The 140,858-nt window shown below is 41.4% G+C and overlaps 12 protein-coding genes across 32 annotated transcripts in view; 5 read left to right on the top strand and 7 right to left on the bottom strand.

The window, feature by feature from the left end:
* Window positions 1–966, bottom strand: part of LOC127354188 (uncharacterized) — a 9,626-nt gene extending 8,660 nt beyond the window's left edge. For all 3 annotated transcript variants that reach the window (XM_051383915.1, XM_051383918.1, XM_051383916.1), the window contains exon 1: window positions 796–966. The gene's annotated coding sequence lies outside the window, so the exon portion shown is untranslated. The remainder of the gene's footprint in view (window positions 1–795) is intronic.
* Window positions 967–1,064: 98 nt separating this feature from the next.
* ctnnd1 (catenin (cadherin-associated protein), delta 1) lies at window positions 1,065–28,623 on the bottom strand. 11 transcript variants are annotated; one of them, XM_051383922.1, is made up of 23 exons: window positions 28,519–28,614; window positions 21,295–21,442; window positions 18,920–18,994; window positions 18,694–18,819; window positions 18,231–18,517; window positions 18,002–18,092; window positions 17,658–17,848; window positions 17,191–17,446; window positions 15,910–15,981; window positions 14,482–14,632; window positions 14,072–14,273; window positions 10,777–10,894; window positions 9,518–9,674; window positions 8,408–8,425; window positions 8,039–8,104; window positions 7,724–7,851; window positions 6,737–6,887; window positions 6,409–6,604; window positions 6,067–6,254; window positions 4,959–5,006; window positions 4,728–4,810; window positions 3,681–3,735; window positions 1,065–3,220 (listed from the first exon to the last, which is right to left on the bottom strand). In XM_051383922.1, exons 2-23 carry the CDS (start codon window positions 21,433–21,435, stop codon window positions 3,162–3,164), a joined length of 2,859 nt encoding a protein of 952 aa, XP_051239882.1. In that variant the 5' UTR covers window positions 21,436–21,442; window positions 28,519–28,614; the 3' UTR covers window positions 1,065–3,161. The 11 variants fall into 11 exon arrangements, with proteins under 11 accessions (XP_051239882.1, XP_051239886.1, XP_051239884.1 ...); XM_051383926.1 differs by lacking the exon at window positions 21,295–21,442 and having other exon boundaries at window positions 28,519–28,623; XM_051383924.1 differs by lacking the exon at window positions 8,408–8,425 and having other exon boundaries at window positions 28,519–28,613.
* A 31-nt stretch (window positions 28,624–28,654) lies between these two features.
* On the top strand, window positions 28,655–33,199 carry LOC127355460 (CD209 antigen-like protein E). The gene is made up of 6 exons (XM_051386361.1): window positions 28,655–30,866; window positions 30,948–31,034; window positions 31,196–31,264; window positions 31,527–31,669; window positions 31,796–31,899; window positions 32,011–33,199. The coding sequence occupies exons 1-6, from the start codon at window positions 30,692–30,694 to the stop codon at window positions 32,156–32,158; spliced, it is 726 nt and encodes a 241-aa protein (XP_051242321.1). The 5' UTR covers window positions 28,655–30,691; the 3' UTR covers window positions 32,159–33,199.
* A 271-nt stretch (window positions 33,200–33,470) lies between these two features.
* LOC127355456 (equilibrative nucleobase transporter 1-like) lies at window positions 33,471–40,693 on the top strand. The gene is made up of 13 exons (XM_051386355.1): window positions 33,471–34,027; window positions 34,119–34,244; window positions 34,839–34,968; window positions 37,183–37,229; window positions 37,336–37,412; window positions 37,515–37,607; window positions 37,705–37,844; window positions 37,926–38,065; window positions 38,587–38,730; window positions 39,155–39,262; window positions 39,921–40,107; window positions 40,236–40,359; window positions 40,495–40,693. The coding sequence occupies exons 1-13, from the start codon at window positions 33,919–33,921 to the stop codon at window positions 40,609–40,611; spliced, it is 1,542 nt and encodes a 513-aa protein (XP_051242315.1). The 5' UTR covers window positions 33,471–33,918; the 3' UTR covers window positions 40,612–40,693.
* Window positions 40,694–44,470: 3,777 nt separating this feature from the next.
* Window positions 44,471–53,285, top strand: LOC127355457 (equilibrative nucleobase transporter 1-like). Its single transcript, XM_051386356.1, has 13 exons — window positions 44,471–44,566; window positions 45,844–46,175; window positions 47,549–47,678; window positions 48,475–48,521; window positions 49,243–49,319; window positions 49,446–49,538; window positions 50,033–50,172; window positions 50,282–50,430; window positions 51,022–51,165; window positions 51,335–51,442; window positions 51,533–51,719; window positions 52,534–52,657; window positions 52,839–53,285. Exons 2-13 carry the CDS (start codon window positions 45,986–45,988, stop codon window positions 52,986–52,988), a joined length of 1,539 nt encoding a protein of 512 aa, XP_051242316.1. The 5' UTR covers window positions 44,471–44,566; window positions 45,844–45,985; the 3' UTR covers window positions 52,989–53,285.
* A 188-nt stretch (window positions 53,286–53,473) lies between these two features.
* Window positions 53,474–63,887, bottom strand: LOC127355452 (uncharacterized). 4 transcript variants are annotated; one of them, XM_051386343.1, is made up of 8 exons: window positions 61,383–63,667; window positions 61,204–61,301; window positions 60,396–60,727; window positions 60,149–60,213; window positions 59,820–59,977; window positions 58,786–59,289; window positions 56,453–57,948; window positions 53,474–55,738 (listed from the first exon to the last, which is right to left on the bottom strand). In XM_051386343.1, the coding sequence occupies exons 1-8, from the start codon at window positions 62,462–62,464 to the stop codon at window positions 55,094–55,096; spliced, it is 4,380 nt and encodes a 1,459-aa protein (XP_051242303.1). In that variant the 5' UTR covers window positions 62,465–63,667; the 3' UTR covers window positions 53,474–55,093. The 4 variants fall into 4 exon arrangements, with proteins under 4 accessions (XP_051242303.1, XP_051242304.1, XP_051242306.1 ...); XM_051386344.1 differs by having other exon boundaries at window positions 53,474–55,732; XM_051386346.1 differs by having other exon boundaries at window positions 63,528–63,665.
* A 1,085-nt stretch (window positions 63,888–64,972) lies between these two features.
* ccdc175 (coiled-coil domain containing 175) lies at window positions 64,973–68,181 on the top strand. Its single transcript, XM_051386347.1, has one exon. The coding sequence runs from the start codon at window positions 65,377–65,379 to the stop codon at window positions 67,609–67,611; it is 2,235 nt and encodes a 744-aa protein (XP_051242307.1). The 5' UTR covers window positions 64,973–65,376; the 3' UTR covers window positions 67,612–68,181.
* A 6,394-nt stretch (window positions 68,182–74,575) lies between these two features.
* Window positions 74,576–80,665, top strand: noctb (nocturnin b). Its single transcript, XM_051386360.1, has 5 exons — window positions 74,576–74,798; window positions 76,903–77,033; window positions 77,137–77,296; window positions 78,175–78,506; window positions 78,583–80,665. The coding sequence occupies exons 1-5, from the start codon at window positions 74,786–74,788 to the stop codon at window positions 79,102–79,104; spliced, it is 1,158 nt and encodes a 385-aa protein (XP_051242320.1). The 5' UTR covers window positions 74,576–74,785; the 3' UTR covers window positions 79,105–80,665.
* Window positions 80,666–80,671: 6 nt separating this feature from the next.
* elf2b (E74-like factor 2b (ets domain transcription factor)) lies at window positions 80,672–98,559 on the bottom strand. Of its 6 annotated transcripts, none has more exons than XM_051386350.1 (10): window positions 98,408–98,559; window positions 91,279–91,446; window positions 90,917–91,169; window positions 86,162–86,275; window positions 85,494–85,682; window positions 85,002–85,088; window positions 84,692–84,887; window positions 84,121–84,528; window positions 83,827–84,004; window positions 80,672–82,843 (listed from the first exon to the last, which is right to left on the bottom strand). In XM_051386350.1, exons 2-10 carry the CDS (start codon window positions 91,351–91,353, stop codon window positions 82,232–82,234), a joined length of 2,112 nt encoding a protein of 703 aa, XP_051242310.1. In that variant the 5' UTR covers window positions 91,354–91,446; window positions 98,408–98,559; the 3' UTR covers window positions 80,672–82,231. The 6 variants fall into 6 exon arrangements, with proteins under 6 accessions (XP_051242310.1, XP_051242311.1, XP_051242308.1 ...); XM_051386351.1 differs by lacking the exon at window positions 98,408–98,559 and adding an exon at window positions 97,814–98,376; XM_051386348.1 differs by lacking the exon at window positions 98,408–98,559 and adding an exon at window positions 95,173–95,322.
* Window positions 93,873–112,657, bottom strand: mgarpb (mitochondria localized glutamic acid rich protein b). The gene is made up of 7 exons (XM_051386357.1): window positions 112,454–112,657; window positions 109,070–109,170; window positions 108,154–108,226; window positions 105,654–106,073; window positions 101,807–102,583; window positions 98,616–100,152; window positions 93,873–97,020 (listed from the first exon to the last, which is right to left on the bottom strand). Exons 1-6 carry the CDS (start codon window positions 112,524–112,526, stop codon window positions 100,115–100,117), a joined length of 1,482 nt encoding a protein of 493 aa, XP_051242317.1. The 5' UTR covers window positions 112,527–112,657; the 3' UTR covers window positions 93,873–97,020; window positions 98,616–100,114.
* A 5,352-nt stretch (window positions 112,658–118,009) lies between these two features.
* On the bottom strand, window positions 118,010–121,025 carry LOC127355187 (ras-related protein Rab-33B-like). Its single transcript, XM_051385706.1, has 3 exons — window positions 120,617–121,025; window positions 118,802–118,980; window positions 118,010–118,652 (listed from the first exon to the last, which is right to left on the bottom strand). Exons 1-3 carry the CDS (start codon window positions 120,833–120,835, stop codon window positions 118,322–118,324), a joined length of 729 nt encoding a protein of 242 aa, XP_051241666.1. The 5' UTR covers window positions 120,836–121,025; the 3' UTR covers window positions 118,010–118,321.
* A 3,016-nt stretch (window positions 121,026–124,041) lies between these two features.
* naa15b (N-alpha-acetyltransferase 15, NatA auxiliary subunit b) lies at window positions 124,042–139,808 on the bottom strand. Its single transcript, XM_051386214.1, has 20 exons — window positions 139,601–139,808; window positions 134,546–134,630; window positions 134,330–134,434; window positions 133,070–133,227; window positions 132,224–132,358; window positions 131,660–131,813; window positions 131,025–131,144; window positions 130,810–130,905; window positions 130,449–130,555; window positions 130,168–130,240; window positions 129,420–129,589; window positions 129,162–129,314; window positions 128,139–128,267; window positions 127,835–128,048; window positions 127,522–127,715; window positions 127,279–127,387; window positions 127,057–127,155; window positions 126,741–126,884; window positions 125,849–125,946; window positions 124,042–125,684 (listed from the first exon to the last, which is right to left on the bottom strand). The coding sequence occupies exons 1-20, from the start codon at window positions 139,652–139,654 to the stop codon at window positions 125,487–125,489; spliced, it is 2,595 nt and encodes an 864-aa protein (XP_051242174.1). The 5' UTR covers window positions 139,655–139,808; the 3' UTR covers window positions 124,042–125,486.
* Window positions 139,809–140,858: the final 1,050 nt, after the last annotated feature.

The following is a 140,858-nucleotide window of genomic DNA, read 5'->3' as shown; positions in this document are numbered from 1 at the left end:
TTACAAAAACATCACAAATATAAGTTTTAGCCGTTAAAGCCTACCTGTTCACTGTTTCCCATTTAAACCTTTGTCCCTGCTTCGGTTTTGCTATTTATTGATGATCTCATTTTAATGTCTGAATGCGTTACAAGTTGTTCTCCTGTATCATTTATTTATATATGTTACTGTGTCACAGTCTGTAGCTGCAGTTCTTTACTGATTTTTTAAAGAAACTTTTTCCTTAAAACGCAACACAAGAGTTGTTTTGACTGACATGTGCAGCACCAACATAGCCTAGCATTAACGTAGCATAGCCTGGTTGGTGCCTCAGCCTTTTTTATACTGGACTCTGAGCACGTGGAGGACCACAGCTGCGCTCGCGGAACGTTAATGTTAAAGGTCATTTTTTACGTAAACATTTTTAAACAATTTACCACAATTAAATTGTATTTTCCCGCTTCCATTTTGTTCTATTTTCTGTTAACCTCAGCCGGTTTCTTTTCGCCACAGGGTACAACTCTGCACAACATTTCTTGGACGAGTTTAAGGATTAAATTTGCGTTGCAAGTTGTTCTTCTCGTTTCTGCTAATAAGGCGGCTAACGTTAGCTGTTAGCCACAATAACCAGAAGAAAATTTAACAAATAAGTATGCAATGTCCACCTCGTTCACAAACGGTAGTACAGTGAAGTGTCGAACCGCGGTGCAGCTCAGTGTGACTGGCTCAAGTTAAGGTTAGCTTACTGTACACTGAAGTTCACACACTGCAGCTGAAGCGAGGTAACTTCGCATTAGCATGGAAATCACAACTTACCAGTATTTTTCTGTTGCGCCAGCAGAGGTATTTCGGAAACTTTAACTGTATTTCAAACAAATGACGCTAGCACTGAACCCCAAAATCAAAGTCACACAATCATTCAATGTTTCACACCCACTGTGGTCGCAGGTGAAGTGCTCACTAATAGCGACACCTACTGGCCGCTCTGTATAACGACGTTTGTTTGTTCTGTTGTCCATAATGAACCGCTCCTCACTGATATGTTGTAAATGAGTGTGATCAACAAGAGGCAAAAGAAAACAGGCTCTGAGAAATCATTTTCTTTTTTATTAAAAACAGTATTGCTAGTTACATAATTCATTCATAAATGAGAATGTGCAACTTTAAGAGCCAAGGCAAAGAGATTATGGTGTAGTCCAGAATCAGATTTTTCCATTAGTGTTCCAGTATCTGATGACTGTGTTGGAGGATTTTGTTTAGCTAACTTATTTTGCATTTAATTAAGACATAAATTGAATGTTTTCAATCAAAACATATAAACTGATTGCATATGCTTTCACCCAGAGCACCCAAAACAATTAAACCCAAATCAATATAAAAAAGAAATACATAAAACCATTAAAATTAACAAATATTCTCTTGTATATATAGTTTAAATGTGCTTTTATTTTTTTTATCCACTTAATCCAATAGCAGATTCTGGTCTATGCCTCCTTACACAGATTTTCTGACACAAACCCTTGCTCTCCTCTATTCCCCTCTTTTAGTCAGTCCACTCTTGAAGGCAACTTGTTACTTTGAGAAAACGAGGCATCCTCTGTAGTGTTTCAATTGGCATGGAAAACAAATAAAAGGAAAGGTAAAAAAAATAAAAATAAAAACAGGAGGAAAAAAAGAAAAACACACATTATACCCCCCTAGTGCTTCTTTTAATCATCCACTCAGTAAGTATCTACATCTCACTCGGCACTAAGAATATGCATTCTTCTACAGAACAAGCACTGTACGTAAGAAATGCGGGCAAAAACAGACAATATTGTGTCTTTTCCCATGTACTATTCTGTAGTCTTAAAGCCAGGTAGGCAAGGGATAGCAGTAAATTAAACAGAACTCACAGGTTTTATACCTTGTAAAAAACCAATCCCAATGACAAGAATCAACTCTTACATACATACAAGTTCACATATTCCATTATCTTGCAGAATATAACTGCTGAGTTCCATATACAGTATTCCCAACTGCTGAGAAAAACACACCTTGATTGGTTAACCCTTGTCATGTTGGACAAACCCATCAGACCTATCCTGAATGAGCGAGGCACTCCAGTTAGCCCACACAGATGCTCTTAGACACTTGTATGTACACATTCATAAGATTACAGACACATAAGGGTAATGCGCCCATGGAATCCTGTGAAACCTCCCAATAATTACAAAGTTAAGGGGCCTACATTTAACAGAAACACTTTAGAAATGTAGAACAGACTATACTGTCTATTCCAATGAGATAGAAAATAATGTCTCTCTAGTTCTGTCTGTAGGAATTCTCCATACTTGGACCTCCACTCTTATATCTATGGTTTACAATCAAATACAGAAAATGCAGCATCCCCATGCATCTTGGCGATGGACTGTCACCGACACAAACTGCGCACAAAACAAAGCAGATGATGAGTTTTTCAGTGTAGCTGCTGCAAAAAGTGTGAAGTTCTTGCATTCAATATTGGCAGTCGCAACAGTAGCAGTGTCATTTGGCACATGTGCATTACTGTGGTACAGAGCAAAGCAAGAAGAGGAATTACCACTACCAAAACAACAAATCTGATTAGATCGTGAAACATCAGTGGTAGGAAAGATATTTTTTGTAGTATTTAACTAACAGAGAGAGAGAGAAAAAGACACATTCCCTCAGTTTCTTCGAAACATAGTGTAATATCCATTTATGTAAAATTTCCCCAAAAAGTGTCCTGTTCTGATCCCCACAGTTCTTTCTAATTAGTCTAAGTCTACGCTCCGACCTCCAAGACATAGAAAAGTTCTCAGATGAAGCCACAGTATCTGCTTTTTTTGTCGCAGGGAGAATTAGTGTTGTCCAGGCAAGTTGTAGCATTGTTGCATGGAGATGTAGTGTTGTGGCCACGGCATCCGATTGAGTGGTTAGTGTTTTTGGAGCTCAGGGACTCGCAGAGCACAAAGTGGTCATAGTGTCTCGTCCGGTTTGTCCACAGGGAGCGGAGATTCACGTCAGTTTTTCCATGTGGTTTCAATAGTTTGTCAGCTGCAATGGGGGAATGTAATAAAGACAAAGAGAGAGACGAGAAGCTGCAATGGAGTGAAGAGAGACAGAAGAGTTAAGGATGGAGTTTAGTCCCATCGGTAGTGTAGTGGTCCCCCATTGTCAGTTCAGCAAGGGCAGTAGGTGGGAGGAGGCTGTCGTCTTGTAATGCACACAATCAGTTTTTCTGCAAGAGAAGAGGCACAAGTGTGGGAATTGATCATGTGGAGCAGCTAATGTGAGGTGTTCATGCCTAGGCGGGAAGAATCGCACATTTCAATTTCAGATTCACAGCAGAGGCTTAAAAAAGAAGTACAAAATACAGTACACAATAGTGGCTGCTGGCAACAAGGTCACCACACGTTAGACAAAAATTATACAAACTGTGCAGAGAGAAAAATAAAATCACATCTCAGGAAAACCCAAAAATAAACACTGACACTTTTTCACCAGCAGAGGGAGCAAAAAACAGTCCAAATACAGTACAATGGAAGCTCATTGACAACACTGGTCACTGTCAAACACACACAGTCACAGTTCTTAAAACACAACTAACATATTAGGCCATGCAGTGAGTTGAGAGGAGCAGCCGGTGGGACACACATACCATGCGCTGACATGCAGTGTGACAGTGGGTGTAGCCTAACCATCGTAAGAATCCATTAGAGGCAAAGAGGCCTGCCTCTCCCCATACATCCCTCCCTGAGAGAGAGAAAGAGGGAGACAAAAAGAAAGAGCGTAGGAGTATGTGACAGATAAAGAGAGGAGGAGAGAGACCAAAGGAGACATAAAGAGACAGAGAGACAAGACACACAGCGAGGACAGGGTAAATAAAGAAATTAAAGGGTTAAGTGTGAAAACCCAGAAGGAGAAGGTGAGGAGACGTGAAACATGAAAAAAAAGAAGAGGGGAAAAAGAACAGCAAGAGAAAAGAAGTGGAGGAATAATGAGGGCATCAGATGAGAAAAGAAAGAAGGGTTACAAAATGTTAGTTTAATGTTAGGTCATGTTTCAGGGGAAAAAACACCACTGGTGAGAAATCATGTGCAAGACGCAGATCAACCACAGTGCTTTAATAAGACATGCATCAACATGCTGTCTGTGGGTGTGTGTGAGAGTGTGTCCGTTCACACGGCAACATTTTTAACAAGAAATGAGGATATCGGTCTGTGTATCATCCTGAAACCTCAAAAAGGTCAGTGTGTGTGTGTGTGTGTGTGTTGCACATAATAAACCATTTTTTTGCTATGCAGTCACTATCCAATCCAAAGAAAAATGATTCAGCTTTGCACAGACTCTGCACTGACGTCACCTGAAGGGAGTGGAACTGCTTCACAGAGATTATGCAGAGGTAAACAGTATTAGCACATGAAAAGATAACATCCTGTGGAAGACCGCTCAACAGAAAGGGTGTTTTCAAAATCTGTAATATTACTCTCACAAATGTACATTTTCTACTAATTGTCTGTTCAAAGCTCTTAAACTTGTACTGAGGTAAGTAAAGGGATGTAGAAGTATGCAGCAGAGTTGATGTTAGGAGTAAAGGACTTAAATAGTTCTTAAAGTGCAGTCATGCAGGGTTGTGTGTGTGTGTGTGTGTGTGTGTGTGTGTGTGTGTGTGTGTGTGTGTGTGTGTGTGTGTGTGTGTGTGTGTGTGTGTGTGTGCCGTGTGTGCAGTGTGTGCCAGTGTGTACCTGTACTGCATCTTTGTCAGCAGGTTCGAGTGTGTTATCCAGAGTGTTCCTTCTCCCTCTCTGGTCCAGTGTGGAGTAGGCATCTGAAGAAGAGAAATATATGTTAAACTAGAGGTAGGTGTGAATGTGTCTCCCAAAAAACTACTCATTGATAAGTTTCATCTGTTACACAAGCCAATATCACAGCCTGGTTTGTGTGTGTGGGTCTGTATTTTCTGTTGTCACACGTACCTGGTCCCATGTCATTCATTGGAATCATGTCCCGGTCCCCTTTGCCCCCTGTGTATTAAAGACACACAAACAATGAGCACCAATATGTACTTTTAAACGTTATTGTTATCTTCCAGAGAAGCACTTGTTAACAGCCACACCATCTCCTGCCAAAGATAGAATACTGTGTAGGTGTGTGAGTGTTTTGTAACTGTTTCAAGTGACTGACATGACCCAGCTAGTATTTACAAATGTATGGTTTATGTTACTTTGGTGTTTGGGTGGGGTTTTGTTTATGTTACTTTGGTGTTTGGGTGGGGTTTTGAAACTTTTAAAATCAGTGCCAAGTAGCTCAAAAGATCTTTTGAAAATATTAAAAAGAAAACCTTAACATAAACATGGTGATTGACAGCCTGATTCAGGATCATCTCAAATGTCCCACTGTGGGGTAAACCCTTAAATGTTTCGCAAGCAGGTTGATACAAACGCACAAGAATTAACTGCAACTCTAATCTAATTCTCCAAAGTCTGCAAACAGCCTACAACGTATGAAGTGCAGTACATAGAAGCATACAGAAAGACTGTTAGGAGTGCCAATTCTTTGATACACTGCCACAGTTAAGTCGGTAGAATTTGAGCAGAGCTCTCTGGAGCTTATGTGAAATTAAAGACTTGTTTTGCTTAAAAACACTAGAATTAGAGCGTTTGAATGCCTTACATAAAAACTTGTTGCAAGTGCACTCTCCATATTTAAAATAAAACAGCAATCAGAATTGGACCTGTGCAAACTCAAATAAGCCATTTGACTGACAGAATTTGTCTTGGGAAAAAAAATGTACCATACATTAGAGAATAAAACAACAAATAAATCTGACCACTAATGGTTTAAATCTTAGCAGTAGTTTGTATTCTGTATTACTAACAAGAAATATACCTTTTGTGTGTTTTGCAGTAGTTAACATCAACAAAATAACATCATAAAAAAAAAAAAAATGCTTCTATACAAACAATACTTGCACTGGACAGGCAATTTCAAGACAGGAGACACTTGCTTTCACAAACTAAACTCGGAGACATGTCGCCTTGCAGCGCGGTACACTTCACATGCGTTTCACTTTCGCTTCCTGACCTATGAGCGGCAGAGTGCTGTCCTCATATCCTCCGTTGGCCCTGGTGTTGTTGCTGGGAGGGTTTAGGTTGACCATGAAGTCTGTCTTCTTCCAGCCATCCTTCTCCAAAGTGCGCCGCAGCTCCTTGTAGCCCCACACTGTCTGCAGCACCAGGCCAGCCCCACGCACCTCCCGCTCAGAGCGGTTGCTGGTAATCCCAGGGGACCAGATGCAGAGAGAGGGAATTTAAAAACAAGATGGCACTTATATAGGACACATCATGAAGGCAACTCATTCAAAACTGCAGTTTAAACAGGCAACAAACTGCAAACGACCTAAAAAGATCTTCTATAAATCCTCACCCGTCCTTATTAATGAGCACCAGTCTCTCGATTCCCTGTGAGGCCCTGAGGGTCTTGGCTGCTTCCAGGCTGGAGCCCAGCACCTCATGGAGTGTGCTCAGTACCGACACCACCGTCTCTTCCGACAGCGCTCGCACCGGCTGACTCTGACCACCGCCGGGCAGGTTGGCCACCAGGTGAGGCACCGCATGTCTACCTGACAACACACAAGTACGAGAAGAGCGTTAAAACACAAGAAATTCTTCTGGTGCTACATGGTTAAAACTGGATTTTTAAGTACTGTGGGAAAAACAACTAGCTGAGTCACACAATGCGCTCCAAGTCTCACCTAGTAGATCTCTGTTGCGTGCGTCAATGGCCAGGTTGCGGAGGGCTCCAGACATGGCACGGACGACGCGGTCGTTGCCGTGGGCCAGCAGCTCTGTCAGCATGGGTAGACCCTTCTCCTGGCGCAGCAAGGCACGGATGTATCGCCCATACTAAACAGGCACACACATTTCATTTAAATCAAGGGACAAGCTTCTCTACCTTTGACAGACTGTGATCTCATGTTTTACGTAATTTCGTGACGCCCAATCTAACTGCATGATGACTCATGACAAAAGGTACTTCCCTGAGTAGACAAACCAACAAACCTCTGCATGGTCATTTTCCAAGTGCTTCACTTTGCAACGCATCATATGCATCTACTCTCAAATACATGCATACAGTTTTGGTTAAATTTGCATGAAGGGTGGCATACAGTTATACAGTACATTTACAGCCTTTTGTTGTGTATAACCCTGTGCAGCGAAACCTTCATTATTACACCATATACATATATATTAGGTAAGTATAATAATAGGCATCTTTCCAAAGGACACGCGCCAAGTAGTATTCAAACTCCCATTTTCCCACATTATTCCATTCACTAGTCTTAACCTCAGTGCTTAGAAAGCTTTATTTCTTGACTGGACATGCCTCCTTTAACAATAACCCAGGACAGAACAGTATTTTTTTCCTCTGTAGTATTGTTTGGATTTTCAAGGCCAGGTGAAGAGTATTGGTAAGTAAGATCATGGGCAAAATATGGAACGTCACTATAATATATATAAGTCACGATAACTATGTAAGTAAGCACTTTAAAAAGTATGAGTACTAATGTCTTAGTCCGCTCCCAAAGTTGCCTCAGATTTGAATGATTTACATCTTCTAAACTCTGTTTGGTGCTGTAGTGTGCTGTAATGTTATGATTCCTTAACTAGTGTGTTTGGTCAACACAGGGAGCGTTGCTGCTGTGAAATGGAATCGGAGAAAAACAGATAGCGGTTCTTACAGTCCAGCGTCCGGCACACAGGTTCTGCACGGCTCCGGCCGAGGCTTCCAGCACGGTGGGGTTCTTGGACTCCTTTAGCAGAGAGGTGTAGATGCGGACCACCTCTGGCTGGTACAACAGCTCATAGCCTACAGGGAAGGAGGAGAAAGTGATTGATGAGAAATATGTAAAAGAAACAGAAGGGAGGGGAGAGGGACAAAAAGAGGGTGAAGATGGTTTGAGATGGAAAGTTATGGACAAATGTATTTTTTTTTTCTCAGTTGTCTCTTACTGTATGCTACATACAGTCTAAGTGTCAACTGAGCCTATAGTTACCTTTAGCAGGTGAGGTCCTCTTTGGAATGTCGATGATATCTGTTGTTGCATCGTCATCTTTCCTACCTGGAATCAAACATCAACATTACATCCTTAGAAACACGCAGAATCAAAAAATTAGGATTTATTTGAGAGAATTAGTTCTACTGTGAGTACATTTATTCTACTTTGGTTAGACATGTGCTCTGACCAAAAACTGAGATGCATGTTAGGTATTTCACTACGACTTTTTCACAGCGAGGGGAATGCGTGCATGTTAGAACAAAGTCAGTTACACCGACCTGTTAGCTACTCTAGTACTACTACCACAACAACAATGACAACAGGAAGCGGAAGCAAAGTGCGGTCATACAGCGGTAAAGAGCTTACCTTTGGAAAACCACTCATCTGTAGCCCAGCTCAAAAAAAGGGAGAGAAGAAGAGAGGAGGGAGAAGAGAAAGAAGGGATGGAGAGAATGACAGAACAGGAGGAAGAGAGAGCATTTACAGTAAGTAAGAGGAAAGCAGCCATAACTGAGCCACCCAGTTAACGCCTGCTTACATCCCAATGCCACTGCTGCCACCACACAGAGATGTGACATGCCAAGTACAAAGGCTAAATAAAGCTAATCAAAAGGACACAGCAGCTCATGTTATCACTCTATATACACACACACACACACACACACACACACACACACACACACACACACACACACACACACACACACACACACACACACACACACACACACACACACACACACACACACACACACACACACACACACACACACACAGTTACTGTTCTGTATCAGTTTGAGCTTTGAGCCTTATCTAACGAAGCAATTAGTCAATCAGAAAAATAACCTATTTTTTTGCATTTCTATATGTATAATATGCGAATGAATATTCAAGGTCTTTATGAAGTGGTTACATTGTTTCTATGTTGCCTCATTAAATCCAAGTAAAAAGAACATTTCCAACAAAAAGAGAGGATGTGCAGTTTCTGACTTATTCATATGAATGCTGACAGATGTTCATTGTCACTGCAAAATCATTTTATAATAACACAGACAAAGCCACAGAACAGTAGTAAGGGGGTGTGTAGTTGAGAAAAAAACCAAATCAATACTCTCAGTGAAACACAAACAGAGAGCAGCAGGAGAGAGGATGAGCTTTCTCGCAGCTGGGGAAATTGCTAACATTCCTGTGCGAGCGAGTGGTTTTGTTTGTGCAAGTGTGTGTGTGTGTGTGTGTGTGTGTGTGTGTGAGACTGAGTATCAGTCCAGTGAGACACTGCTCTTAACGGTGACATCACCACAACTGTTCCTCCTATTGACTGAACGAATACAGTACATGTCTGTCTGTCTCTCTCTCGCTCTCTCTCTCTCTCTCTCGCTCTCTCTCTCGCTCTCTCTCTCTCTCTCTCTCTCCCCTCTCCTCTCTCTCTCTCTCTCTCTCTCTCTCTCGCTCGCTCTCTCTCTCCCTGACACCGACCTTTGCTCTTGCGGGAGCTGAAGCAGCCGCCCTTCTGGCTGGAGGGGGCAGGGCCCTGGTTGAGGGGCGCGGCCTCCTGGTAGCGCTCATAGCCGGGGATTTCACGATGCACCTGATAGGACAAGTTCCTCAGCAGACACACGCTGTTCTCTATCAACTGCAAGGATGGAGAGAAAGCGGTGGGGGTTGGGCTAAAGACAATTTCTAATTGTAAGTACATCACATCACCTACCCACAGTGCATCATACACTCTTGTTTTAACTATTTCATTACATTTGGTTTAAAAAAAAAAAGAGTACTCCATCAGTTTAGTTTACCCTTTGCCTCAAGCTCTAGCGCTGCCCCTGACTTAAGATTTTCCTAGTCCACTAGTGGTCCTTAGTTAAAGCCATTAGCCGACTGGTCGTCAAACATTAACAAAATTAATTTAATTCTTAAAATATCTATTTTTTAACAGCCACCTGTTAACAGCAAATATGGTAATAATTCTGAATCTGTCAGAACAATCAGCAAGGAGACTGACATTTTGTCCCAGTGTTGTCCTGATGTCTCTTCCTGTTGTGCTCCCTGACCCGAGCTAGCACAAAGTGGTTTCATGGTTGATTACAGCAGTACCTGGATTACTCCAGTGTTGCTTTTCAGGCTAAAGGTAAAACAAGATTAACTAGACTTTGGATCTGTGAACTTAACAGGAAGGCCAAAGGGCTGGTTCTCACAAATCAGCATGCTAAAAACGTCCTCCCCCGCCTGAACCCGCTGTGTCTGGTCCTAGTCAGAGCCGCTGTACTTCACCATGCCTCTGATGGTGTCATATTATACTTGTGCTAGTGGTATAATCAAACCTCCCCTGGTACTTCAGCTCGTCCTGGATACAGTCAGGTAACATGGCCGCTATCAAGCTAGTGGCAGCAGCTAATGCTGCGTTATATGAGAAAATGTCCATGTTGCAACAGTCCCCTCATACTTTTGTCCCGGTGCAGAACCCGTTTGACCCTGTTTGTTTTTCTGCGAATATCCGACTAATGAAAAGTGCGTCAACAAAGGCTCTTCTTATCAACAGTCCTATTAAGCTCACTCCTTTCTAACTCCAATCTCCCAGATTTTTGTAGTCTTCAGCCCCAACTCACACTGACTCAAGTGACATCACTTGAGGATATTTATTAGAATTTGCTTTATACAACTTTTTCACCTATGCAGTATTACTCCTCTTTCACCTGTAAACGGTATTTGATGTTTAGAATCAGTTGAGGTCCACTTACCTTATTGTCAACATCTTTACAGTCAATCTGGGATTGGACGATGTACATGAGCGAATCGACCAGTCCCGTGCACTCCCTCAGCTTCCTCCTCGCCTCACTTCGCTCTGAACTCACATTTCTTTAGCGGAGTGGAAAGTTGAGAAGAGGAGAAACAAGAATGTAAAACAAAACGAGGATTAGCAGCAGTGACAATGGTTGGAGAAAGAACAGAGGCAGTTAGGAGGTCAAAGGGGAGAGGAAAGAGTCAATTTTAGTGACTACAAAAGGATTCCAGTACACAATGCTTGAACACACCCCCAAGAGTTGTTTGAATGAAAATCCTGTTAAATCTACTGGTTTACAAAGGGAGTACAGTTTGGTGAGATCAAATTACAGCTCTGGACCAATTTCTTCAATTGCTCTCTGACTCAGTCCCACTTAAAGATCTAACAGGACTGCATGGATGGAAACATGTGGAAACTGAGACCCAATTCTTCATCCATTAATGCAGAAGAAGGGATGTAAAAAAAAAGAATCACGAGGGAGAAAAATGGACAGCTTTTGTCTTTTGTGCTGGTTTGTTTTTCCTAGTGACAGACACGCCCTCTCACACAATACCAGGACACATTCCCTTCCACAGCAGGGGGCACTGATTTCATTTCACTGCATAGTACAGGATGTTTATTTATATGCTGCAGTAGGATAACATTTTAGAATGTAAATGTAAAATCATATCAGGACAAGAGAAAAAGAAAAGCTTTAAACGTGCTATATTTGTAAGATTCTGCTGTCCAGTGGCAGTAAATCATCTCTGTGCTCAGGAAGGGACTGAAATTAAAACTGAACTTCTAAGCAGAAAGTGAACACTTCAATCAGAGGACAGTGTTAGACCTTCTACCTCTTTAAGACTCCCTGGGCAGGTAAAAATGTGTGTTTAATTTACTGACATGGTGGCTCTATGGATGGCAATTTCAGTTAGTCAGGTCCACCACTTTGGTCCAAATATCTCAAAAACTACTGGATGGTTTGCATCCATGCAGACATTCATGTCCCCTTTCAGGATAAATTCAATGGTCCATTTAGTAACTTTCCATCTAGCTCATCATCATTGATCATCGGGTCAAAAATGTTATTCATCCAATACTTTGGTTTATGTCCAATTATCTGCAAAACTAATGTATTTGTGTAAGAAATGTGTTATGTACTAAGCATGATAGTCTGGTATGTTAGCATGCTAACAAGCTAAGCTAAGTTAGCCATGGTAAACATTACCTGCTGAACATTAGCCTGTTAACACTGTAGTGATGAGCGTGTTAGCATACTGACATTAGCATTTAGCTTTAGAGAACTGAACTCAAAAGTATCCTCACAGAGCCGCTAATCTAATCTTGTTACAATTTCTGGATTCATAAAATTCTACCTCTGCCTACCATATGCTGTTTTATTGCAAACCTGCGGTACATAGTACATATTTCATTCTCATCCATTAACTGAACAACCATTACCACTTTTTCATTGGGAGTTAATCATGGAGCTCACTAATACCTTATTTATGAGATGCAACCCTGATCTCCATCTTATTCCTTTATCATTTGTAAAATGATGGGCACGTGGATAAAGCAAGTCACCGGACCAACATGGCTCAGCCTTGTGAATGTGTAGGCGTAATGTTAGTAAAAGTTACATATCTGAGGCGTTAATGTTTCACCTTTACAACTCTACTAGACTTCAGATTCAAATTCTGATGGTACTGGGTTTACCTGTACGATGGTCTTTTTTTTATTATACCACTAACAATATGTTTACCCAGAGCACAGACCAATCACCTTTCTTTATGTTTGAACAAGTAAGTTCTATGTATCGCCATTTTCAAACCTCTCTACATCCAGTTAGCTCTATCCACTTTACCTACTGCTATTACCTATGCTAGATTTTATTTAAAGCCCATCTGTATATAATCTTTAAGGGACCATATCAGTTTGTAGAGAGCAGCAATGTGACATGGAGAGTATTGTGTTTAATCATTTTATCAGTATCTGAAAAAACTAAAATATACTGTATTTTAAATGACAGTAAAGATCTTCAACTCCAGCCTCTAATCATGTGGTGTACTGAGATGATACTGTCCAGACCATTTCTGCAAATACCAAACTTTTTAAGATTATCAAGTTATTCACACATACTTTTCTAGACCTACAAATGAACACTGCTAATTAACCATGTGGTCAAGCGGAATGCATAGATAACAGACCGGCAGGCTAGAACACAGTGTTTACACTGTATGTGTCAATGCCCCACTGTCCCCTGCTCGCCCCCTCCCTGTCAACTCTGACATTCCCTTCTTCACCCTCTCCTGATCTCACAGACTCACTGTGAGGCTGCAGCTCAGTTTTTTTTTTTTTACATAAATAACTGACATTCAACCCTAAAATCTTTTCATGAGCACTATATAAAATGAAATGAGATATCCTGTTTACAGTATGTACTAGTAATCAGAGAAAAGGCTTCTGCTATGAACAAACCATGTGCATCATTTATTACAAACGTTTGAATATAATGGACCTGCACGGAGGGCTTTCTACTGAGTAGATTTATGAAAGTATACTTGGACTGCACTTATTGTATGGAAGGAATAGAGTAGGAAGAGACTCAATAAACTGATCAGGAGAGCAAGCTCTGTCCTGGACTGTCCTCTGGACTCCATAGAGGAAGTGGGTGAGAGAAGGATGTTAGTGAAGCTGACATCCATCATGGACAACACCTCTCACCCTCTACATGACACTGTCGGGTCCCTGAGTAGCTCCTTCAGCAGCAGACTGTTACACCCACGGTGTAAGGAGAGGTTCCGCAGGTCTTTTATCCCTGCCGCTGTCAGACTCTACAACACGTGATCAATGTTGTAGTTTCTGTTTTTCAAATTACCACCATACCATAGCTTTACCACTTTACCATAGTTTTCTTTATTTTTATATCTGTATTTATTTATTTCACGTAAAATGCTGCTGTGTCAAGGGAATTTCCCCGTTGTGGGATTAATAAAGTAATCCAATTCTGTTAATATCCACCATGATTCCGATTATTGGTGGAATAAAAGGCTTCACATTAACATACTGTAGCTTCTTTCCCCTCTCTTCATCAAGACCACTCCATGATGTTTTTCCTTCTATTCTGCTCTGTTAACTCGTCATTGCTCTCCTCCTCCCTCATACATCCCACTGCTCTGTCAGTCTGTTGAGCTGGCATGTTTCCATTTTTCTCTCTTGTCTACTTGAACCCTCCCTCCTTCCATCTCCTCCATATCATCATCCTTCCATACCTCAGGCAGCCGGCTGTGTTGGTGATGGCCGTCTCCCACTCAAGATGCCTGGGCTTGCAGTTCTCTTCCCCTCCTCCTGCTCCGTTGCTGCCTCGTTCCCAGCCCGAATGAGGTACAATCACCTCGTCGGAGAGGGCGTGCAGCGCGTGGTCCACAATCTCCATTTTCACCGAGTCGTGGGACGATAAGTTCCACAGCGTCCCTGGGGGAGAAAATGCAGAAATGTATATATGCATATTCAATTATGAAGCCTACTTCCACTCTTGTCAAACGTCACCTTAACAAAAAACATTTAACCCCAAGTTCAACCAAGCAATCAGATCATAGTCCAGTCTATTAGCCCAATATCTTTACCTGGCTCCTTACCAGTCAAAGTCATGTTTACACTGTGTTTGCAATGTGCCTCTAACCTGTGATAGTGTCAGTGAGGTCCTGGTCGCGGGTCTTTCTCAGCAGCCTGACCAGAGCAGGCACTCCGTCACAGTTCTTGATGGCGATCTTGTTGTCTGCATCTTTGCCATAGGAGATGTTCTTTAGTGCTCCACAAGCTGCATAGTGAACCTATAACAATAACAGCTGTTAGTCATGATGGAGCACCACTTAAAGAGAGCATTGATTTCACATACATGGATTTATTGTAGTATTAGAAAAGAGTGTCATCCCCATGTAACTGTTTTTTGATTGCATGATGCAATTACTGGGACTTGGCATTACTACTCATGCAAGTAACTGCCTATAATGAATAGTAGATTTCCAATAATTGTGAATATCCTCACATGGCTTGACTTGAAAAAGCTGTCCAACTCAACACCATACAGTCCTACATTAATTTCCTTATTTCTTTTGAACAAAGGGACTAGGGAGAGCCCAAATCTTTCCAGTCATTCCAAAATCCTGTCACCATGGCTGAAGGCTCGGCTATCCCCCACAAAAAAAAAGTTAAACCGGATGTGTGGAAATAGAACAGACTCCAAAATAAAGAACAGGGAGTGCCTATCTGTGAAGGTTTTAGTGCCATTATAAAAGTATGACATATATTTTCAGCATTATCGTGATAATACCATGTATCGCAATTATTTTAGCCAAGATAATTGTGACATGAAATTTTCATTTGGTCCCATGCCTAGTTTTCAGGATACTATACTCTTTTTCCTATTTTATATATCGAACTTTCACACACACACACACACACACACACACACACACACACACACACACACACACACACACACACACACACACACACACACACACACACACACACACACACACACACACACACACACACACACACACACAGTGTGTGGAGCTTTTGAAACCACTTAAAAGCATTAAGAGGATGCAGTCACTGTTTGACCCATTTCTCCAGCGAGCAACTCATCCGACACACACCAGACTTCAAACTTGTCACTGGCCACAGAGCATGAAATGTGAAATTAAGATGCTTCTTTGCCTCGAGAGTGGAATGCATGATGTGGTTTGTCTGGTAATGCCCATACAAACATCAGCAAAACTTTGCCACAGCTTGTGCTAAATGAAAGGGAATCATAGAAAAACCGCAGAATGTTTTGGCCGAAACCATATTTAGCACAAATGTTGACCTACAGGATTTGAGGAGAAGTCAGATACGTAATGCTTATTTCTATTTCCCTTTCAATTGGTATTAGTGGTGCGTCTCAAGTTCACCTTGTCTCAGGCCAATGAACTGTCTTGGTATTACATAAGAAATACACTACATCCCTTAAGCCTCCCTTTTACCCCACCTAGTTCAATCATAACACACTTCCAGTAAAGTAAAGAATGAGCAGAAAGCCATGGAGAAAAATCTGCAAACTGACCTCTTTGTTTGGGTTGTCAAGCATGGAGACCAGCGCTGGGATGCCTTTCAGACGACGCACATCAGACTTCACCTGGAAAGCAAAAGACATATCACAGTCAAGTAAAGTCCAATTTACTGTTGTTACACAGAAAATCAAACCTATGTCAACATCAATCAATAAAAAAGTAAAAGACACAGGACACAGGATATCATGTGGAAGAAATATCCTGGAGAATCCTTAAACTGCAATTAACAGTAACCATTTTTTTGGTGCTTTTTCTTTAAGGTAAAATTAAGAAAAAGTTTAAATATAATATATAAGAATATTCTCTATCTAGCCATTCACAAGTCAAATGTTGCTATGTCAACAACTAGAGACATCAACAACTGTACAGGCAGCTGCAGATAATGTGTGACTGCTGTCAAAAGATCCATTATAAACTGTAGTGAAATTCTTCTTTTAATATTATTGATGCAGTATTGTACATGTTGTGGCCAAAACTGTAGTCTTGAGACTGGTGTCATATAAAATAACCTTCACTGCAGAACAGACACCATACTGTCTGCATCTTTCAGCCATCTGCAGCTCCATATTTTTATGTTTTTTTCACTTACTTTAGGTCCATAGTAGAACTGCACAAAGTAACGCTGCCTATCTCTCTTTTTCTCAACATTGTTTAGAATTCAGACGTCTGTTTGAATTAAATTTGTTCCAAATTGTTGCCGTCAGTTCTTTCCGGGCAGAAGGGCAGATTAAAACATGCAGTGTGAGTTAACACAACGTGCAAGAATGAAAACACACAGTGTCTGAGACAGACTTTAGACAGTCTGGTTAACCAAACAGCAGTACTGTCTGAGGAGCACGTCCAAATTTGCTATTAAAAATTTACTTCACTGATCAATGAGAAAAATCAAAAGGCATATTTTCGTGACAAATTCACCAGAAAAGAAGGTCTCCACTTTAACTCCCTTAAATTAAGGAGTAGTTGGATAGGTAGCAAACTTATCTTATTCCCAGTCTGGTAAAATTATAACTTCCTGTCTGGCTCTACTATATCTTTTACCATACAGGCCTCAATCATTCCTAGAAAACATGTACGACTAATCATCTATCGCTTTTAATTGAAGTCTATTATACTATTTTTTATCCTTTTTCTGCTCTTTGCACTACATTTCCCTTGTGCTGTTGTGCCAAAATTACTATTTGAATTTCTCCTACAGGGGATAAATAAAGGAATAGCTTATCTTACCTAATGCTGTCTACCATAAAAATATATGCTTGCACATGTGCATTGCTTACTTTATCATTCTTATAGGTGAGATGCTGCAGGTATGCTGCTGCATTGCTCTTGACTGGGTCCAGCCTGTAGTTGAGCATGACGATAACCTCTGGCAGCTCCGGCTGACGCCAGCCACTGGGACCAGGGCCTTTCCTTAGAGTGCTGTCCAACGAAGCCATGCTCCCTCTTTCACCCTGGGCCAGCGGTGCACCTCCCCCCCAATAGTACATGTCCCCTGGACCACTCATGTCGCCATCCAAGGTACCCTCATAACTCCTGGGGAGGGAGTAAAAGAACATTTGTAAATGTACACGTTTTTTACATGTACACGTCAAGACATCAATACAAACAGAGAGTAAAGGCCCTGAAATTGTTTATAACTGTGCTGATTTGAAACCAAAACAATAACAATTATTCAGTATATTTAAAAAAGAAAAGTGACCATGCACCTCTTACACACAAACACGACAAAAAACACACAACTTACCCAGTTCTGCGTGGGGGTCCATGAAGGAATGCATTGTGGTTGCGGGGAACGGTGCTGTAGTGCATTGGGTGTCCCATGCCATAGTCAGGCTCATCATAACCAATGCTGCGCTGATCGTCTTCCAGACCGTAGGGCTCTGGGACAAACCTCGGGATGGAGGATAGCTCCATGGCACTTCCCATACGTCCGACCTACAGAGACAGGCCCCAATAAAAAAAAATTGTGTACTCGAAATCCTATTCAATTTTTTTCATATAGCAAGGAAGCAAAATACCATAAATAGTAAAAGTGAATTTTGAAGTCAAGCAAGTTAAAACCGTTTTAACAGTTATTGTTTAACATACCTGTGGCTGAGCAGCATAGGGGTCGAGATGGTTCCTGCTGTGGGCTCTATAGCTTGGATCCAGAGTTCTATAACCATCAGGATGGACCGGTCTGGAGAGGGGAGGGGCAGGGCGGTTGAGAGTGAGAACAGAAAGAGAGGGAAATATTAGCCATAAGATGAACGTCCACCCAGCCTTGATGGCAGGAATCAGCAGGGCCAACGAATGCAAATTTCAACAAACACGGTACCTGTAGCGATCATCCATGCGAGCTCCCCTGCTAAGGCTTGCGTAGGTCTCAGATGGGGGTCCAGTGCGGTAGTCGTCGTAGCCCGCTGGTGGTCCGTAGTGGTAGTTGCGGGGCACAGTGTGAGTGGGGTAGTCCATGGGCACACCGGCTCCGGGCCCCTGCCTGTAGACCATGGGTGCAGTGTAGCCCCCCATACCTGTCACTGAACCCCCACCATCCAGGGAAAGTGTGTCTGATACGGAGGGGATGACTGTGCGAGTGTGGGTGGTCTTCACCACTTTCTTTACCTTGAGGAGACGCGATTCAACAGTTAATATTCATAAGCTTAAATAATAATGTAATTAACATATGTCACTTACAAGACGCACCCTGAAGTTACTCCAGAGTTTGTTAATAGTCATTTAGTGCTCTAAACTGCAACCCTTTGCAAAGTCAACTCCCATTTCCAATCAACTCATCTTACTGTGGTTTCTGTGCGCCGCGTGGTCCCATCTTCACTGGTCTCCACAGAGACAACGGGTTGCGACTCCTGGGGGTCCTCCTCCACTGTGTATGTCTCCTGCATCACCTGACCAGGCTCCATCCTGAACTGCACACACGAATGAGAATAAAACTCAACACATGGGATATCCTCAGGGGGTAACCATGTTGAGAATTAAACAGCTGAAATGCAGAGGGCAAATGCTTACGTGATGTGTCCCGTTGATGTAACCCTCGTTCAGTGTCAGCCTCTCTATGTCTGCATCACAAGGAATGCGGCCGTTCTGCAGCGAGGAAGAAATACATATGAGATCTAACACACACACACACACACACACACACACACACACACACACACACACACACACACACACACACACACACACACACACACACACACACACACACACACACACACACACACACACACACACACACACACACACACACACACACACACACACACACACACACACACACACCCCTAACTGGGCAGTTGAACTTTTCCAGCTACACAGAGTCACAAGCAACTCATATGGCAGTACTGTCAAAATAAGATGAAAAATAAATAAAAATAAGAAAAAAGTGAAAGCATCAACTTTCATTTGAATTTTAATGGCAGCCAGCTTTATCTTGTGAAGCTCAGGCCCTTTACATTTAATTTTTAAGACAAAATATTTTGTTTTTATGTGTTGGATGACAAGGGTGCCGTTTTTTAAAAATTGAAAGTAAAAGTCAGTGACAGTTGATCACTGTTGTTTGCAGTGCGTTTAATAAAGTCTGCGTGGACTGTAAGAATTAAACTTCATGTTCTCCACAGGTATGTAAAAACTATGAGTATGAACATAAACATACAGAGGCTATCATGTATGCACTCTTCCTCCCTAAACACAAACAATGAGGTAGCTGAATGCAACACAATCATCCAACAAACCTATGAATGAACTGTGATGATGGAATGAACAGATTAATAATTAGTGAGTAATGAAATGAATGATGAAAATGGCCCATAGAGAAATAAACAAACTAATTTCTCTAATGAGTCGACACCACCAGCACTGCCTGTCCAGGAATGGTGATGGGTGTGGTGCATTTTCCATTCCAGTCACAGGAGGAGCTCTACTGCCATCTCTGCAGTTTCAACAGCACGACTATGGGGGTAAAGGTGGCACAGCCAGAGGGGTGGGGGAATTACTCAACAGTATTCAAAGATGAAATACAGCTGCCTCATTCTGACAGAAATGTTGCATTTTCAAATCTAAAAAACAGAAATAACTAAAGAAAATGTTGTGCCAGTCTGGCCAGATCAAATAAAGAAGACATAGGATAAGCAAATGAACACGAATAAGGTGTTCCAATATGGAAGAGAGAATACCAGAAAGTGCCGGGCAGACGTGAGCGTGTGGGAACCTGTCAGTAAAAACTAAGGTCGTGTTGCACTGCCTGGGAGAGTGGCAGAGGCATGTTGAAGCCTTCGGGCTATGTAAACACACACAGCAAAGATAAGAACCAGCACAGGCTACATTTCTGTCCTGTTCTCACTATTACACACACTCTGTCTACCTTTCTGCCGCTAGAATTACCTGGGACTGAGATGTGTCCGGTTAAATGCATGCCTGCGTGCAAGAGCAGCAAATAAAAGAGGGAAAGTGAGCAAGAGGGGGAATCCGGTTGTTTATAATTGTCTGTGTTTCAAAGGTTGCCTCGGGCCAGAAGTGCGTATGTGTGTATGTCGGTATATTCATGCAAGCTAATGACCAAGTGTGTCAATAAGGAAGCAGGAGAATGAGCGAACACAGGTGTGTGTGCCTGTAAGTCTGGTATGAGGTAAGCTCAGAGCATGGAGTCACTCTGCAGTCTCTCCAGCTAACTGACTCATATTGATGATAAAGAGGGTGTGTAACAAACAGCAAAACACTCCAGCTAGTACAGAGTAATAAATTATTTTTAACCTTATTTATCCCAGAAATAAATACAAAAAAATATAAAGAAACCAGTTGGCTGAAATTCTGAGAGCTACAACTAAAACTTAACTCTTGGTGATGGTCCAGTAAAAGCCCAATAATATAATTAACAAAACGCCAAGCAAAACATCTCTGCATGCAATCGTCCTTGGACAAGTCACGACAAACAAGATGGGTTGTTAAGCTTGATTGTTGGGGGGAGGTGGGGTGTCAGGATGAAGGGAGGACTTTTATTTTGAATGAGACATGGACGGTTACGGAAGAACCAATGGAAGATAGGAAAAATGCATGAACAAAAGCTGCGAGGACCAACAGAGGGTGTAAATTACCTCCTCAGGATGGCTGTATTGGAAGGTGCTTTTGTCGCTTTATTTGATTCAACTTTTTTACTTCCAAAATTCAAGAATCAACCCTTAGAAAACCCACGAGGAGGTATTTTTTTCCCCCCAGGTTTGGTTTAGGTTCTGCTGCCAACCAGCCAGTCCACACAGATGGGATGGGGATGACCATGGAGATGATGTTGGATGAACTCGCTCGGATCAAGGTCGAATCCGAGGGTCTTTTTCGATGGAAAATGTGCGTGAGGGTGGGTGGAGAAGGGGGAGGGTTGTCCATGTTACCTGCATGTTGGGGAGGGGGCGGGGCAAGGTGCCGGCACACGACCTCCGCTCCTCCTCCAGAGCTCGGCTCAGCATCTCAAACTGCCTCTCCTGCTCCCGCACCGAGGCCAGCAGGGAGGCCGTACTCGCACACTGCTCCATTCACACGCTGAGAGCAGAGCACAGGACAGCACAGGACAGGACAGGGTCAACACCAGAGAGCAGAAGAGATTCTACCAACACCGGGATTTAATCAAAGAACAGACAGAGCCAGGCTGAATCACCCAAGTATACAGATATAAAGACAGAGGGGACCTGGCACTGTGCACGTCTAGGAAAGCACACACTGAAGTGCTAATGAAGTTGATATTTAGAGGTTAAAAAGCAGCAGGACCTGACGCAGGAAGGCAAAGCAAGGGAAGATAAATGAGGAAAGAGAGAGAACTGCGGAGATAAAGAAGCAAGTATAGAGAAAACATGAGTATAGACAGAACAAGAGCGAGCAACACACGAACAGCAGGCATAGAGAAAGAGCTCACTACTTGAGAATTCATCTCGAAAAGTGATTATTCAGTTCAAATTCAAGGTGGGACCAGCATCAGCAGAGCAGGGATGGAAGCGAAATACTGTAATCTTTTCAGCGCGTTTCATCACCTTCTGCTTTGCAGGCTTATAAATAGAAAGAAAGTGAGATACATGACGAGAGACAATTACAGCATGTTTTCAGCTGCAGCGCGTGGAGCTTGTTAGCACTTCTTTCCATGGATGCAGAGAAAGTGAGGAAGGAAAAGGGGAGACGAGTACGTGTGAGAGCATTCAGAGTTATCAAGAGACAGTATCACACCATCAAGTCACACCAAATTTGAGGTGTTTTGAATTGAGAGGGCGTGCTCCACAGCAGGAAAAGAGACAGCAGGCCTCGTTTTCCCTCACTTTCCTTTATACTTACTATAATCTGCAAGTTATAATAGGGGAGCCATTTCATTTGTAGTCCATCCATGACAATTTACTGTTCACAGGAGATTCAATTAGGAATTGGACATTAGATTTAAAATAACAAGTAATAAAAACTGGAGCTGGTCAGTGACCTTTTTTATTATGCATTGGACTTTGAGCGATATAGTAAATGTAAAAACAATGTCCAGTCATAGGTCCAACTATCTGACATTTACCATGGCCAGCATAATGATAATTTCTATTTGAACAGTGATTATTCTGCTCAAAAATGTAATTTTTCAATTTCAGCAGACAAAATTGATTTATTTTATGTAAGTGCTTCTGCATGTATTTACACATTCAGCAATGAGTTTTACTGTTTTAGTGTCACTGTGCCTCTGCCAGAGTCTAAAAGTCGGTGCTTTATAATGTAAGGGCATATCTTTTACTCTGAGGCTAACTGTACCTAACTTTCTCTCAACAGTCTGATCCTCCTTCTGAACTTTCACTTTCCTAACATGGGGAGTTTAATGATTATTCATATGTAAAGGGAGTGCTTGACACTAGACATTTCAAGGGAACACAACATACTGAAACAGGCATTTCAAAAGTAGTTGAATAATTATGGAAGGAATAATGCATAAAAAAATACCAATGAGCCAGTGTGCAGCAACAGAGAAATGTGCTTTTAGTTCATTAGGATAAAAAACACCAAAGAAAAGAAGCAGAGAAGTTGGTTGGAAATCGTCAACTCAGACTTTTGGAAGACAATGCGGCCTAAACAAATGCCACAGATGACCAAAGCCTAAATTAGAGAAGCATGATAATAAGTGAACGTCACTGCAGCCCAAATTAAGACAATGACAAAGTGCTTTTTGTCAGACCTCCTCAGCAGGGACACTGGTGAGGGAGGAATGAGGAATCTGGGGAAGATTACTTCAACAGTGTCTGTCTAATAACTGGATGACATGAGTGTGGCTCATCTCCAAACCAGGGCAAAAACCATTTTCTACTTCAAAGTTCACTGAGTCACGTAGATCAAATCTGCTCTCTGTCTGCGCACTCAGGACTGGCTGAGTGAACAAAGACTCCTGTATTAGGTGTGAGTGTGCACATATGCCAGCGTGAGTGTGTGCACACACATCTGGGCGAGGGCGAGTCATTGTGTATGTGGGTCTGAGACTAAAGGTGGCAAGTGCGTGCTCATATCCTTGAATAGTTAAAACAGAGCTGTGGCAAGTTTTGGTGAAGTTAATGCCACCTCCTTTCTTTCCAGTTGTGTGTGTGTGTGTGTGTGTGTGTTGGGGGTGGGGGGGGACAACATACATATGTGTACAGAAACACACACAAGCTGCACAGAAACCCACATGCACCGCCTTTGTCATACATTCCAGGGTGAGATTTAGCGTGTCATATCCTGTCTCAGCTGTTGGAAGCTGTCCTAATAAGGGAGCCCATTACTCTTTCATTGTGCTGCTCTCATCCGTCTCTCACACCAATGTTTTTTCTTCCCAGCCAAACACTTCAATCCTGGAAAGAGAGAGCCGTTACTTTCTCTGACCCAATCAGGACATCCGACCACAAGCCGACAAAGTGCTTCTTTAGTGGATAATGCACACAGATTGAAAGATGGTTTGAAATAATCTCAAGTGGCTGTATGGAACCTGTGTGGAAAGCATTAAAACTTAAATTGAACACCTTGACTCCATTTGACAATGACAGGTCTTTGCTGGGAAAAAGAAAACATGTAACAAAATGTAGCAGATAGCTTCGAAGAAATGTTTGTTGTGTCAAGAAGTTTGCCTGTTGCTGCCGTCAAGATTTACATTAGGGACCAAGATTTCAACTTGGCAACAGAGCACTGACACCACACATCAGATAAGTCAACATACCACAGTCCGGGTTGTTCTTTGTGGCTCTGTCAAAACGTCAACACTTTTCTGAGAGCACAGAGGAAGGCGGTCTCTTGTGCCTCCGTGCAACAGACAGACAGACCCACACAACCTCTACAGCTATGCAAGTCCCACCGCTAACATTCTTGTGGCAGGGAGCAGTTGCTTGTGAGAGAGTTTAAAATGGCTTTAGCCACTTAAAGCCAGGGCATTAGTCATTAATCTATTGTAAGGCCATTAGCAGAAACTCTAAATCATATCTGCTAATGGGATAGCCCTGGAATTACACTGCTAAGCCACTTACCATCCTGAGCCAACACACTCACAGCCAGTTCGTTGGTCTATCACCACCCATTGAGTATTGTGACTACAGCGTATTCCCTCATTTTCATATGCTATCATTGCTATTTTAGCAACTTAGTCACTGGTGGCTGTGGCAGGCTGTGCATTCTGTTCCAGCTTACACACACACACACACACAAACACACACACAAACACACACACACACACACACACACACACACACACACACACACAGCTGAGGTGAAGCTATGGTAAAATGTTGTTGTGGTTTGGCCAAGTGCTCTGCTGACTCAGCCTCATTTGAATGGTCACACAGAAATTTGGTCAGTGTGTGCGTTGTGTGTTAGCCTTGGCCCACATCCAACTACCAGCGCCTTTACCATCATGAATTCAAACCATGAAACCTACCCCGCCCCCCATGTGGCCTACAGTGTGGGCAGTGTGGTAGCTGCAGAGAGTGCACAAGCACACACGCCCACCCACCCACCCACCCACACATTCACTCACTCACTCACTCACTCACTCACTCGCACAGAAACTTTTCAATGACCTCTGCAAGGCCAGCTGTCTAATCTACAGGACGCTAACTTACTATTCTTAGTGAGGAAGGAAACGAGCAGGCAACTGTAACTGAGAGGGCAAAAAAGAGCCAAGAAATGGACCAGTCGGTTCAGGTATACAGTACATACACCTAAACGGAGCTGGGAGATACTGGGATATTATATGAGGCTTGATATCAACTGGGTTTTGGTCATTGTAAAATCATTACAATGCTTCTAAGTTGTCTTAAATGCAGCATTACAGTTAGATGATAACATTTATGTTCTAGCTGAGTGAAGTGAACAATGAATGCCTCTATCTACCTACGTAACATAAGAATTTCTGACACCATATCACCCACCTCTAGTTTAACTGAACTATGACTTCTTCAAATTGCCTGTTTTGTCAAACCAAGATGTTAAATTTACTATGATATAAACAGATTAAAGAAGCAAACCTTACATTTGAAAAGCTAGAACCAGCAAATGTTGGGTATTTTTGTTTGCTTATTATTCAAATTGTTGTTTGTTGACTGACCAATTGTTTCACTGTGTGAAATGAATAATGAATGCCACTACCTGCGTGTAGTACCATTACACCCCATGATGGATTTGACCCCAGTAACAAAATCCTCTACAAAGGGTTTCCACCAGTGTTGTAGAAAAAGAGCAGAAGCATATTTTACACAACTAATGCCTAAATTTAACAATCTTGGCTATTGATTAGGTCATAATCTACTAACTTTATTGATCACAAGGCAAGATTCATCAGTAACTGGGTGGCTTACCACCTCAGATAAACGTTTTTGTGGGAGGAAAACCCACATTTCCCTCAAGTCAGAGTAAATATATCAATGCATTATTGCTAATACCATTATAATATTAATACTGGTACTTAGTCAAACATATTGTAGGACTAGACAATATGGTAGAAATCATGATTTTATGTATTTTCCCGTATTGATAGTGTGGTATATCACTATGGCAAATTAATTAATCAAAAATCAACATATAAAATAAGCAAATTGATGAGTACTCAATTAATAACACAATGGAGATCCTTCCATTGTTATGCATATGCACATATGAAGTTTGATGAAGTTCCTTGATTTATAACTATATTTTGCTCATAATCATTAAAAACCAAAAACACTGAACCACTGAAAGCCAACAATTGATAATATTGTATTGTTGTCACTCCGCTGTAAGATACTGTCATATTTGATTTAGTCAATACTGGCCAGCTTTACATCTAGGTAAAGTAGTACTTGAAGTTCTTCACTGTAGTCTTCACTTCAACTTCAGTCAATAAGACCACAATCACAAAACACAGAAATCCAGTAATACTGCATAAAACATAATTAACATTCCTGGTCAATTGCTTAATGAAAAACAGTCAAACAAACTAAAAACCAGCATGCAGCAGTCGGTAAAGCATTACCACAGGCGACTTGCAATCACAGTGTGACCACCACTTAACAAGGAAGTTGGTTAAATTGCTGCAGCGAGGATCATAAAAGTGCAAACTGACACTCAACCTTTCCAAGAAGTTAACCACCAGCTCTGAGGGAGGGTACTGCTCGACAGCTTTGCTTCACAGCTTCTGGAAATCTGTGCACTTTGATTTCTCTCTGTGTACACTATCACACATCTCACATGTCCTCCCTGCATGGAAAGCGAGCTGACGTGCTCACCGTTCAAATAAAAACACTGCAGGTGTAACCGTTGGAAGTACACAGAGGAAGAAAGAGAAATGGAGAGAGAGAAAGAGCGAGAGAGAAGACAGACAGGGAGGAGGAGCAAATATAAGAAAACCCCAGCTCCTGTGTGTCAGAGGGACACACCCGTGGTGTACTCTGAAAGCCCGTCATTACCGTGGCTCACAAATGATAGCCCTGGCTAAAACAACTGGCTGAGCAGCAAGACTTTAGCTCCCACAGGCAACATGGCTTGGAGCAAATTCGAGGCAGCAAAAGAATTATCCAACTTATGATTTTTTTTTTTGACCCTCCTTTTTACATCTTAGAGAAGGGACATTTCCCAGAACACAGCATGTCCAAACTTGCTCACAATCTTTTCCATCTCTGTTGCAGCAGGTCAAAGCAGACAGGCCTGCAGGGTATTTGGAGAAATATGACAGGCAGCCATGTCCATGCTGCACTGAAACTCACCAATCAGCTGATTATACCAACTCAAATCAACCATTCAGCTACTTTAAACAAAGCGCTCAAACATCGGGTTGGTTTGTGGGTCGTTCCTGTGCAATTATTTTTAACTGCACACACAGATACTACAGAAGACCACGACTACAAACTAAGAGTAGTAAGCTTACTCCAAGAACGATCCCCTACAGCAGATTTAGCCTGGTCCCTCGGAGTAATCCAGCATCCATTCACACAGAAGAACTGTAAGTTGAGAAGGTGTCCGTGTTGCAAGCCTCTACACAACAAGGGACTAAATAATGAAGCAACAAACACGCCTGCCACCTTACCACACCCCACACTTCCAGACCCACACAACAGGTTCTTGCTTTTTGTCCCTTGCTCCAGCAGCAACCCTGTCTCCCTCCTCTGCTCTGCAGACCACATCAAAAGACAGCTGCTGTAACATTAAACAGTCCCAGCAGACTTTCAACACACAAAAATGAACAAAAGTCAAAACCGCAGAACACGCACCATGCGGGTATAGTCACCTGGAAAGCACCACGCAGCTCCAGTGCCCGCAGAGAGTGGGCGTCTCAGGTACAATACATAATAGGAAATTGATAAGTAAGCCGGGACTGGACTTTGACTCCCACCTTACGGTCTGTGACGCGGCGGGTTGGCCGGTCACTTCCGTGTACTCTCACCTGAATACCCCCCCTCGCAGCTCGGGGAAAAACTGGCGGAAGAAGTGAAATCTTGCTGCTTCGGTGTTTACATGCAGGAAACAGACAATACTCAACATGTAGCTAGCTGAGTTCATGTAATAACGTTAAAGCGATACAGCTCTCAGCCACTTACACCATTCATGTAATAAACTGCTGGGTTAAGCTACTTAACGTCACGTTAGCTGGGTCGTTTATATGTTTAGCTGTCCTGACATCAACCAGCCTTGACTGCCTGCAGAAGTTTAGTTAAACTTTCCCTAAGTCGCACTCTAGACAGGTTATTCATCAAGCTAATGGAGTACACCAGCGCTAGCGAAATTAGCCTGTGCTACGGCGGCTAGCCTGCTAACGCTGCGTTTACATCAACCAAGTTCACCAAATTAAAAGGTCACACCTCTTTCCACCTAACAACAAATCCCAACCAGCTGTACCGAGCGCACAACCACAAAAACACGGGCCATTACCGGTTGTGGAGACTGCTAGGCTTGTTTTTCAAAGTCCAGAAGTGTTTGCGAGATGGATTCAGGCCTAGCCGAGGTCTGCTGCCCGCCGCTGACACGATCCAAACCTCGACCCGCAGCCTCGGAGAAGAAGTGAGTTGAGACGAGACAACAGAAAGACCTCAGCGTGGTCCAACAAACAGCCTACAGATGGACTGTCCACCGCGGGGGACAGCACTCACGATGAATGCGGAGAAAACACCCACCTCTGCGATTTCCTATCTTCCTTGCCTTGGCTTGTTGTTCACTTGTCTCTGCTCTTCCTCTCCGCTGGGGGGAAGAGGGAGGTGGGGGCGAGTGGCACAGGAGGCGACAGAATGGGAGAGAGGCGGGGAGGGGGGGGCGTCTTTAAAATATAGGGATGAATACAGGAAAAATGACTTTTTCAGAAAGTAATATCGATATTATTGAACTACGATTGAATTAAAACTAAATATCACATTGTTAAATGAATGTACCTTCCTCCGCTGGAAAGAAAACAAGTTTCTCATTTCGCCGTTTATGGTATAGTTAATGAAGCCCTCATATGCATTCAGATTTATGTATTTTTCTCATCTTCCAGGCCTTAAACTGAACACTTCACATTATATATTTGTTTCGGGCATAGAAATAGCCTTTAAAAATGAAAGAGTTCCGACATTGCCCTCATGTGGCCATTGAAGGGCAATTACAGAGCAGAATAATAGCCAACAGGAGACATCTGCTGTACTCAGGTTTACCCTGGGGACAGTGCACTGTTGGTGGAAAGTACATCTACTGAATGTAATGAATGTTTTGCTTGTTCTGTTTTTGAATTTTGTGGAACTGTATATTATGATTTGTCATGTGGCTACCCTGGCTGTTGTTGCTCTTACATCCAAAACATATGATCAGCTTCTAAAGGGCGATCATTTGTGTCATGTAGTAATAATAATAATAATGATAATAATATAATGTTTCTAAGACTATCTGTATATATGTCTTCATACATGTCTGGAGGGGATCTTTGAACTACCCAGCAGTATATAACATAGTTAAAATTAGTATGACGGCAACTATTAATTCATAATTGATTTATTTACTAACAACAAATCATTTAATTGTTCTGTCTAAATCCCAGAAGCTAGTAAAAAATACAACAGCCAACAATATAATAATATATGCACTTTTGACGCTATACTTTTTACAAGAATTCAGCTTTACTGAACTTTCAAATCCAAGCAGACAAATATTGTTTAAGCTAGCTTTGAGCAGAAAAGGGTATTTTTACATTGTGGTATTACAACTTTTATTTAAAGTATCAGTGTGGAGGATTTAGAGGCATCTAGCAGTGAAGTTGCAGATTGCAACCATTTCAATACAGCTCAGCCTTCCAAACTTCTAGTGTCTATCTAAAGCCAATGTTTAGTTTGTCCATTCTGGGCTACTGTAGAAACATGGCAGTTCAACATGGTAATCTCCGTGGAGAGGACCCGCTCCCTTTGTAGACAAAAACGGCTCATTCTAAGGTAACCAAGACTTAATGATTTTTATTTTCAGGTGATTATACACTACTGAAAAATTTCTGCCAATAGACCCTAGTAAATGTTACACACTGGACCTTTAAGTAAAAGATCTCAATACTTCTGCCACTACTGCAGTGCACATTTATTGACACTCTGCCATAGACAACATTATCTTGTTTTAAAAGAATCAATTTCTTTTCCCAGAAACGACCACTAAGTGATGCTAGAGGTGCAGGGTTCTTCTAGGACTGCTGTCAGCACACATACCCAACAACTGTCATGTTTGTATGTATTTTTACACCATACTCCATGACAGAGCCTGATGTAGCATTAAAAGCAAACAGCACAGAACTTGCGCTCTAATAATTATGAGTTGATTCGCCTCTGAAGGCCTACATCCATCATGGGTTTCACTTCCAATCAAACCATTATATGTAATTTAAAGTAAATATGCTGTTAAGTTGTTTTTAGGGCCAGGTCACAAGTACATTTTAGTGCCATGTGTATATGGCCATGTAAATGTAAAAGGCAACTCTCTATAGGCTGAACAACTGATATTCTCTTTTAGTTTATTATTTATTCTATTTACATTGCTTATGATATATTTAGGAAATGTCAATGGTCATTCAGTGAAGTGTATGAATGAATAAATAAATACTTCATACTTTACTCTAGATCTGGTCATCTGGGCATGTGGTTCAGCCACAGTGAACAGGCTGAATAAAGAAGAAATTATAATGCAGAAGTGTGTAGATACTGTGCCACAGCATATGCAGAAGTGTGATATTGGACAGACCGACAAAACGCAACTAAACCACCTAAATTGTCATATTCGATGCACACAGTTTGGTGGTAGTACAAAGAAACAAAGGCAAAAGGAAAATCAGAAACAGAGATGTCTGAGGCCATTTATGATAATGATCCTATCGAACAAAACCAAATGGAAGAAATAGCCTCAAATACAACTGGAGAGAGAGATGTGGAGGAGAGGATAGTGTGTATTTATAAAAGCTTAGACATCTACGGGGGTCAACAAGCTGTAACCCAGAGTGCAGTGCATCAGCAGCCACGTGAGTAACACAAATGTCTACGTTTCCTTTGCTGTTTGAATGACCATTTATATTGTTATAATAACAACATTTTCCATTCAGGCAGGACTTTGGTCAGGGCTATGATTGTGTGCCTGGTGCTGCTCTGTGTTCTCCTCCTGGCTGGTATCATAGGCACTGGACTCCACTGTAAGGAATTTACATTTGTTGTCTTTTAAGACAGCCAGATTTGCGCTGCTAAACATCCATTCACCAACTTCAAATCAACAGTTGTTGTTTTAGATTTCCTGTGCAGTTAAATGGTGGCAGATTAGAATAGTCTCAGTGTGTGAATTTAATGTCCCATGCAGGCAGAATCAAGCTGCCGTCCCACAACGAGAGCTGGTCTGAAGAGAGAAAACAGGCTTTGGCTGAACTCAGTGAGTGTAGACTTTGTTTTGTGTGCATATGACCATATAAAGTGAGAAGTGAGTCTTTTTCTGTGTGTGTGTGTGTGTGTGTGTGTGTGTGTGTGTGTGTGTGTGTGTGTGTGTGTGTGTGTGTGTGTGTGTGTGTGTGTGTGTGTGTGTGTGTGTGTGTGTGTGTGTGTGTGTGTGTGTGTGTGTGTGTGTGTGTGTGTGTGTGTTTGTTTGTACAATGGACATTTGACACTTTCCCTTCCTAAATTGTGTACGCTTGCAGGTCATTTCTGTAAAGATGGATGCACATCGTTCAACAACAGTTTCTACTACATTTCTTCTAAACAAGAGAGCTGGGCCAATAGCAGGCAGGACTGCAAAGACAGAGGGGCAGATCTGGTGGTTGTAAAAAGCGAAGAAGAGCAGGTAAGAGAAAACAAGTTAAAGATTGTGTTCCCTAACATTGCATTGAGTGCAGCGTGTTTAGTTGGGTTAGTGCTGTCAGAGGAACCCACATTTTCATAGTTTTGTTGACTTTGGGTACTGTTGCAGATATTCATCAATTCCTTAAACCGTATATTCTGGATTGGTCTGACTGACAGAGAAGAAAAGGGAACTTGGAAATGGGTAGATGGTTCAGTTCTGAACAGCACAGGGTAAGACATCTTCTTGTCTCCAGAGCTGTGACCGCCACTGAGAGGATTATTAGTGTGTTGTGCATCATGTTCTAACCCCAGCCAATCATTTGATTGTCTGTGTTTGAACAGGTTTTGGAAAAAAGGTGAGGCCAGTGGGATATCTGAACGAATGAAGCACTGTGTTGTCACCTATTATTACAATCATCAGAGAAGCTGGAGTGATGAAAAGTGTTCCAAATCACAATCATGGATCTGCGAGAAAGTGATTGACCTCTAATATTACTTTTCATCCTAAATACAAAATATACAGTGATGAGCACCATCCCACAAGATTGTGGCATTTGTTATCTCTTGTTTTCTTGTTAAAGTGCAGCATAAGAAAGACAGTTAGGAACAAGACTTAAGACTTAAGAGACATAAGACTTAAGACTTACTTAAGGTGAAGGCAAAGAACATCTTGCCAGACAAATGTCTTCTTTATCATAAATCATCATAAATTCACTTATAAAATGTATTTTCATCAAATGATGGTCTTGATTTTGCTTTAAATAGTTAGTATATCCCTGCCATATTTAAAAAGAAAGTGAGAATAAAATGGACTTATATTATTTATCAGTTTAGACAGAGGCAATGTGCTACCCAAGTTTGATCCCAAATAATCCCAGGCGTGTTTTCTGTAATATGCCAGTGATCCATCAAAGTCAATGCTTCTAAAGGCTATGAATTGATACGTTACAAAACTTGAAAATAAAACTGTAATCTTTGAATTTTTACTTTGTCATATATCATGCACACTTATATTGTCTCTTTAATTTGATTGAATAGATTCAATTAAATCATGTCACTACTGGACTGTGACAAATTCCATTAGACTCAGTGGTGCACTGCAGGATATATATACCAGTTACAGTTATATAGTTACACTCTAACTGCAAAACTAAAGGTGACCGTGCCTTTGCTGTTTTAGCCCCAACATTGTGGAATAGTCTTCCCCATTCACTTAAATTCCCTGACTCTGTGGATAGTTTTATGCGGCTCCTCAAAACCCCCCTCTACAGGCCTTTTTATGGATCTCCTTCTTGTTTGTTTTCTCATCTGTCGTCTCTCTTTTAATTTATCCTTCCCCCTTGTTTTATCTTCCGTATGTTTGTATTTACATGCTCTCTAGGTATGTTTGATTGGGTTTGGTTATGCATGTACATATTTATATGTACATATGCATATATATAGACTCATATGTATGTTTGTTGTTTGTAAAGCACTTTGTAACTCTGTGTTTAAAAAGTGCTATATAAATAAAGCTTAACTTACTTACTTACCTGGAATCTGATATGGGCTACATTTAAAATGTAATGTCAAATGCCAAATAAAACAAAAATGAATCTTGAACAGCCTGAAAAACCTAAATAATGTCAACTCTCCAGAGATAATCAGTCTATGATTGAGTGCCCCACCCAGTGTTAAGTTACAGGCCTATTTTAGCTCAGAATGAGCGAGTAGGTGTCAGAATGCTGAGGGAGAGGGTGTGGTGAAGAATAACATCTCCTCAAACAGCCTGTAGCACAGCAGGTAAGTCTTGCTAGGTTACTGCTGGCCATGTGTGTATGTGTGTGTTTGTGTGTGTGTGTGTGTGTGTGTGTGTGTGTGTGTGTGTGTGTGTGTGTGTGTGTATGTGTATATATTTTTATGTCTATCTCTTATATGTATAATACATATGCATTTTTACATAGTTTTAGAATATTATCATCAAAACATTTATTAATTTTCTTAACATTATACTCAGACATGTGCAAAACATCCAGGAACAGATTGCGTCTGTGTGTGTGTGTGTGTGTGTGTGTGTGTGTGTGTGTGTGTGTGTGTGTGGGTGGGTGTATCAAGAGAGACATATTAAGACAAAGACTTTCTGTGTTTATGTGCTTCCTGGTGACAAAAACAGAATCTGCTGATCTAATTTCAATTGGAGATGATCACCACAGACCACCACACACTTGTTATAATAAATACAAAGGTCAGTGTGTGTGTGTGTAGTGAGCCATGTCATACTGTAGTCAGCAGTGTCCATGTTTTCTAGGTAACCTCTGTGACTCTGGTTATTGCTGTCAAAGTTTCACCACTCCACTACTCACCTGGCTGAGCTACTCAGGTAGAAGCAGAGGAGTTTGGCAGAATGTTCGAGTTCAAAGGAGGAAGGAATAAATTGTACTACTGGTTGACACTACTGTCTGGATTTGTAGAGAGTTTGTTCTTCACAGGGATTGTCTTCGGCTGGGCTTCTTTGGTCTTTGTGCTGAAAGTTGATGGATACTTTGCTGGATTCTGTTCCAACACCACCAGAGAGGAGGACAATGCTCTGTATATAGGTATATAAACATTCATATATTGTAACCTTACTTGGTTTGCTCATACTAACATTAGTTAACCTTCAAGGCAAATAAGGGTGAACAACACAGAACTTGTAATACTGATTATTCTATTCATCTATCTATTTATTTCAGTAAAATTACATATGTTCAGTTTTCCCACTCTGTATCCACTGAATCACTGGGTTGCAAGAATCCAACCAACTTGTTAATGTATAACAGTGTAGGATTTAGTGGCATGTAGTGTGCAGTGTTTTAGGAGTGTTTTGGTTTGTCTATTTTGGGCTACTGTAGAAACATGGCGGGCATGGCCGTAGATGATAGATAGATAAAAACAGCTCATTCGAAAGTAACAAAAACAACAACAATTCTTATATTTTATTTATACACTAAAGAAAACATGTGAGTATTATATTTCTTGTCTGTCTATAGAGCCTCCTAAATGTTACACACTGGACCTTTAAGGGAATTAATTTTAAAAATATGACTAATTATATGCTCATAAGTTACAGACATGCAGTAGGCCTACATACAGTAGTTTTCCACTGTTTCTATATTTACCTCTTTTCCTCGTTTTATCTATCTTTCTTCCAGATTGTATTAGTCAGGATGAACACTTCCCACGGGTCATGTCTGTTGCTTCCATCGCCAACACAATAATACGCCTTCCCATTGGATACGTCTTCGATCGCTGTGGAACCACAGCAACAAGGCTAATAGCTGTGTGAGCACACCAACACAAAAACCGTGTTTTATTATTTGATGTTTGCCTAGTTTGGTTTGTGAAGGTTAATTTCTTTATAAGCAGTTGAGGAAAAGAAGAGCAGCAATTATGAACTATTAACTATACATTGTTAATTGGTACGATCACTTCTGAGACCTTCAAGCTGCATATGAAGGGGCAGATGGAGCGAAACGGACAAAGCATAATTTACCCACTGGCTGTAAAAACATGCTAGTGATGTTTCAGTGTTGGCTCATGAATAAAAGAATGCAAAGTCTTAACAAGAACTTTTTATTTCAAAAGTTGAGCAAAACATAGTTCTTAGTAGCAGCATGCTATCATACATTCAGTAGTTCTCGCCATACAACATCTCAACTAGTAATTATGGTGCGTATCATTTGAACCTGAAAGTTGGAATCTCAGAGTTCCCAGGTATTTCAACTGGAACATCCCCTGAAGTTCTCACTAACCCTGACCTCATAATCCAACATGGCTACTCCAAGTTAGTACTGTTTATTAGCACTTGTATGTCTCATTAAATCACAGTACTGTCAAACCTTTGTCTGTGGACATGTTGCAAAGGTGTTTGTCTGCACAAAATACAGCATAATGCATTATTATCAACTGCTAACAATGGCTAATGGCTTGCCTGGTAATCCCAGACTTCCTAGGCACTGCAGCACTACTTTCGGCATTGCCCCTAATGTATCAAATGGCAGACATGAATTAAGGTACACAATACTTTCCACAAGTTGAAAGTTGAATGTTGAAAATTAAATCTTTTTATCATCTCTGCGGCCCCTACAACCACCTTTACTCTCACTGTTAGCAATGCAGCAACTTCTTCTCTCAGGCAATGATTATTTCACAAATATCCTGTTCAGGTCAGGCTTCAAACAGCTTCAAGCCTGACCTGCAAAACAGGATACAAGTTTGCATAGAAGATGTTTATACAACAGGTCTCTAATTATTTGCAGAGCCTTAAAGGAAATGTCTGATCATTTGTCCCCTTAAATTACTAACTAAAACCTTTCTGGCAGGGTGGCTTACTGCTTGGTTCTGTTGGATCACAGCTAAAAGGTCATTGGTCCGAATCCACCAACTGACTGAGGCTTTTCTGTGTGCAGTTTGCATGTTCTTCCTGCATTCCCAAGTCCCACCAATGCCATTGACAAAGCACTGGCCACAGAAAGGAGTTCTGTATACCACACTGTGGCTGCTCCAAACAAATTGCAACTGAAAACATTAAATTATGAGATCACTGAAATGTAATTTAAAATAATAATATTAATTTTTTAACTTTATTTTAATAATTTTTATTTTATTTTCAGTTTTTAACACCTTGACATACAGCCTTTATATTCGTATTTCTTCTTTCAACTTCCATACTGTAAGATCGCTGCATTTACTTAGAGACAGAAGTAAAAAAAAAACACTCTCTTCCTTTAACAGGAATGCTCCTCCTGTTAAAGAAAATGGTAATCTATATAAAATCGACTATTGTTTGTAATTAGTGCAAATTAAAACACATATATAGAAAAACAATAAGATTCCTGGAATATTTTATTTCAATATCAGCCTACTAGTCATGTTCATGCACGTAGTCCATGCATACATCCATGATTAGTTACAAGCTAAAATGTGAAGCGGAGGTCAAATGAATGGTTTAACAACGCTGCAATTGTAATTATTAGGTCTTTATTCTTGAACCGGTACAGTTCAGGATTCAACAGCAACCAACAGTAAATAATTTAAAGCTAAATGCTAATACTAGCATGGCAAAATGCTCACAATGACCAACATGCTGATGTCTAGCAGGTAATATGTACCATGTTCACCATCTTAGTTTAGCATGTTAGCATGCTAGCATTTGCACACACAAAGTATAGCTGAGGCTGATGGGAATGTCATTAGTTATTGGTATGTGTAGTTTTATTATTTAAAGGAAAAGCTTAACATTTTTGAATATCTGCTTATTTGCTTACATGAGATTGATACCCCTGGAGAGTGTTATCAGTCCTAGTTGCATGGATCTAAGGATGGCAATGTCTAGGCTAAAATAAATGTCCAAATCTTGGAAGGATTGCAGTAACTTTAGTGATCCTAGCACTAACATCAGGTAAAGCACGCATTAAGTCAACTCCAACTTAAAAGTGAAAAAAAAGTGAAAGGTGACTTCTAGTGCGTTTGACGTCATGACTTATCTCCCTGCAGATCTTTGTTCACCACTGGAACACTGTTCATGTCTCTGTCCGACGCAGGTATGTCGTTTTGCATGTAACACATCAAATAGTTTTAGAGCAGATACCGTACAGCGTTGTCTCTGTCTTTCCCTGTATCTTTCTCTGCCCTGTCTTTCACACACAGAGACATCGCTGTTGCTGTACCCTGCGTTGTCATGTCTCATTACTGCTGGAACAATCCTCCACATCACCAATGCTCAGGTCTGTGGTGATGCAGCCTAAAAACCTGGGTGGTGTGTGGGTGTGAAAGTTTGTGACAAGGAAAATAAAAGCAGTATGTGAGGATGTAACTTTTATGTTAAGGTGGGGAACCTGTTTGACTCCTATCGTTCCACCATCATCACCATCTATAATGGGGCCTATGACTCCTCTGCTGCTGTGTTTCTCATCATAAAGGTAATGGATATTTGATGCAATATTTTGATAAGACCTAAGTGCTCTTCAGTCAACATTAAAAATTGTAAGCATACCTCTTTTGTCTTTCTGTCAATAGTTGCTGCATGAAAGAGGAGTGTCTCTTCAGTCGTGTTTTCTCTTCCTCACCTCGTGTAGCATAATCCACCTCCTACGTACCTTCTTCCTGATGCCCAGAGGACATATCCCCTACCCGCTACCGGAAACCTTCACTTATGGGTCAGAAAAAACTACACCATATTGATGAATTTTAACCTCTAGCAGCTGAATTGTTCTCATCCAGAACCTCTGCTTTGACAGAGTAAGCTGCCCCATTCGCAGGAGAGGAAGAGGAGAGGAGACTGACAAAAAAGTAGATGTGAAGAACAGGAGAGCAGATGCTGAGACATCTGCCTTGAATGTGCTCAATAAGCCACTCTATGAGCCCAAACAAGGGGAAGGTATTGTAAATATGTGACAATTTTGATCTCAAAACTCTTAACCTGATCACATTACATGCAACTAAAAGGATTAATTTGGATCCCAAAGCTATCATTATTTGTTTAAAAGGAAAATCCAGCCAAAAATGTTTTTACATGCAAAGAAAGAGCAAATGTTTTGACTGAATTTAAGTATTGGATCATTTGGTTGTGGGATTTTTTGTGTGTGTGTGAAGAATCAAGTACCAATTTAAGTGGATTTTGATTTTCATACAAACATCAGGTTTTAGACATTTGTTTCGACCAACATCCAACAATCATACATCATAGAAGAAGCATTCTGGCAACAGCATCAGTAGCCAGAATGCATTGCTGCTGTGGTTTTATGGATCTGCCTTCACTGTCTGGTCAAATGTAATTCTGGGAAATGTAAATCTCTACCTCAAGTGGAAGTAGACTCAATGGAATACACAGCAACATTTCACATTTAACTTTTTCCTTTGATTTTCCTGTTTCCACCCTCCCTTTTTCCTTACATCCAGAAGCTAGTTTTCAGAGCTGTGTGTTGTCCTGGCTCTTCCTCTGGCACCTGATGTGGGTGGTCATCATCCTTTTCTGTCAGTTCATCTTCTTATCCAATGTCAACTCCATGCTCACCAGGCTAGCCAATAATGACCAAACTTTGGGTGAGGTATAAAATGATTGATTTTCTTGGAGCATTTTAAGCTTGCCAATCACTGCTTGTACAGATTAAAGCAAGATACGAAGGTCAGATGATTTGCTCATCTTGGTGATGCTGCAGTGGCTGCGGTATGTAGGTTGAATATATTGTATTCCATTGCAAAGTTGCATTGTGGGTAATGTAGGTGCCAGGCTTTGGCTCTGCTGCATCAATTCTTTCATGTCAGACCATGTTTCAGGAGTGCAATGCTAAAAAGATTAAGTGAATAATAATAATAATAATAATAATATACACATGATATATAGTCTATACTGACACTTTCACTCCCTTCAACCATGATCTTTGACTTGGCTCTTTTTGAAATTATGTACCACCATGTTTCCTCCTCCGTACTAAATTTGTCCTTTCTTTCCACCCCTCCTGTCCAGTGAGTCAGTACACCAATGCATTTGCCTTCACCCAGCTATGCAGTGTGCTGCTCGCTCCTATGAACGGTCTCATCATGGACAGACACAAGCACAGGCCTCTGGCTCCAGGTTCGCTAGAATTTCTTCAAATTACACTGTGGAACAAAGCTGTTTATTTAACTTAATGATTTACAAGTCAGCATGTGTGAAAAGTCCAGTGTGTACCATTTAGAAATTGAATATAATATTTATAGTTTTATGAATTACTTTTCATTAGTGTATAATCACCTGAAAATAAGATTTGTTGTGTTTTTGTTACCTTAGAATGAGCCATTTTTTATCCACAGGCGTTGCGGGTCACCTTCTGTGGAGGCCACCATGTTGACCTGTCATGTTTCTACATTAGCCCAGAACAGACAAACCAAACACTGGCTCTAGAAAGGACCATTTGTGTATTTCAGGCATTTTGGGGCCACCATAGTTTCTCCCTCGCGTTTGGAAAGGGAGGGTGAAATGAATGAATTGTAAACTGCAACTACACCGCTAGATGTCACTGGACCTTTGAGCTCTGCTAATAGAGAATAAAACGGTTAACATTAAATCAAATACATCAACAGAAATGATGTGTAATAACTCAATAAATATTAAATGCATCACTTACAAGACACGCACAACATAGCTGGGGCTGAAGAGAGAACCAGTGGGTGAAGGTAGCATATAGCCCCACGTTAAAGTGAAGTGATTTCACCTAAGATGAGCCTGAGCCATGCTTTTGTCTATTTCTTAGGAGAAACCAAGCGGGAAGCAGACCTGCATTCATCCTCTCTCGCCCTCTTCCTGACCTCCCTGCAGTGTTTCCTCTTCTGTGTGTGTTTCACCTGTCCCGTCCTCCGTCTGCAGTACCTCACATTTGTCCTGCAGGTTGTCAACAGCTCCTTCTTTTATGGAGGCCACCAAGCCTTTGTCAGCTTTGCGTATGTTCACACGTCCTTCTTAATTCCAACACACTTCAGACCAAACAACAAATTCAGTCAACAATATCTTTTTTTTTCCTAATCCCTCTGCTGTGTCTTCCTCTCTCTCCACTCCATCTCACCTCTAGCTTCCCAATGTCTCATTTTGGGAAGTTGACTGGGATGGTGATGTCATTGTCAGCTCTGGTGCTGCTTCTCCAGTTTCCAATCCTACACCTCATCCAGCACCAGCTACAGGGTGATCCGCTCTATGTAAGTGTCCAGAGGTTGTGTGATGAGCTTTGAACCTGAGGAGTCAGGTTAACCAGTTTAATAAGCAGTTTGTCTCTTTCACACCCCACCCACACCCCCAACTCCCCCATTTTTTATTTTCTGTTATTCTCATAGGTAAATGTGGGTGTCACCTTGGTGTCACTGCTCACCTTTATTCACCCGCTCCATGTCAACCTCTACTGCAGAAAGCTGGCCAAACAGAGAAAGACCGAACAAGAAGTAAATGAATGAGGGTCGGCAAGATGTAGACTTTATCCAGTGTAACCAAGTCTAAAAATGAAATTAAAAATGCATATGATGCAATTGTAAAGAAGTAGTTTCTCTTTTTGGAAACCACAGTTGGGACCACACAAGGGTTTTTGCAGGTTTAATTTATTATGAACCATGTAAACTTCACATTGCTGCTGAATATTTCTTATGTATTCTATAATGTTTTACGTTGGGTTTACTTCTTACTACTTCTTACTGCTTAGAGTTCACATTTGGAAATTATATTACATCAGGAGGATAATGCATTATGACTCGTGACCATGGATGTATTGAGGAGAATTCTGCACTCGAATGTCGAGATTGTGCAAAACAACTTGGTTGAGATAGATCATCCACCACATTTTCTATTGTCAAATGATCATTGCGTGATAAAGCAGGTGTAAGCCATTCCAATAGTTAAATATTACATTGTCAAATATAACGTAAGTATTCACAACGATGAAAGCAAACTGTGTCAGAGCATGGAGATTTATTCTTGACCTTGGTGACAGTATTTTTTTGCACAATACGTAATAATATGGTATATCGTCCCATGCCTAATCTGTGAACATATACTAAATAACTTTTAGACTGTCTTGTCAATAAATACTTGTGGAGGAAATCAAGGTAATTCAGGTGTAACTGCACTGACAAATGGTATAATAATTAATTAATAGTTTAGCAGGAATATGCAACACCATACTCTGATTATGTAATGTTATTTTACCTTCTGATCAGTACCTTTCTGATTATTGGCCTTAAATTGTTGTATTTTGGTTAATTGCTGAGTGTTTTTTGCAGGACACAATGGAGCAGGACCACAGCTGCAGGCCGATCAGATAGAGAGCAATACAGAATGGAGGAATGAAAAAGAAAATGCAGAGGAGCAGGATGAGGTGTACCCGTTCAGCATAGTCTTTAGACTTGAAAGGAATAAACTGTTGCTAATTCAGGCAGATACACTGCCTGAAGACATCATGAGGACAAAACTACACAATCAATTATCACTTTTCCAGCTATCATTTTGGGCTGCGAACAAGACTAATTTGCACCATCACAGCTCAAATGTCTTGTGACACGAGTTGTTCTTGCCCTCAAGCCTACTTTTGTGTACTGAAAAAGGCTTAGTGCAAACCATTTATTCTACTTTTGTGACAAATGCTTTGTTTAGGGTATATAACATAATTATAAGTTATTTGTATTGACCAACAACCCTGTTATTATGGGTCCAAGCTTATGAGGGGCGCCCTTGTAGCTCACCTGGAAGAGGTGGCAGCCCCTTGTGCTGAGGGTGGGTCCTAGCTGCAGGGGGACTCTTCTTGGCCTTCAGTCAAAATTCTTTCATCTTTTGCCACATTTTATCAAAATCCTATTTTCAACACCTTGTCAGAAACTGCTGGACCAATCATCCCCAAAACTGAGTCATCACGGACGTAGCTGAAATTTCAGTGTGTCAACCGTTTTAAAATTAGTTTTACAAGCCAATCAGCTGTTATCAAAATAGGTAATTTTTTTAAAATGTGCTTGAATCTGTATTATAACCGATATAGTTCTATGATTAAAACCATCTGATGTACTGTTTTGTTGTATGCCACAGGAAAGTATTTTAAGGTTGGCAGACTGAAAGTTTGAACCAGTTACTGTCAAATGTGAGCCAGCTCCTGAAGGACAACCAGAGCTGAGAGGTTAATGTACATTATTTTTGATAAACTACCATGGCCATGTCAATAATGATCATTATAATGACTGTGATGACTTTTGCTTCTGCTGTTTTTTTGAGTCTCTCCTCCACTCACCCACCTGAGAACAGGTCCTCAACGTCAGGATGAAGAGCTCGTAGTTCTGCAGTGAACCTCCAGAGGACAGCAAAGATCTAAACACAGACTACAGGCAGTCTGTGGAAACACCTGTGCCGGTTAAGTATTTCCCCAAGAGCTGATCAGTTAATTGATCTGGGATTTCATAGTAAAAGTGAAGCAGAAAGTCAAGACCACCAGACCCCAGGTGGAGATGTAAATCTGGGCTTTTAGCTCCAAGAAGGGATTCTGTGTCAGATGTACACCGACTGTGGAGAGTTTCCTGTGGGCAGCACTCTGCCTGATACCCCAGCACTCACATATTTCAGCATCTTACATCCATCAGAAAACCAGTCCACATCAAGGACACTTGACATCTCTAATTTATCCCTAAATAGACAGCACACTGCAGACAGAGACACACCCACGCACCAAAGAAACCTGGTTAAAGTGGAAGTAGAAGCTGCAATAAGGCAGCTTTCAGGCCCAATTGAACAACTGTGCATTTCAAGTACATAAGTGACTACGGTGGAAAGAAGTTCCCCTTCTTGAGCATGATGAAATGCCACAGGCTCACACACACAGGGGAGAGGGCTCAGTTCTGTGGACAGAGTGGGATGAGCTTCATCAGACGGAGCCACCTGATGTGTGGCTGCATGTTCTCTTGCAGGGCACATGTCAATGCACACATGAAGACCCACTGCAGGTGATAACACTGTCGGAGATTTCTGTGTTTACAGGTGGCCATAGGCATCAGAGTGTATGTACCATCATGCCTGTGTCAATGACTGGCTCTGTGCTGTATTTAAGCTCTTTAAAGTTTCATCAATCAATATTTTATATATATTATGTTTTTATATGGTATTGTATGGCTATGGTATGAATATTACCTGTGGACAGAGCCTGTTTACCTCCTATCTGCTAAGCTATAAGCTAACGATCTGAAAGCAGTAGCTTCATATTTAGCATACAGATATGACAGTGGTATCCAACTCCTGGCAAAAAAGTAAAGTATTTCTCAGAATGTCTAACTATCTTTTTAAGCCTCTGAAGAAAATAGAACAGGTACTGTGATAATTAAAGCTGCAGTGCTCAATAGTTGTCCACTGGGTGGCAGAATAAGTCCTCACAGCCATATAAAGTGGTTTTGGTTAAGGGTTGGCAAACAGTTGCATCCTGCAGAATCAGAGCAACATTCATTTGTTGTCATGTTTCTGGCCACCTGAATTATTTATGTATTATGTTATTGATGGAGCTTTAAATGATAATTTATACAATTCTGATCATTTGCTTTTTTCAGCATTTGATTTTACAACATATTACTGGAAATTTAGTTCTAAATGAACATCAAAACAAGAATGACAAATAACGATTACATTGTTTTATAAGAGACTGCCTTCTCCAATGTATGTATGCCTTTTTTTTATGCCATGGTGATTCCCAGTTCTCCTGAATATGTTGGTGGCACAGCTGGACATAAATCACAGGGTAGCTAATATGTGTTATAATGAGTCACAGACTGAATGAGCAGTGGAAGCATATCCAAATGTGCCAATTTTCAAGTAATTAATCAAGTAAATCTGGCCATGAGAGCTTTACAGTAAATATTCTAATGATGTGAGTCATTTATTTCTCCTACAGCTTCATTACAGTATTTCCACATGAATGAGTCCATACAGTGTACTGTGACAGCAGTTTGTAATGCCATCATCCTTATAAAGACCCGTTTGCAGCATCAAACAGAGAACCATAATATCCCTGCAGATGCCCCCACGTTTCTTTTGGCATCATTAGTGACTCTGTAATGTATTTATAGTTAAGTATATTTTATCTCCAGGCTTCAGGGGCTTAATTAAAATGATATCATCATGCGGGTCGAATAATAGAAAATCCATTAAGATTAGCCTGTATTCACAATTAAACTGTTAATGAGAGTTACTGCGTACAATAAAGAGCCATATGTTGATGTGGTTTCCCGCCCTGGGTCCACCTGTTGCGATTACAACTGGATCTCAGACAGACTGAGACAGTGAGGCGCAGCTCTGTGCGTTAGATACACAACCTGCGGGGTGCATCACGGTCGTGCGTCCCCCTGCGCCAAAGGACTGTAACGGATGTTTGGAGCAACTGGAAATCAAAAGGTAAACATAATATCTTGTTATAAAATGTTAATGATACGGGCATACAGCGGGGGTTGGCTGAACGATGCGCCTTTTGAGGTGAGTTGATGGAACGTCTCCACACAGAGAACAACACTGTATGGGTATTTATAAAATTAAATGTCGATTCATGTTGTGTTTCATGAGGAATGACAATAAACCATGTGCCGTTCACGCTATAAAGGTCTAATTTCTTGCGGGTTTGTGTCCACGTTGTGCACATAGATTAAGTGAACTAATCTGGATTACAGTCTGCACCGCCTGGCCACAGCGCTGTGTCCTCATGCTGCAATGCGAGCTGGACATGAGACACAGAAAGCCATAGGAACATCAGATTTTTTAGTTTATGCGAAGTTTGTATTGTTTATACACTGTATTTATACACACAAATAAGGCAGAAGAATTACGGTCTTTAATTCAAGTAGCACAACTTAAAAATACACACAATTCAGCTGAAGGAAAAATGCAGAAATGTCATTCTACTTAAAAGTGTAAAAAATACACGTGATACTTTAAATTCAGAATGGTCGCTTTCAGTGTTTTTATAAGGCTAGTTTTTATATTATAATAGTAATGTGGTATAAATTAAATTATAGGAATTGTATTGTGCAGCAGTTTGATGTTGGTCAATGTGGAGCTGCTACTGGGTAGTTCCATGCATTAGAAAACAAATGACACTCCTAGTTGTGTACAAAATCTCTATCTGCAGGATAACTCAACATAGTAAAACTACATAGTAAATATAACTGTCAAATAAATATAGTGGAGCAAAAAGGACAATATTTCCCTTAAAGTACAAATACTTCAAAATTGAAGTACAATGTACTGTTGTGTTGTTACTTCCTACCACGGCCTACACAAGTGGCTCCATAAATTCAGAAATGATCAAGACTGGTGTTAAAACAGAATTTTTTTACCTCTGTAAAAGATATTACAGCCACATTAGTTTAATTCTAATCTATTTGAATGTGTCCCTATGCCCCTGTGTAATGTATGGGGGCTGCCACAATTAGAGCACCAGCAGCTGTTTCATTATCCATCAACTGTTCCCAGAGAGAAGAGACCACTTAAACCTCAGCAGAAATGACTTTTTTTGGGGGTGGAAATTACTTGAGCAGAGCATGAGCAGAGTCAGTGAAGTTGTTCGTACTGGACCACTGGTAGATCTGGTGTCAGTGGCACCACGCGGTACGGGCCACTGCACTCTCTAGCAGACCAGCACATGATAAAGTAACTCTGCTTATCATTTACTGTTTCAGGGAAAAACAGAAAGGGAAATCAGAAGCAATATTAGAGGAACAGCCAAACAAAGAGAACAGGAGAGACAGCAACACCTTCCTCTGAGGACTAAACCCGTACCGGAAGTAAACCTGTTGGCGACCTGGAGAAGGGGAGTGTAGCATGCAGGGGTACGAGGTTGGTACCAGGCTGCGCTACAGGCTGACTCTGGCCTCGGGGATGCTGGAGTGTCTGTGCTTTGCCGGTGTGGTCTTTGGGTTCGCCTCTCTGGTGTTTGTGCTGAAAGAGGATGAATACTTCAGTCAGCTGTGTGTCAGCATCACAGATGCCAACAGCAACCTGACCAGTGCAGGTGAGCAACTCTGGGATACAAGTTTAAGAGGTGATGGTGTTGCTGGGATGCTCATCTGAGTATCCCTGCAGGATAAACCTCAGACATCAGTTGTTTCTTTAAATTAGCTGCTCTTTTAAAACACAAACATACAAGTCAATAGAGTAGATTTCCCTGAGAAAATGTGTGAGCTAGATGAAAACAGTTAGCACTAAGAAAAAGCTTTTAAACAATGGTACCACCTGATTGTCAATACCTAATGTTACCAAAATATAGGCACACATGTCTTTAAACTGAAGCAAGAATGTACAATACTATCAATTAAAGCTGCATGAACAGATTTATAGCTACTTGGGGACAAAATAACTCCAAAACATAATGACATACTATACTATATGTCAATATATATATATATATATATATATATATAATGACATACTATAACCTCTGTCCTAATGGCTAGCCAAGTGTGAACCTATCAAAACATCAAACAAATTCGAACGAATTGGTTTGTGTTTAAAACCTTGAGTTTGGCATTATGGCCGTCACCATGTCGTTTTTTTGCAGTCAGCAGTGGTGACATACTGCATGTTGGGGTGCAATGCAGAATCTTGATTCATATTTGATCAGCACTGCCCAGTTTGACAGTTTTACCTGAGTCTCGTGCGCTGCACTGGACAAATTCACTGAGAATGATTGGTCAATCACAAGGTAGTCATACCCTAAGGCATACCCTGCTTTATCCTCTATTTTACTCTGAATTGGACCATAATTTACTAAATGAACATCATAATGTATTGAAGAAGACTTGGAACTAGCAATTGAGACCATAAACTCATTAGGAAACTGTTTACTGAGCTAATAAATCAAGTGAGAAGTCGGGTCATTTCTCCATTAAACTTAATACTATTGAATTCCTTTTTTTGCAGCTCAAGGAACTCCCCCTGCTGACCATTAGAAAGAATGCAGCTTTAAGACACTTCCGCATAGGCTTCTCATTGACTCAGAACCTCTGTCCAATATATATACTTTCAATGGTGCTGTCCACCACCTCCTCACTGAACATCTCTGTCTTTCACTGCTAGATGTGGTCTACGGGTTCGTCACAAGGGACCCCTTTCATGATACACAAAGTAAATTATTGTGGTTATAATAACAATAAATAACCGTTACCATAAAGAGCATGAGTGTAAAAATAGTGTTGCAGAATACTAAAGGAGCAACCTGAAGGAAAACTGTCCCTTTTGAGGTTTTCACTTCAATGTGCCACAGCTGTATAGACAAAGACCAGGCATTTATATGTCATTGGTAAAATGTGTAGTGATGTTCTCATCAGTTCAGGTACAGTTTGCTCAATATCCCATAATGCCCCAAGCTTTCTCTCTGTCTCACAGACTGTAGTCGACAGGATGAGCAGTTCTCTCTGGTCTTCACCGTCGCCTCGTTCCTCAACAACTTCCTGACTCTAGTCAATGGCTACCTGTTTGATCGATTTGGCACCATGGTGACGAGGCTGCTGGGAATGTGAGTTCATCTAATTGTATAAAATAAAGAAGGCTTACACTTAAGCAGAGCCCACCTCCTTTGACCCCAGACCCTATCTGATCCTCGTATTTGCAGAGTCATTATCATCACTATAACATTTACAACTATGTATCCTTTTCAAGACAAGTTGAACAAAACCTGGCAAGCCTAGTTCAGTCACAGGATGGATAGAGACCCTTCTTGTCAGAAACTCAAACCTTTGACCGCAGACTGTCCATTAATGGCACATTTCACTAAAAACGTGTACCTGCAGATGTGTCAGATGTGCACTCATTTGTTGGAAAGTGCCTAATAGTAAGTATGTCATCCAATATGGAATTGCCTTTTCTCTCTTTCCTAGGTTGGCAAGGAATGTTGATTTCCAGAGTTTTTGTGTTATACATTGACAATTTAGATTACTTATTTATCGCTCATTTGAATGCATATCTTTAGATCACGTGATGCAGGTTATCAGGTTAAAGAGTCCACCCATGAAAAAACACTTGGACAGACTGTGTTTTTAAAAATCAACCTCCTTATTTATTAAATAGGTGAAGTTGAAGCAGTTCATAGAATTCATCATAATTATTTCACCTGAAGCCAGTTAGATTTTCCACCAAAATATAATACATTTTAGTTTGTTCTTACAATATTTACCATTGTATTTTTTATGTGTGAAGTATGAAAATACCTCTCAACTTTCTATTGTGTCTGAGTGTGTGTATCCTGTTATGGATAATGTCACTGTGAGACACTGATGTAGCTGCTCTTAATTCAGTTATATTTCTCTCTCAAGATGTTTGTACACGACTGGAACCCTTCTTGTGGCCTTCTCCAGTGCAGGTGGGCGCACGCACATTCACAACATGCATAATGTTAGAGTTACTGGGCAACATAAATAATGTAGTTTACATCAGAGGAAGGAAATGTCATCATACCTGTTTCATAGCACTTGTTTCTTCCTGCCACAGTCCTTTCACGATGGGACATGGCAGACATGCTATTCTCCACACAATTTTAGCCCACCTTGTTTCTATTGTGGCTATTTAAATATACATGAATATTCTTTCTAGTTAGATGGTTTATATTGTGTGTGAACACATATCATATAGATGATAAGTAACTGAATTAATTCCAGCAAATAACAGTACCAGGTTCTATTTCTCACATTTATAACAAAGCAAATTTCATGAAAATCAGTTCAGAGTTAGGCAAGTTACGATCGATTTTGTAGTGTCTGCATCTCTCAGTATTGTTAACTAGCTGATATTGATATCCCCTATATGGCACGCAGACACACGTCAAATCAGAAACGCAGCATCTATGTTTCTACCTCTATAGTCTGGACCATTGAACATTATTGCCACAGGACTAAACAAGTGCAGCTTTCTTGCTGGACTAAACAGTGGTTTCATGCTTAAATAGCCAACTTTCCCGCTGTTCTAGAGACTCTGGACCCTAACACTAATCAAAGTGAAGGAGATGGGTATAAGTTTAAAATCATGTGATAATCAATGGAATCATTTATCTACTTGCCTAAAGTTTGTCTTTCTCTGTCATGTAGTGTTTTCAGAGCTGCTTTTTCCTGCATTGTCCTGCATCGCTGTGGGGGGAATTCTGCTCCTTCTGACTAACATGCAGGTGAATTCTGATATATATCCGTACTGTGTGTCCAAACTAAATTATAATTCTCACACCTTATAACTCTCTAATAACTCACAACTATAAATTTTGTATTGCTGAACTGTGTCTCTGTGTGTCGGGAAGGTGGGCAACCTGTTTGCTGCTCATCGCTCCACCATCATCACCCTCTACAATGGTGCCTTTGACTCCTCTTCTGCTGTGTTTCTCATTATTAAGGTAAAGGAGTGCAGCCATGTCAGTGATGCCGTTTTAATGCTATAATCTGGCAGCATCTGAAATCATTTACTAGATGGGTAGTTGTCATAAAACAATATCAGGCACAGCTCAGGGCATTCACATTGCAGGATGGTAGGTGGCACTGGTCATTCTCACCAGTCAGACAGCTTGCTTCACAGTGGCTGACACAAAAGGGTGGACAACACAGTGAACAGTGAGTGAGCTCTCACATAGACAATGCAAATGCAACGTTTTGCTAGGTCTTCTATTTAGTGCACTAGTTCTTTTTCTCAAAACAGCAAAAAAAGTATTTTTCCATCAAATCCAATTTAACTTGAATGCAATTGAAATACACCATTTGAGGTCTGTGCTTATTTGACATACTGTACAGTACATGTATGCTCTCTGTTCTTTTGTTCGAGCATCAACTTCTACAAAGTTGCTTTTATCCATTTTCTTTAAGTTTAACCGAGACACTTTCCTCTGCTTTCCAGGTCCTCTATGAACAGGGAATCTGTCTCCGCTCCTCCTTCCTTGTTTTGTCTTTCTGCAGCATCATACACCTGCTGAGGACCTTCCTGTTGATGCCCAGAACACACATCCCCTACCCTCTGCCACAATACTACACCTACGGGTGAGAACAATAACTTCTCTTTATCTATTCTCTTTAAGAAGCTACTGTATTAGGTCACGTTGATCATCTCCAGGAATCAGACATGACATCCACTTTTCCTGACCTACAGAGTGAATTGCGGCCAGGCCAACACTTACAACGTGGAGCAGTTTGAGAGGATGAGGGATGGTGCAATGACAGATTCACAGCAGTCCGGTGGGAGGGTCAATGTGCCACCAGCACCTGAGGACGGGACAGAGGCCCAAGACTCAGGAAAAGGTACTTATCCTCAATGTCTGCTCTGTGTGTTTGTACAACCAGAGGTATAGGAGCAGAGTGACAAACTATATGACCTTTAAAAACATTTGTTTGCGGTTTAACAGACATAAGGAACCCGCTGTGATGTCTAAGCTAAACATTAATGTACTTTCACATATAACAAAGTGAAGAAGCAAATCACATTTCCTAAGCTGAAACTGGGGTATATTTGGCCTTTTTGCTTGAAAAACAAGTGGTCAGTTATTAAAATAGTTGCCAATTAATTTTCTGTCTGTCGACTGATTAATCAAATAATCGCTGAAGCTCTAATGGATGTTTTCTGCATGTTTTCGGAGCTCTGAAAAGGTTCTGGGCTACTGTAGAAACATGGTGGTTCAGCAACCAGTGTCTAGATAAAAACAGCTTGATTCTAATTTTCAGGTGATTATACACTAATGAAAACATACCTATGAATATTATATTCCATTTTTGCCAATAGATCCTCCTAAATGTTACACACTGGACCTTTAAAGCACCTTTTCAGTACCTGAACTTGCTTTCATTTTCCCACAATGTTCATGTCAGATTTCATGTGAATTTCCATGTGTTTAGAGGCAAGTTTCAAGAGCTTTGTGCTGTCCTGGTTCTTCCTGTGGCACATATTGTGGTTGTCCATAATGCAGCTGAGGCACTATCTCTTCATTGGCACACTCAACCCCAGGCTCAACCGGCTGGCCAACAATGACCCCAACCTGGGTAACTCATCATAAAAACCACTGACCCTTTGTCACACACATATTAACTGACTGGGAGTTAAAGTGTTCTCCTTACACTCTTAATGACATATCTATTCTTTCTTCTCATCATCACCCTCCAACCCCAACTCCTGCTTTTTTCTTCTATTCTTTTTGTGTCCTTATCTCAGTGAGTCAGTACACCAATGCTTTTGCCATGACCCAGCTGTGTGGAGTGCTGTGTGCTCCCTGGAACGGACTCCTCATGGACAGACACAAGGGGAAGCCTCTGGCTCCAGGTGAATCAATGACTGCTGTTATAACTGCATGTGTGTTTTCGCAACGGAGCATTGTTACTCATTATTTGTTAACCATTTTTCGTCCTGTAGGAGAAACAGAGCAGGAGGCAGACCTGCGCTCCTCTTCTTTGTCTCTGTTCCTGACCTCGCTGCAGTGCCTGCTGTTCTCTGTGTGTGCCTCCGTTCCTTCCCTCCCACTGCAGTACCTCACCTTTGTTCTACAAGTCCTCAATCGCTCTTTCCTCTACGGGGGAAATGCAGCGTTCATTAGCATTGCGTGAGTAGCTATTGCATTCACACACACAGTAGATGGACAAAATAAAGGAAACACCTTATAACAGAACAGACAGATCTGATGTTGACATCATTCAGTACGTCACCATGATGTTCCAAACATTACATTTTTCAGTGTATGGGTCTGTTGCAGGTCTGGCAGCAATTATCTGGTCTCTTTGCACCTCTTGTGCTGTTGCTTGACGATGTACTTATATATACTGTAACATTTTAATTTTTCAACCAGTTTCACACCAAATACACAAATGCAGAGCTGGAGTGAGATTGAATGTAGATTGATGACCATTCATAAAGTGTTACCCATCATACAATTTCTGCGGATTCCCTATCCTCTATGAAGTGCTGAGGTACATTACTCTGGGAATTCAAAGGTGCACTAAATTAACTTCTCTATCTTAATGATTCATTATCATCATTATGGTGAAATGAGTCCCTCTCCAGTCAAATAGTTAGGAAGCCAGTCCTGGTCCAGTATCAACTTGTACAGTGTGATGTAGAAACTTGAAGCCAGCAGTGCACAATACATCCACTGAGAATGGACTTTTTTATCTGCCTCCCACAACTCTCTCACCTTTTTGAAAGTGCAATCCTAAATTGCTGGAGTTTCAAATAGATTCTACTTGAATTGAAGATATATCAGTAGCTGCAAAAAATGTAATGTGGTAAGGGAGGAAGTGTCAAAACCTGATAATAAATGCCAAATAGAGAAAGAATGCATTGGTAAAGAGCATCAGTGGTCAGACTACTGATATACATAGTCATAGCAATACCTGTGAACATGTCTCTCTTTGTCTCAGTTTTCCAGCCTGTCACTTTGGGAAGCTGTACGGCTTGGTGATGTCCATGTCTGCAGTTGTCTCTCTGCTGCAGTACCCCTGCTTCGCCCTGGTCAAAGGAGCTCTGGATGGAGACCCCTTTTTTGTAAGTGCTCAAGGAAGCTTAAGAATTAGAAAAAGAACGGCTGGGTGACTAGCAAATCCTTGTGAAGGGCATGTGAATGCATTAATAATGGTCGGTGAATTAATGTCAGAAGGTGCTGTACAGAATAGTGTGATACTGTGACTTCAGACAAATGGAAAACTGTTGTTTTGATGTGTTATAGGTGGACATTGCTCTGACTCTCCTCACTCTGCTGGTGTTTATCCATCCTGCCTATGTCTTCATCCACTGCAGGAGGGTAGCTCGCCACAGAGAGGACAACACCCAGACTGAGGTCACTAATGGCTCCAAAATGGCTGAAGCCACATTATAGTTAAGGGGATAAATAAGGGTTTTAAGTGTGTTCTGTCTAGAAGTTTTCCTTTTCAGGTTGTTAAATGATTTTCTTTGAGAAAAAGGAAACACCTTCTCACTTGCCTGTCTGCTCCTGTTCAGAATTTCTTGAAAATAGATACAGTACAGTATTTTGTATAGCTTTTTTTTTTTAAATCTAAGTGCACTGATATTATTTCAAATGTTTTTAATGTTTGTGTGAATGGATACATACATTTTTTTGTTTTATATAAACCAAAATGTATTAATAGTTTAATAAAAACGTGTTATTACATAACTGTTGTTAAATGTAAATGTTTTATTGATTGGCTTACTCAGATTTTTAAGCTTTAATATGCTGTGTATACATGTCCACATGTATTTATATTAACGTCAGTATACAATGTAGAGCACACTACTGTACTGTGTGCTCTACCTTGTATACTGTGTAAGTGTATTGTTCATGATTAAATTAGCATAATTAGCTCCATTGGTAATATATTTTATTTAAAAAAGTATGTGACAGGCATATTTACAGTTACAGTATTACAGTAAGACATCAAAAACAAAAAAACATTTATTCTGCATGTACATGAATACGAACATCACAGTCTAAGACAATACAGACATTATGCTAATAAGCTTCATCCACTGTAGTACTGTAGTTCCATTAATAATCTACTGACAAAAGGCAGCATTACTCTAATAACTGGTCTTTGGAGTTTTCTTTCACAATATACTGATTCATAACCAGTGCTCGGTTAGTTACTCAAAATTTATATTCCTGATTATTCTTTTAAAAAGTCATCTAATTACTTTAGTTATTATTCCCTGCCAAAAGTAATTAGTTACACTACTAGTTATATTACTTTTCTGCTACTCCCCAAAAAATTGGTAATGGTGTCCTTTTCCCCAAAGTTCACTTACAACAATTACAATCCAGTTTTGTTAGTTCAATCAAAGTAATGGAATATTTCTAGCTGCCTATTGTAAGTGTTTCCATCTTCCAAACTCGTTTCCTCCACAATAACAAATATCATTATCATAAAAATGAATCCAAAGATGTGACTGGATTTTTGGATTTCAAATTAAGGGAGGGTGACACCCCTCTGCATTAAGTGATCTGACACCTCCACTTTCTAACTGGACCCATACTCTCCTCATGTTAGGCCGGAAACTTCTGGTCAAAGAATGGAAAGCCTCCTCTGCACCAGCACTATCTTTGTGGCACACCTCTCTTGGTCAGCTAGCTGCCCTAGAACAATTGTCCTATAGGTTGCTTGATAAAGTGGAGGAGAACAAATTGAAATGGGGAAAGTATCATTCCTACACTTTGGACATTTAATGGCATTCTGGCTCATAAACAGAGCATTTAACTAGAAAACACGAGGGATACATTTTGATAGAATACTGTACCTATATACAGGCAAGGTTGTAAACTCAAGTACTCACTGTCTTCTTTTTTTTTAATAAAATGTATTTTTAGTTTAGTTTTTGTCTATGATCGCGCTATGTCTTCCTTACATTCTATTTTGAACCAATATTTTAAGCCAATAAACTGTTAATCATAAAAAAAAAAAAAATTAGGGGAGGGTGACAACGAAAGTAATATTGTAGCTAATTATTTTATGGAGGAGTAACACTACTAGTTACTGGGAAAAGGAAAATTATTACTAGTAATGAGTTACTGCCCAACACTGTTAATAACATAAAACACGTGGTGCATAAGCAAAGGTAGTAGTAAACAATCCACAAACTTGTAATCACAGTTACACACATTCGTTTAAAAATGAGCATTAAGGATCAAAAATAAAAATTAGGAATACCTACCGATCTACTGTGTGATTGTATACAAGGGAGGTAAGGCACTAGGCGCTACAAGGTACTTAATGCACACAGCAAAGTTAACTGTAGATCAGAAGGATAACAGTCCAAACTATACACAGTACAAACCGATTTTCTTTGTCTTTCTTCTCTTCAGTCTCAAGCTTTGATCCCAATAAATGAATTACACTTAACACCTCTGTGTGTACTGCATCCAAACATAGCATCTGTTTGTGTCCTTGTGGGGATATTGTGCTGTTCTCCATTTTTTTTCTCAACAGGCTAATTATGTGCCACTGCTGTTTGCCCACTCTCAGTGGTAGGCATGTGGTTGTGGTGTAGGAACAAGATCGAATCCAAACTTTCTGGTGGAATGTAGGCTCTCTTTCTATACGTGGCCCTCGCTCCTTCCGCCACAAAGTCCTGTGCAGCGTTACCTGCCACTGCCGGGGCAGCCAGATAGGCCCGTGCCACTGTGGCCAACAGTGGAAACTGCACTGCCTTCGTCCTCCACCATTGCAAGGGCTCCACTCCCAGAGAAGTCCCCTTGTCGGCTCTGAAGACAGACATCTCCATGTCTATAGACTCCTCCACAGAGTTCTGCCTGCTCCTGGGGGTGGAGCAGAACAGGTCTCCCAGGAGGAACTCCATACCAGAGAGCCCACCTTGAGAACCAGGATCCAGCAACTCGCTCTCATCTGCCTCACCTGTATCGCTCTCTTCCTCTTCGTCGACGAGCTCTTTGAAGTTGATTGGGCGGGAATCTTTGAGGCGCTTGCTCCTCCGCAGGTCACTCTCCGACTCAGGAGAACCAGGTGAGGGGCTTCTCTTGCTCTGGCTATACTTCTTACCTTTGCTTCTCCTCCGGTCTTCCTTCACAATCCTAACAGCCTCTTTCTTCAACCAGTCAAAAGTGGCTGTCTGCTCCTTGAAAGTAATTAAAACAAAGATAAAAATATTAATATTAATTATATTGCATTATATATTAATTTGTCTTCCAGAGTATTCTTCACTTCACACATTATTATAACCATGATTGTGGAGGGTAGTGACGGGATTAGTTAGGTTACATAGAAGAATTTTTGATCAAGAAGGCAGCCTAAAAAGTGAATGTAATTCAGTGTTCCTGGCCAATAGAATAGACATAAGCAGGAAAACAGAAATCTCTTAATGCATATTAATCATTAATATGTGTTCTAAACCAAATGGAAACCCCAAGAAAATACTGGTTTTAATGAAATGTTCAGTATCAGACTTGTGTGGCTATGCTTTGCAGTAGAAAGCGCTGTTCATAGAGTTGGATATCTAACCTCAATGTCTTGGTTCTGACCAAAATGTGTCCATAGAGTATTGAAAACTGTCAGATACTTAAAGTTGGCATCAAATGCCTGTTCAGATTCATATCCCAGCTTACAGTGCTTTATATCTAAACACTGTGGATTTTAGGCTGTATTTTATAAGGCAAAGTTCTTATACGGCTACTTGACTCTTAAAAATGACTAAGAATTTTAATAGCAAATATGCCACGGCTATCATTGTAAATTGCATGTGTAATGCGAGAACAGAAAGTTGGACAGGCGTAGCAACAATAACTGGCAGGGTTTAGAGAACAATTCCCTGCATTTTAACTTTACGACTCACCTTCTCCTCCATGAACCCCAGCCCGTGAAACTGGGGGTCAAGGGAACATGCAACACACAGAACCCTGTTGACAACAGGGTTGTCGTAACAGCTTGCCAAGTTCCGCCTCATCATCCTCTTCACTTCCTTCAGGGTGGACGACGAATCTCCTGGCCGCGACATGAGGTGGCGAGAGAGCAGGCCGGTTAGAATGGGTTTGATGAGGGACAGACGGGGGAATGCCTCTTTGGCGAGAGTTCGACATGCCACGTCCAGAGGTTTGAGGACCGAACACAGTTCCTCCAGAACCTTCCATTCAGATCGCAAGGTTGTAGCGCTTGTTGGGGACGTGGTGGACGTGGAGTTTGCGTGGCAGCTGCCAGATGAACTGGATTCTGAAGAAGTGTCTTCTTTAGACAAACCCTCACCTTTAATCTCTCTCATCATATCACAAAGAAAGCTTTTATGTTTGATGAGGGTGCTCAGTAAAGGGTACAGCTTATTCCAAGTTGGCCGGCTATGAGCCCATGACTTCAGCTCTGCCTGTTCTTGTTTCGTCAGGGTCTTCAACAGACTGTGGGTGTGGTACTGATACAAGCTTTTGTTTTGAGCCGGAGGCAAGAACAGGGTTGACAGAACACTCTGGAATTGGCTGAGGGTCTTGGAGATGACAGGATGTGACATCACTTCCTCAATGCAGCCTTGCACAGCGCTGAAGAAACATGGCACAGATGGAAGTCCTTCACTAGAATGGCCGTGCTCTGAGCCACGTGGTTCCTCAGGCGACACAGAGTCGTCCCTCTCAAGAAATGTTGTGGAGTTCGGGTGAGGAACGCTTCCCGCAGCCTCTCCACTTTTGTCACACTTAATCGGCCCCGGCCTCATCTTGTTCCTTCCCTCCCCTCCCAGCAAGACCATATTAGGCTGTGAGATTCCCCACTCCTGGGCCATCACTTTCACCTGAGCCTCCAGTGCTCGAAGACTGTGATCTTTCACCCCGCTCTCTGTCAGTCTTTGGGTTGCCAGGGCCAGGTTCTGAAAATTAAAGTCACAGTTTATGTAATGTGCCCAGAGGGTGAGGTACCTCTCAGTGTTGCCCTGCCAATTGTGGAACCAAACATCCACACTTAAAGTGACAAAGTGAGGAACTTCCCTCCAATGGCTGGGAGGTCGCCCACGTCTCCTGGACTCAAACTCGATGGGAGCAGTGTAGTCAGATATCTCCTCATTTTCTCCACTTCCCATTTTCCTCCTCAGCAGCTGAGCCAGGCTCGTCTTGCCTTTGGTATGGTTTTCTTTCAGGAGGTTCTCGAGCTGACAAGGTGAAGGCAGCTCCTTGTAGGAGGGCAGGAGGGTGTGGATCAGCTGTTTGAAGCCTTCCCCTTCTACCAGAGCAGGGGGCTGGAGGTCCATGATGAGAAAGTTGGCGATGGCATCGGTCACATGAGCAGACAATACCAGGGGGAGTGTACTGACCAGACCGCTGTTAACCATCATTGGCTGTGAGCGTTGTTGACCTTTTGTGAAAAAGAAGAAAGAAAAACCCTTTGACAACAGAGTTTATTTCACTAGATATCATAACCTGTACATTTGTTTATTTGACAAAGAGTTTTCTGACTCACATTTTGAGTAAAAGAGCTTCAAGTTGTTTAAAACCAAAACTCTTGTTTCTACAACTGTCTAACTAGCTTACCTATTAAACGGTTTACTAAGAAATAAAGACTTAACTAGTGATCCTTTTTCTGTAGCACCACCTGCAGGTGGACATTTTTTGTATTTTAGGGACAGGAACTAGTGGATGGATTGTTGAAATGTGGTGCAGATATCCATGGTGCCCAGAGCACCTCTAGTGCCACGATGAGGTTGACATTTGTGGTTTTTAATGAAATGCCTCTACAACTATTGGACGGTTTTGCCATGAAGTCAACATTTCAGTTTGCCGGATACTTTACTTTATGGACAGTTTTTTCAAAACCAGTGACCTCCCCATCAAGCTATGGTGTACTTTGTTAAGTATAAATAAGTAAATGTTATCATGCTCACACACAAAATAAGATGATAAACACTGTAAAAACTGTACCTGCTAAACATCAGCATGTTAGCATCAACATTGTGAGCATGTGTCAATGATAGCATTAGCTTAACGCACTGCTGCTTGGATAATTATCTTGATAATTATGTTCTCAGATAGAAGCAGCAATAACGCTGGTGAGTAAATTTATCAGAACAGATAGAAATGATCTATGAAAACAAGGTTGAAGTTGTAATAAACCAGAACTTTTCTTTAACACTGTAACTTTGATAGACTGTTATCTATTATGCAATGTGAGCAGGCAGCAGACAGTAACAGTTACCTATTCGATCCTTGTTAACGTCACGTGGTCTGATGTGGTGCTTGTTAGTCAGATGGTTTTGGAGATCCACTGCTCCTCCTCCACAGCCCACATTATCCCCACACAGCTTACACACCACAGTGCTCCGGTCCAGAGGCCGACCGGTTGGGTCAGGCTCAAACCCAAAAAAGTACCAAGGACTGTTCTGCGTGGCGTTTGGGTTACTCAGCAGCTTCTCAGTTCCAGGCATGAAATCGTACTTTTCAGATGGATGAGAGCTGGGGGACGGGAAGGAGATCAGGGAGGAGGTGGGGAAGACAGAGCCAGAAATCATGCCTGAATCACTGGCTGCATCCGGATTTGACATCGTCGTCACGTCACTGATCACAAGCATGGGGCTCTGTGATTGGCTGTGGTCTGACCAAAGGGAAGAGCTGCTGGGCTCTGGAAGGGTGACCAATTGGATGTCCTGCAGGAGGCGTAGAACCGTCTCCTTATCTCCCACTTCACATTTCACATTGTCACCTGCATCCCCCCACCCAAAACAAATGCATAAGATTAGAGTTGGGACTGATCTGATCCAACATCAGTGTCAGGTGACGTCACTGATCCACGTACAGATCCAGACTCCATAGTCTGTTGGTTTTATAACTTAGAAATATGCAACAATGCAATTTTAAGCCCCATAGCCAATATGTTGTAGCACAAATCAATTAATTTTTTTTTATCTTGAGTTAGATGTACAGATGGAGCTTGCGCTGGACCATGAACCTGCTGTCCCTTGTCTGGACATATTTTAGTCATGAAAAACAGAAAATATAGACATGTGTGTAAAGCCAACATTCAGAGGGGTGGACGTTGTGCGACATTGTACAATACTACCAATTTAATTGCAGCAAGTATCAAAATTCAGGGATCGGAACTGAAAACAAGCAGATCGTGCACCTGTACATAAGATGTTGGCCAAAATAAAGTCTACTGCCCGCTGAAAATCCACTTGGAAGTAAAAGAGGATCTGCATCATGTCATTCCATGCTTCAGTCAGTAAAACTCACCCATCCCCAGACCCAGCAAGGTGGCATAATCCTTGCCGATCCAGACTCTGAGCTCTGTTCCCTCTGTGATGGGCTGGGAAACCCTGTAGTATATGCGACGGTAAAACTGGAAGACGACCAGGTTGTGTTCCTCCTCATTGCTAGTATACGTTACGTACCTGAAACATAGAGCAAACACCTATAGTATGTAACTATGACCAGGCCAGTAAGAGCCAATCTCTGTGCTGTGATTAAAGAAAAGCCCAAAAAAACAAAACCCAAAAAAGTAAAGCAGAAGAGAGAACTACTTTGAGAGGGAAACTTTACTTGAGTTAGTAAGAACTGCCCACCTCATCCAGTTAGATTTGTTCTCATCAGAAGCATCGACGTAGACAAATGCAGCATCATCCCTGATCTGAAGATCAAGAGCAATGTGTATGTTAACTATTTTTATGACCAGTCTCATATGGAATTCCTGCTGCTTATCAACACAAGCCACAAGTTACATTGTGGTTTTAATTGTGATTGTAGCAAAAACAAGACAACAACCCTTTCTTAAAACTTCCTCTTTAAGTCCACTCAAACCTGTCTACTTACAGCCCAGGAGTATCTGAGGTTGGTCGGCATTTGTCCTCGGCACACTTCTCCTAAAAATGGCCCAAACATGACTCCTTGCTGAAGGTGACACTTGGCGTACACCTTCATCTCTCCCATCTGCTCTTCGCCAGAAGATCCAGAACCAGACATCTCAGACCCAATGTCCCTGCACAGGCACAGGCAGGAAGGCAGGGACAGCACCGCCCGGGAGGGGCCGCCGTGAAGCCACGGCTCTCCCGGCGGCAGCACAGCGTCTGGGACATAGTTTTGGTTTGCTGCAGTATGGAGAAACGGAACATCCTCGAAAAATTCTTCCTGGTTTAAATCCAAACCTGGAGAGGAAAAAAAACCCCAGAAATAATTAATCAAATGTGGATTTAAGGTGAGTTATTGTTACTGACAATCCAGAGGAGGCATGTTTACTGTTCCTTTGTTTTCAGTAACAAAACCGAGATGATAGAATTAAGCAACACAGGAAATTACTGCATTAGAATGGGATTGTTACTATACAACCTTACGCATTACATTATAGTAAACACAACATTTACACATTAGTTATTTATAGCAAAGACAGAAACTTTTAGTTTGTTTTGATTAATTTTATTGTGCCCCCCACCCCTCCCCCAAAGAGATATATATGTTTCTTTAGCATCTTGTTTCCAGTATCACATTTGGTCATTCTGACATTTATCTGAGCATTTCACTCAGACTGTAATCACTAAGATAATGAATCCATTGCAGCAGTGGTGCAGAATGTGTGCGCTTGAGTGAACTTCTGTTAGGGGTGCCCACTTGTCTGGTGGCAGACCTGCTGGGCCAGCTGAATCGCTCTCTGGCACTATCTCGCCCCGCTGCATACGGCTCCCGAGGGATGGCGTCTGGTGACTTTGGAGGGAGCCTTCAGACCTGTTGTAAAAATGATATTTCAGCAGGTGTAATGGAATACGTGTAAATCAAGATGGTAAGTGGTGAGTAAACACATCCTACCTGCACACACTGACAGGAATAAGATCTCTCCCCTCCAGTCCTGTGACACACAGGTGGTGAAAGGGTGTGCTTCTGATGCAGTGATTGGTATAGATGACTGACGTGCGGGCTTCTTTACACATGCGAGCCAGCATTGAGCCCAGATAATTGACTCCTAGGGGTACGTGGCTGTACCACATTTCATCTGTCAGCTCCTTCTTAGGCTGCAAGTAAAGGGCTGTTGCATTGGTTGGGAGCTTGCTGAGGTACTTTAGAAGAGAAGTAATGGGACAGAATTCACTGCCTGGCTTCTCAAGCATAGTGCTTTGGTCCTTCTCGTTATGAATTTTTGCCTCATCACCGAAGGATAAAGTGCAGTATCTCAGTCCCCTCTCGTCTTTTCTGATTACAAATGAATCTGGCTTTAGATTCCTGTTAGCTTGCTTCCCCCTACGGCCAAAATGTACCTGTATATCAAACCAGACTTTGTTCAGAAGTCCCCTTGGAGTGCTGGTGTCCATCACACGCGAGTGTCTGAGGATGCAGATATCGTTGGGGGACAGTGCCTGATGGTGTGATGTTATGTCTCGACCCGACTTCCTTATTCTCTTGAGCACTCCCAGGAAAACCTTGTTGGCTGAGGTGAACTCAGCATCCCTCATTAAGCACACAGGGCGGCTGACGGGAGGCTCTTTGAAGTAACGGTTGAGCCCAGCCCTCAGTGCAATGTAACTAGCGATCCCATACAGCTCTCCTTTGCTGTTACGCACTGATCCATAAAAGTGTCTCAGCAGCCCGTTCAGCTCAGTCTTCTCCACTGCAGTCAGGTCCACCTGGAGCCCCTGGGACTCCAGCCAGCCAATGAAGCAATTCACAGCCCATGTCGTCTGCTTCTTTGTAACCTTACTTATTTCAGTCCTGCTGTCTTCAAGTTCGTCTAGTTCCAAGTCTGATACCACTGCATGTCTACAAATGTCAGTGGTATTCACCTCACACTCTTCCTCTTCTTGTGACTCTTCCTCTTCTTTCAGAATTATTTCTTCTTTAGTTTTCGTATCAGGTTCAAACAAATGTTCACGGGAATCCCTCAGGTGTGCATTCATACTGTTAGCTGCTAGCTCCACCAGCTGTGCTTTGTAATAAATGTCAAATGAAGCGAGCACAGGTGTTAGGATGTAAACAAAGCGGAGTGATACCGCTCGAGTAGTCAGGTTACGGTGCTATACGGCGATTATACCACAGTCATTATCAGCCTGTATTGAGGAGACGGGGTCAGTCGATAAGAAGAGGGATTTTAAAACGGTAAAGATGGCGGCTCAAACTGACCAATCACTGCACCAACCGCATAACTGTCGTTATTTGCGACATATCACACCAGCGGGACACGCGCAGCATATCCCATTACAAACGATATTTTAATGCCAACATTTCCCAAACACCTCCATCAGCTCTTTACAGCAGACTGGGTGCATGGCTGTTTAGGTGATACCATGGCAACAACAAGGGTATGAGACTGCCGTAAAACAGTTCTGGTCCTGGGGTCGCATCTTCTCTGCGCATGCGTACACGTCTCTTTCGCTAAGTTTTGTTAGTAATAACACTGTAACATGAATGAACTCTGTGTTGTATAGTGTACAGGTTATCAGTGCCCCTACCTGTGACATGTACATTCCATTATTTGTGAAAGAACTTGACATTAGATTACCCCCGTTTAAAGAAACAGACCCTTAGAAACTTGCTGGCGGTGTTAATTAAGCGACGTAAGGAACTATTTTGATTGTATATACTCTTTGGATGTGTTAAATACAATAACAATGCATGGTCGGATTGAAACGTTGCATTCATCGATGTGACACACTAAACAGACTCAAATAACTCTACGTTGCAACATTAAAGATTAAAACAAGATATACCATATCATGTGACCAGTGCTATAAATTAGCAAAGAGTATGCAAACAGCATCCGGGTTAGGGACTATTGTTTCACCTTTATCTGCTCCCCAATGCAATGCAAGTTTATAAAACCCCATAGTGCCCGGCTGCAATTACATTCTGTCAGTTTTAAGGGGGTGGATGAATGCAGTAGTGCAATAGGACTTAAAATTGATGCACACTTTAGATTCACAATTCTCGCAGTGAAAAGTGCTGAATTTGGTGGTAAATCACCTTGAGCCTCAAACAAAGCTCCAGAGGTCGAGGAAGAAGTGCTCTCGAAAAAATCTGCACGATGTCGACGTCTCAGATGACTTCTTAAATTCGTGGTATTTCCACCTTTTGCAAGCACTATTTTTCGGCATAAACGACAGACGGCCTCGCCAGAGTTCAAAGGTTGTCCCTTCTCATCTGCCTTCAAGCCGAAGTACAACCACACGATAGACTTGCTTCTTGGTTTACTGATAAGATCCATCTTTCTGTTGCCCTTTTCCTGCTTTTCTGCAGGCTGTCCGCCGGATGCAGCGCCGCTGTTTAGAGAGGTGGAAAATGTCTTCTTCTTTTGTTGTTTAATGGCGGTTGGCAAACAGCTTTTAGGTGCATTACTGCCAGCTTCTGGATTGGAGTGTGGATCAGACTGGGTACTATGACATTAAACTATTACAGTCAACTAACATTAAATTCTCCTGTTAATTCCTGTGTTTTCTAAACACCTGAAAATAGCCGTGCGTCCTTCATCACCTGAACTCCTCTGCAAACATTTCTCTTGTTGATGCTCCACCGTTTCCACCACACTTTTTGGTTTTTTCTTGTTGCTCCTTTTGTATATTTACTGTATCTGCCAGCTTATTTCTAGCCACACCAACGTGTGCAGGAATCCACATGAATTGAGTTTTATGTGCCTGCCCACTTTATTCTGAATATTGTTTGAGCTATGTCAAACCTTGTATCCTACTGCAGGTATTTAATAGGCCCACTTATGCAGTACTAGCAATGATTAGTTGCTATGTGTGTGAAAATAAGCTCTTAAAATAACATTAAAGAAAGATAGTTCACCCAGAAAAATACCAGCTGAAATGCACTATGAATAGTTTATGTTTGCTTTAAACAAATGTAAGTCCAAGGCTGGAATCCCAACCAGCTAAAGCAGGCCCCAGAACCTCAGGCACCCCAAAGACTGTGTGGTAATATATACCTATACATATGAACTGTAACAATAAGGAGCTCAAGGTGGCTCCTGCAGTCTTACCTAATCTTGAAATACTGATTTTAACTTTATTACTGGCCCTGTACTTGTAGAATTGTAATTGACATTTCCCCCATTGAGAGTAGAAAATACAAATTGTACAAAGTTCAGAATACTGGGCCACCTTCCTCCCAACTGGAAATTCCCATAAGCTCTTACAAATGTAAAAAAACATAACAACAACTCTTCATGTGACAGCAGAGCGCCACATCCTCCCTTTTTCACTGATTTACGTGAAATCCTCAAATCTGGCAACACCGGGGCTGGTCTAACCCCCTCCTGCCGTCCCCAGTTAGGCGTTAGCTGCAGTAGGTGAGTGTGACTTGTGTTTTCAGCTCATGTAACTTACACATCTTTGGAAGCTCAGGTTGTTCCTAAACGTCTGCTCGGCTGGTGCTAACAGTTAACTACATATTACAGGTAAGCACTAAACCCGCTGTGGGTGAGCTTCCACCGTTTATGTCGCCGTGTTTTTCAGGACAGGGGCTCTCTCGTAGGACCCCACGGAGTAGTTAAATGGAATAGTCATGCTTCAAATGCGAGGGACACCCGACTTGTCTGTTTGTCTAAACTTAGCTTTAGCTCAGTTTCTTGCGGTTAGTTCCGACCTTACTGACTTGGTTTCACGTACTGTCGATTAGCTCATGGTTTAGCCACTGCTAACAACATAGTGGCCTCGCTCTCTTGCCGTAGCACGCTTTCTTCTTCTTCGTGGTGGGGCAGCTGTTGCCACGGCAACCCCAGTCACAAGTTACTAACTGAACTTCAGACTACAGACACACCGTCGAGCCCCAAGACACCCAGAGACTTAGAAACACAACACACACACGGATAAAAATGGCGTCTTGCCTGGTCCCTGACTTCCCGGCAGTCATGGTTGCTCTCGAGCACATAAAGGAGCTGGACAAGCAGCTCAAAGAGGACGGAATACCCTTCTCACCTGAAGCCAGCCTCCATCTGACAGAGATGACTGCTGCCATCACTGAACTGGAAGCGGACCGGCGTGCCACTCATGAACATTTAGAAGTGGAAACCATAGAAAACAGCAAGCTGAGACACCAAATTAACAGCATAAGAGAAAGAATGAGCCAAGAAATCATGGCTGACGTAGCAGCAGCCCGGGCATCTAATGCCGAGGAGATAGAGCAGCTGCACAAAGACCTCCGCACAGTTTGTCAGCTACAAGAAGACACTGTGAAGAGGCAGGAAGCCCTCCTGAGGGAAAACGAGGCCTTGTACCCAGAGCGAGAACGTGTGAGGGCTGAGCATGTGGAGATCGTTGCTACTCTGAATGATCAAATCACCTTTAAGTATGGCTTGCAGATGCAGCTGGATTGGACACAGGAGCAAATAGAGGAGCTGAGGTCCTGCGTCGCTGCGGTCCAACAGGACAAAGCAACACTGCAGCAAAACATGGTGTTGGAGAGAGAAGCATTGGCTGTGAAACAGGGCAACCTGGACAGAGAGGTGGACCAGGTCGAGGGAAAAATCAAGCAGCAGAAGCAAGTGATCAGGCGGGACAGAGGAGAGTTGGACAGGGTCGACGACAAGAAACGAGAAACCAATGACCACCTGGGCAAGCTCACGATTGATTTAGCCAAGCTTGAGAGCAATTTACGAAGACTGACAGCATCTCGGTGCCAGTGCGAGAAACAGCTGGAGGGGGAGACCCAAAAGCATCAAGAATTGAGGCAGCAGAGAGAAACGCTGAAGAAAGAGCTGTGTGACTTAGTGGAAGCCTTCAGCGTTGCCATCCAGCGTCTTAAAGAGGACATTATCACAGTGGAGGGTAAAATAGAGGATGGCCGAAGATCAAGATTGCACTGTCAAGACTCCCTGGCTCAAATCTATGAGATATTCAAGCACCAGCTAAATGAAGAGGACGAAGTCAGGGCAGAGCATTTCCACGTCTCGCAACAGCTGGAGCGGTCCAAGCTGCAGCTGGAGGAGCGCATTGCCTCCATAGTTAAACACAGCAAGGAGATCAAAGAGATGGACAAGCAGATCGGAGAAATCCTGGAGGTCGACACAATCAACCAGCGCGTGTTCGAGAGGAATCAGGAAGAGATGTGCGGTAACGTGGATACGGAGAAGAAGAACATCAGCCATTTTGAGGAGGAGAAGAGGCGGCTGAGGAGGCTCTTGGATGAGACGAAGAGGAAGCAGGAGGAGCACGTGGCGAAAATGACCTCTGATATTGCCAGCACCAGGCGGAGATACCAGGAACTGCGGCAAGAGGAGACCGCACTCCAGCAGCGGCACCCCCAGAGCACAGACGCCGACTTGCTGATGAGCCACGTGAGGCAGTGTGAGGTAGAGTACGGGCAAATAGAGAGCAAACAGAGTCAGGAAATCGAGCAGTGCACCGCAGAGGCCGAGAGCATCGCGAGGGGCAACGAGGAGAAGCAGAGGGAGGTGGAGGAGAAGGAGGAGATGCTGAAGGAGGTGGAAGCAAAGTGGAGCGAGGAGGAGTCCAGGCACCAGAGGCTGAAGATGCTGACCTACGAGCAGAGGAGGAAGAGGCGCGATCTGGAACTGTCGATCCAGCGGCTGAAGGAGAAAACCGTCTCTCTGCTTCAGCCCAAAGAGGAGATGAAGGCTGAGCTGGAGGAGATGCGAGGGAGTTACATGGACACGCTCGACACGCAGGCCTCAGAGCTGAAAGCTGTGGAGTTGAGCATCTATGACAGTAGCGTGAAACTGGAGGAGGTCAGCATGGAGAACAGCAGGCTGCATCTCTGTATCAGACAGATGACGGAGGCTGCCAGCAGAGCCCGGGTGGACAAAGACAGATACCAGCAGGAGACTCACCAGTTTAAGCAGGACATGAAGGACTTGTCTGAAAACGTACAGGAAGCATGGAGAGAGGATTTATTGCTAACCCAGGACTGTCAGAGCAGCGATGGTGTTCTGTTGGAGGCCATGAGTGGCATGTTGAGCCATCTGAAAACCAGGAGACAGCAGTTAGGGCATGTCGGCACACTCCTACACCAACAAATGTTGGACTTCAGCAAGCGACTGGGAGATCAAACAACCATACAACAGCAGAGTTTAGTTGATGAGTGCCTCTAATCCTGTGTCACAAAGAGTCCAATGTCTGCTGAACTGTAGTGTCTAATGTGAATTGCATTCAAGGTTGACATAATAATAAAAACTTTTAAATAAAGCTCACAGCAACAAGAAGATTATATGAATGTCTATTGTGCTCAAATGCATACAATTCAGTTTTGAATAGTAGACTTCAGTAAAAAGCATTCAAACTGGGACAGTAATGATGTATTTTACAGCATAGCACAGTATAGTTTTATGTATATCTTTTAGTATAGATATTTGTCATGATATTTGTCATGATATTTATTTTATCAAACACAGGTGTCACTAATAACATGATTGATTCCTGCATTGCTGGAACAGAGCGATCATTAATGTTATTAGTTGTATTACATGTGCTTTTCCTGCTATGTCAAGTCAAAATCTTTACCAGTTCATCTAAAGTTTGTGCTCAGTATTACTATTTGGAATGTAATGATTAAGTTGAATAGGGATTAGCAGCACGTGTAAGCTTTGACAATTATAAGGTAACTTAAATAGATGTATTGAAACTCTTTAAAAAAAAATAAATTGAAACTCTTTGAATATGGATGGAATATTTGTATTGACGTTTTTCCTCCAACGTGCTCACCTGAAAGTGTTACTAACCACTTTGCAAAGTTCGATTTCTCTCCAGAAACTAAGATTACAAAAGTATTAAGTTACTGTTGCCACAAAGGCTTGTATACAATGTCCTATAACAGGTCACAACTTAGTACTTTTGTTTGTGGCTATGCCAGAACAAGTTTGAGAACCATTTTTATACACTAACCAAGGTTAATATAATAAACAAAAAAAATAAAACTAGGTGTGAAAAAACATTTTAGTTAACTGAAATAGAAATATAAACTAGACTTTTGAAACAAAATGAAAATTAACTTAGCTTTCCCTTGACAAATAGCCCCCATATAATCCCAAAAGCAACACTGAAAGTCATAAAAACTAAACTAAAAGCAAACATTTAAAACTGGAAACGTGTAAACCCACTCTGGGAACTAACTAATACTCAACTCAATTCAAAACTAAATAAAAATAAAAATCTAAAATAACTGATCTGAATGTAGGACACATGAAGTCCATTTCTTTAATTTCATAACCCGCTGTAATGCCTTTTTGGCAAATGTTTACCCACTTCTGGTTGACTTCACTAAATAAGCACAAACCTTTTGAATGTTTTATCTTATTGAGTATCTGTCATATACATCATCATATTCTTCTTTTATGTACTGGAATAATAAACAAAACAAAACATAACAAAACTAAACAAATAACTCTTTTTTCTGACATTTTCGGGTTATTAAGGTATCATCGTAACTAAGTAAAATCACAAGGTTATTTTGAACTTTCTCCTGTTGCCATTGTGATGCTCAATTAGTCAAAGGTAATATGAACTGCTATTTTTTTATATATGTGTATATGTATTTACTCACCAACATGTTTGTCCTTTTCTTCTTTGTATCAGAGAATTCACTAAGTCACCCACTGTGTTTTTTCCATTTAAAATAGGATTTTATTGATAAATGCTTTAATTTTTAGTGTAGCAAACCAAACAAAATGATCATGTCAAAATAAAGTAAAATGAAATATTGAAAAGAAAAATGATTCAAATTGTAAAAAGTCACTTTTTGTAGCTGCTGCTTGTTTCATTTTTCAGTGTTTAAATCTAATTGAACCGATGGAATAATGACCATAATCTTTTCTTTCTCTTCAGACTCAGCGTATGAAGTGTGACACACGGTCCTTGTGTGGCTCCTACCAGCAGATGGCAGAAGGGGCCTGGTTTCTCTCTGCTGTGACCTTGCCCTGCAGCTGGAGGGTCAAGCAACCACCCACGTCCCACTGAACAAAAACAGCAGACACATGCACAGAGAGTTTACATTCCCTCCGCCTGTGTCACACACACTGTTAAGACCACATACAGGCAGAGGAAGATAGCTGGGAAACAAGGCAGCAGCAGCAGCACATGAGGAGTTTGAAGGGAAATCAGAAGTTTATACCAGTAAAGAAGGTAAGTCTTGTTAGATAATCATGAAGTCAACTTTCCTTTGAATTCCTCTGTGCCTTGTGATCTGGCGGCTAGCTGTACGATCTGTGATCAGGTTGTTACAACATATTTATGTGTGTCATTATTATATTATCTGTGGTATTATGTCTGTGTGTGATAGATGCCACAACACAACTCTTTTTGTATCACAAACTCATCTGTACATCTGTACATTTTACTGTTAATTGCCTCTTGTTATCTTCAGTTGAAGGACATTCTCATGTAAAATGTAAGAAACTTCTTTGAATTATGTAATGTGTTGTATTTTACACACTCAGCCGAGATCAAACCAGCTTTTTTTTAGGTTGACTTTAGTTTCGTTTGTAATTTTGAAGACACAACCTTCAATCAGTGGTGACTATTTTTTGAACCAATTAACCAGTTTTCATGTTGACTTTGACCCATGATAGTGAAGTCTTGTGTCTTCTGAAGTAATTTACAAAGAAGATACAAAACTTTTAGGTCTCTAAATGCTGAACTTATTCATCAGCAGCACGAGGGCTGCGTATTGGCATGAGTCTCGCAATATGATACGCGTCACGATACAGGGGTTATGCTCAATATATTATACTGTGAGCAAAGCAATATATTGTGATTTCTATTTCTAAATCTCATTTTAGGAAAACTGTCATAGTATAAAGAACACGCCACCATTCACAAATCTGAGTTGTTGTTTTTTAGGGGTGCCCTGGCTGGTAGCTCACCTGGTAGAGCTGGCACCCCATGTACCAAGACTGAGTCCTTGCTGCGGTGGCCGTGGGTTGGACTTCAACCTGTGGCCCTTTGCTGTGTAGCATCCCTATCCCCTATTACTGTCCCTATACAGCTGTCACTATCACTTAAAGGCAATAAAGCCCCAAAAATATTTAAAGTTTAATTTCTTAATGCAACCAAAACAGTGTGATTTGCATCTGTTTATCACAGTCCCTGTAACATCCAACATCATAGCCCTTAGTTGATACAATGTTTTTGAGAATTCATACACAAAACAAAATGTTGCCATATGATGTTGTTCGTTATGGTCTCACATGAATTTTCACATGTGAACAATCACCAAACACGTCACAGCCTACACATCTGCACTATAGGTCAGTGCAAGATTAACTGATCTTAAGTGATATATTGAAATGAGATGGCATATACTTGGGAGAACTGTTTCTAATGAATGTTGCTTGAATTAAAAAACTTGAACAGAAAAAAGAAAAAAAAAAAATATTTTACAATAAGAATAAAGGCATAATATTACAAGAATAAAGCATAATATTAGGTCTACGAGCACAAAGTCGGAGAAGAAAAGTGATAATATTGCGGAATTAAGTCATGATATTAGGTCCAGAATCAAACCGAACCAATAGAAACTTGCATTCTACGTAAAGTCATAATATTGCGAGAATAAAGCCCCACCACAAAAAAATCATAGTGCGAGAATAAAATCATAATATTGCAAGCATAAAGTTGTAATTTTATGAGAACTGTCAGCCTGTTGCTCAGCCAGCAAAACTGTTTAACACCGAAATGACAACACAAAACTTTACCTTGATGTACGTTGCACTGAGACAAAGAGCGGCGCGCTCAGGATTGATTGGTTGGCGCTCACGTCACTCATGTTAATTTACTTTTTCTCATTAAAACATTAGTATTCTTGTATTATTACGACTTTATTCTGATAATTTAAAATAATAAAATATGTTCTCTTATTTGCCCTAATACTCAGTCGTAAATATATGATACAGGTTATGGTTATACATCAAGTCTTGACTTAAACGTAAACAAACTGCTTAAAGTCGCTCAACAAAATACATATTTATTTTCCATTAGCAATGCTAGCTGCAAAGTCCATCAGGGTTCCCACTTGGAGTTTTCCAGTCATCGAAACACCTCTTTTATGGTTTAAAATAACTATTCTATTTGATTGAATAATTATTCCTGGAAAATGGAACAGAATTGACTCCTCCATACCCCTCATATTTCCTACATATTTAGTTTGAAACTCGACTGTTGGTAGGATAACCAGAAGGTAATGTTATACTGTCAGATACAGATCTGTCAATTGATTCAAAAGGGGAAAAGTTGTTTGTCATAGTAATAGTGGTACTTAAAGATCACAAATAGAAGTTTTTTGTGTTTGTTTTTAAATTTATTTATTTATAAGAAAATAGTCATACCAATTCACTAACATAAAACAAGATAAAAACAAACAAACAAGAAACTAGATACATCAAAAAGTGAAATAATTAAAACAAAGAAAAAAAGGGGAAAAAAATAGTGACAATATCATAATACATTTGAACTACCGACATGCATTTGTAATTTGTTACAGATTAAAGAGAGTCAAATTAGCATTTAGTTTGAATTTTAAATAACTTAAAGAGGGGTTGAGTTCATTAATATAATAAATCATAGTGAAATTGTTTCAGCTGATCTCGCTCTCACACACACACACACACACACACACACACACACACACACATTGTAATGTAATGAGGCAGCTGCCCTTCAATGTGTAAATGTCACTATGCCACAAAAGGATTTAGTCTCTCTCTCTCTCTCTCTCTCTCTCTCCCTCCCTCCCCAGCACAGTAAATTATTCTGCGTGGACCCACAAGAGGTTGTCTACAGGATGTGAGTCACACTGCCCTAACAGCTTACACACACACATACAAACACACATGTACACATACGTTATCAATGAATGCTCTTTGGCTCTGTTGCTTGTGGCTCTTGTGGAAAATGATTTGTTCTCTTGCTGTTTGGTAACAAAACAACCTCCATGCTGTAGAAATCTTGTCGTTCAGTAAAGAGGTCTTCGGTATCACGCTGGCGCCTGCCTTAAAGCGTTGTGACTTGTGTGGCAATGTGTAGTGACTGTACAGTCTTGCATCTACGCGAAGACGTGAGTCATCACTCACAAGTCAGCTTTTCATTCTGTGTGCTCAGCTGTGCACTGACACACTGACGTCAAAGCAACACAGAGGAACTGGAAACGTTGGCTCCTTGACACTCTGTTGGATTAAGGAGAGGAGAGGAACGATATCGCTTTGTCTCTGCTCATAAAGCATCAGAATGATTTGGATCACGGAGATGACAGTCTTATTGGTATTCATAGAGGAACAGGTGGATGTTTCACAGAGGTCTCTGCAGAATGCTGATTTAGCCCCGAACACAGTTTCCCACTTTGATTCAACATACTCGCACTGACAGCTGTTGATGAGTCCTGTTTGTTTTTCTTACAGGAAAAAAGAATCCAGGTTTTCATTATGCTTCTGTTGATCTACAAAAGACTCACATGTAGGCTTTACGTGTGCTATACTCTGATAACTGCCGTTAAAAACAAGAGTTCACAGACAATACTGCCAGTGGTTCACAACCTTTATGGCTTTGATTAAAAACAGTGGTTTTCAAGGGAAATCTGAGGGTAGCATGAAATGATTAACAGAAAAAAAATCTCTACAAATCATTCAAATAAAACAAGGGAGGGAAATCACTCACAACACACGCTATCAGCTCTGTGAGGCTGTATTTTGAGCTAAATGAACGTCTGCCGCCTCGCAATGACATTGTTAATATTCAGATGTGTGTCAGGTACAATGTTTACCATTTTCAGCATCTTAGTTTAGTTGTACTATCCTGCCATTTGCTATTCAGCACTAAACAAATACAGCTGAGACTTTAGATTTTCAGGTATTGGTACTACATAAATTGAAACTCTGACCTGATGATGGCGCATTGTGAAAAATAATTACAATTTATCTTGTGGGAACAATTCATTTCTGTATGAAATTTCATGACAATCAATCTACATAGTTGCACAACTGTAAATGTCAGCCTCATGGTGGCGCTAGAAAGTCAGGGCATCATTAAAGTCAATAGGACTAAATGTCTGTCCAACAATTGGTGCCAGTTCATCCAGATGTTGAGATTTTACAATTATGATGATGATACACAAAAATGTTTACCCCCTGATGGCTCACCAAAGTCAGTACAATTCATCCTGTAGGGACCGTGATCTTAGCAGTCCTCCCAATAGTTGAGACTTGACTTCTTGTCACAGTTTGCATGTCTCTAGGTAGTGTGTGGTTGAGCTACAGACTAATGTATCATTTAAATAGATTTTACTGACCTGAAGAGGCAAAACAATCCAATATTTCACAAAAAGAGAGAAAAACTGAAAAGAAATGTGTTGCAAAAATGTATTTTCTTAAATCTCATGACTCTTCACACTTTTGCCGCGATCCCTTAGCGAGGCCTTGAACAGATATACTGTGTCAATGACAAAATTTTATTCCAGCCCAAATAATGATTACATTTAGTTCAGTTTGGAAAAGTACAATGTTTTGAATGGAAAACAACACTGAACATTGACGTACCATTAGTGACGATGAGTTATGATCAAAGGGACCTGAGTGCTGTTACAACATGCAAACTGAGGAAGTTATTATTGCAATATGCACACACACACACACTCAGCATGTTTGTGCATTCATGCAGTCATTGTTGTACAGAAGTTAATATTTGGAAATCATTAACAAACTGTGACCCATTGAAAGTGGATTGTGTGTTTGTGAGGGTGTGTCTCCATGTTGCTCTGTCTTTATGCTTTTGCTCAGTGTTCAGGTGACGATGCAACAAATCTCCAGATACAATCAGTAACCTATCCGCCACGCACTCCGCTTGTTAGTGTGTGTGTGTGTGTGTGTGTGTGCGGGTAACTGTGAGAGGGCAGGGGTTCGGATTGCGCAGTGTATCCCCCTCTTCCTCACTAGCACATGAACTGTAATACTCCATATGGCCTGATGACGTCTATACTTCCTTCTCTCTCTCTCTCTCTCTCTCTCTCTCTCTCTCTCTCTCTCTCTCTCTCTCTCTCTCTCTCTCTCTCTCTCTCTCCCCCCTCCCCGAGGCTTTATAGGCAGCAGTGAGCAGTCAGATTTCCACATTCACACAGAGACAAACACATCTGTCACTGTCTCCTTTTGCAGTGAAAACACTTTCAGGGAAGCCAGGAATCTTAGATCAGCTGATAGTCACATACAGTATCAGTAAGAGTAGTGTTAAAAGGAGGTGCTAAGGACAATTTACTCAAGTGCAGAGTGGACATAGCTGTGGACAGTGATGGAGACTATGGGTAAGAGGCAGCTATTCTTTATTTTACTGAGGATGAGGTCATGTTTGGATGTGTAGTATCTATCGTATATACATGACTGGTGTCAGTTTGAATGTACAAAGTCAAAGATCAGAGGTGGAAGGAGCGACAGTGATGCTGTGCAGCAGAGAGCGTGGATTTAATCGCCATATTCAGTCTGGCTGTTGCTGGCACATGTATGGATAAACATGGAGCCTTATAATTATTAACATTAATGTCTGAAAGAGTAAAAAGTCTGTGTATGTTTATTTAAACGCACCAGGGTTTGTTTTATATGACAGTGGTGGCGGCTCTCGTCACTGAAGTCCTGTACTCGCTCACTCACACGTAAAACTGGACAGATCCTAAACATCAGTGGTCTAACTGTGTCTGATCTCTCCTTTTACAGTCATATAGTTCTGGTCTAGAGGAGCCCAGGAGAAGTTAAGTCTAAATTAGTTTGTTGAAACAAATTATGGCATACAATTACTGAAAAATGACTGCTTTTAGAAAATGAAAGCACAAACCATAACTACATAACACAAATATTTGTAATGTTCTTGCTGGAAATGCAAACAGTCGGCTAACTAATGCTGTCATAACATTTAATTAAAACGTAATATTAACGTTTGCATTGTATTATCTGCACCATTTGGAGTTGAACAAGTCTGATGTCTCTTGCGTGAAGTACCAGTCAATTTGACCCACTTTGGTTTGACCTGCTGTTCAAAGTTCTCACAAACAAACAGCCACCATGTTGAATACTCATGGAAGTAGAAACCAGAGGAACAGATGGCGTGTGTGTGTGTGTGTGTGTGTGTGTGTGTGTGTGTGTGTGTGTGTGTGTGTGTGTGTGTGTGTGTGTGTGTGTGTGTGTGTGTGTGTGTGTGTGTGTGTGTGTGTGTGTGTGTGTGTGTGTGTGTGTGTGTGTGTGTGTGTGTGTGTGTGTGTGTGTGCACACATGGCAGTGCTTATTATCAACGGGGTGTGACCTCCGCAAACTTAACCCTACAATTTAAAATTGAAAGTTGCCTCCCTTGAAAATGAAAAGGCTGCCTGGTTATCGGGCAGTATGGGAGTTTATGTATGCCACATAAAGCTGGTATAATCAATATATTTATTAACTATGGCTTTAATGGCTTTGCGTAATGTGACGGGTCATTCATAGTGACAAACCCACAGAGATCACCCAACTCTGCAGCTCCCCTCAGCTCTATGGAGCACTTTAGTCATTGCTCTCCACCAACTCCACCATTGTTTTGGTTTTACGACCTGCAACTAAAATATTTTAATTCAGTATTACATGTGGCATTTCAGGCACAGCTGGCTGGTGGTTTCAGTGAAACAAAAGCAGAGCATTTAACAGCCAGGTATTTCCCTCAGGAGTTCATGAAGACCAAAAGTTTAGCTAAAAGAAGAGTGAATGTTTGAATTATATTAGTTTTCAAATGACTGCCATACGTGATATGCAACAGTCTTGATGCAGGGAAGGCATGCAATGATGTAAAATAATAATTCCCCTCAAATGCAAGGGTGTTTAAGTATTTGTACTTTACTTCCCATCTCTGATAAATGCTAATGTTGGTCAGTGTTGCTTCATGTGTTAAGAAGCAGCTGTTTGCTAACACATTGAGGTTCATAAGGTCAGTGCTCTGTACTCTTGCCGGTTGTGGCAAGCTATTTGTCAGCAACTCCTCTGCTGAAACTGTTAATATTCAGTGTCAGCCTGTGACAGTCACTGGGAAGCATCAGTGTTATTTTTAGGTTGCATTAGGGATTCGGTTCACATGTGAGGGGACAGATGTTAAAGGGGGACAAGAGGCGAGATGAGTGCAGTCATCCCGAGACATGAAACAGGAACACTTAGTCATCATGTGAATTTAATAAAGCGGGGATTTGTCACAGTTTGGTTGCTCCAGATGACTCTGCAGACATAATCTGAGCTGAAGGTCAACAAATGCCTTGAATAGAATACTAAAAAAATCCTTTGAATCCAGCTGCTGCACCACAGATGTGGCATTAGAATTACACTTCTGTTGAATGTTTTATATTTTCTCTCCATCCTCACACACACCTCTCACCAACTTTGTCCTTGTCTTCAAATCAGTGTGTCCAATGGGTGGGGGGGCCACAAGGCTGTACGGCGCCCTGACTCAGACCCTCAGCAGCAGCTCTCCTCTCGCCCTCCCTTCGCCCCATCCTCCCGTGGACACAAACCTGGATCCAGCTTTCTGCCAGGTGACTCCTTCTCTTCTGTTCACAGTTTTCAGAAACTCCAGTGTGTGTAGAAATCTGCCTCCTGAGGGGAAATAAAGGTAACAGTGTCAGGTCTGTCTTGCAGGAGCAGAAGGTGTCCGATCCAGTGGAGCTGCTTCGTCAGTGTGAGGAGGCCCTCGGGGACAGACCACCTCGCTTCCACAGGAAGTTCACTCACATCAATGATGGAGACAGCGCCCCCAGCAGCCCCATCAGGGTGATGCAGTGGAACATACTGGCCCAAGGTAGACTGCTTTTAGTTTTATATCGCATCACACTGGATTGTGCATCTACTGGCACATTTTAACTTAAGTTAACAGTTCTACAACAAAGTTTGAGATGTCAGGTCTCGTTCTTCACTCCGTTTGCTTCCATTCAATCTTAAGCCAGTTAAAGCTACACCAGTCAATGTTTTTATATTCTTCTGTTATGAATTGGTGCTGTACAAATAAAATTGAATTGAAATTGAAATTTAATATTAACAATGGGATCAAAAGACTATGTGAAATCTGAATGGGGTCACTCAAATAATTGTCACCTTTTCGCAGTTTCATTCAGCTCTAGAGAGCATTTTAGCCTTGTTCAGGTCATTGTTTTGGTTCTGTGGCCCACAAATCTGCTGTTTTGATTCACTCAGTTTCCAGTCACAGCAGAGAAAAATCTCCATTAAACCACTGTACACCACTCGCCTCCAAACAGCAGACAACGTTGGCAATTAGTTAAGCTATCTTAAATAGCAACTAGCAAAATAAAAACCCAACAAACAGAGCTTAAAGCCAGGTATCAAGAAATGCTAATGTTGCTCTTTGTCTGCTGGATGCGTAAATAAGCAACTGTTTACTAACCTGTTGTTGCCATATCAACTTTACAAGGTGATAATACACCAACACGCCCTCAGGTGGCCATAAAACTCCATTTATACTTCACAGGAAGTGGAACTGGAATATTCTCTAATTTACACACTGATCTATCTTACGTTTTTTAGTAAAATTGTGTGAAATGTTGACTAGACGTAGACACAAGGAGACTGAACACTTGCTAACATAAACTGCAGAGTATTGTGAAGCTACTCGAGGTTAACTCTATAGTGAAGTCAGATGTCCCTCTTTCTCCTGTCCTTCAGCTCTGGGCGAGGGACTTGACAGTTTTGTCCAGTGTCCCCCGGAGGCCCTCAGCTGGTCCCGCAGGAAGTACCTCATCTTAGAAGAGATCCTCACCTACCGACCTCATATCCTGTGTCTGCAGGAAGTCGACCACTACTATGACACCTTACAGCCGGTCCTGGCAGGCCTGGGTTACAGCAGCAACTTCTGCCCTAAACCCTGGTCGCCGTGCCTGGATGTGGAGGGCAACAACGGCCCCGACGGCTGCGCGCTGTTCTTCGATCAGACGCGATACGAGTTTGTGGACAGCGCAAACGTACGGCTCTCTGCTATGAGAATTCCAACCAATCAGGTGGGTAGACTCTGCTTGAAGCCACACATAAAAACCTACTCATTAGCACCTCTAACTCACTGCTCTCTTGCCTCAGGTTGCTGTGGTGATGATGCTACGCTGTCGGAGCACAGGGAAATGCCTGTGCGTGGCCGTGACTCACCTGAAGGCTCGTTCTGGCTGGGAGTGGCTCCGCAGCGCCCAGGGCTCCGACCTCCTGCGACACCTCCAGAATCTGGTCCAGAAACACGGCAGCGGGCCCACGGGTGCCCCTAACTCTGACATTCCTCTTCTCGTATGTGGCGATTTCAACGCAATCCCCACTGAGGAGGTGTACCGACGTTTCACAGCGTCTCCTCTCGGTTTGGACTCGGCTTATAAGAAACTCAGCCAGGACGGATCGACCGAGCCGGAGTACACGACATGGAAGATTCGGCCCACAGGGGAATGCTGTACCACTCTGGACTACATCTGGTATAGTCAGGACACACTGAGAGTGGACGCAGTTTTGGACATGCCCACTGAGGAACAGATTGGGCCAAACAGGCTTCCTTCCTTTAGCTATCCGTCAGACCACCTCTCTCTGGTTTGTGACTTCAGCTTTAAGGAGAAGGAGTGACACGGATATGATGTACTGACACACAGGAAGGGACGACGCTGTGGAGAGACAGTCTAGACTGGCTCCTGGTCGGATTCACTGAATGAGGAAGTGTGCAGAGGAGACCCCACGTCCGAGTGAAAGGGAGAGGATGAAGACAGCACGCCGAGAGTTCATACTGCCAACATACTAGAGTGACTTAGAATAAAGTGTTTGTGCTGTACGTGTGAGGTTCCTGTTTGATGACTGTTGCAGTATAGTATTATGTAGATTTACTCCCTCTGATTACACTCTTGTTGGTTTGCTAATCACTTGGTGGACTGGGAATTAAAGGGTCGCTTCACCTACATCACCCACTGATCGTTGTATCTAGCGATTCACATAGCTGTTTTTATTTGTTGAGGTTTTGAGATTTCTGTGGGGTCCACCCCGATTTAATAGAGTTTAGGGCTACAGCTAAAGATTATTTATATTTTCTTTCTTGATTGATCTGTCGATTATTTACACCGTTAATCATTTAGTTAGTGAAAATTGCTCATCACATTTTCACAGAACGCAAAGTGATCTCCTCAAATTGCTTCTTTTGTCCCACCAACAGTCCAAAAGCCAAAGATTTACTATCAATAATGACAAGAAAATCCGCAAATCCTTGAATTTAGGAAGCTGGAACCAGCAGATGTTTGACATGTTTGCTTAGAAAAGGACCAAATTGATTAATCGATTGGTTTAGTTATTATCAACTAATCGTTGATCGTTGCAGCTCTAACAGTGGTGAATGTAATTCTGCTTGTGGTGCTCAGAGCATTGAAGAACTAAGTCTAAAGATTTTACTGCAGTGCATCCACGAAGAAACAATGTCCTGGTTACTGGAAGAAATAGTCCCTATAAAAACTGCTGACAGCGTACTCTTGGGTTAACCAGATTAACTGAGTCATTGTTTCTGAAAAGGTACTGCTGTTGCAACGTATTTGTTTAACGCTTTGAGCAACACAAACTAAATTCCATTCACCTCCATTTTATCGGGACCGGTGTAAATATAATCAAAGCTATCTGCATAGCTAGATACCAGGAAGTGTATTCTGTAATTTGGCTGAATTGACCCTTTTAAAAGGTCACTTTAATGCCACTCATTCTGGATAATCCTCAAAATGCCTAAGAGACAGCCCAGAGACTGGCAGAACGTTTGCCATTAGGATAGGAAATAAAGTCTCCCTGTACAGTGTCAGAACACCACATAGGTTCATGTTCCTGTCATTTACCACCTGTTGACACATTACACTGTATGTGCTCACCTTACAGTATGTCAAACTGAAACACTGTTTTTAAAGGTCACACAAACTAGAATGTCAAAGGCTACCTCAGACTTTCAACACGAGTTCATGAACATCTTTTCAGCTGCAGCACAAGTGAATCCCACCCTGATTTATCTTTGTTCTGTAAAGTCAACTGGGTAGAAGAACAAAGGAACCACAGAAACAGTCTGCACTCGATAGAAAATAAATGTTATCTGTGTTTAACCTCCAAACATCAATGTTAACCTAAGAAACTGTAAATCAAATACATAAAACCACGATGAAAACGACAGCTGTGAGGTTTCAAATGTCTTTTTATATATTTCAGTAAAATCTAATACACTTTGAAACAAGAGTACAGCAAAATAGAATATACTTCAAATGTTGAATATACAAACAGTTCAGTCTGAACACAAACATCTTTCTCTCCATCTTCCCTCTTTTTAGATACAAAAAAAATAAAATAAAGTATAGGGGCAGGGCCAAAATGGCAAAAAAATAAAAAGTATGCTGGCAAATTGACCCTCTGTTTTAAGCCAGAAGTAAAGTGAAGCTGGGATACACAGTGGTTTGAGAATTCTTGCAGACATTTTACATAAACTTGTGATTTTCAATGCCTCTCTTTCAATAATTAAAACAATTGCTTCGTTTTATTCTCGATCTGAGTTTACATACATTCCTTTTTTCGAGACATGGCACAGCTCAGAGCTCATCCATCAGCTTTCCATGCAGCCAGACTGAGTTGGGTTGTGACAAGAGCAAACGTCTGTCAAAAAGTGAAAGAATTGAGTGATAGCCAAGATCCTTTTTTTATAAAATAAGTCTGAAATTCAATTCTAGATATTTCCCTAGACGCTGGAGGGCACACTGCAAGCAACCTGGCCACTGATCTAAAACATGTTGCTTTGTCTTCTGTAAGATTCAATCTACATGAGCGTTTACCAGCCTGACAGAGACAGAGGAACTAATAATAATACAAATATTGGTTCCCCTAGTTTCAATAATACTGTGCTTGGTGCAAGGTATCAAAACACAAAAACAAATCTCAGCTTACTGTTCAGACAATACATGAAAAAAAAAGTCAAAATTAAAATCTAAGGCTGTTCCGTTAACTTTAGCTCCGTAAACTGTATAGTAGATAATATATATATATATGTACATACATGACCATTTTCTGTCTGATATCGTTCCTTGTTAAGAGCTTCTTATAACTCCACTTCCTCTCACACTTTTAGGACTCGCATAGCACCACCCCCATTTGATCTGCACAGTGATACAAGTTTTTTAAAAAAAATTATAAGTTGCTGGTTTTAGCATCTGTAGAGACAAAATGATAAATGTTTCTACAAAATCTTCATTTACCCCCTCAGCCCCACTGTGTCTACTTGTTTTTTATTCAATAGTTCACATTTTGGTTAGTTGTAATTATTTGCCTCGTTTTGTAGTGTTTCATGGTTGTTGTTGTTTTTTTTTTTGTATTTTCAAGGTTCTTTCCTTTTACCCTCCAAATTTGAGTCAGTTATAGCGATCCATTTAGAAGGCATGAATTGTAGTGATCAAGGTTGGTCCCTTTACCTTTCCCAACAAGTTCCTTTAAAGTCTGTTTTTGAACCCTGTACACAACACTCAGAGGTTTCAGTGTGGTTCTGAGGGAGACCGGCTTAGTTCAGTAAAGTTCTAGGCAGCAACAGGGGAAGATGTGAGGACAGGTTCAGGACTAAAAACAGGCCTTCAGGAGTCTTTAAAGTCTCACAGACTGCTGCTGGTTATTACAAGAGTAAAAAATGACGTCAGACATGTACAAACGATCCCTCTCTGACAGAAGGAAAAGATGGACATCGGTAGATTTGTGCATTTCAACACTCGGGCTCTTCCGTCTTTATCGTCATGTCGGGTGTTTCCAGTTTGATAACCACCTCGGCGTCCACAGCGTCCACAGCCGCTGATGTTTTGGGATTCATCTGGTTTTGCTGGACTGCGACCGTCACTGGCACTTGCACAGCTTGGACCTGGACCCCTGCTGCCTTCAGCTTCTCTACCGCGACCGCTCCGCTTGCTGGTGCTCCTATCACCAGCTCCGAACCGTTAATGACGCCGCTTATGATCCGAGGCTGTGCCATCACCGTCTGATTGGCTGTCGATACCGTTACAACCCCCGCCCCGCTACCCGGCTGTGACACCACCAGAGTCTGTTGTTGCGTCTGCGTCGGTACGGTGAGTCTCATCACTTGTGTTCCCGGGGCGACGTTGACAGGTGCCAGGGCCCGGACCGTTAGGGGGCTCCCAATGAGGCTGATACCCGTTGGGGAGCCCCCGATGCTGGGCTTGTTTGTGCCTGTGGAGGTGTGGAGCTGACACTGAGCTAACTGGTGAGCTGGGATTGTGATGATCTTGGCCAGCTGGACAGTGATCTTGTCTCCGTTCTCTGCTGTGGCTGGGACCATGGTGGGAATAGTCTGGATCACAACCTGCCATAAAAAAAAAAAAAAAAAAAAACACAAATTAAGTCAATAGAGATAATTAAGCCTGAAAACCAAGAATGTTACATGTATATGATTACCTTATTATTATTATTATTATTATTATTATTATTATTATTATTTAGTGCTGTCAAACAATTAAAATATTTAATCGCAATTAATCCCATTAATGTCATAGTTAACTCGCAATTAATCACACAATGACAAAACACACGGATCACTTTGGTCTTGTCAATGGAACCATTTGGCAACTTTTTAAAAGTAAACTTTCCATTCAGAATATTATTGGCATCCATTTCAGCATCTCGTTCTCGCCATCCACTCAAAACGTAACATCTACTACTCTTAAACATGTGTGTGTTGTTTTGGTTCCGGTCTAGCTAGATCCGGTGTGGTGTTTTTTTTTTTTTTCTAACATTACTAGTTGTTGCAACAGCATGTGAAAAAAACTACAAAGATAAACGATAATCTCGTGATAAAAAAATTGACGCTGTTAAAATGGGTTTGCGTTAATGCGGTTAATAACGCGTTTAACTGACAGCACTAATTATTATTAGTATTATTAATTATCTATAAGCCTGTACAGGGGTTCTGCAGCGTTAACAAGTTTCATTAAGACAAATTTTAAGACATTTTTAATACCACATAGAGAACAATCTAATACCTGTTTTACGATTATACCAGCAGAAACATGATGGAAAAGCATTAAGGATGATATGACAAAATATTTTATTATTTCAGTATTTCCCAGCAATATATAACAGTAATTCTTAATTACATGCTTGATTAAATCAATGCAACCTGGACCCAGATAAGCAGCAGAAAATGGATTGATGGCTTCATTAAAAATGATAAATTCAAATGTTCCTTTAGATTTTTTCACATTATGAGACGATAAAGCGTCCTAGCTGCTGCAGATACCCTAATATAATACGCACAAACACACTGAATGAGTTTCCAAGTACACACACCTTCTGCTGCGAGTTGGTGTTACCAGCAGCGGCCCCTAGAGCAGATGTATTGGCGAGGAGGGTAGTGTGGCCGCCTGCCCCCGTCGTTCCTGCCGGCTGCTGCACAGCAACGGTGGAGATCTTCTGACCCAGCGATGTTGTCATGACTACGGGCACCTGCATAGCGACCCGCACCGTCCTGTACACGAGACATAAGACAGCACAGAGAGTCAATACTTACTGTTGGGGGAGAGATGTTCAACATTTGCATTAGCCTGCTAATGACACACCCTTTAATGTAAAACCTAGTCTAACCTGGGCCCAGTGGCGTTGGAGAAGATGGCCGTATGAGACTGCTGACTCCCATCTGGTGCGGTTGAAACGGTCACTATCCTTGGCACGCCCGCCGCCACCGTTGCACCACCTCCCGCCAGTGCCTTGCTGCCTGTGGCGACAGGAGCTTGGACCATGTGGGCCCTGTTCCCACCCCGCAGGATGTTGGGCTTCTTGGAGGACGACAGCTCGGTCGCCTGCAGCAGCATGTCTGGCGAGGGCAGCACGCGCTCGTAGGATGCGACGGCCTCTGAGCCGTTCAGGTCGTCAGGGCCGGGCATTTCTGCCTTGTCGTCGTCGATGATGACTATGTTTTTGGGCATCTCTTTAAACTGGTAAACCAGCCGCTGGCCTTCTACCTTGGCGAGGATGCCACGCTGGTAGTAATATCTGAGGAAAGGGGATTACCGGGAGTTATGATGCTGCTTCCCAAAATCACAAATATGAAAAAGCCACACACACACACACACACACACACACACACACACACACACACACACACACACACACACACACACACACACACACACACACACACACACACACTTCTCACCGAAGTGCCCGTCCCATTGTCTCATAGTTCATGTCTGGCTTGTTCTTGTGTTTGCCCCACAGCTTGGACACAGCCTTTGAGTCAACCAGCTTGAAGATGCCCTTCTCCCTCTGGGTCCACTTGATGTACCTGGGACAAGTGTTTTTGTCCTGGAGGAGGTCCAACAGGAACTCCCACAGGTAGGTGGTGCTCCCTGCTGGGAATCAAACAAATGACCAACCTTTATCTTTGCGTGACACATTCAAATGGAACCAGGTTTACGTATACATCTACATTTATCAGAACCAGTAACTTTTGGACTATTAGGTACCTTTCCCTTCTCTTGGTTTCTTCTTGATGCCGAGGTCCGGTGAACCGTTGGAAATAGCTGACTGATGCGTTTTTGGCTTCCGTCCAGCTATAAAAAGGAAGAATTTAAAATAGGATTTAATCATTTGCTTCAATCACAGAGTTGTGAGGTGGACTTTGGATCCACAGTAAAGGCCTACCACTAGATGGTGCTCTTGGATAAACTCAATAACTGTAATTAACAGTGTAACTCGAGGTTTGAGGTTTGCGGCCTGGCTTGTGGGGTGAGGTTAATCACAGAGCAGCCAGATGTTTTCCATTTAAAACTCGGTTTTTCAAAACACAATTCCTCCATTTTCCAAAGCTCAACTCCCCACACTCCACATATAGAGCCGATAGTGGGTCAACAACTGCATGGAAATATAGTTTTTCTGCAGTTTTGGACTACTGGGGGTTCTCTCACTTCAGTGAATTCTGTGTTAACACGAAACACAACCAAGCTCTTTTTGTCTACCTCTCCTCTTCCTGACAGGCTCGTGGCCGTGCTCTGGTTCTGGTTCCTCCAGTAGGGTGACCATCTCCTCATCTTCGTCATCGCAGCACTCCTCTGTCGATATCTCCACCTCTGTCTCTGCAATCATCTCTGGACGCATGGCAGCGTGAAGGAAGTTCGGTGTCGCTACGTAAGGTGGAATAAAGGCTTCTGGATGGAGGAAATTACAGAGGGAAGAGTGAGACTTCAAGCTGCGTTATGAAGTTTAACTAACCATTTGGTTGATGAGAAATTCACAATCGCACTTTCTTATTGCTAAAAAGGTTAAAGCTCCTTGTGGGAAAGGAAACGTTTAAAAATGTTTATTTCATAATCTTGGTTCTTTACACCAAGTTTACAGTACCAACAATCTACCTGTTTAACAAATGCTTACAGTGTTTGGTTTGTTCTAAAGGTTAGGAAAATTGTAGGGGCTGTGAAACCTCCCTAAAACTATATTTTGGAGCTTTAGGAACTATTTAACCTTGAATGCATTACTTTGTTCAAACTACAGCAAAGATAACAGCAGAGAAATGTCTTTGACAAACCACATAAAGATGAATATAATTATATGATGAAATTATCAGTTTCAAGTGTAACCTTTTCTAAATTGTGTAAATAACCATGTTTTGTGTGTGTGTGTGTGTTACCTGGGCTACGGTCTTCTCTGAGGCTGGAAGGTGAATCCATGCGTAGCAGAGCCTCAGCAGCCTCAAAGGTCTTGTCAGAGCAGTGGATACTGGTGCCATGGACAGAGGCCTCCACTGAAAACACACAGACAATAAGAAAATAGTTTAGCAAAAATAAAGTTACTGGTTGAGCCCAGGGGAGCCTGTTTTACACTGAATAAATCCCCACAGAGGATCAACACCTTGCTTTCCCATAGCAGTACTGCTAACTGTCACATCTATCACACTATTAAGACAGTGCTGCACATAAAATGCAACTATATGGCGCCCCCTAGTGAAAAGCTTTTTAGGACACTGATATGACAATTTCAGTGGACAACAGAATCACTCTGATCCAGACACAGTATGACTTAATGTAAAGTGCAACCTTGACAGCAGGAAATGTCTTCATTATGTGCCTCTTTGCATTTGTGCAACTAGTTATCATGACAGTGTTTTCACACCAACCGCACTTTTGCCTTTTATGTGAAGTTGCATACCAGATACCAGGACTGTTTGAGCATGCAGAAGAGTGACAGGAGGAAAGGTTCAGGGAGGTCAAGTGAAATGCTTCAACTACACATAAAGCCACCTTCCAAAACCAGCATGCAGACATGGCACTGACAGGCAGCTAGAATAACACTAAACGCAGTCTTGATTTACTATCTCAACTATGGCAAGACATGGCACAAAAAGACACAGTGCCGTTTAAAACAAAAATGGGATTCAGTCTGTTGTAAAAGAAGTGGTACATGGCCCCATTTTGGACCCCGACAAGGAACCCAGGGCACCTGCTGTTGGTGTCAATCAGTGGTGGGAAACACGAGATGGCGTTACACCCTGTCCATGTTTGGCTATCTCACTGAGGCAACAGGCACAGGAGAGAAATGGGCTATCTTTAGATTGTCCACTGTTCACTCACTCTTATAAACAAACAGGACATGCTGGTAGATATCACAGCAGAGACCACCAAAAAGAGTGAGGTCAAAGAGCCACGGCTTGGCTCCACTAACATAACCACATGAAGATACTTTGGCCATTTCTAGTCTGTCTAGACTGTTAGGATTTTAATGTATGCTTAATTATTGAGAAAGAGAAAATTACAAAACACTGACAATTTTGTAACAAGTGTGCATTATGTGTGGGTGGCATATAATAAAAGTATTAGTATTAAAATAATATTTGTATATGTGAGGAAAATCCCTATTATGAACCTATAATACAGTGTAACGGCGCCAAGAAAAGCAGCAAGTCCGACAAAAAGTAGTGCTGCGTCCGATAACTTCCGTGTTTACAGTCCTCATCCTTTCCCTCCAGTTCTCTTCGAAGAAGCTCACAAATCCTCTTGTCACTCAACACCCGCCTCACCTCCTATTGGCTCCTTCTTGTCTGAATAGCCCGCCCCCCGTTAAATCTGATTGGCCTCCTGCTGACGTTCTAAAGCTGCGTGCACGCTATTGGACTACCGGACAAGTCGATCAAAGACACGCCCCGCCCCCTCACACACACAATGCTTCCGCCATCGATACCGGACAAAAATACTTTGAAATTTGCGATTAAACATGAGTGAAAACGACCCGGTGCTTTGAAAACGTATCGTTAATTACCAGACTCGGTTACCAAGCGACTGAACACACACATAATGTGTGTGTCGAGCTCTGCGAGGTCGAAGGCTGGAGCCGCACCTGAAAACAACCACAGGGAAGAAAGCGAGTGAGCCAGGCCGTCCCACGCTTCAGTCAGCGGCTGCACTGCTCCATAACGGAGACATCAAACTACATATCCCAACAGCGGCCACTGCCACTGTGGGAAATGTGCTCACCACACGTACAACTCCCAATAATATGAGACAATGCTCATCACTTTTTAATGTCCATTATACTGTTATTCGGGGACAATGTGTGCAGACTGTTACTGTACATAAATCCCACTAACGGAACAAACCAAAGCCAATCGCGGTTAAATACTACCAAATTATAATAATAAAGCGGTGAGATCTAACACTGTGCACCAGATTTCTGCCAGTAAAAATAAACCCACATGTCCTTCCGACTCAGACAGCGTGGCAAAGACGTAGGAAAGACAACATCTTTACACTTCCTGGTTGTGCAGAGCCGATCTGCGGACCGTTATTCTACATCCCACCGCGGCGACAAGAGCCTGCTCCCACATGCAAAACACACCTTGTGCAGATAACTATCCATCTGTGCACACTGGCGAGCCCTGCGGAAGTTTTTCACCTCTTAAACCGGCTTTGATAAACCGTGTAGCAACGCCATGCAGGTTGCTACCAAGGTGATCACTTCCTGATTGCCCTCCATTACTTCAGCACACTGCTCAGCGCGCCGAGGCGCAGCGGTCGAGGTTAAAAACACAACCCGTGCGTTAGCGTGAGCTCCCGGGTCGAAGCTGTAGGTACGTAAAGATACGTTACCAGCTCTGATGAGTAGATCGAGCTGGTTTGCGTGCCCCTCATGCTGTGAAGTCGCCATGTTTCCCCTTGCTGCAGATTCACATTGACTTCTCACTGAATTGTATAGGAAGCTACTAGCTCATATCACTCCGCCGCTAATGGGAAATCTCCTCGAATTCAACGAGACGCATTACAGGGCCAGGAGTGTATCCCTCCGCCGGCGACACAGGAAATCCTTCCATCGCCCTCCCTCACTTGCGTAGTGACTACGTCAAATAAAGCTGTACTGTGATAACCGTTTTTAAATAAACTCACTGCACAAACAAACAAACTATTTCAGAACAAATGTGCACTCTGAACGGTGAATTGACAGCTAAGAATTGTACACTAAGACAGGACTATCTAACCTACTTCAGTTCAAAACAATGAGCGTTTTGTAATGATTGCATAGTTTGTTGCTGTGTTTATACAATGGATTAGAATACCTTCACAACATGTATTTTGTTGTTTTAACGAGGATTGTTTGTACAAGACAAATGCACTCCAACACATTGATCAATCTATTAGGAGGCCATTATCAATTCCATAATTGAAATAGATACTTTTGCAATAGTTAATTGCATGTGAGGAATATACTGTACATTGTGCAAGATAACATGTACATTATGTAAATTCAAATATTATCATTAACTCAAACAAAATAACTAATAAAGTGCAAATAACCATTAAAAAATTACATGTACAAAATATTCTTTAGTTTTGCTCAAACTTTGTGTCAAAAATAATTTAAGGATTGAGGCAACATCATGAGTCAAGACATGACCCTTGAACTCTTAAATAAATAATAATAAATTATAGTTTTCTACTACACTTACAGCTTGCAGATTTCGCAGCTTGCAAAGGTTTTGTTGAACAATAAGTATCTGTTTCTACAGCATTTTCAAACTTTTTTCAATTGATGCACTTTTTCTTATGTTGTTGTTTGTCTTAGAGATTAAACAGACACAAACTAATGAATTACACAAAGAGACAACAATTATGTATTTAAAGTTAAAGGCTATTCTGAACACTAGTTTCTTCAGCTGAGGGTCACCCATGGTGGTAGGCACTCAGTGCCATTACATTTTTTAGTTTTACTCCAACAAATGCAACTCTAACAGGGTTCGAATCCGACCTGTGGCCCTTTGCTGCGTGTCATCAGCCCTCTCTCTCCCCCTTTCCTTTCACTCTTCAGCTGTCACTATCAATTAAAGGCAATAAAAGCCCCCCCCCAAAAAAAATACAGTAAACTGTACAATATATGTATTTTTTAAAATTATGACCTCCAAGCTGACTGAATGTGTAAAATTGGCAAAAATATTCAGTGATGCAAAACATTTTCTGTTAATTCTAACATATATTTGATCCTGCTATGTGAAAATGGAGTTTAGAGATGTAACCTCGGACATTACAAATGAATGAAGCTTTTATAAGTTCAAAATAATATTAACACACTCAGTCTTTTAGTTTCATACTTATGAACACTGCACTGGATTGGACTCTAGTCACCATTGATAAGGAATTAATGGTTTATCAGAGATAATACTGGATACCTGAGCTCTTCATGAAATAGTTACTGTCCAAAAAATATCCACAAGGTGGCAGTGTGTGAACACAGAGGCCTGTAACCCTCACATCCTACTTAACCAGACTGTGTCACTGACAGCAGAATCATATGACAAATATGTCCCATTTTAGCACGACCACAACAAACAAAAGCAACATTTTCTATAAAACACTAAATACACACTCTAACCTCTGTACTACACCAGAAGCCTGAGAAGTTTTAAAGTCAGGGGTGAAGAGAGGAACATAGCAGACATTTTAAGGTACAATATGAATGAAAGCATTTTGATTTGATGGATTCAGCACTAGGACACAAGTAGTCAACAGCTCTGGCTACAGTTGAAACTATGTAAATCTTTACAATTGTAGCAAAAGAAAAATTTGAGTCATAAATGTCCAGAACCAATGTCTTGTTTCTGAAACATGCAGCCCGTACCCAAAATGTGAACAGTTCAGCAGCAGGTGACAGCAGGGAAAATTCCTCTCTTTTTCCAATAATATAAAACCTTAGTGACCCAGAGGAAATGGGAACTGTGTATCAGCAGTGGTAACAAGATACAGAAAAGAAACACGAGTCAGATTTCCCAGCTCCTCGGGTCAAACAGGTTTCTTAAGGACCAAGCTTTGTATGTGTTTTATGTGAGTCATCTGTTGCACTAACCTAGAGCACCAATAGGAGGATTATGAGCCAATATCTGATAAATATGGGTATGTCTCACCTGCCTCCCCTTCTGTCTCCACTTCTTGTTCATCTCCCACTTCCTGCATCAGGTAGGCCTCGTCCTCGTACACCAACACCTGGGCTGAGTAACCTTGCTCCTCGGCCAGGCTGGCGCCGGGTACTTCCTCTACTATGACTGCCGGGTAGTCCTGAGCCTCCTCCCTGTCCTGTACTTCTTCATAGGCCTCCTCAGCTTCACACTCACCTTCTACCTCTCCTTCAAGCTCCTCGTCCACCTCGCACTCTCCCTCCTCCAGGGCAAAGGGATTGAGAGACGGAAGAAAGCGAGACAGTAAAAACAGGTTTTCCATGATAGAATAAAACAGAAAGTAGAAAAGATTGTGTCTGTCTCCACTCCACCTGCTGGGGGTCCTCTTCGGCTGTGACATACTCCACCACCGTCCCACCAGTGTCGACCAGTACCACTGAGGTCATGACTCATGCTCCTCTGCGATCAGCAGTCACAGCCAGTGGTTCCCCTCAGCACCTCCGTCTGGTGGCCCCCACCAGTTTGCTGAACAAAGGACCCTGGAGAGAGAAGAGAGAGAAGCCTTGGTAAACAAAACTTTGTTCAACACAATAAAGACCATATTGTGTCATAAGTAAGTTTGATGATGACAGAAGTCTGCCTTTTCCCCAGTGCCAGCCTGTGCTGTTTCCTTGTTTACTGCTTTGAAAATATCCCTTTTTTTGAAAAATATGCTTTCTTGCCAATGTTTAGTGAGCTTCAGAGTTGCTGGTAGGTGGATTTTGTGATCTTTAGTCAGAGCCATACAAGCTGTTTCCCTGTTGTCAGTCTTTATGTTAGGCCAAGCTAACCGGCTGTTGCTTTATATTAACTGTGCAGACATGAGAACAAAATCAATCTCTTCATCTAACTTTCGGTATTTCCCAAAACCCTTGAGTTGCTTCACTAAAAAAATAAATAAATGAAAGTTTGCTGGAGCACTGCCATATCCTGACTGCTCACACTCAATGACCTGAACAATTCTTTCCAAAATAAAAATCACCTGGCTGAAATGCAACTACACCTTCCTCCAACTGTAGACCAAGACCTCATTAAAGGCCGAGATCTCTGTATCTTTTTCATCTCTTTGCTTCTGGCTGTGGCTTACAGGAAGTGCCTGTCTGCTATTACAGGAAGAGATGCACTGACAGGAAGCCAAGTCAGCCCTTCAAACACGCACACAGTGTCCACTGGAAGATCTAGGCAGGGCAGACTGGAACCATGGTAACAGTTGCTAAGAACCTCAGGGCCCTCGGTTCCTGTTCTGTGCTGCTCTGCGGGGCAACAATAGGATATAAGACAAAGGGAAGGCAGGAGCATGGAGAGGCAGACAGATACACACAAACTGCATGATTTGGTTTAAGCTGATGCTCCACCTACTCCTTACACAGATTTTAAAGGGCTGACTTGGGATTTGTGGTATTCTTACTTACACTGGTCAGTTGTGTAGCTTCCAAAGGGAACAAAAAAGTAAGAGTAACATGCAACTTAACAACATGCTCACCCCTGTTCCAAGCCCAAGGAGCATTTCATGCTACATTGTTTAGTGGGGTTACATTATGTCAAAAAAAAAAAAAAAGCCCCGTTCAGACCAGAATAGAACATCCTCGCTGTGGGAGCCGGTCCTTGATGCTACTAGATCAGAGTTTAAGGTAGCATTAACAGATCTGTCTTTCTCTTTTCTGGACTTACACTGCAGCCACCGCATCCAAACCTGGCAACAGAAAATACAAACTATAAAGCGTAAAATCTAACCTGTCTCACATCATCACTTCAAGTATGTAAAGTGAGTAACTCAACAGTGTTATATTTGAATAAAATAATATAAGGTCTTACATTTTTCCTTACAATACGTACAATACTACCTCTACCCCGTCTTTATTTCCATATCTTATACATGAATCATCAATTGGTGAGGATGCTGACTTTTGCTTGTGTAGCTTTCAATTGCCTGATTAAAAAGTCAGCCAAATGAAACTGAGAGCTGAAAGTGTGCATCATTCACGTGTCACCATTCAAAACAGCTACATGCACGTCAACAGATGTGTTTGGATGATACTTTGACACTTTATTTTCAACATAAACAAGGTCAAAAACAGAACAAACTCTATTCTCCTAACTGACAACAGCACATCTACCCTCTTATAGGGCCAAGGGAGCCCACCCTCTGTTTAAAGATAATCCTGGGCAAAATTCTTCAAATTCTTCTGTACACACAAAGAAAGGGATTAGCTAAAAAATAACTCAACGACACTTCAATATTTTTGGATTTTCCAGTGCAAAATGTTAACATAATGTTAATTCATGCATGACAAACCATACATCCTCTAACATGGTGAGGATATGCTCAGTTGCTCTAACTGCTGTATAATGAATGAGCGATGCAGTGCTGGTGTTTCCTCCGCTACTGAGACCAACATGATATCAGCTCAGATGGAAATCCTCTGTTCAATTATTCAACAGCATACAGCAGACACACATCTACAGCGCTGTGTGTTCTGTCTCAGAGGGGCTAGTTTAGTTCAGATTTGCAGTACGCTTGCAGGGGTTCAACACCCATGAGACACATCCACAGGTCTCACAAAAGCATCTAACTGGTGTGTCTGGCTCCTGAGTCCCAGGAAATCAGGAAATCAGGAGCCCCTTTATGCTACCAGTTTCATTTTCTGATATTAAAGCAGGAACTCCCGGTGCACAGTCATCAGCAACCTGGTGCTGGGAGGTTGTAGGAACATCATCAAGGCTGAGCTAGAGGCGAAACACTTTGTTCGTTCCTAATAAAGTCACAATGAACTAATTTCAGTGTGCGGTGGTCCATTTTAATTCTCAGTTCATACAGGATTTCTCCAGGTTTCCTCAGGTTTGATGTAAGGCTTTTTAAGACCATTATGAATGCAATTTAACACCTATTTTACGTCCACACTGGCAAAAAAAAAAGTACAAAGGATATTAAGGGAAATCTTTATTGGTTCCATGTCAGTTTTGTTTTGTAGTTGTTACAGCATGAGTAATACAGATGTTTCCCAGACAGACTGAAAAAATGCAACTTTATACAAGTAACATTAACTTAATTGATGATTTTAAAGACATTTTAAGGCCTAAAATTCAGCTTATTGGATTTTAGACTTTTTAAGAACGTGCAGACATGTTGTAATACTTCATACTTGACCTGCTGCTCTCTGGCACAGAAACAGGATAACCAAAGAAAGGTGTGTACATGTGTTGCACCATGTGCCGTTATTTTGCTGTTAAACTGACAGAGGTCATTCTGCAAGTTCACGGAAGAGTTGGGGATTGTGACACTGGGTTTTGGTAATCTATTGAGCCCATCTAACTCATTTGGTTAGAAAGTCATTTAGAAAGACATTGAGTGGAAGGGAGGCTCAAAGTGCAGAGTCCTGTATGTGGTGCATGTATGTTTTCACTCGGTCAACAGAATGATCTGGCACTAAAATGACAGCATATGTCAGTATGGACCAGCCTGGGCAATAACCTCTCATTGCAATCCTCTCTTGAATGCCTTGATTTTAGATGAGATTTGTTCTATTGTTGTTTCCTCTCTATCCAGTCTTTATTTTCACCCAACTAAGACACTGAAAACATCCATATAGGCAGAGAAATACAGACATGGACCATGAAACATGCATGCTGCAGGCCCAGAGTGGGTTAATCCCATGCACACACATTCAATCACACACACAAAAGCAAATACACTGATCTGTTAAGAGTTTCATTGACTCAAACAAGAATTACAGGACCTGCTGGACGCCTGCGAACACGTGGCTGCCTTATCGCTAGTCAGCTCAAACGGAGGTAGAAAGGAGTAAAGGAGTAAAAGAGCCTGCATTATTACCATTTCAGCAAACCACTTCATTCAGAAACTACCAGCAGATACCTGTCACATTACAAGCAACAAAATTAATAATTTTAAAGGTTAAAAGCAGCCAGCTTGATCTTTTCACTCTTTACTAGTCATGCTGGTATTCTAGGAATTGAAAATATGTCTGAAATGAGAGCCATTTTGTATAAGAGCTAGAGCTACATGTCTTAATGTGAATGCCTCAAATTCAGGGGTGAGGGGAGACGAGTTGCTTGTTTCTTTTGCCAATATTTTTCTAGTTCATGGTGAGTCAGTGCTAGTCTGGAGACTTCACAAGATACAGCGGAGTCATCCTGACAGGCCAACTTTCCCACCATGTGATCCCGCCACACACGTCCAAACTAAAAGGAAAGAAGTCTGAACTTGCCTTGCCACAGAAAAGTTGATGCAATTCAAAATGCAGGCTTGCATCTTTACTTGGCTGCTGCTTCAAAATCCACGGAGAGACGAGAAGGAGGATGAAAGAATAAGGCTGGTGTTGTCTTGCCTTGGTAAGCAAGAGCAACAGGACGTTCTCTGTATCTTTCTCTGTCTCTCCCCCACACCTCTTCTCTGTCTGACATCCATCCGTCCATCCATCTGCCTGGCAGTTCACCTCCTCTCTCCGCCTGCATGCTCGCTGTCTCTGTCTGCCTGTTCCCTGGATGGAAGGAACCTCTCAGAGCTACTCAGCACTTCTTAGACCCTGCCCTGAGCTCAGATCACATGACAAGGGTGGAACACACACACACACACACACACACACACACACACACACACACAGTCACATGATCTTTCAACAACAGAGCTTTTGTTCCAAGTAACTGGGGCTGTTGGTAAAGATACAACGCCCTGCCTTGTGCCCTGCCCTCTACCATACTCACACTCACACACACACACACACACACACACACACACACACACACACACACACACACACACACACACACACACTGACGACCCAACGTCCACATACATGTCAAGTATAAACTCAGGATTTACTTGACATCCACACCCAACCCACACACACACACACCCACTAGTTCCACTATAACTCAGTTGCTACAATGACGTAGTAATAAAGTTGGGTTATAAATTCTCTGCAGTGTTGTAGTGTCACATCTAAACCTTTGTCATTCAATGACTAGAAAAATAGCCCCTGTGTCAGTTAGCATTTTTGGGTCATACATTCCCTTTGCTCAATTTACAATACAGGTTTATTAGTATCTGGTGTCCAAATAAGCCTCAAACCTTCACAGTTTGTTCTAAAATGCAAATGACAGTCTTGCCTAATATCTCAACACTGACACATTACAGAGGGGTGGGGGAAACGATCATTATCAAGCTTTTTTGTGTGTGGTAAAACATAAGTAAAAAACATATGTCAATCTGAAACAGAATTAAATGAAATAATATAATACAACAGTATTAATTGTGCTAGATCACATCTATAGCCGTGGAAGAGTCATTTCAACTATAGCTATGTGACTATAGTTGAAACAAAAAATTTGAAAGTTTGGCAAAAAGGGCCTTTTCTATTATATTTAGTGAATTAACCAATTTGATATTGGATTCCTCATTTACGTGAGGATTTTTCTATTTGTGTTTGATGTTACAGCACATTAAATATATTTTGGGTTTTGGAGAGTTGGTCAGACAAACAATTTAAAAACATCACTGTAGACTGTGGAAACTGCAATCAGCATCAGACTGATTCTAGTCGATTCATCAAAAGAATAATAAATCAATGAATTGACAACTAATGAAACTCTAATTAAGTAGTTGGAAAAGATGAATCGTTGCCTGGTGATATTACAAGCAAGTTGCTTTGTTATTCCCACATGACATGAATGTAACATGAAACCTCAGTAGTGGTGATATGGTGGTATATTTGGCATAATGGAACCAACTGTTGTAGTTTATTTTGGTCTGCTACTTCTTATATTAAGTGCCTATGTCATTCAAAACTCCTAACATGTGTTGTGCGATTACCATTTGTGAAAGTTATAAGCTTAAACGATCTTAGTATTACAGAGCTGGTCGTATTTGATTTTAAACCATATTCCAATGGAATCAGCTGAGAGTCAGCCCTGGGTGTCCAAATAAAGACATGAAGCATGAAAATTACCATAATGAGTTATAAATTAGTCTGTATCTGGAGTTTCCTCGACAGGCTTCTCATGATTTAGCCCCATTACTGAACGTTCAGGTACGACTGTGGCTGCCCAGTGGAAACCTTCAGACAGGAGTTCAACTGTTAGCTTAGGCTGCAGGATATACGGGCAGAGCAAAAAGCAGGCTGGGTCAATCATTTACCAGCACAAAGCACAGGAACTTCAGTACAGCTCACTGGAGACAGCCGGCCCAGACTTCTGGCCTCTGAAAATTAAACAACACTACTACACCACACAAACAAAACTTTAAATACCAGCAGCCACTAAAGCATACCCGCAGACCAGTGACCTAAAACAGAATACTGTGCTGTGCTACACTATGAAATCAGATCAGGCTTGTTTACAGTGTCTTAAAAGATAGGTACAGAGGAAGAAAAGGGCAGTGTTGAAGAAGTTGTAGGGGGAAACTATTATTTTGTGGTTTCTAATCCACCAAAAACACAGTTTGGAAGTTTTCTTTAGCCTTTTAAACAATTACTTAATTATATGCTTTGCTGATTGGCAGAACAGTAATTAACAACATTTTAAGAACTGATTAATAATTTGAGTCACATATTTGTTAAAATGCCCCAAAAGCATCATAAATGGAAAAATGTACAACATATAAGGTTTTATCACTGACCATCTATATATAATGTCTTCCTTTCAGTGGACCACAAAAGCAATTTTTGACATGTTGTGTACTAAATAATTATAGTTAACAGGAAAAGAAATATTCCAAATTACATTTTCGAAATAAATTAAATCATATAATTATATGTCATAAGATCAGCAAGGGAAGTAGATCCATTATTATCTATTATTTCTTTTCAACAAGCAATGCCACAATGTAATAAGCTGCCAATAAAGTCTTACCATGTTGACAGCAGGCCTGCTCATCACCACCTGATGCTACCTCATACTGCAGGGGTACAATAACAGACACTTGCTCTCCTACAAAGCCATCACAGTGGCAGTGTGTGGACACAAGTCTTGTGTGTTTGTGGTAATAAATGTGACATACAAAGCATTGAGGTTAGCTCCAGTGTCTTAGTTCATTAGGATCACTAACCCCCGCCTACATCACACAGTTGGCTGTTTGCAATGCTTACAAATGTCAAATTATGTCAGGCATGCAGTGAGTCATTCACTGTTGCAATGATACCTTTGCTCTTCTGTGCAGCAGCTAACCTTATCAATGAATTATTAGCCAGCTCTTGCATCATTTACATATAGTTATTTTGAATCAGTATGCCGCGCTGGTAATAAAATACAGTGCCATAAAACGCATTTCAAGAACCGTAACGTTAAGTGTTCTTGAAACTTAGCTAACGTTAGCTAGCTGAGTTAGCTAGCACTGTGGCACAAACACGCTGACAGAAAAACAAACACAACAAACCATGTGGCTAATGCTGGCTAATGCTGGCTAACGCTGGCTAACGCTGGCTAACGTCAGCTCAGCGCACTTACCGGGAGATTCTTCCTGCTGGAGACAAACTTAGTTAACGGGCAGAAACTTGACGTTAGCTGGCTGGCTATTGAGAGTTGGCTGTGTGTGTGTGTGTGTGTGTGTGTGTGTCTGTGTGTGTGTGTGTGTGTGTGTGTGTGTGTGTGTGTGTGTGTGTGTGTGTGTGTGTGTCTCTGTGTGTGTGAGTGTGAAAGAGAGAGAGAGACATACAGTAACCTCCCCTCCGGACGGCTCTGGTCCCGCTGCTGTTGTTGGCGGAGGAGTCCCGCTGCTTACGGCTGGCTAACCCAACGTCAACGTTAGTGGTTTGTGTTCATGGTCTCCGGACAGAAGAGTGCAAAGAGCTTGGTGCCCTTTGGCGTTTCATGTGGGACAGTGAATGGACAGAGCCGCGGGAGGAGAAAGGAGGAGAAAGGAGGAGACAGTGTGCTGTCAGTAACTCTCCGCTTGTTCAGGCAAATTACACTCGTGACGTCAGGCCGTACAATAAACAATCCGAGCTCACCAGAGCATCCATTTCACTGCTTTATTAGCGAGAGTTTTTATTTGTTTCAATTAAAAAACATTTCCTGACCCACCCGCTGTAAACAGAGGATAAATAATGTGTTGTTGTTTTTAAGGAATTCATTTTCTTGCTTCTCTTTGCCTGATGGAAACAAAGATGATGTCATGATGGTCACAAGTTATTCTAAAAAAGCTCCAAAAAATCTATAAACTTAGACAAATGATTAAATAACAGTCATCTGTCTCCCTCAAGTGGTCAGTGCACTGACATCCACTACAGGACAGTGAATTAATAACACTGGTTAACACAAGAATATTTAAGTTAAGTGAAATTGTTTGTATATCACTTTATTTAAAGTGTCTATGTGAGCACATTATCATGATAACACAGACATCGAAATGAACTACATAAAACCGGTATATTAACTATTTAAATATATTAATATAATATATAGTTAATATATGATCATTTATGCAGTAAATCTATAAATATGTTAAAACAAAGCAGCCATCTACAACTTTTAGAGAAGTGGAGGCATGTTACTGTTGAATATAATCATACACAACAACAATCAGCACTAAAAAATAGAAAATAAATATGCACCAAAATATGGATATACTAGTGATATCAGTGGAAATATCAGCATTGGTGCAATATCTTTCACTGGTATTGTTGTAATGTTTTCTTCTAGGAATGCCTCCCTCTCAAATCAGCAAACAATAAATTAAACTTGTCTTGCATCTGCATTCGTACTATGGCAAAAGTGACAAAAAAATGTATGTCTTCATGCTGTTATAATTGTTGATTGAGTGTTGAGTGGGAAATGACGTGGGATAACATAGGTGCACCCCACTTACAATTCTCGGTACAGTTTGTAGGCTAAGTAGGCAATATCTATGAAAAGCAACATTACAGTAACAACAAACCACTTCCAGTGCTTACTACAACACCTTTACAGAAACTTCAATTGAACTGGTCATGAAAAGCTTTGCAACAGTGGCATCTAGAGGACAAGAGACATAATGGGAATAATTTCTCAAATGCTAACAGAGATTGATCAGAAACATTTTAAAAACTCTGTGATAACATTTTAAAAAGGACACAGTCACTAGTTAAACCTGTAGATAGTCCTTGTGTTTTCATGGGTCGTCCTGGCTGGGTTGACAGATAAGCCAGTGTTGTGGAAGGCACACTGTTTCTCATGTTATGACTGGGCTGTCACCACCACCATAGTCTCTGTGGCTGCAACAAAAAAAAAGGACAACACTGGTTTTGTATCGTAGAAATTCATGACATTAATATGACTATGTTTTTTTGCAACATACTGATCCTAGATTTTAAATAAGTAGAATGGACATGGGCGGCAGGATTTAAATAGAAAAGTGTGCTAATAGTGTGTATAAGTCACACTGGCCTCATCAATTCTGAGCATCTGTGGCTATCGGAGAATAAAGATGTCCATTCTACCATCTCTAGTTCTACACAGACAGCTGTGTTTCTAGCTGTGCTGCTTTTAACTGTTTACCTTCTCAACTGTACTATTACATCACTGAGCAGCTTTTTACAGTCCAGATAGACATCTTTGGCTCTGTGGATATAGGCAGAAATACATCTGGTCAGAGCCAAAAACAGGGGAGATTATATTGTTTTTTCAGTGGTAATTAACTTGATTTATTTTAATCTAGAAAACTAACAACCCTCACTGAGAAAGGCCCTTTAAAATGCACTCATGTGTACTGATGGTGCTTTTATTTTTGTAACATGTAATTACATATCCTATTCTTCTCCAGATAACAGAAAATTGTAACGAAACATGTATTTGACATTTTATGATGGAAGCTCAGTCTTTGTGTTTCTAATTAGGTTTAATGAGGTGGTCTGTTCAGTGCACCTGCCTTTCATAAACCACTAATTAAGAGTCTTTAGGAGCTGACAGCTTTCCATTTGAAAGGTCCTTTAATATAAAGATTGAGGTCTTTGCTGAAGCTCTCATCATTAAAGGTAAATGTCTGCTGACAACAAAGGAAACTATCCACCTCCACGCTGATTCTGGAGAGATGGAGCCAGTGGGTCCTCTAGCAGCTCTAAAGCGTTTATTAAAGATTAATAGGTTGTTGTTGTTTTTTTTAGCTGATATACTGAAGCATATAATCCATGTCCGGTATTAGTTCAGTTACAGTTTCATCACATTAATATCATAGCTAAAAAAAAAAAAAACAGGTTAAAAAGTCTCATTGACCTTTGTCACTGCAGGACAAGCACGGGTTGAACTAATAACACTAATGATGGCTCAGTTCCAGTCAAGTGTAGACACGTCAGTGACACAGCACGCGCAACACTAGGACCCTGACGCTGTAATCATTGTTATTAGTTGCCCCTGTGTTTACCAAGTCACTATGTCTGCTGTGACAACGATTCATTGTGCTGCCATCTAGCATCTGAAAGTTTCACTGTGCCCACACTATTATTTGTGATGTCAGACTATTTTGTCTTTCAGATCTGAGAACAACTGTTCTTCACCCTACCCTACTTACCTCAGTCAGTTTACTTTTAAGTATTGTTTAACAGGTGGACACAAGATGAAACTTTAAATCTTCAAAACAAGGTTAGGTAAATTTGGAATGCAGATAATGAACATAATATTTAGGGACAGTATGAAAATTACCAGGGAGGATGAGGTGTGCAGAAAAACCTCTTTTGGGAGACCAAAGGAGGGTCTTCTGTATTTTTTAACTCATATTTATATCTTATTTCAGCTTTGGAGACTATGGGATGGGTATATTCCCCTATACTATAATACTACTAACTTTACATTTAGTGTAGCTATTATGTTGCATTATAGATAATACTAAAGCAGGTTTGGGGTGTTTAAAAACTTCACACTGTCTATTCTTACTTTGTCCTTCCATCAATGACACTGCTTCCTTGGCTTCATGTGTTATATCCTCAGCTCCCTCGGCAACAGGTGGCGCCACCTCCTCTGCTGATGGCGCAGAGTGGCAGGAGTGGCAATGCTTGGCCTCATGTACTGGAGCCTCTGTTGTAGACTCTGCTTCAGAAGCTGAAAGGACCTCCAGGTCTGACCCAGAGGAGGCCGCTGCCAGCTGAATCGTGTCCACAACTGCTGCAGCTTCCCCGTCTGTTTCCACAGCTTCTACCGTCTCCTCTGCCGGAGCTTCGGCAGCTGTCTCCTCCACTGATGTCTCAGCAGGAGCCGTTGCTTCAGCAGTGGTGGTGGCCTCCTCTGGGGCAGCTCCAGTCTGATCTTCAGCCTCAACCTCACCCACCTCCTCCACTGTCGGAGCTGAAGTCGTAGGTTCCTCAGGAAGTGCTGCCTCCTCCTCCTCCTCCCCTTCCTCCACTGTTGCTGCTACAGGAGCAGATGTCTCCTCTTCAGCAGGTGGAGCTCCTGCATCTTCTGCATCAACCTCTGCAGAATTCAGCTCCTCCTCGTTCACTACAACAGTCGGCTCTTCAGTCACTTCTTTAGCCACCACCTCTGTGGTTGCTTCCAGGACTTCTGGCTCCTCCAGTGTGGAGTCCAAACCTTTTCCATCTTCCTCTATTTTCCGGACAGCTTCCACCAGACTCGTCTCACCAACAGAGGCTGCTGCAATCTCAACTGTGGAGCCGGTCAAAATCTTCACAGCTGTGAGCAGGTCTGGCATAGATTCTAGAGGACAGAAGGAGGACAGGAAGTAGTGGCTGAGAGAAATTTTAAATATATTACAGATATAAGTTCACACATTGCTGCAGTAGTATAAAGGAGCTCCATGTGCAACAACCATAACTGTGCATGGGAGTTCTACAACAAATTCAGTCGACTGATTCTTTGAAAGACTAATTAGTTTAAGTTAGTTAGTCAAACAAAAATACCATATATTTTCTTGTTCCATCCAACTTTTAAGATGTGAGGATTTGCTGATTTTCTGTGTTTTAAATCAAGTTGAATCTTTGGGTTTTGGACAATTTGACCTTTGAACACTTCACACCGTTGAAAACTTGTGATTTTTGACATTTCATGCACTGCACAATTAATTGCTCAAAACAAATAATTGACAAGTTGGCCAATGATGAAAATAAAACTGTTACAGTACTGGTGAATTCCCTCACATAAAACCTGGATTACATGTTAACTATTTTCTAATTTACCTTTAAATACGAGGCATGTGCAGCTCTTCAGAAATGTATTAGATTTATAGAAGATTTATTCTGGTATATAGTGGTTTGCTGTGTGGTTTTATATAAACTGAACTTACCTTGAGCGGGTGTCTATCACGGAAAGGTCTACAGTCAGCTCAGCTTCAGGAAATACGGTACAGGAGACAACTTGCCCCAGTTCATGCTCCTTCTGCTGGTGTAACTTTTAGAAAACGGTGTGAAACATGGCTCTTGAAAAACTTCCTACTGTGGGTAGGGTATAGTAGAGTATGTGGTGAGCCCTCTTAACACTCTGTAGGAGAGAATAGGCCTTTTTCACAGCAGCATGAAAACATGCAACAGTAGGGTAAACACAGGTGATGATACCGATTAAGGATCTGTTCCATTCAGGTCAAACAGAGTCAGTGCATGTTGGCAGAACAGAACCTCAATTAGTATTATTAGTAACACCTGTTTAGTATTTTGTGTTTGAATGGCTGCTATGAAAAAAGTCTATTGTTTGACATCTATAAGATTTAATACAAAAGCTTTAAGTAATGTTTAGACGTGGATACAGCCTCTATGGATATTCTTAGAAAGAAGATTTTCCAAAAATGTAGTTGCGTGGCATTTATGTGTTAGACAGTAACATCCCTGGGTTGCCACCAACAATGAGCCAACCCATGAGCCTGTCAGTCACCCCATTCTGGCGAGCCACCAGGACACCCTAAAACAAGCATTGTAATCTAGGATTAGTTTTAACTAGTCTGTGAGACTGCTTCAGACTGGACCTGTTACAATTAAAAGGCTAATACACATTTTAGATACATTTTTGCATTTTAGAGTGCTGCCTGCAGTTTCTTTCTACCCGGTGTGCAACATTATGACTAGGTTTATGCAGATCAGTGTTTTACTGACACCTAGGAGAGGGTAGGTGGATAGATTTTTATGTTGTATGATTGCTTATGTTTCAGTTAAATCTCACCACATCTATGCCAGAGTGGTAATGTGGTCATCATTACGAGAAACAAGCAATATCTTTAAGAACGCAGTATTGGGAACAAAAACAGTCTTCAGATGGTTGCTTCAATCTTCATCTTGAAGGTGCAGGAGCATGAACGTGGCACAGGGATTCTCCAGGAAAGGGAGAATTTCTACAGAAAGTGGGTGTTTCTACACCTACAACACATTTACTGTGCCTGTCACATTCTACATTCAAAACAACAAGCAGCTAAGAGTCGCTGAATAAACTCTAGGCACGGACAGTTTAGACAACCTACTCTGAAACAGTTATTCTATAACCTGCAGAATTTGATAAATCCAAACACTGGAAAAAAATCAAGTTTCAATCCTACAGTACTTAAAAAAAAAAAAAAAAAAAAAAGCAGAAACGTCATCTTTATAATCGATCCAGTGAGGTTTTATTCTTTGAACACTTAACTGTATTAATCAGAATGACAACTTGCTCAGAGACAGAGGTGAATGAATTGTCACATTTAAAGTGTAAAGACAGAGCAGAAGTGAGTTTAACACTACAAAATAAAGTCTTGTACATGGCTGGAGTGGGCGCAGGCAGATGTAAGTAAGTAAGAGAGGTTGTAATAATGGAAATAAAACTATTTGAATGTGCAAGAAAAAAAAAATGGTTGTTACGAGTAGAAAAGAAGAAAGAAGAGAAGCGTAATTTCAACTTTGTCTCGCTCTGAGAGGAGATGTGCAAAAAGGATGTTACAATCACAAAAACTCCTGCAGCCAGGAAAAGAGGAGCTAACTGGTTTTTGGTCATACTTCACATTATTAAACGTGGCTTCGTTAAAACTTAATGAAGCACACAGACCTCATGTTCCATCTTTCTACTGTTTGCTAATAATCCTAAAATAAGCAAAGATTCATGGCTATAGCTGGAAGTAAGCGTCTGCTGAGCAGAGGAAGACCAAGTGCCAATGACACTGAAAGAGACAAGACTGAACAACTTCCACAATCAAATGGGCTGTATTCATTCACCATGCTGATATTTTTACATAAGGGAGAAAACGCAGGGCTGTCCTGCTATAAGGGCACTTCAGAACATTTTACAGAAAACATTAGTCCTAAACTCTGCTCCATGCCTTATATCACCTAGTTTCACACTCCTCTATTAACTGTACAGAAGCCAAACCATAATTTGGATTTGCTCTGGCTACAAGAATTCCTAAAGAAACTGAATTTTCTGAACTGAATCTAAACAGACAGCCTAATGCCAAAGGTTCTGGTTTGGGTCTGAAGGTTGGGGTGAGGTGAGCTAAGGAAAGGAAGGCACCTGAAAACTGGACTGATGAACCCCTAACTGGTATTCATTAACCAACCAGAAGTGAAACCTAAATGCTGTTCCCCGCTCCCTTTATTAAAACAGGGGTTCATGAGTCCTTTTTTCCTAGGCCCAGAGAGGTGGGACACAGCACAATTAACTCCCAGCCCTCCTTTCTGGGCAAACTATGAGGCATCACAGCTTTATGCAGCCACCTCTGCAGCAGGGGCAGCCTCAGCCTCAGGGGCTGCCTCAGCCTCAGGGGCTGCAGAGCCAGTCTCTGCCTCAGGAGGGACTTCAGCTACTGCTGCCGTACCAGCACTCTCTGCTGCAGGGGCCTCTGCTGGTGTCTCTTCTGCTGGCGTCTCCTCTGTGGCAGCGACTTCCACAGGGACTGGAGCAGCTTCTGGAACCACCTCAACCGCTGCAGGTGGAGCAGCTTCTTCTGCGACTGCTGGCTCAGCTGCGACTGCTGGCTCAGCTGCAACAACCTCTGAGGCGACAGCGGCTGCTTCTTCAGACACAGCCTCGGCGACAGGTTCAGCAGCGGTCTCCGCTACTGGTTCTGCAGGGGCAGACTCGGCAACGACCTCTATTACCGGTGCTGCCTCCTCCACTGGGGCGAGTTCAGCTGCGGGAGCTGCTGCTTCTGGCGCTTCTGCTTCAGCTGTGGGAGCTTCCACTTCTGGTGCTGCTGCTTCTGGTGCCGCTGCTTCCGGTACCGCTGCTTCTGGTGCTGCAGATTAAGAGGTTGGGAACAAGAATTATTAATAGCAACCTTTCTTGACTTGTTTCTCTTCATAGTTATGTGTATCAGGAAAAAATAAACCAAAACAAATCTGAAGAAACAGCTAGTGCAATGTACATTAGATTTCTAGGCCTATTTTGGTTTAGAGATTTAAATAATCGCTTAGGATCAGTGCGGTCACAGTTAGTTATCAGTTTTAAGGTTAAATATTTAATATAATGTATAATAATTAATATTCATCCGAAGAAAAAAGTGCCAAAAAATAAAATTATGGCCACTTATGGGTGACACAAACGTAGGGCTGAAGGTCAAGAGCTGACGTCTTGAAGGTCTAAAAGGTAAAGCAGCATAATGAGTAGAGTGAAAGATAATCCTTAATCCCAACATGTCATCCTCGTGACAAACATACCTGCTGACTGCACCGAAGCTTTCGGCCTCAATGACTACATGAGATTCAATTTTGGTTTACACAGATTCTTAAAAGAGTTCGATACTAAAGAAACAGGAGTAGAAAATAGCATTCAGTAGTTAATAGGAGTACTGATGAGACAATTACAATAATTCAGTACATAGGTGGTATGACTGTGGGTTAATGATGACAAATAAGCAAAGTTTTTTTTAGCTATGGCTCAAGCACAAAATCCAAGCTAAAAGCTGAGCTAAAGTGCAGCTTCACAGATTATGTCATCTGACTTTAAATGTGCCATTACTGAATATACACTTACAAAAGCAAGTAGGCAAATATGTTTTTTTAAATGCTGATAGAAGTGCAGGAACTGATGTAACCAGTATCACTTTGAATGCAAATAAAAAACAAAATCACAACATTACTGCAATGATGCCAACATGGCTCTGTAAATGACGATTGAATGACAATTGATGTCAGTCAATTGGTCCGACACTTTAATATCTCAACAACTATTGGATGGATTGCTATGACATGGTTAACATGGTAAACACTGGTTCGGACCACAAGCCGTTTACCCCTGCAGTCCTGTGTCCAACAGTGTGCTTCAACATTTAATTCCATCATCACAACGCAGTAGCTTAATATCCATTTAGTTCATTATGTTAACAGGTTTTCTTTACAGGTTTTTATATCAAGATGCACTCCATAAATTGCCTGGATACAAGCCTGTATCCAGTTTGTTTTAGTTCTGTTCACTCAATCTTTTAATATTTCTGAATCTACCAACCTCAAAAGGAGATGGAGCTTAGTTATCACGTCAAACAAACGACCCACCTGATTGTGCTGCTATAGAACCCTAAACTTGCACTGCAATGAGTGAGGGAGTGAGTGAGTACACAGTGATGTGTCCTCAGATTAATGTGTCAGGACAATATGATCCTTGATCACAATCACTTTAATCACCATCACAGTGTGCATCAAGATGTTTCTGTGACTTTGTTTTCCTGGAAATGTTTGCTTGATTACATAATGGGATCACTGGCAAGTTTAAAGCCAAAGCAAAACAACGGCCAGCACTGCAGCCAGCACAGCTTCATAATGCATTTGTGACTAAAAACAACACTTGCAGGCTGAATGTACACTGAACCAGTGGCAGCCGCTGCTCAGCCCCATTACAGACTAGTTAGCTGCTCTGGGCGCAGTGCCACAATCTCCCCGGGCTCAAACTGGCTGAATAGACAAATAATTTGCAGACAGAAATCAAAACAGACAGGCAAGTTAAAGCTATTGAGAGTGATCATTCTACCATGTTTGAGATTTGGGTGGTGGAGCCAGAACCAGTTCAGAAATAAAGCAAGATCCTCTCCTTTCTGTTCGCAGAACCATTTTTTATTCAGTTCATCAGTACTTATATACACTGAGCAAAGTAAGGCCCAAAACCAATGTCACACATTCAACTTATCTAGAAGAAACATAGTTGCCCAATTAAAACCTGGCTATCTGACGTTTGAGGTTGGTAGATTCAGAAATATTAAGACAAGATTGAGTGAACAGAACTAAAACAAACTGGATACAGGTTTGTCAACAACAAAATTGATAGAATTTTTAGTCAATTTACAAAACAAATTGTGGTTTCTTTTACTGAAAGCTCATACTGACCCTTTGCTGTGGAGCCCATGCTGGCGAGTCTGTCCTCATAGCGCTCACTATCACCGTTGACCGTCTTGTAGGCCTGAGAGAAAGAGGGCAGATATGTACTTATTACATTCCAGCACACGTCAAATGATAACAGTATAAAACCGTAAGTGTTACAAAATGCCACCTTACACTGACATTTTGTCATGAACATGAACCCACATAACTGACACACACTTTGCTTTGTCAAGAGCCTGACAGTAAACAGAAACAACTCTGCCCAGACAATAGCAGCATGTAGAAAGCACAAAGACCCTTGTACAGCATGTCCCTTCCCGTGTCTGAGCTGTGGTGACGTCTGCTGCACACAGTCCAGCTTTATGAACTCAAACATCTATTTCTTCTTCACCAGGAAAGAAGAGCTCATCCTGACCGATAAATGCACTGTGATCTAAGAGCTGCAGCAATCAAGTTAAATGGAAGTAAAGACGGTGTACAGGAGTTTGCTTCCTGATGGTTTTTAACTTTCTGGAAGTTTTCCATACAAACCTGTCAACAAATAAATCTATTTTTAAATTCACCTTTTTTCCCCCTCACAATATAAGAAGCCATTTTCCATCCTGTCCACAGCTGACAATTTGTTAAAAACTAATTTGTATTAATATGGTGTATAAAAATACATTCATAAATCTAATGGAAAATACTTCGACTTAAATAATTTGACTTTATTATCCACAGTCCTGGACTTCTAACTTTTGATGTCCTTTACTATGTGGAATAAATTGAACTTGAACTTCAAGTTCAAGTTGCGCCGACAGGACAGATTTTGAGTGGAATACACACAGCAGATAGACAACAGGCCTACAATGTAGACACACAAGCCATCGACTACAAAACCGAAGGTAAAGCTGGAATGGAGAAATCTCACACGGATACTCACATAGACGACGGCAGCAGTGAGGCCTCCACCGCACAGAACAAAGTACGCCATGTTGGAGGAGCCACCAGGAACCCCGAAGGCCATGTGTCGCACTGGAGCTGCTGAGAGAGACAGGGGGGCAGAGTTACAGGGTTGCTTTGGAAATGTGACTATAGGCTGACCTCCAGCCAACATTTACTGACATTTATATAATTAGAATGGATTGTAATTTAGGACTGTGATGGATAGTTATTGGTGCCTTCATTCAACCACTGAACTGACTGAACACAGGCCACACATTTGCTTTTTGGTGTCATGAAATCTAAAATAAGCATCAATAATAATAATTTATAAAGTACGACACATTGATAATTTGTGGGTGTTTTATTGAGGAAACGGTCCCATCAGAAGTACAACTTGGCACAAAGAGCAGTGCATTCTGATAGCGTCAACTTGTCTTCATCCCTTAATCCAGTTACACATACAGCCCTGGTGATTTGTAGCTGAGGAGATGGAAAGATTTAGCAGCAGCCAAGCTAAACAAAGAATAGTGCCTTAATTAAATCCCAAGCACACAAACACTCGAACACTTCCTGCTCGATGATCTCAGATTTGCATCAAAAAACAAACAGCTTCAAAATGATCTGGTGGGCTTGAATTTATATGAACAAGTCCCTCAACACATATATCAGGACTAAATTGAGGATCTGTCAAAAGCTTCTTCACAAGATATTGTTGTTGTGGTGGAGAGGTAAGTGTGGCCGGATGCAGCCTGTGCGCCATGTGAACAGATTTGCTGGTGTTTAAAGGATTGCCAGTGGTGCATGCAGAGGAGGCCATAAATAAAACCACCCTGCATCCCAAACACTGCTTTAGCCTAATCTCTTCTTACCTAGAAGACACACACACACACACACACACACACAGTCAAAGTACATATGATATCTTTAGCATGATGTACACAAACACACGTCTGTGTGCGTACAATGCAAAAAGTTTACTCAGCAAGCTGCATATGCCCTCTGAAGCAGTAAAGAACACAATGTACAGCACACCCCCGCCCCTTTTTGTCCTCCCCATGTTCCATGTGTGTTCTCAATCCGTGACTTTTACACTGACAACCTGCATCTATATATGGAGACATGAATGACTGTTCACCTGTTGCAGTCACAACATGTTTAACCGGTCATGCATTTACATAACATTGAAATCCTATTCAATCAATCACCGATTTTAAAAATGTCTGAAAACAGCTGATCACTCAAACCTGAAGCTGTCAGCTTGAATGTTTTCATCTTATTTAAAAAAATTATTAAAAAATAAAATAAAATGTACAAAGCAGCTTGTGCTGGATCAGGGCCAAAGGTCATCAATTAGGCAATAACTATAAAATTAGGCACAACGTCCCTTCAGTAATGGTGTAGAACCAATCCTAAATATTTATCCTCTCCAGTTCAGAAGCGTTACATCCCTACTCCCCATGTATTATTTTGCCTTCAACTGGAAGAAAAGCTCAAGTTAGATATGAAAGTGGGTAGAGAGACAGGATGAAAGGGCCACAGGTCAGATTTTAACCCATGGCCGTGTCAGTCATGGTACATGGGTCGCCAGCTCTACAAGGTGAGCTACAGCGACGCCCCATAATCGATCCATTATAAAGTTCAAATGACACTGTGAAAACAATGTGACAAAATGTAAGGAGTTTAATATTTATGGAATAGTTTGACATTTTGGAATATACATTTTGTTTTCTTGCCGAGACTTTTGATTGTGCTCTTTTGTGTCTGTTAAACATGAAGCTGCTTAGATGAACTTCACATAAAGAATCGAAACAATGGGAAACTAGCCACTGTCGTGTCTACACTTCATTTTTGTACCGACATTTTAGTGCACTATCGTGTGCACATTTTGTGACCCTCTGGGCAGTTTACCCCACAATTTATGCTAAGCTAAACTACGCTACGTGGCTGCTGGCTCAAGATACATATTTAAATGGATTACCACAAAATTACCAGCGATACATTAATACAACTATGTATGAAACCAAAACAAGAGCTGTATGTTGTCTTGTTGTGGATGCTGAGCCAACGTAACAGTAAGTCCTCCCTCCTGTAATACCCATGACACAGCAGCACTGTGCAGGGACAAGGCCAAGTACAGGTTATTTATATAAGTAATCAGTTAATCCCTGCAGTGAGGGTTCAAGCCTGTAAAAATGGACACGCATGTCAGCCAACAGCAGACAAGATGGCTGCTGTTGGCTGACATGCGTGTGCAGTGGAACATGTGTGTAGCCAGTATGTTGTGTACTCCCCTGCTACTGTCTGTCAACTGCACATGCTCACTGAGACAGAATGAGGGAGGAGACCAGCAGACCTGCAGGACAACCAGGACAGTACTGGTATGCTGTCACACATGCAGTTCTGGTCTGGCAGATAGAATTTATTTCATCTGCACCCTTAGTCAGGGTTTTTCTTTTTAAAACAGGAAATTAAAGCAGCAGTTTGCCCTCAGGCTGAATTCCACATGCTCGGATCCCAAAGTAAAGGATGATCTGTGCAAGGACGCGTGAAAAGAGAAAACGTCCTAAAAATACAAGTGATCAAGTCTCAAATCCCCTTCAGCTCACATGCAACCCTCCAAAGTGAGGTTTAAAATACAAATGCATCAGCAGATTCATTTTTAATAATGATTCAAATGTAATGGGTGTAGAGACATTTCATACATTGTTTAAATCGATTTTGTTTTTTTATATGATTCTCATACTGAAGAGGGCTGAAACTTGTGTTCTGATCTCCATGTGGTCCAACTCACAAACAGAAGTCCTGGGACAACGTGTAACCATTAGCAAGAATCGCTTATAGGTCGTTATTTATTTACGAATACCGGACTACACGCTTAAAGGCTTTAATATCTGCACAAAACATCAAGTGCACTTGATGCAACTCGCTTAGCTAAAAAAAAGAAAGAAGCTAAAATCAATCAGAGTTTTAGTCGTGTGTGATGCGCTCTTTCATAATCTATGTGCAAGAACTGCGTGTTCCCAAAGCAGGACACACCTCCCTCTGACTGAACGACCGCACAATGGAAATCCCACCAATGTCTCTTTGTTGGATTTTACTTTATTCCTTATAAGCAATAAGATGTAATGTGTTAAAGGAATTTCTGCTGCAGAAATTGTTTTGAATAATCTCTGCATTTGTCCGAGTATAAGCACACTTTGTACAGTTTTACAATCTGTGAGACACTTAAACATGTTTGAAATGTGTCCATTAGTTTGCTGATGAAGACGCGCTGATAAACGGACGAGGCAGCTTTGCTCCACTTTAATGACTGCAATTAATCTGACAGCAAACCGTGTAGAAACATTAAAAAGTCATTAAGTGAACTGAGTGACGGACTGACCGTTTCTGGATGTCGGCTTCAAAGCCCACCGTGCCAGCGGCCCGACCCTCTGCCATGCCCGTCTGCAGAACATCTTCGCTCGGTTATCAGCAGGTGAACGAGTGCGTGTCTCTCCGCGTGTCTGCAGCAGGTTAAAGATGAAGAGCCCTCCGCTGCAGCTGGCGACTGCTGATTGCAAAGAGGACACCCCCCCTTTCAACACAGATTAGCTCACTAGCGCCCCCTCCCCTCCCCTACAGGAGGGACGGGCGGAGCACTGCGAGGCTTCACTCACCTACTGAGGAACTTTTGTTTTTTTTTGTTGTTTTTTTGTTGTTCTTTTTACCCCACTGCCTATGTTTAACATTTTTTACAGATTAAGACCATTAAAATATGACCAATAAATAAATGATGATACATTATTATAGATAAAGATAAACCTTACTGATCCTCAGGTGCTACTCAGCAGTACATAAAGCTCCACCTTTACCAACATTAAAGTGATGGAATTGGCCTTTCAGTATAATGAGTATACATGTACTTTTACTTTTGGTACTTTAAATATGTTTTCACAATAGTCCTTTTATATTTCTACACTGTGGTGTTAGTACCTGTAATTCAGCAGTAGTCAGTGTTGTGATATTATGGACTTATAGTGACAATATAATATTTCTAGATATTATGTAATATTTTTGGGGGCAGATCTTGCAGTATTTTATTGTGTGACATTCTGTATAATCCACTTGATGAAGTCATTCCTAAAATGAGATAAAATCTGTGTGTGGGTCTGTGCTGTGACTGTGTGGAGGATCAGACGTCCCTCATGCTGGTTTCAAGTGGATTACAGTCCCATGTGGTTGCATGGAAAGAGACTGTGAACTGTGGTTGCATAATACACACTGAGCTATTTTGCTGCACAAAGTCAAACTGCAGTAAAGTCAGAATAGTCAACAGCAGATCTGACGTCTTGTTGGCATTTGTTATAACGTATAAAACATTGCTTTATGCCATAGAAATGTACAATTTCCATGAAGACATGGGCTATTAAAACCAAACCAAACAGAAGACATCCAAATCCAGTTCAAGCTTGCTAGTGAGATATAGCACATATTCAATATATATATCACTTTTGATGAATACCTTGATAGTTTTGTTATCCTACATAAAATAGGTGCAGCTAAATAAAGTCATGGAGAATAAAACAGCTTAACTTGACCTGGGAAAGGTAGCTAGCTTTAAAATAGCCTAAATCAGCAGTGACTGCCCTCTCTGCTTTTGACAGTATTTAAATGTCACTGACTTTTTGTTGTAATCAGACTAAACCCAGGCCATTACATCCTCTCCATCTGTTACACAGTTTACCAGTCAGCCTGAAAACTTTAGACCCTTTTTTCTCTCGACTGTCTGTCTCAGGCAGCGCGGAATTGTGGGCCTGCATCATGTATGCTCTGACTGGACAAGCAAAGCCAAAACTAGATGGACAGATGAGAGACGAGTGATAAAGTTGATGTTTTCTTTATGTTTAAACATAAAGAGTGGACTTTTAGAAATGCTGCACTTGTTCAGTTGACTGCAGCTGATTGTTTACAGTGCATTGTGTCTGTCTCCCTCCAGTGGTTCAACAGGACACTAATAAGACATGTACCTTCAGATAACACGTCCTGTAGAAAACATCACAGATGGGTAGACATTTATGAATTTGACCATCGGTGTCAGTCATATTCACATTTTCTGAAGCAATTTTAAAACCTATGTAACTTTTGCTAAATTGTGACCAGGATAATTTGAATTCTAAAACCTAATATAGCCTAATACTAATAGAAATGTCAGTTACACAGCAGTATCTATAGCTAACATTAGCCCCCAACCACCAGTCATACCAGACCAAGCTGGGCTGAAAGGCAAAACCCCCAAGTGTACTAACCTGAGAAAGATGGTGTTTTATTGCTTATCAAATTATCTCTTCATTTGTAAGTAGAATAATTTGTTATATGTTCCTTTAAATGTTACATAGTCTCACTTTAAAGTGAGTAATTTCATGTTTACTGGTTGGATTTTGTCTTGCACTCAAGGGACGTAAAAATAATGAAAGGTCAGGATTGCAGCAGCAGATGTTGGGATATCCTTTTTGTTCCCTAAACACTGGATCCAGTATTTCCCATATCAGTGCCGGCCCGGCAGGCCCCGTCCATCTAGGGGGCGCCACAATGGGGGAAGAAAAGAAAAAGAAAAAAATAGCCACCAACTAGTTTTTATACTAAAACTAGTTGGTGCTATTATTTCTTAGTGTGAAAAAAATAAGCCTATATTCATTTAACTGCATAGCAAAGCCTATTAAATAATAATATTTAATAATAATATCCTCTACCTGCTCTCTGAGAGATGGTTGAATCACCCCAGAAACCATTAACAATGTAAAAAAGACTAAAACCTTCCGGTGCCCAGGGAAGGAAAATATGAAAAGAAGAGGAGGAAAAACACGACAAAGACAGAGGTAGAGTAAAGATAATGTGATGAAATGATTTGTCTGTTGCAGAACGATAGTAACGTCAGTTCATGTTATGGAGGGGCCAATAATATATATAATACTCCCACCTTCTACTTCTCAGGGACATTTGTAAAGAGTAGATCTATTCAGCAGCTGTTTACATTTGTCTACATTTTTATTTGTATTTATTATTGGTCAGCTAACGTTTGCTCTGCTTGTAACAGTCAGTCAAATGCTATTCCTTTCACACACCTTTATATATTAGAGTTGTAAGCCTTATTGTTTGTTGTGTTATAGTTCAGTATTGTCTAAAGTGTGTTTATAGTGTTAAACTTTACATCCATGTTAAAGTGCACATCATTAATGTTAATACATTCCCATATGTTATATTATACTGCAGTTTACTGCTTCTTTGCATTCTGCTCATCAGCATTTCACTGTAATGACCATAAGATTAAATCTAATCTAATTTGCATATCAGAAGAAATTGCAGTGTATATCATTCATGTACAGTACAGTGAAAGTAATGCATCTCTTAGGTTTTTCCATTTTATTATTTAATTTTATTCTTGGAATCGTTTCTTTTATTATTAGACTGTAACACCCAACGGTGTCACTTACTCCTCTTCTCTCTTCAGATGCGCTGTTGAAATATCTAAATCCACCTCCTGCAAATCGTGGGCCATCTACAGTCATCGCCACTTCAACAGTATCAAGTGATCCTCCTGTCCTGTCATTTCTTGTATTATTAAGTTTAATTTACTATTTTCTTGTTAACTGTTGTGATTGAGCAACTTGTTTCTCTAAAAAATAAAATAAAATGTCAAAGACAAAGCTATTCGGTTTCTTTCGTGAGTATATGTATGTATATAACTGGCAGTAGAATTTACTGCGATGTAAGGGGGACGCCACCTAAAATCTTGCCTAGGGCGTCAAATTGGTGAGGGCCAGGCCTGCCCATAATGCAACTCTAGTTTGTCCCTTCCTGTCTGCCCGTAAACTCTCATGTCTTTAAAAGTTCCCCGGTTTGTAACTGTAAAATAATTTGGTTGTAACGTCCCTGATCCCTGATGACATCACTATGACATATCTGTGGATAATTGAATTACTTGAAGCTCACCTCTGTTTCCACAAGCTGAGTAGTGCTCTCCATGGCAAGTCAATTGATCTTGATGTGTGAAATTGGTGGAATGCCCCTTGAAGTAGGCAGTCTCTGAGGTACAGCACCTTGCTACTCTGGAAATCTATTACACACAAAACTGGCAGATGTCAGTCAGAAATGATGTAGCTGATCACAGTAAACAGTCAGCAATATGGAGAATTTCATTTTCTGCATGTTCTGTGATTATTTCCAGATATTCAGTACAGTGCATTTTAATTCTCGAATTTTGTCATGGCAAATAATAAAAAAAATGCTTTGGGAAGTTCTCTCCTCCTCCAGTTATTGTCTTTCGTTAGTCCAAAGAAAGACATCTACTATTTGGTTGTTGAATGTTGCACCAGAGTGACACTTGTGCGCGCACACACACACACACACACACACACACACACACACACACACACACACACACACACACACAAAACAGAGCTGCCTCTATCCCTGGTGTGTTTCAGGATCTTACAGTTGTCCAGACCATTGAGCAGAAGCATGTGATGACCTCTGAATCATCGATTGGACGCACAGTTGCAACACATGTGATGCACTTTCCTGCGCCCACACTGCTCATGCACAAGACCAGTGCATGACTGCTGTGATTTATCCATCTGGACACAGTCCTGTGGTGGGAAGCCCTTGACAGCCAGGAGGAGATTGTCCTGTAACATCACTGTATTAAAGTGACTCACATACAGAGTAACATTTAGTGAGTCAGGACAGGCAGATGTTTTTGAAAGTGAGCCAGGTAGTTGTAGTCATTTAAAAAGCTGTTTAGGGCCATGATTTGTTTTCATCTGTACATAAAAGACACGGCAGGATAAAGAATATATTTTTAAAAATTTCACCCTGTGTCCCCACATTAACTGTTATATCTCTTAGTTTGTCATATATATGTTTTTTTTAGTATTAAATGCTTCTTTTCTCTTCCAGCATTGTGCTGAGCTACATCTGATGACTCGGGGCCTGTACATACATTTATCCGGTCAAATTAATGCGTCTCGCTAACACTGCACCGGGCCATTGGCAAAGTCACATGCTAGTGGAGCAATATCATGGGTTTGAGGTGTGTGTTTGAATGTTACTTGACATTTCCAAATGCGCATGTTTCCTGTTTGCAAATTCAGTTTTAATAAGAAATGCGTCATGTTACATAAGCTTAAGCTGTTCTGCCATTTCAATTTGGAATTATGTAATTCTACACATTGTCCACATGATGCAGGTCAAACTGGGCTCCACTACAAATCATGTAAATTGTGTACACTCTTGCCACATTCATATTATACTGGAGTTACTGTAATTTCCAGTTTTCCAGACATTCATGTCAACATCCAAGTGGTGACTGTCAATGAAATAATAAACAGATCTAAAAGGTCTAGTGTGAAACATAACTATCATTAGTGTATAATCACCTGAATATAAGAGTTGTTGTGTTTTTGTTACCTTAAAATGAAACGTTTTTATCTATAGAGGAAGCAGGTCCTCTTCCACGGAGGCCGCCATGTTGAACCGCCATGTTTTTACGGTAGCCCAGAAGGCAAAAAACACTAACTGTAGATAGGGCCTTCGGTTTTTTGTTTTTTTGTGAGTTTTGCTGCCACCGTAGGTTCTTCTGCACACTTTACAGCCCGTTCTCATTTACAGGCAGTCAAATACAGACGCGAGCAGTGTTCAGTTAGTTTCAATCTGAAGTTTCACTGCTATATATCAATAAATCCTACAAACTGGTCCTTTAATGGTTATAGAGCTAATGCACATTATTTTTAACCCTCATGTGATCCGACAGTGTTTAGATGCTGTGAGAAAACCCCGCCAGGTGATTCATGCTGCACACGATGAGCACAGCCACATATATGTTCCCAGTGAGACCACACATGCTGAAAATTAGTCATTGCACTAAAAGCTCACTTGGATCAAAGCCTCCACCAAATAATGCTTACATTCACAGTCTTTTATTTTGCAGCTATTGTAAACAATAAAATCAAAAATATACACAACATTTCCAAATGGGATATCTCACATGTTTAAGAGCATAAATATTAAAGTTCTGTGTGGGTGTAACAGCAACTGTATTTCAAATGTAAAAGTTTTGCACTTTGGCTCTTTGGTCAGAAGTGAACATTGTGCTCAATATGGTGCTCTTACTCGCACAAACACACAAACACATACATCCTCACACAGTCGATCAGAAAGAGCTCCAAAGTCACATTCTTCCATCTGAAAGGGCCAACAGTTCCCTCTCTCTGTCTCAGCAGCAGGTCCACATCTCTTTATCTGGTACTTTCTTGTTCAGGACTCTAAAGGACCCGCTGTACGCCGGGGCGGTCGCTGCTGAAGGTTTCTTCTGCCTCTTCAGTTTGGCACCAACAGCAACGACAATGTCCTCCACCTTATCCTGCTGATACGGCACCTCCCCATCACCTCGCCGACCGCTCGCGCATTTGCTTGGCGGGTTCTTGGCAGACGTCTCAAAGAACATCATGCCGTGAGCTTTGGCGAAGCTCATCGCCTGCTCCTGGCTCACCTGGCCGTCAGTCCTGTGGTGGTCACGGAGGTCACTCTTATTGCCCACAAGGAACCTAGGTGGAGAATAGGCGATGGAAGAGGATGAGTAAGAACTGCACAAAAGGATGCAGGGTGTTGACTGGTTGAAGGTTTGTTATTGTTAAATCAAAGAGTCCTGTCCTTTCAGTGAGTAGCAGTACATGCAGATGGCTGGTGCAGTTACCTGGGGATTCCCTGTCCCAGAGAGTTCTGCCTGCACTCTTCTATCCAGGAAGTCAGGCCGCTGAAGCTGGCAGGCGAGGAGACATCATATATGAAGAGCACAGCGTGGACGTTACGATAGTAGTGTTGCACCATGGACTTACGGAAACGCTCCTGTCCCGCTGTGTCCCACAGCTGGAGCTGGTGGGGAGGGGGAAACGAGAGGAGAAAGTGAGAGACTGACGTGTGGGTTCTTCTCAGTGGCTGGCACTGAGGGGGTGAGGTGGTCGAGACGAAAAAGTCACAAAGAGGAAATGAATTAGTAGGAAGGCACGTAAGGAAAAGAAATCATGTGTTGAAATAGCCCAAACAAGACAGAAGAAAACACACACACACATTGAGTGAGTCATAACTGAGAAGGAACAAAGAAAAGGAATAAACACGTTGATGGTGGTTAGAAAGTTTAGAGCTCTCTGACGGGCTTTCCTTGAAAAATGAAGTTCTAAATGTCAATTCCAATCGATGATACACCATGTGACTTCTAAAATATGTGATCAATTTGACACATAACACACAAAATAACACAGACATAATACAACAACACAACAACAGTGAAAACAAAAAAATGACAAACAGACTAGAGGCAGGCCTGGCTTAGCCACACAGCTCACATATTGGATTATTAGGGGTGTGCTTTGAAAGGACTCGGCCTCAGCTTTGTATAAAAAACTGTAAACGCAGATTAGAAAGAAAAGTCATTTTAATTGTTAGTCTTGAATGTCGACTTGAATTAGCTTTAGAGGACTTGTGACTTAAATTGGACCTGCCTGACTGGCTTCAGACTTAGTTTGGACTGAGATTTTGCTTGATAGATGTGAAACTTTATTGACTTGAGACTTGTCTTTATTGATCTAAGACTTGTCTTGAGACTTGGTTTGGACTGAAACTTTACTTGACTGACCTGAAACTTCTGTTGGACCCCAGAAAGTCCCCTTATCAATTGAATGCCTACTGGAAACAAAACTTGAAACCTCCTCAGCACAAATCCACCACTGAAAGACACTTCCTCTGTCATGTGGCCATTTCAAAACTCTCAGGAAATAGCACAAACCAACTAACAGCCACAGTTTTAAAATAGAATCATCACATAAACAAAGTCCTTTATCGTGTTTTAATTAAACTTACAGTACAGCCTCACATTACAACAGCAAGATTCAAAATCAGAGCTGAATTAGATGAATGTGCATGTATATATGCTAATGTAACAGCTAACATGCCTCTAAAATCAAGCATTTACTGTCCACAGTGATTAACAGGCTGCATTAGTTCTGCAAGCAGGCAGGTCTGCTGATTTTCTGTCATCCAGAGAATTCTCTGTCATTCAGTCTGGGACAAATAACTGTGTGTGAATTCAGCAGAGCCACACTGCAGTGTAGGATGTTACTGAAAGAGCCTCTTGGAACATTTAGAGCCAACAGAGGAGATATAAAAGCAGTATAAAACCCAATAAAGTCAGGGTTAAAAAGCCCAGACGCTCTTAAACAACCTGTAGGAGCCAAACAGGAACACTGTGGCCTCTCTTGCACAGACAGTCCCGGGTGCTTTAAAGGTTTGTCCAGGTTGATTCTTTAGTTCAACTGTGCCCATGAAGAGCACTGACTTCAATGTGAATAACAAGTGATTAACACACAACCTGAAAGAGCCAACAGTCTGTGGATACCTTCATTAGCTGTCAGTTTATTCAAATATGACAGCCGTCCTGCTCCTGTTCTTCTTCTTCCTCTGTACACTGTGTCATTCTTTTGTTTTAAGTGATGCCAAAACTTCCACCATTTACCTTAATTTTCTCGCCATCGACATCCAGCACTCTCTCGCGGAAGTCCACGCCGATGGTGGCCTCCACTCTCCCGGGGAACTCCCCGGCGCAGAGTCGGTGTGTGAGGCAGGTCTTCCCCACCCCGGAGTCCCCTATCACCAGAACTTTAAAGGTCCGACAGCGAGTCAGCAGCGAGGACACGCTGCCCAAAGAGTTGGAAAACTCAAGAGACGACTCCATTCAGCGCTCTGCGTTACCAGAAAGGTCCCTGCAGAGGAAGCCTCACCAGGTCTGAACTGAAGTATTCTGCTACAACACACTCTCTGTTGATGGGTAAGTGTAGACTTTCAGCCCACAAGCTGCTTGGAAGCTCTTCGCGGCGTTGAGCAGCGTGAATGAAAGGAGGAGCGGGAGGCTCACTTGACAGCATGGTGATGTGTTTGGAGTCGATGGGAGGAGAGTTGATCAAATGACGAGCAGGCATTAGTGCATGGCCTCAGTTTCTAGGCAGATAAACATGGTGGATTCCTCTGTTTTGTTACAAGTCCCCCGAACTTTTTCTTACAAATGTTTAATTCATGTCTACATTCATTCTACAAGTTCTACTTATACGTTAGTTGCTGCACACAGATACACTTTTATTATTATGCAACCGAGATTTCCAACCTACATACTGAATCAAACTTTGAAACACCTCCATTCATAGCAAAAGCAGCTCCCTCATCCACTCACCTGCCCTGTCAGAGGAACATGCTGCTGCTCCTTGTTGGTAGATTTTACCTTGCAGTCATGTGTCTGTCTACCCCTGTATCCCACTGCCCCACTGACTGCTCTCCTGTCAGATGTGAGCCAAGGAATGATGTGTCTGAGTGCACCTCAGCAAGTACCAAATCTGTATTAACTTTATTTTATATTTAGTTCCCCTGTATTGATACTGCAACCATAAGTTATTTCGTATAGATCTCAAAAAATACAGTAAAGATCTATTTCCTACTTTGATACAAAATTTTGTAAAAATCTGTGGTTTCTTGGCTCTGCTATAAGCTCACATGGGCCTGAACAGTCAAACAGGAACACTTGTTGCATGAGTGTTGCTGGCATAAAATGTCACGATAGGAAGCTCAATCTGAACAGCTAAAACAATGAATCAGAAAAGATGCCAATAAGACAAGTGTCTGGAAAGGACAGTGACAGCGAGGTATGTTTGTTGTGGGTTTGCTTCAGAATAAAGAATTCACCCCAGGTGTTTGACCACAATCAGTTTTCATTATTCTTTAGTCATTGGTTTATTGTTTTTGTTTATTTCTAATCAATAAATGCATCACTGCAAACTGCAGTCTAAATGCAAACCTGTTTCTGATGGTATACTGCAATGGAAATTCATATACACACACACACCAAGAACATTAGTATTTAGCCAAATAATCATAAATTCAATACAGTGGATTTAAAAAAAAAAAAACCTGCAAGGAATAGAGATCAAACAAACAATTTAAATATTTGCAAGCTCAAACTATTTACAGATAAGCTAAAGGAACAGCGTAACCCAATGAGAGAGAAGGTCAAATTAACTATATACAGTTGAAACCACAAGTTTACATACACTGTATAAAAAGACATACGCTTTTTTTTCTCACTGTCTGACATGAAATCAGACAATCACTTTTCCTGTTTTTCTGATGGTTCTGGTTTATTGACAACATTTGAGTTAATTAGAGACACACCTGTGGATGTAGTTTAAGGCACACCTGAAACACACTGCTTCTTTGTGTAACATCATAGGAAAGTCAAAAGAAATCAGCCAAGATATCAGGAAGAGAATTGTGGACTTGCACAAGTCTGGTTCATCCTTGGCTGCAATTTCCAGATGCCTGAAGGTGCCATGTTCATCTGTTCAAACAATTATACGCAAGTATAAACACCATGGGAATGTCCTGCCATCATACCGCTCAGGAAGGACACGGGTTCTGTGTCCCAGAGTTGAACTTGCTTTGGTCAGAAATGTGCATATCAACCCAAGAACAAAAGCAAAAGACCTTGTGAAGATGCTGGCTGAAGCTGGTAAGAGTGTGTCTTTATCCACAGTGAAACGAGTACTGTACCGACATGGGCTGAAAGGCCACTCTGCCAGGAAGAAGCCATTACTCCAAAAGAAACATAAAAAAGCCAGATTACAGTTTGCAAATGCACACAGGGACAAAGACCTTAATTTTTGGAGACATGTCCTGTGGTCTGACGAAACTAAAATTTAACTGTTGGGCCATAATGACCATCGTTATGTTTGGAGGAAAAAGGGGGAAGCTTGCAAGGCTGAGAACACCATCCCAACTGTGAAATACGGGGGTGGCAGCATCATGTTGTGGGGTTGTTTTGCTGCAGGAGGGACTGGTGCACTTTATAAAGAACATTGTGTGGAAATACTGAAGCAACATCTCAAGACATCAGCCAAGAAGTTAAAGCTTGGGTGCAAATGGGTCTTCCAAATGGACAATGACCCGAAGCATGCTGCCAAACTGGTTACAAAGTGGATTAAGGACAACAAAGTCAATGTTTTGGAGTGGCCATCACAAAGCCCTGATCTCAATCCTATTGAACATTTATGGGCAGAGCTGAAATGGCTGCAAGGCGGCCTACAAACTTGCCTCAGTTAGGCAATGGTACCAAATACTAATGAAATGTATGTAAACTTCTGACTTTCAAGAAAGTAATAAAAAACATTGTCTAAAAAGTTCTCTCATTATTCTGGCATTTAGCAAATAGAAATAATTTTGGTAATCCTAATTGACCTAAAACAGGAAAACGTTTAATCTGATTTAATGTCAGAGAGAAAAAAGAGATTGTGTCTTTTTATACAGTGTATGTAAACTTCTGGTTTCAACTGTACATATTTACAAGCTATAGGAACTACATGAAGAGAGGTCATATTAGGATATTATATATTTTAATATATTTCTCTCCTTTTCCCTGATGGTCTAAATAAGTCACTTAATTTGTCACTAGTTGACTTTTAGAAAATAAAGCCCAGTGAAAAGTCTCTCTCGCTCACTAAGATTGATTTTCTGTGTGTAAGTGCGCATGTGATGCAGCGTAGAGCTTGTGCTGGTACCACCAATTTTAAAATTTGTACACCCAACAATTAAAATTATTTATATGCAATGACACAAATGTCATCATTTAATTTGTAATGATACATATTTCTACTGTTGCCAAATTGTCTCAGACACTTATGTCCCAGCTATTTGTATTGTCCCCAGGACATCCTTAACTAAAGCACCGATAACAAAAATCTGCTCAGTTTGACTTAAACTCCGTCTTAGAGTTGGTTATAAATACAAAACCCTAACAAACCAAATCTATTTTATATACATTGGGCTACATCTGAGGACCATGATCTGACCTGATCCATGCCAGCCACTCAGTTTAACACATAGATTCAAAGAAGTCGATTGTTTTCTTTCATTTGGTTTTAATACAAAAATCCAGAGATATCATACATCGCCATCTCAGATTTAATCTTTCACATTAGAACCCAAATATGAGGAAATAGGGGAAGAAAAGAGATTATTGGAAAAAAATACGGGGGAACAGAAAAAGTAAAACAAATTCCAGGTGCCCATACAGTTACTCGCTTTGTAACATTTTCACGTCTGTCACCTCGGGGCAACGGGCCTGGATGCTGAACTCTGACCTTTAGAGGAGCCATTTTTATTAGCAGAGACTCGGAAGTAGGATGTACTGGAGGCTCGTTTCCACTTTGACAAGAGTCCCTGTGTACATGCAGATAAAATCATTTCTAACTGTGACAACAGTAACAACACAAGTGACTCTGCCAGGTGGCTCAGTGTAACCACTTCAAACTGATCTGGAAATCAATATCAATAATAGGAGTTTCATTGATCCATTATGGACAGGAAGGTGTCTATGGTATTGCTTAGATCTATCCAACTCTCTCAGAACTATGTAAAAACGTTAAGAGTAGCAGTGTATTTGAAATGGAGCACAACACACAACCTTTACAGTTTTTAATCTGTGCTACGAGGTGCTCCATAATAACAGACAGAGGATTACATATTCCCAAGTTTAACCAGGAACGGTGAGGGAAGCACAGTCTGACCAAAAACAAAAAAAACAGTTCACGTGTGAGGCGACTCTTTTCGTGCTGTGCTCCCGCAGAGATCGGGCCTTCCTCGCACACTCTGCTGCGCTGCCACATGTAGATCGGCGGTTTACTGGAGCGTAACAGCAGATACAGATACGTCTGTGGTTCGCTGGATGTCCTCAGTGTCTCCTTCAGGTCCTCAGTATCTCTTCCTGCTCAGCTTCCTACAGATCTGTCACAGCTCAGATCCACTCAGCTCAGCCTCCCGTCCCCCAGTGACAGTTGTGTCCTATTTTCAATTAAATTAGCTTTTTAAAATAAGGGGAACACAGTATGCAATAGGCGTGTGTCGGAGCAGCACTGAGTCAAACTCGAGTGGTTGCTGTCACCGTTATTGATAATTTCTGAGGAAACCGACAGTCCATGTTAGTCAGTTTGCCAGTAACTATTGTTTATTTTCATATTCAGCATGGTTGTCAGCTCTATTAAAAAAGTAAAATGGCCATTCTGTTATCTTCCTCTTCCCCCCCCCTTCCCACAAATAAACACAATCATGCTCTCAACACACACACACACACACACACACACTCACTCTCACACTCACAGTCCTGATTTTCACCATGTGGGAGAGAGCCAAGCCATGCCAGGTCAGACCCGATTAAGCGGAGCCAAAGAACGAAACACCAAAATTTTCGCTTCCCGTGTCTGGCTCTACAAAACGGCTGCCAGGCGTACCACAAGGCTCCGTGCTCGGTCCAATTCCTTTTCTCATCTGCTGTTGTTCTGTTGCGCTCACATCTCATTGGCTAGCTCTTCCATTTCCGTGGAAACGTCTCCATTGGCGATCTTGGTGTTCTCCTCGTATCCAGGGGGTGTGAAAGCTAACGTGTAGGGGTAAAGCTTGTGACACTCGGCGCGGTAAGACTCTGCACGCTCCTTACAGTCGCCCAGGACGCCGCTCCGAAGACACTCCAAGACCTCTGTGCTAATCTAATGAGGGAAGAAAAATGAAAATGGGACGTTTTTTCAACAGTAAAAGGACTACATCGATAAAAGTATTTTCAATGTGGTATCAATGTACAGAATGTCACTGCCATTGATAGTATTTATTCCAACATTTTACCAGACAGTTCTCACATTGCATTAATGTATACCTGTATGGATCTGTTATCAAGTGACTCATCTAGTGCAGTGGCCAGCTCTGCTGCCTTCGTTTCCGTCGACGAGTCAAGATACACCATCATCTTAGCAGCTGCAGGAGTGAGAAAAGTGCTTGAGAGTTTGAAGAAAAGCATGTGTGTTTGCGACAGAGCTTTTAAAAACTAAAAGGAGGGACTGACTTGGACTACTGAGCTTGTTTTGGGGTATCTAAAGTAAGATTATTTAGAGACAGAGAAAGCCATGTTTCTTTTGTGAACGAAACACTAATTGTGACAGAGTGATGCATATAAGAGGAGTGTTGGTAGAGTGATTTCAGTGTTGTATGAAGGTTTGCTGATGGGCAGAAGAAGCTCAGCTCAGATACATAGGAAACAACTCAAGATGGAAATATCCAAAGATGACTAATATAGGTGAGTTACAACATACAGCCATCAGCTCCAAGCTGTAGAAAGTTTAGATTGGAAAAATAGTCAGATTCTCCACAATCTACAAGACCAAAAGCAAAGTCTCATCAAGTGTTGGAGACGTATGGAAAGAAGAATGTGGAAATAATCTGCGATATTCTGAACAGTCGGGGACAAGAAAAGGGAAAGTAGACCTTTTCTATCTTGATTGTGCACCAATATGATTATGCAACGGTGCTCAGAAGGCTGCTTTCTTAAACAAATAACTCTATTAAAGAATATTTAACTTAAATATAGTATAACATGTTAAATAATTTAACATATACATTGTTAACCAATTCTAGTTGACATTGTTGAGAGTTGTTTAGTCTCTCTTACTCTGTGCTGCTTGCCACAGTGTTATAGATCACAGTGCACTCTGCTGGATAAACTCTGCAGTGACACCAATATATTACCGCAACCATTTGTGTGAGAGACCTACCAGCCAGTCGGTGTGGTACAGAGTTTGAGTGCTTGGTGAGGTAGGCCTGGTTGAAGCTCTTAGCGTTGCTGTCTCCGAACAGCCGGGTGATCTCCTGCTTCAGCACAGTCCTGACCACCTCTGGCAGCTCCTTGCTTTCAGAGACTGAAAGAAAAGAGAAGGAGACAAGGGAGAAATATGAGCAATAGTGGAAGGCAATGACATTGAGGAAGACAGAAGTGGTGGGTGGGTTCTAAGTTAGAAGGAGAAAGGGTGTATGAATAAAGGTATGTTAATAAAATGATTTTGTGATGTGGCTTTAATGAGGATCTCCTACCTCCTTTAAAGAAGCGTACTAGACACTGGTGTAACCATGGGTGGTCTGGATCAATGGCCAATGCTCTCTTTACCGATTGGAGCATCAACAGGTATTTGTCTGAAAAGAGAAGACTGACTGTAAATCTGTGTGAAGCAGAAATAAAAAGGACAGACAGTATCAACACAGTAAAAACCAAAGCAAAGTCAGTGAAGTATCATTTAAATGAATGTGCTCGCCAACCTTTCCTGAAGTAGATCTCAAAAGCCAGTAGGTGTGTGTCTATTTTGTCTTTGACCAGGTGTTTGAGAGGCATCAGGAACTTGACAGCTTCTTCCAGTGGATTTTCTACCTGTACACAGAAAGTGACGGAGAGGGGACACAAAAGACCAAACAGTCAACATCCCCCTAACTGATTCAGACAAAGACACATTTGCATTGCCTTGTGACGGACAACAAGGTTTTGATGATGTTTCTCTCCCTTACCTTGACCAGTTTGTCAGGAATTAGCTCCTCTTTGGGCCCTCCGATCTCCTCGTCGTCATCCTCCTTCTTCTTCTTCTGGTTCTTCAGCTGCTTCTCCTTCTCTGCATTCTTCTTCTCCTCCTCCAGCTGGGCCTTCTTCTGGGCTCTCCGCTGCTTGTTCCTCAGCTTCTTCAGCTCTTTGTCCGAGAGGTTAGCTACAGAAAAGAGCTGGGTGTTAATATTTAAGAACATGCACCAATTTCTTTTTCCTTTGTCCAGGAAAGCATATTAAATATATTGGAAACTCAGTATTGCAAATGGGACTCATCCTCACCAGTGTCGGCCTGCAGCTCCTTACTGTCGTCGGTCAGGGGATTGTCGTGGAGGCTCAGGTAGATCTGGATTGCTGTGATGGCTGCCTTGTAGTAGAAGGGATGCATCCGGAGCACATCCTCCAGCTTCAGCAGGTCCACGTAGGAGCGTAGCGTCATCTTCCTCATGCAGTAGGTGTGGAAGTCAAACTGGTCGTCTGTGATCTCCACAAAATGCTGATGAAAGTGAATAGGATGTAAAATAAGTGATCAAGCATTCAAACAAAGCTTTTAAGTATGGTTTAATCCCTGATAATAAGGACTCACTCTTTCTATCTCATGGCACTTCTTGAGGGCCTCCCCAAACTTGTTCATGCCCTTGTAGGCGAGTGCACACTCCGTCTGGAACCACATACACTGCATCTCGTTGAGGTTCTCCACTGCCGACGCTCCCTCCTGGACCAGCAGAGCAAAACACAGAGACATGCATGAGCAAAGTAAACGGTGATGCAGCTCAATTATCATGTCAACTGCTGCAAACAAAAACTAGTCTTTTAGTGTTACTGCAAATCTATTATGATTCATGTCTAGGATTGCGTGGTCACTCACGATCAGGCTTGTTTCGGTTCAGCCTGTGTGTGAACTCATTTGCAGTCATCGCGGCTTATTTCATTAAAAGGCACCAAGAGATTAATGTTGTCATAATTAGACTTTTAGGACAAGAACATGAAGGATTCTTAAGATTTCGAAAAATACAGGATTTGACAGTATATCCTATTTTTTGCTACCAAGTACTATAACTTATGTTACAACAATATAGATAACATTTTAAATTCTTCACCTTATATAAAAAATAATAGTGGATATTTGTCTTGACTATATTGTATCATGATTCACTTGGTTTTGTGTCTTAGCTTACTCATCCCAGCCTCCACTTCATGCTCTCATACGCATAAACAAACACCCACATAATAAACAGAGACATCAGTTATATTACAACTTCAAAAACACGCACATAAATGAACGCTAAAGCTTTTTTTACTCAGGGTCCTATAGTCAAGTGATATACATTATTAATGACTTGCTGGTACTGAAGAGGTCGACATGTGCTTTTACTCCTGTGTGAATCTGCCATAAGTGAATAATTTGTCAAGAAAGAATTCCAGTTATTTAAGGTTGTAGGATAGTGATACAAGAAGGTCATGAGATCTCCAGGTTATACTAGTTCTTAGCCAATGGAATCAGCAGGAAATATGGCCGTGATTTTGTTTTGACATTTTCAAACGTTTTCCTCAGCTTGTCAGCTGCCAGTGTGTACTTGTGTACACACCCACACACAGTTTTTCTCACCCGTGTGAACTTGGAGCACATTTCCTCGGCCTCTTTGATCATGCCAGCCTTCAGCATGTATTTGGCACACTTGGAGTTGATGAATCTGTCAGCGGTGTCCAGAGCCTGGGCCTCATCCATCCACTGAGCAGCCTCTTTGATGTTCCCAGCATGCTGCAGGAGGATAAAGGTCAACACAACGGTCACAACAACAGCACTGCAACACTGCACTCCTCAGTCTAACAGTCTACGCATGTACAAATGTGTGCCACATGGTACCTTGTAAATCTTGGCTTTGATAAGGAAGAGTTCGATGAGCGTAGGGGTACTCTCGATGGCTGCGTTGATGTAATCTAGAGACAGCGTCTGTTGGCCAATCATGTCATAGTGCTGTGCCAGGAAGTACTGCACCCAGAGCAATGTGGTTGGTGGTTCCTCCTTACCATCATCTGCAACAATGCAGGGAGATTGTGTAAGTTTAAACGACGAGGCATGTAATTCAGGAATACTCTTTTAATTTGATCGTATTTTTATCATTGTTTACTGTTCACTATCTCACAGCCGAATCAGATGTGTATCCAGTTACTGCTAACGCAAACCCAACATTTCCTACCGCCACACATTCAATGTTTTATAGAGAAGCAATCACAGGAAACTATTTATTTGTCACCACAGTTAGTGTTGACTACAATCGTTCATCTAAAATGCAAAGGCAAACCACTTGTACAGTGTGCAGCATGAAATCCGATTATGAATGCAGTTACTTAATTAAAAACAAAATGAGTTTGTTAGGCTGCACTGTAAACAGATACACCAGTTGCTCTTATTTCTGTCAAAGTAGCTGCTCAAGGAGTGTTTGGTGTAGTATTAAACTGCACTTGTTGTTGCCACCAGTAACCACAGGTGTTGCCAAATCAACCAGGACTGAAGGATTACAACTTTAAAACTGTCCATTACGCTACATTGCACACTCAATATTGTGGATTAGAAATCTATTTTCATCCTGATTAAGAAATCTTCTCCTCACCGTTCTGGTTGAACATTCGACAGCTTTTTAATGAGGTTTCATAGCCGACCACCAACTCCTCTATTATTGCCACCTGCAAAGAGAAGGAGGAAACAGTACATTACCCCACTTGCAGTATGAAGTACACATCTGTGAGCGAATACTTCAGAATAACTATTCATGAATAACACTTGACCTTTCTCCCTTCAGTGTGTTATGTAAGACGGTTTAAAGTGAAGTGAGGAGAAAGTGTCATTGTGATTTAGATCAGTCATCCAGCATGCTTGCAGCAGTGCTGTCACCTTTTCTTTGTCGTTGTACAGTGACTTGAGTGTTGTGAAGACGGGCGGACAGCCTTTACTGAAGTTCATCCTCAGATACCTGTCCAGACACTCTCTGAACTTCTCACCTGTGGAGAAACACATGATATAAAAAAGTTCATAAAGCTTTACTTCACTTCTATCACACAGTTTACTTCATTAATGGTCAAAAATGATTCAAAATAATACAACTGCTAAAACTAGGAACCCAAATAGCATGAATACAATCAAATAACTGAAGCTTAAGACAGCTACTAGTTTGTTCATTTATTCCTACGTCATGGATGGAAATGTTGACTGAGGTCACTGTTTTAGTTGAAAGGAGACGTATTATTGGCCACACCAGAGAGGAAGGTGAGGGGCAGCCGGCGAGGAACCAGTCCTTTAGGAAACTTCTCCCAGGCTTCTTCATAGATCTTTAGTGTCTCCTCTACACTGCCTGGAGAAAATAAACCATTAAAATTCAGTAGAGTGGACAATTGTAGCTTGAATGAATGTAGATATTTTACGTCAGTGATGAAGATGTGTTTCTAACAGAAAGGATAATATGTGTCATACTTGGTTTTAGGGCATTTTCCAAGCCACGGTAATAGGACCAGTTCTCAGGGTTCCTCTCCTGCAGACGGCGGTAGACTTCTGTGGCCTCATCCAGACGCTCCAACTTCAACAGTATCTCTCCTGCAGAGACATAAGGAAAGAGATGTCAAGGTACATACAGTAGAAAGAGCCAAAGGCTGCTAATATTCCACCAATAACTTAGTTTAAAGAAAGTTAATAAAATAAAGATTGGAGAAACTTGACATTGGATATAAATACTTGATGTAAATCTTGCAAAGAACAGCCTATTAAAAATGCATTCTTTTAAAATGTAAACTTGCACTGAATTTAACAATCGTGTTTCAATTTATGACAAAAAACAAAACCATGCATGAATGTTTGCTGCAAATATTGCGTCTTACGTTCCATACCCTCAACAGGCTGTGTTTACATCTTTTAAAGAAAAAATAAAATCACTAAATGTGTTATTTGTCAAGGGATGCCCAAACTTTCGCATTACAACTGTACATGTATTTACTGTATTTACCCGTACATTCATCTGAGACATGTTGAGTCACCAATGGCTAACAAGGCATTTCCAAGAATTTGGATCCAGTGTGACATTGACAGAGGACGTTTGTAGCACAGTGACCCACCTCGTGTCTCCTCCACAGCTAGCTTGTCGCAGATCTGCTTCTCATAATTTGACAGATGCTCCAAGGCCTCCTTGTACAGGCCTGCTTCCCTCAGCACCTGGTTCTGGTACAGCAGCAGCTCGCTGTATTCGTAGTCTACTTTGTCTGGAGACGTCTGGAAACATAAAAGAGGCGTTCTTCAAAATTTGCTACAACAAACAATGAAAAACTACTGGAGCTGCTGGGTGGACTTCTGTATCTATGCACTTCAGGAAACTCTGCATCATTCTCAGTGCATATGTGCAGTTGCCTTGTCACTCCCGCTTGTTGTATTACATAGATGGCACAAAGACAGGAAGCAGACTGGTCTTATCAGGACCAAGCCAGAGAGAATGAGCTCTATTTAAGCTGTGTCTAATGCACGGACGACAGAGACAACACCCATAGTTAAAACTCGACTGAGGGGAAAAACTGACTGTGATCCAGGTACTATTCTTACAGTGTGCAGAAAGGCAATCGAATATACAGAATATTTCATATTCATGGCTCCTATAAGAGACAGGCTGAGCTGTCTTTGGATCTAACCTGTTGTGTTTTCCTAAACTCCTCAATGATTTTTGCAGCCATCTCGTAGTCTTCCAGGAGGTGATAGGCGATAGCGTAGCCGATCCAGGAGGCCCGCTGCGCTGGACGCAGCTGCAACAGCTGGTATCGTGTCTCCTATAGACAAAAAATATGCAAACACAGGTATATCAGAACATCAGAAACAACAGGGTGAAAAAAGGCTGAACTGACATAACATGATATCTCGCTGGGAAGATAAACTAGGAGGAAATTAAGCATCGTCTGGGAGCACAAAGTGGAGGAGAGAAATTTAGCTGATTCATGGTTTTGACACCAAGTTGCTGCTAAAGAGAACTTTTTTTTTTTTTTTAAAAACACACACCCCTAATACACAGCCCCTCCCTTCCCCTCTCTCGTCCATATTTTTAATCCTTTCAACCAGACTTTCATCTTTCCATTTCATACCTCTCACTAAATAAGCATCTAAATCCCAGGCTGTGTCCCAGGGGAACTGTTCTACATTGTGAAGACTGACTGCAACCTGATATCAGCCTGCTGATGCGCTCCGTCCTCTCCAAATCAGTGCCATAGTGCGTCCTGAACGAGGCACAGCAACAGATGGGGTTGTATATTCCAGAAAGTTCATTCCCCCCAAATTATTTAGAGCTGTTTTATTGCCACATTTTCTGCTCCTCACAACTGGGTCTGAGGCGTGCTGTCCTACGGCCGACCCTGTGCCCTGACCACCCCAGGCTGGGGGAGGATGACTCATAATGGATTTTCATTATAATAATCCAAAACCTATCTCAGGGTAATTATTTAACTAAATAGGAACCATGCACTTGTAGTTCCCCTGTCGGTACTCACCCTGTAGCCCTCCAGGTCTCTCATCTGGATCTGCAGCAGGGACAGGTCTCGGAGGATCTGCAGGTTGTCCTTGTCCCACTTCAGAGCATTACGGTAACACTTGATGGCCTCGTCGTACTTCTTATCCGAGCGCTGCAGGAGCCCATATACATGCCAGCCTGGGACGCACACCGAGTTAAGGAACACAGGAACAAACTCCTCCAAACATCTGATGTTATAACTACTATCACACAGGTATACAGAAGTGCACAGAGATGGTGAGGTTACTGGAGCCAAATGAGCCTTTCCTGGTTATAGTGGACAACTTATTCATCCGTAAGGGATTGATACCTCATGGATAAATAAGTTGTGCTTAACGATGATATTTTTACTTACAAAAAGGATCATCACTTAAGAAATTTAAAAAGAATAAAGAAGAAAAAGAAGCCACATTCTGCTACAGATTTCAAATTTAGAGGGGAAAATACAGAAATGAAAAAAAAAATCAATTTATTGTTTAGTCTATAAAAAGATCAGAAAATAATGAAAAATCACATTTCTCCAGAGCCCAAGCTGACAAAGTCAAATAGCTTTTGTTGTCAAACATATTTCACAAAAAGAAAAGCAGTAAATCCTCGCATCTGAAAGACTGGGAGCAGAGAAGGCTAGAATATTTTTGGTCTCTCAACTACTTAGTTAACCAAGTAATTGTCACACTGTTGGATAAAATAAGTTATTCAAAGCTAGAACTAAAACAGAGTGAGACAAATGGAGAGCAAGCTGAGAAAAGGGGGACACAGATAAATGATCAATAACTTTAGTTAGCAATAATCTAGCGTTAACTGGCCTAAAAATGACAAAAATCACAAACTCTGAATTAAAATGATCTGTTCGTCAAGCTCCTGCTCTTTCAGGGATGTATGCTGATAAACAGTAGTACACACAATAATAACAAGAGATGTTTTTGCTTTAGACTTATGATAAGAAAGGACTGGTGCAGCTAAAAAAGATCAGTGTGTTGACTTAAGGGCTTAGGCTGAGATAGCACATATCTGCTGGAAATGTGCAGATTTCACTCCGGCATGGGAGTCACAGGGAGAGAGAGAGAGACAGAGACAGACAGACAGACAGACAGAATGTGCTGACTGTACTTCACAAAACACAAGAGCTCCTCAGCACAATGTCTGGCTCCTCCAGGTCCTATAACATCAGACCCACCAGCCGAAGGCTTTAACTTCACTGACACATAAATAATGTGTGCCATGCCATGAGTAAGGATACAAACGTGGCTCTTGAGGTCATTGCGCAGGCCTCTTCTCACCAGGTCGTAGGCCTCCTCCTTCTTCCCCAGACAGTTCAGGGTCAAGCCCTTCATCGCCAGGGTCTCTGGAGGGAGAAAGCAGTGCAGCACACAGTAAGAGATAGTGCATGTTGCCCACGACAGGAGAACTTTGTCATGCATCTTTCCATCCGTGCATCCACACGTCTGCTGCTTACCTCCATGCTCTGCAAACTTGGGGTTGGACAGGATTTGTTTGCAGAACTTGAGCCCATTTCTGTACTGCTTGTGTTCGTAACATCGCTGTCGAAGGAAGGATAGTGAAATCACATTAGGGCAAGAAAACCAGAGTGATATTTTTAGAGAGAAGAAGAGGAATAAAACTCACACCCTTGTCCCTACTCAAAACAACTAGCTCAACAGCAACAATGAAAATGACACTTGTGTTTCTGATGAACAACAAGATGGTACCTGGAAGCAGGATGTAAACCAAATTACATTAAAGACCTTAAAGAACGAGGAACAATAACGTCTCTGTAAGTCTACAGTTAGTTTAATTTAACCAACAATGATATAATTCCAACATTATCAGACAGACACCGAGAGAGAGAGAGAGAGAGAGAGAGACAGACTGTGTGAGAGAGATAGTAAGAGTCAAGCTGGCAGATGGCATTTTGTTGCCCCGCCACAAAAAAAAAGATGTCAACTTCACACACGGGATACGGGTGGTGCCACAGTCGGTTATGACATTATAAGTAATTCACTGATGAACTGAGTGGAGGATTGTACCAAGACTTGGGACTAAGAAGAAATGGGCTCATGTCTGGTCAGTCGCTGGATGGTGTGCTTTATCTAAATATTGTACAAAACAACACTGTGTAAAAGACAATGCAACACAAAATTGTGCATACTGGTGCAAAACCGTTGCATGTTTGGTCCGGCTCAGTACTCCACTGTCTTCATTCATTCAATAATCAACATAATAACAGACATGCATAGGGTCTCAGCTTTGAATTGGGTCTGAAACAATAAATCTATGTCCCATTACAACAAAACTGAGCACAAACACACAGAAACTTGTCCACAAATTAAACTACAATGGATACAGGGTCCAAAATTCACAGCCGCCAAGCACCAAATGCAAGTCAATTTTGGGTTTGGCCAAAAAATAAATGGTGGTCACCGACCAGATGGTGGTAAATAATTTGGATTCACAGCGTGGGACCAGGTTTACATCCCTGTGTTTTATATGCGTACCAGCTAAGACTACTGTGATCCTCGTTATCCACCATACCTATCATCAGCGAATTAAATTTATAGCTTACCACTATTTGGTTACATGTTATTAGAGTGTTGACATGTTTCCAGGCACCAAAAAGAAAACATGAAACATTTTTGTGACAGGTGGTGTATGAGCGACACACAATCCCCACAATTCTTCAACTAGAATTAAAAAGCCTTTCCAGTGAGCCAACATGCACTGTAGCAGCACCTCAACATTTGTTGTACAAGAAAGAAGCTCCATTATATAGTCAAACCAATGTCTTCATCAGTGTGATACCATTAACTTTTAAAACAAGTTTACAAAGGCACTAGGGATGAGAATGGAGTTCCTGTGCCAATTGAGAATCGTTCCAAATTGTCAGATCCATTGGAATCGTACACCTCTAAGCTTATCACTTTTATCAATGCCGGCATGTTTTTCCTGACAGTTGCGCAATACAAAACAATGAATTCAAACTCAAGTGTCTATGCTGCTGCTAACTGGCAAGGAGCCATGGTGGAGGGGAAGGAAAGGTCCAACGCATGGCTTCATTTCACAAAGGAACAGCTTAGTTGTAATGTCTGTAAAATTATGATTTCAAGGATGGGTGGAAATACCAGCAATATGTTGAAACATCTTTCTATGCAACATCAGGCTAAAATTTAAGGAATGCCATGTATTTGACGCTCACGAGTACCTCTCCTTCTCAACTGAGCAGCATGTCTGTTATGAAGGGTAAATATCCTATTCTATAATAACATTAGCGTCATGCAGGCAGGCTTAGCAGACTTTTTCCATACAGAAAATTTAACAGGAATCAATAAGGGAATCGATAGACAATGGGACCGATAAGCAGGTTTGATAATGGCTATCAATAAAATCTTATCAATTCCCATCCCTACAAGAGCCAGTGCTGTCCACAATGACTACAGCAAGAGTCCGTTCAAAAAGTCACATATGCATTATGCAAGTATACAGATGCTGGTACACACACATACTGAAGTGTACATTTAATGTAAATTTAGCAACATTAACACCACCAGCTGTGCTTATCCAGCATGTTCTCTTCCTCACCCAAAATAACTCTGGCCCTATGGGTTACAGAGAGAAGCTGTCAGAGTGCTGGCTCTAAGCTACAGGACTCGCTGCAAGGAGTGCAAATGTTAGATTTAGGGAAAACATCTTGAAGCTTGTTCCAAAGCACTGACGCCACCTTCGTATCGAGTTGGAAGGAAGGTAGCAACAATTCTTGTGAATACAACTTGCAAGCGTTCACATTAATGAAGGGCAACTGAAGATTATGATAGTTCAAAAGGTGTACTACAACTTTTCTTTGTTTCAGCTAGGTCAGGGCACGTTCATAAGCTTTCAGAAAAAGGGGAGTATTTGTAAATCATACTGAACAGTTGTGGGACAGCCTAAAGGTTCTAGCACCTATGTTGTTCTGTACACCAAATACTACCCATAATGCATCTAGACAGTCCTAGATAAATCACTTCAACAGTAGTACCACTCTACTGAACCTGTCCAGCCGCATGATGAGTGCTGAGAAGGGGAATAAAAAAGGAAGGAGCAACCCTTTGGTGTGGGCGTGTTGCTACAGGTATCAGTGAAATTAAGTGAAATACCTGAAAGTCCAGTTTAAAAGAATTATATCAATTAGTCTGAAGGCTTATCACACGCAAAGACACTGCACACAGCAGTTCCTCCTTTGAGTTGGGATTTTGAAAAGTTATCACGTCAGAAATAGTTGTCGCTGTGACTGTGAACATTAGAGTTGTGGTTTTGACCTCACCTCTGTGTCTGTAACAGTTAAGTTAGTTGATGCAGCTTAGCTTTGTTGAAAACAAGACTGCAATCAAAAACTACATTTTGAATGAGATTAACAGTGCAAGGTAGGTTAGTCTAACAGTAAGGAAAGTTTCCCCTTTAGCCCAAAAAAACAAAATGGAAACTCATCCAACTCTAGTGCCATGCAGAAGTTGGAGACCTGCCAACTTCTAATAATGCATTTGGGCACTCAGTCTGGGAAAGCAAAAATAAAAGAGGGGTGTGGTCCACTCCTGACTACAGCCAGAGAGAAATCTGTTTCAAATCTCAAATCATATCCCAAGTGCAGAAAGGTTAATGACAGTAATTTTATTCTGGGTTCTCATTCACACAACAACTTCAACCAGACGACATGCTTTCAGACCTCTTCTTAACTAGGAACAAGACCTAAAGGTCACCTCACTTTATTATAGACAAGTGTTGAACAACGATGTTTAACTGAAAAAGTGATTTAAATATCTGATAAATGCCCAACAACTCATCATAAATGCTCACGCAGAAATCAGAAGCCTGTTGAACCTGCAGTACCATACTTGAAAACAGTAGCAGTGGCATGCAGACATGTAACAGTATGGTATTGACTACAGTAAGTATGGTGGTGAAGGCTTTTTTGTAATTTTCTGTTAAATGCTTCCTGCAGTACAAAAACTTTCATCCCAGCTACCATTAACTAAGTGATACAACTGTACATTTTAAACAAATGGAAATGTACCAGGTTTTTGTATTAGTAAATTCTACAATTATCAAGTGTGTGATCAGAAAGCCAACACATTAAACAGTGCAGCCAGTTCAACAGTACAAGGAAAAACAATACTCCCTCCGAGGTATGCAGCAAATACAGGCTCCAACTTTTCAAGATCAGGTGCAGGTCACAGGTCTGTTTTTTCCTGCCAGAGGTAGAGCGACTGAATGCCAGGCCTCTGCCAATACGCTGATAAACATCCACTAAGTACCAGCAAACCCCTGCCTTTCAAAACAATGATGTTTATCTCGACCACACAGTGACGTTAAACTGATCACTGCCAACTTACTCACACGTACTCCACTCAATTCCTAGAAAGTTTGTGGCTAGATGTCCATGCAGAGATGTTTAACAACACACACTGACAATCAACAAGCATGGCACAGGAGGAGAAGGACTTTAACCTGCAGCAACCTACACTGACTTCATAGACAGTTCAGTTACTGTCATATCCTGTAGAAAATACACTGCATCCACAGCTTCAACAACTCCTCTGACCTGCATAAACCTGTGCGTGGATAGCAAATAAACAGCAGGACTCAAACATGGAGGAGAGTGTAGGAAGGATGGATGTATGGACGGATGGATGGGTGGGTAGCTAGCTTCACAGCAGGCCTGAAGCAGCTACAGATTTGCTGACACAGTCACACCGGTCCTTCTCTTACTTCCTCTCGTTTTCCCACTACAAGTACTACAATTTTGACCAAATCTAACCTAGACTAGTGCTGGAAATATGTGCAGGCCGAGGTCACACGCAAACAGATTAAGACTGACCATTAACGGCACCCAGTAAGGGACAAACCGAGACATGTAACGTTAACGCTAGTTGATTAGCGTTAGCCGATTAGCTAACGTCAAATGGCCAGCCAGTGGGCTGTGCTTGCAGCAGGTTAGCATGGCCCCCGTCCGGCATAATTCAAATGTACAGTTACACTCCGGTATCAACACCTGCTGTGCATTGAGCTACCAACAAATACATGGCAAAACATTTATAAAAAGTAGCTTGAGACGCTAACTTAACAGCAAACATGGCCGTTACATTGGCTAGCTAGTTAGCCATCGTGGAAACCAGCTAGCGTCAAGCTATCGGTTGTTGTGTTTGACAAGCGGTGATGTATATCAGCAGCTAACTAGCTTAGACTGGCCATTTAAACCATCGCAGTGTTTTTAGTGGAGCTGTATTTCAACCACCATGAACACGTCTGTCACAATCACAACAAAGTCACGAACAACCATTTTGGCTTTACGTTACAGTGACAGCGCACGTCAGGGCCGGGCTAGCTAACCCATTCAATGATGCCATTTTGCTAACAGACTGAAGCTAACGCTAAGTGCCGGATAGCTACTGACACAGTGTCGCCGTTGGCTGTTTAAAGTCGTCAGTCTGTCCGTAGCAACGACAGCGGTCGCTAGGAGTCTCTTTAACCATCAACTCACCAGAATCCTCTTGAAGAGAGCGTTCTCTTTCGGCGGTAAAGTAACTGTCGGCATTGTTGCAGTGGAGATCAGTTTCCCCCTCGACCTCAGCACATGTAGCTAAAGTTAGCCCAGGTAGTCAAGACGAGTAGATTTGAGTGATGGCACTGGCTCCCCTGCTTCAGCCACTCCGCTCGATTGCTCCGTCTTCTCCCCTCAGCCGCTTCCTCCTCACGTGGTGACGGAAGCTCCGACACCTTTCAAAATGGCGGCAATTGGCTTTTACACAACAGAGCCAGGGAGAGAAATAGAGTTAAAGATCTCCTCCATGTTTTTAAGACACAATGAAAACACTCTGCTTGGAATAATAAAGTTGTGGCTCATGTGTTTTTTTCACCCGTCGTTGAAAAATAAAGAAATCTAATATTGCTTATTTAAAAAGTTTAACTGCTGGACACAAGATCTTGTTCACTGAAAACATTATTTTTTATCCTGGGGGATTAAAGTGTCTGCATCACGCGTTTACTACGTTGTAGGATTGTCTTTCACATCCAGTTGTGATACCACAAACTAATCTAATAGTCGAACAGACATTTGCACATCATTCTGCACAGTGAAAATCCAACACCAAAGTGAAGTAGCCCAATAGTATTTACTCAATTTGGGTGAAGGGGGACTTAATTAAAAAAGTAACTAATATGATGTATCGGCTACTTTTAACTTTTACCAACCATTTCAAAGATCAACTTGTGGAAATTTAAATTGGCTTTTCAGTCACAGTTTGGTCAACCCTACATACAGTCTGTATGTATAAAGCCCAACCGACACTAGATTTTTGAGTAAAAATAAATATTTAAATAAATCATTTAAAGTTCCAGTGTGTAGGATTTATTGGCATCTCTGCTGCTTTACACTCCTCTTCCAAGCACAAAGGAGAAACTACGGAGATCGTGAAACACCCCTGTCTAGACCCAGTGTTTGGTTTGCCCCTTTCAACATGGCGGCCTCGCAGAAGGCGACCCGCTGCGTTTGTAGATAAAAACGGCTCATTCTGTGGTAACAAAAACACACAGTTCTTACTGTTAGGTGATTATGCACTGATGAAAACTATATAAACTATATAATTTCTGCCAATAAATCCTCCTAAATGTTACTAAGAGCAGATTTCATTTTTCCCATCAGTAAGTAAGGCAAAATATGACTATATATTTAATATGTATCGAAAGGGGTAATTTAACGGGTTATCCACACATCATAAAAGTGGCTAGGCATTTGGTTG

Source organism: Dicentrarchus labrax, unplaced genomic scaffold (genome assembly GCF_905237075.1).
Source record: "Dicentrarchus labrax unplaced genomic scaffold, dlabrax2021, whole genome shotgun sequence".
NCBI lineage: Eukaryota > Metazoa > Chordata > Actinopteri > Moronidae > Dicentrarchus > Dicentrarchus labrax.
Note: the sequence above shows the minus strand (reverse complement) of the source record. Positions and strands in the feature narration are given on the sequence as shown.

Excerpts from the sequence above, each read along its gene's own strand:
- ccdc175 (XM_051386347.1), top strand. The coding sequence starts at position 65,377 with ATGGCGTCTTGCCTGGTCCCTGACTTCCCGGCAGTCATGGTTGCTCTC.
- mgarpb (XM_051386357.1), bottom strand. The coding sequence starts at position 112,526 with ATGTTCTGCAGACGGGCATGGCAGAGGGTCGGGCCGCTGGCACGGTGG. Across the intron at positions 109,171-112,453 it reads GAAGCCGACATCCAGAAACG|CAGCTCCAGTGCGACACATG; the intron begins GTCAGTCCGTCA and ends TGTCTCTCTCAG. Across the intron at positions 106,074-108,153 it reads CATGGGCTCCACAGCAAAGG|CACCAGAAGCAGCGGTACCG; the intron begins GTCAGTATGAGC and ends CTTAATCTGCAG.
- LOC127355187 (XM_051385706.1), bottom strand. The coding sequence starts at position 120,835 with ATGGAGTCGTCTCTTGAGTTTTCCAACTCTTTGGGCAGCGTGTCCTCG. Across the intron at positions 118,981-120,616 it reads TCGATGGCGAGAAAATTAAG|CTCCAGCTGTGGGACACAGC; the intron begins GTAAATGGTGGA and ends CCTCCCCACCAG. Across the intron at positions 118,653-118,801 it reads CTGGGACAGGGAATCCCCAG|GTTCCTTGTGGGCAATAAGA; the intron begins GTAACTGCACCA and ends TTCTCCACCTAG.
- LOC127355460 (XM_051386361.1), top strand. The coding sequence starts at position 30,692 with ATGTCTGAGGCCATTTATGATAATGATCCTATCGAACAAAACCAAATG. Across the intron at positions 30,867-30,947 it reads TGCAGTGCATCAGCAGCCAC|GCAGGACTTTGGTCAGGGCT; the intron begins GTGAGTAACACA and ends TTTTCCATTCAG. Across the intron at positions 31,035-31,195 it reads CATAGGCACTGGACTCCACT|GCAGAATCAAGCTGCCGTCC; the intron begins GTAAGGAATTTA and ends TGTCCCATGCAG.
- ctnnd1 (XM_051383919.1), bottom strand. The coding sequence starts at position 27,531 with ATGTGGTCTGCAGAGCAGAGGAGGGAGACAGGGTTGCTGCTGGAGCAA. Across the intron at positions 17,849-18,001 it reads CCTATGCTGCTCAGCCACAG|GTCGGACGTATGGGAAGTGC; the intron begins GTATGTTAAACA and ends CTGTCTCTGTAG. Across the intron at positions 7,852-8,038 it reads GAGGACCTCACCTGCTAAAG|GCTATGAGCTGTTGTACCAG; the intron begins GTAACTATAGGC and ends CCTTCCCTGTAG.
- naa15b (XM_051386214.1), bottom strand. The coding sequence starts at position 139,654 with ATGCCGACAGTTACTTTACCGCCGAAAGAGAACGCTCTCTTCAAGAGG. Across the intron at positions 131,814-132,223 it reads AGTTTAGGAAAACACAACAG|ACGTCTCCAGACAAAGTAGA; the intron begins GTTAGATCCAAA and ends TTATGTTTCCAG. Across the intron at positions 130,906-131,024 it reads GGAAAATGCCCTAAAACCAA|GCAGTGTAGAGGAGACACTA; the intron begins GTATGACACATA and ends TATTTTCTCCAG.
- elf2b (XM_051386350.1), bottom strand. The coding sequence starts at position 91,353 with ATGACCTCAGTGGTACTGGTCGACACTGGTGGGACGGTGGTGGAGTAT. Across the intron at positions 86,276-90,916 it reads GGAGACAGAAGGGGAGGCAG|TGGAGGCCTCTGTCCATGGC; the intron begins GTGAGACATACC and ends GTGTGTTTTCAG. Across the intron at positions 85,683-86,161 it reads CAGAGAAGACCGTAGCCCAG|AAGCCTTTATTCCACCTTAC; the intron begins GTAACACACACA and ends TCCTCCATCCAG.
- LOC127355452 (XM_051386343.1), bottom strand. The coding sequence starts at position 62,464 with ATGAATGCACACCTGAGGGATTCCCGTGAACATTTGTTTGAACCTGAT. Across the intron at positions 61,302-61,382 it reads ATTCCTGTCAGTGTGTGCAG|GTCTGAAGGCTCCCTCCAAA; the intron begins GTAGGATGTGTT and ends TTTTTACAACAG. Across the intron at positions 59,290-59,819 it reads CTTGCTGGGTCTGGGGATGG|GTGACAATGTGAAATGTGAA; the intron begins GTGAGTTTTACT and ends GGGGGGATGCAG.
- noctb (XM_051386360.1), top strand. Across the intron at positions 77,297-78,174 it reads GTGGAACATACTGGCCCAAG|CTCTGGGCGAGGGACTTGAC; the intron begins GTAGACTGCTTT and ends CCTGTCCTTCAG. Across the intron at positions 78,507-78,582 it reads TGAGAATTCCAACCAATCAG|GTTGCTGTGGTGATGATGCT; the intron begins GTGGGTAGACTC and ends CTCTTGCCTCAG.
- LOC127355457 (XM_051386356.1), top strand. The coding sequence starts at position 45,986 with ATGCAGGGGTACGAGGTTGGTACCAGGCTGCGCTACAGGCTGACTCTG. Across the intron at positions 50,173-50,281 it reads CCACAATACTACACCTACGG|AGTGAATTGCGGCCAGGCCA; the intron begins GTGAGAACAATA and ends CCTGACCTACAG. Across the intron at positions 51,720-52,533 it reads GCAGCGTTCATTAGCATTGC|TTTTCCAGCCTGTCACTTTG; the intron begins GTGAGTAGCTAT and ends TCTTTGTCTCAG.
- LOC127355456 (XM_051386355.1), top strand. The coding sequence starts at position 33,919 with ATGTCATACTGTAGTCAGCAGTGTCCATGTTTTCTAGGTAACCTCTGT. Across the intron at positions 37,413-37,514 it reads TCCACATCACCAATGCTCAG|GTGGGGAACCTGTTTGACTC; the intron begins GTCTGTGGTGAT and ends TTTTATGTTAAG. Across the intron at positions 37,608-37,704 it reads CTGTGTTTCTCATCATAAAG|TTGCTGCATGAAAGAGGAGT; the intron begins GTAATGGATATT and ends TTCTGTCAATAG.